Source organism: Peromyscus maniculatus, chromosome 22, assembly GCF_049852395.1.
Source record: "Peromyscus maniculatus bairdii isolate BWxNUB_F1_BW_parent chromosome 22, HU_Pman_BW_mat_3.1, whole genome shotgun sequence".
NCBI classification, from domain to species: Eukaryota; Metazoa; Chordata; class Mammalia; order Rodentia; family Cricetidae; genus Peromyscus; species Peromyscus maniculatus.
This window is the reverse complement of record NC_134873.1, coordinates 9,884,483-10,028,661: the sequence shown is the minus strand read 5'-3', so window position 1 is coordinate 10,028,661 and position 144,179 is coordinate 9,884,483. Positions and strand designations below refer to the sequence as shown.

Below are 144,179 nucleotides of genomic sequence, written 5' to 3'. Positions count from 1 at the left end.
AAATAAAGCTGCTATGAACAAATTTAAGCAAACAAATGTCCTTTTGATTTGATGGGGCATCCATTAGGTATGTTTTGAATAGTGTTATAGCTCGGTGTTGGGGTGGATCAATTCCCAGTTTTCTGAGAAACCATTATATTGATTTCCAAAGTAGCTGTACAAGTTTGTACTCCCAAAAGCAATGTAATAGTGTTCCCTTTGGTTCACATGCTCACCAGCATAAGCTGTCACTTGTGCTTTTTACCTTAGCCATTCTGACAGGTGTTAGATGGAATCTCAGAATTGTTTTTGTTCGTATTACACTGATGGCTGAGGATGTTGAACATTTCTTTCAGTGGTTCTCAGTCATTTGAGATCCCTCTGCTGATAATTCTCTGTTTAGATCTGTAGCCTTTATTTTAAATGGATTATTTGGTTTGATGATATCTAGTTTCTTGAGTTCTTTATATATTTTGGAGGTCAGTCCTCTGTCAGATGTAGAGTTAGTGAAAATCTTTTCTCATTCTTCAGGCTGACATTTTGCCCTGTTGATTGTGTACTTTGCCTTACAGAAGCATTTCAGTTTTATGAGGTTCCATTTATTAATTGTTGTTCTTATTGCCTGTGCTGTTGTTCTGTTCAGAAAATTATCTCCTGTGCCAATTAACTCAAGGCTATTCCTCACTTTCTTTTCTATCAGGTTCAGTGTATCAGTTTTTTATTTCATCTTTGAGTCACTTGAACTTGAGTTTTCTGCAGGGTGATAGATATGGATCTATTTGCATTCTTCTACATATTGACATCCATCTAGACCAGCACCATATGTTCAAGATGCTGTCTTTTCTCCAGTGTATAATTTTGATTCTTTTAAAAAAAATAACTTTCCATAGGTGTTATGCAATATGATTTTAAGATGTGTTACATTTGTTTATGGTGTGAATCATTTGTTTTAATGATGCAAATTTGTATTGGGTTCTTTTATGTTGAATCTGTTTAACTCTGTGAAGCTGTGTTACTCTTGGCCTGTCTAAAACACCTGATTGGTCTAATAAAGAGCCGAGTGGCCAATATCAAGGCAGGAGAAATGATAGACAAGGCTGGCAAGCAGAAAGAATAAATAGGAAGAGAAATCTGGGAAGAAAGGGTTGAAGAAGGGGCAAGAACAAGGAGAGGAGCCTACTAGAGACCGGGCACTTAGCCACACAGCCAACCACAGAGAGAGTGAAAGTAAGATATACAGAAATAAAAAAAAGGAAAAAACCCAGAGGCAAAGGGTAGATGGGATAATTGAAGTCAAGAAAAGCTGGGTAGAAACAAGCCAAACTAAGGCTAGGCATTTATAAGAAATACTAAGGCTCCATATATATTTCATTGGGAGCTGGGTGGTGTGTCCTCCCAAAAAGCCAATGAATAAAACAACAAGCAACAACACATAGGTGTGTGGCTTTATGATTTTCTCAAGTTTGATTCCATTGATCAATCTGTCTGTTTTTATGTGAATACCATGAGGTTTTCATATCTATAACTCTGTAGTAGAGCTTGAAATTGAGGATGTTGATATCTCCAGAAGTTCTTTTCCTATACAGGATGGGATTTTGCTATTCTGGATTTTTTGTTTTTCCACATGAAGTTGAGTATTTTTCTTTCAAAATTTATAAATAATTGTGTTGGAATTTCTATGGGGATTAGGCAAGATGGCCATTTATACTGTTAATCCTGTGAATACATGAGCATGGGAGATCTTTCCATCATCTGATATGGTCTTCAATTTCTTTCTTCAAAGACTTATAGTTCTTGTCATGTAGACCTTTCACTTGCTTAAAATTACACCAAGTTATTTCATATAATTTGTGGCTCTTGTGAAGGGTGTTGTTTCTCTGATTTCTTTCACATCCCATTTGTATATAGGAGGATTTTTTTTAAGTTACTCTTGTAGCCAGCCATTATTTGAAGGTGTTTATCAGCAGTTTGCATTCCCTGATATAATTTTTGTGGTCACTTATGTATACTATCATCATCTGTGAATAATGAATCTTTGAAATTTCCATTTCAATTTGTATCCCCTTGATCTCCTTTAGTTTTCCTATTGTTGTAGCTAGAACTTCAGGTACTATTTTGAATAAATGTGGAGAAGGTAAGTTCCTGTCAAACAGTTCTTTCACTTGTTTGGCTAGAGTTACCCCAAGATATTTTATGTTATTTGTGGCTATTGTAAAGGGTGTTGTTTCTCTGATTTCCTTCTCAGCCTCCTTATCATTTGTATATGGAAGTGCCGCTAATTATTGGAGTTAATCTTGTATCCTGTCACATATTAATGACCAGTGGTAGTTCATTCCTGTTATTTTTTGGTGGTAGTGTGTGTGGACTTCTCTTCTTTGGGTTTTACTGATGTGACTTTATCTATTGCCTGTGTTTTTGAGGGTGTATCTGACTTCCTTAGGTTGGAATTTTCCTTCTAGTACTTTCTGTAGGGCTGAGTTTGTGGATAAGTATTGTTTAAATCTGGCTTTGACTTGGAATGTCTTGTTCACTCCGTCTATGATGATTGAAAGTTTTGCTGGGTATGTTAGTCTAGGCTGACATCCATGCTCTTTTAGTGTCTGCATTACATCTGTCCAGGTCCTTCTGGCTTTCAAAGTCTCCATTGTGGAATTGGGTGTTATTCTGATGGGTTTGCCTTTATAAGTCACTTGGTCTTTTTCCTTTGCTGCTCTTAATATTCTTTCTTTATTCTGTACATTTAGTTGTTTAATTATTATGTGGCGAGGGGACTTTTTGGAGGTCTAATCTGTTTGGTGTTCTATAGGCTTCTTGTATCTTCATAGGCATTTCCTTCTTTAAGTTGGGAAAGTTTTCTTCTATTATCTTGTCGAATATATTTTCTTTGAGTTAGTATTCTTCTCTTTCTTCTATCCCTATTATTCATAGGTTTGGTCTTTTCATGGTGTCCCAAATTTCTTGGACATTTTGGGTCATGACTCTGTTGGCTTTAGTGTTTGTGTTTTCTTTGACTGATGAATCTATTTCTTCTACTGTATCGTCAATGCCGGAGATCCTTTCTTCCATCTCTTGCATTCTGTTGGTTATAGTTGCATCTGAAGTCCTCATTTGTTTACTCAGATTTTCTATTTCCAGCATTCCCTCTGTTTGTGTCTTCTTCATTTTTTCTATTTCCCTTTTCAGGTCTTGGACTGTTTCCTTCATCTGTTTCATTGCTTTTTCATGATTTTCTTTCAGTGCTTTATTGTTTTCTTCCAGGACTTTATTGTTTTCTTCTGCTTTATTTGTTCTTTCATCTAGTTTTTTATAGCATTTTTCCCATTTTTTTGTTTGTCTTTTTCCTCTATATAAGCCTCTTCCTTCTTCGTGATGTTATTCATAAGACTGTTTTCTTCTGCTTCTTCTAATTTTTGATGTTCAGGTCTAGATATTGGAGGAGGGTTAGGTTCTGGTGATGCTGTATTGCTCTTCATTTTGTTGTATGTACTTCTGCCTTGATGTCTACCCATCTCCTTGTGGTTTATTCTTGGTCTTATCAGTTCACTTGTTTCAGACAGAGCTGACAGATTCAGGAAGTCTCTCTCTCTTGTCCAGATGGGAGCTCTCTTGTCCAGAAGGGAAGTCCAGGGCAGGATGGGAGCTGGGGGCCAGTCTCTAAGTCTCAGGAAGTGGCTGGGGTCTTGGGCAATGATGGGCATGGGGGCAGGGCGTGGAGATTACAGGGTCTGCTGGGGGTCTTGGAGAAGGGGAGCCTTCCCAGTAGGGGTAGAAGGGAACCTGCCTGGTGGCCAGAACCTAAGGCAAAGTTGGGGAGACCTTCCCCAGAGTGGCTGGTGCCCCAGGATGGGATCTAGGCTGACTGTTTCTGATTCTTAGCCTGTGCTTCCTTATTGCTCTATCGTCTCCTTCTGGAAACTGACTTTGCAACTCCACATGATATGACTCCTTAAAGGAGGCCAAATAATGGAGCAAGGGCTGCTCTCTTCAACCCAACTTAAGAGGCAGTGGCTGGCCATCTCTTTGATGGACCCAAATCAAAATTAAGCTTGCTTCAAATTTAGCTAAAAATTGTGTTAGTAGTCTTCTTATCACCCAATAAGATTAACAGTCCCTGCCTGTGGGATGGGAAAAGTTTGACAGTTTTTGTAATCACAAATTTAATTTGTATGAGAAAATTTCATAGCTTGCCTACTGGGTGATTCCATATCCCTCCATAACAATCTGCAAATGAAATTTGAAAATAATGCAGATCTGTAACACTTTTAACACCTGTTTATTAATTAATGGTAATATAATACAGCAAGGATCAAATCCATACAATTGTTGACTTCAGGTCTTCCCCTGATTTTCTAATTGAGCAGGAAGAGTAAGGTAAGCAATTAGTATTTTATATCCTTTATGGTGTAAATAAATCTACCTCAACCTGAATGGCCTGGGACCCAGAACTGGTGAGAGACGTCGAGGTTAAGCAGCACTCAGGACACACCGTGGTTCATCATTCAAAGAGAGCTCTTTATTGACTATCCATCAGCCTTATATACCCTGCTACTTCCTACTCTCCATGGGGTAAGGATATGTTCCTCAGGTTCCCATCCGTGTCCCAGCAGCTCAGCCAAACAGGAAGGCCACAAGTAGAGAGCTTATTCTTGAAACAATGTTCCAGCAATAGCTACATCGTAAACATCCTGAGACTTACTGACCACAGGAAAAGAGGAAGGACAAAAGGGCATCTTAGGGCAACGTAGGGCAAGCAAACAGGCTGTGCACAAGGTTTGTTCAGCGTCTGCTGCCAACATGTCCTCTCCTTTTCTTTTTTAAAACACACAGATAGCCCCTGTCTTAGGTCACCTGTAGCACCCTGTCTGATTTATCCGTCCTCGGGGAGGCCCTTCTATCCCCTGCCTTAGGTCGTCAGCATGGCACAGGTGTTGCCCGTCTTTGGGTACTATCTTTCCAACATATGTAACCACACCTGAGCAGATTCAGGGGGCTGCATAGCTAATAAAGCTTGCTTGGTTGCCCGTTGGCCTCAACTAAACTGGAGATGCCATCAATACATCATGAAGAATCCAAGCCCAAGACCCAATATACACAGGATAAGTAGGGAAATGGACCCTGACCACCTAGTAACCCATCCATCAATTTTTGACATAGCTTGTCACCAAACATTTTTATCAATAGGAGTGACTCTAGTTTCATTAATACGAACAATGGCATGAACTAATTGCAAAGTAAAATTTACAGAAGTTGTATTCCATGGCCCTCTTAAGTAATCATTCAATTCTTTAACCTTAGCAGATGCATTCACAACAATACATTCACAACAATATACACATATTTCAGAAAACCCATAGGCACATAACATATGTTATCTAATTGTCCATTTAAAGTCTGTTGGATGTCCAAAGCACCAGCTACTCTTCCCGACAGGGCATTAATAGTAGTAGCCTGTCACAATCCCTGGGAAATAGCCAATCCAGCTGCAGTGGCTGCAACAGCCAAAGTTGCAATGGCAGCAATTACAGCAGCAGTTATGCCAAGGTCCCATCTGCTGCAATGGAGTTGCAAGGGAAATTCTGCTGCATTCTGTTCCAGTAGCATCATGACAAAGGCAGGAATTCTCACCACCACAGCATGTGTGACATTAGGACTCCAGGAATTACTTAGGCTGCAATTCAAAGCTGAACAATTTAACTCCTCCCCTCCCACACCCAAGCCATTCCAGAGGATAAAGAAAAAAAATGGTATAATTGAATCCTGCAGTAACGTTTCTAGCAAAGCATAAGGGATTATATAAATTCATGGTGACATTTATGCTTTGAACATCATGTTTAACATTACTAGCTACAGTTCCGATAGTCCAACTACAGGCAAAGACAGCAGGAAACAGAGCTTTCAATACTTACTGGCAAAAAAACTGGAGGATTCTTAACCAGGCTCCATGAAGGCTCTTTATAGACCTAAGGGCTAAGGACCATCAGCACCATCAGAATCATGAGGTTCTTCATGTTGAGATTTCTGTGTCTGTTCCACAGGCCGAACACACCATTCTGGTATCCAGATTGGTTTCTCAGCACCTGGAGGGTATACACAAACTGCTCCCTTCACCCTAGCCAATAGCAACACTGCGGACTGCCATGTGCCTGTGGAAAGATCCTTCCACCTGACCAGAACCTCAGAGGGAGAGGGGCCCGAAAAATGCCGTTGAGCAGCAGTACGCCCATGAACATCCACAAGCAAAAAATTTAAAGTAAATAAAGTAATGGAAAGGAGTAATTGTGGTCCCTGTATATCCCTGTACATCTCACCTTCTTTTGTTTTTTTTGGAAAAAAGTCTTTAAATGTTTATGCGCTCATTCAATTATCGCTTGTCCTTGAGGGTTATAGGGAATTCCAGTTTTATGAATTATATTCCATTGTGAACAAAATGTCTGAAAACTTTGGCTGGCATAAGCTGTCCCATTATCTGTTTTAATACACTGTGGAACTCCCAAGAAGAGAAAGCAGCCAACAGATGTTTAATTACATCTTGTGCATGCTCCCCCTTGTGAAGGGTGGCTACTATATAATGAGAATACATGTCCACAGACACATGTACATATGATAAAGTTCCAAAACTTGAAATATGCGTGACATCCATTTGCCAGATATTGTTGGGATGTAGGCCATGAGGATTAACACCTAATTATGGTACATGAATAAAAGGAGCACAAGTGACACAAGTAGATACAATTTTAAGGGCTCAGTGCCAGTACAGCCAGTACGATGCTGTAAAGTTTGCGCATTGAGATGGAATTTCTGATGTAATTGAAATGCCTGATCAAAGGTGGTGACTACACAAGTGAAATAAGTAGCTACATCTGCAGTGGCATTGCCTTCTGCAGCGCCCCTGGAAGACCAGAGTGCCCTCGAATATGACCCACAAACAGAGGATGTCTTCTAGCTCAAATGAACCTTTGAATGGTCTGTAATTGAGAATGTACTGTGGACTGTTTTCTAGTGTATGGAGTGGTTTCAATACTATGCATCATTGTGGGCACATAGCAACTATCAGTATAGACATTTATTGGTTCTAAAGAGTAAACTTGCAAAGCCAATTGTAAAGCTGTAATCTCAGCTTGTTGTGCAGACATGGAGGGCACTGCCACCCACGTTACCTCATCCCCACTCATGGCCACAGCAAACCTCCTTTAGATGCATCAGTAAAAATTACACGAGCACCCTTAATAGGCTCCTATTTTACAATATGGGGAAAAATAAAACTACACAATTTATAGCTTTCTATAAGTTTATGTTTTGGATAATGATTATCTATATAGCCTGTGAAAGTACACAAGGAAAGGCACCAAGCTTCATGTTCTCTTTGCAAATAAGTTAACATTTCTTGTGTATAAGGGAGTACAATGCACTCAGGAGACTTTCCAAACAAGGATTCCCCCATATATTTAGCTTTCCATAGGAGTTGAATTACTAATTCATAATATGCATTCAAAGTTTTAGATGGGGATGCAGATAAATGCACCCAAAATATGGGCCCTGTTTGCCAAAGTACTCCTGTAGGTGAAAATTCAGAGGGAAGAATTAGCAATAATAAGGGTTTGGTATAATCTATTTGTTGCACTTGGAGTTCTTATAGTGCTTGTTCTACCTTTCCTAAAGCAGCCTTGGCTTCTGCTGATAGGGTTCTTAAGGAAGTCGGAGAAGAATCTCCTTTTAAAACATCATAGAGAAGCTTAAGTTCTCTGGTGGGTATTTGGAATGAGGGGCGAAGCCATTGAATTTCCCCTAAAAACCTCTGCCAATGATGCAATGTCTTTAATTCTGCAATATGAAAATGTAGTTTCTGTGGAAATATCCCTACAGAATTTATAGTATATTATAGTATATCAATATCAAATATTGATAAGAAGCCATGTTTTGTACCTTTTCTGGGGCAATCATTAATCCTGCAGCTGCAAGTGCTTGTTGCACATCTGCATAAACTTGTAATGCACAGTCTTGGGTGGATGCTGCCAACAATATATCATCCATATAATGTATAATATAAACATATGGAAACTTTGCCCTAATGGGTTGTATGGCTTCTGCAACATAAATTTGACACATAGTAGGGCTATTAGCCATTCCTTAAGGTAAAACAACCCAATGATAGCGCTTATATGGTTCTTTATAATTAATAGAAGGAACAGAAAATGCAAAACGCTGGCAATCTTACTGAGCCAAAGGAATAGTAAAAAAGCAATCTTTCAAATCTAGCACAATCATATGCCAATCTTTGGGAATAGCAGCTGGGCTGGGAAGGCCTGGCTGAAGAGCCCCCATTAACTGCATAGTGCCATTTACTGCACGTAAATCTTGTAAAAGTCTCCATTTTCCAGACCTTTTCTTGATAACAAAAATGGGAGTATTCCAGGGGGGTGTGGAAGGGACCATATGCCCTGCCAACAATTGTTCCTGCACTAACTCATGGGCAGCCCTCAATTTTTCTGATGGTAAGGACCACTGATCTACCCACACAGGCTCATCAGATAACCAAGTAATAGGTGTGGGAGAAGGCTGCACACCAGTGACCCATAGTAAAAATGCCCTAAGCCTCTCCTATCTCCAGGTAGTCTGGTGACCTCATTGGCGGCAGTAATAGCAGCAACACAACCCTGCTCTGCCTTTCCCAGCCCTTTTCCTGGTGTTCATTCCATACCCATCATTATGTTATTAACGAATGGATTTTCTCCCTTTAGAGCTTTAGTAATGAGGTCCGCTCCCATGGTTTATAACACATCTCTTCTACACAGGTTAGTAGGTAAACCTAATACAACATAAAGTTAAAAATGCCCTCTGGGGTTGACCGGCCCATGCATTGATGCGTGCCAGCTCTAAGCATCTTTCATGATTCTCACTTTTCCACAAGAGATAATCTCCTCCAGACAGGGCAGCACAGCATAATTGCTGCCAATCACTAGGTGTTAAATAACTAGCTGAAAAGGACTCAAAAAGTGTCACAGTGAATGGAGCCTGCGGACCATAACTGCTCACTGCTTCTTTTAATTGTTTCATTTCTTTAAATGTCAAAGGTACATGATTCCTGATGGCTTGTCCGGCAGCATTAACAGCTTCGGAAATGGGATAAGCCTTCACAGTATCCTGCCAGATAACTCCCCTCCATTTCCCTTCCTCCTTATCAACCTGATTGTCACTATCCAACCAGTATGGATTGTGAGGAGGCAGAAGATAGCAGATCGGAGCCAAAGGCTCTTTATGTTTTACTTTCATTTTCTGCAGCTGCCGTTGTAATTCTTCGATCTCTTTCTCTAACTGCTCCTCCTCATCAAACAACTCATATATAGACTCAAGGTTACTCTCATCATCCTGAACTGCAAGTTTCTTGCAGGGTTTCATAGCCTTCTCTTCCCCTTTTTCCCCTTTTAAAGATTAATTAGTTTTAGCTTCCTGGGCAGTGGCAAAAGCCTGCTCACATTCTGCTAATTGTTCCTTCACTTTCACTTTGTCAGTTAATAGCGCATCCTTTACCAGCCTCCAAAGAGAAAAGGCTGCAATAGGAAACTCCTCTGGTCCTGTATCCTGCAATGCCTTCTGTAGATCACGTCTCACCTGTTCCCAATCAGGGATATTCAACCCTCCTCCTGTCAGAAACCATGGGCTAGCTTTAGCTATAGTGTCCACAAATATGAGTGTGGTATTAGACTTAATACCTGTTCCTTGTTTCTGCAACAGCTCTCTCAACTCAGTGGCCAACATTAGCTGTGGAATTCCCCATGATAGTTACCCTATTTTACTCTGTTATATCCAATCCTCCCCCTTCCTTTATGAAGGTGAGCCTCGTACGCTTTACCCTTTCTTTCCAAGTCTCGGTGAGACCTCCACCTGCTGCAACCCACATAGCATGGGACCCAGAACTGGCAAGGGACATTGAGGTTAAGCAGCACTCAGGACACACAGTGGTTCATCATTCAAAGAGAGCCCCATTATTGACTATCCATCAGCCTTATATACCCTCCTACTTCCTACTCTCCATGGGGTCAGGGTACGGTCCTCAGGTTTCCATCCTCATCCCAGCATCTCAGCCAAACAGGAAGACCGCAAGCAGAGAGCTGATTCTTGAAACAATGTTCCAGCAATAGCTACATCGTAAACATCCTGTGACTTACTGACCACAGGAAAAGAGGAAGGACAAAAGGGCACCTTAGGGCAGTGTAGGGCAAGCAAACAGGCTGTGCACAAGGCCTGTTCAGTGTCTGCTGCCAAAATAAGTCCATTCTAAAGGTTTAACCTCTTTTCCTATAGTACCTGTAGAGACAATTTAGTGGGTAAAATAAGTAAGTTTAATAGTGGTGAAGGAGTCTCCAGATACACAAATGTCTCTTTTAATATGAATTTAAACAGCTGTAGTTTTTTTTCTTTGCATCTGTAGAAAATATGTAGGGACTTTATAAAGCCACCTCTCCTTCTAAAGTTCTAAATAGATTATTTATTTGTCAGTATGAATATGTATGACATGAAAACAATCCTTTCAATACAACACTATGAAAAGTCAATGTAAGAATAGCTCTGGGCATAGATAAACCAGACTGTAAAGCTTCCATCAGCTACATGGTGGCAATAACATTCCACAAGTCAGTAAAATATCTGTTTACTACATCTTTCATTTTTTTATTCATTTTACTTACCAAACACAGATATCCCTCTCATCCCCTCCTCCAAAAGGGTAAATTCTCCCATGGAGGGACACTAAGCCTGGTACATTCAGTTGAGGCAGGACCAAGCCCCTGCCCACTTCATCAGGGCTGAGCAAGGTGTCTGACCATAGGTAATGGTATCTAGAAAGCCATATCATGTACCAGGGATAGATCCTAATCACACTGCCAGGGGCCCCTCAAATAGACTCAGCTCACAACTGTCTCACATGCAGAGGGTTCAGTCAGTTTCCACAGCTGTCTGTCTAAAGTTTGTGAGTTCCTTTGATCTTGGTTAGTTGTCTCTGTAGATTTACTCGTCATGATCTTGACACCCCACCCCACCTCCACTCATGTAATCTGTCTTCCCTCTCCTCAACTGGACTCCCAGAGCTTGGCTTGGTGCATGGTTGTGGATATCTGCATCTCCTTCCATCAGTTACTGGATGAAGGCTCTATGATGACAGTTAGGGTAGTCATGAATCTAATTACCAGAGTAGGCTAGTTCAGGCACCCTCACCACTGTTGCTAGTAGTCTAATCTGGGGTCGTCCTTGTGGATTCCTAGGACTTCCTCTAGCACCAGCTTTCTGCCTGATCACATAATGTCTACCTCTATCAAGATATCTCTTTCATTGCTCTCCCACTCCATCCCTCCCCCAGCTCACGACCATACTGTTCCCTCATATTCTCATCCCCAAAGATAAATGAATTGTAACATGACTTACATAAGGCTGTAGGACTATCGTTATGCCTTTTGGAACTATGTATTATAATTTTATAGCACTTTGATTTAATTATCACTCATATTTTGAAATCCTATCAGGGTTGAATTTACCCCCATGATAGGCCATGCATCGACCATTTTTCTATAGTTATAATACAGACATCAGCTCCAGCATCAACCAGTCCTGTACAAGTTTTTCCTCTTATTTTAAATGTGATAATAGTTTAGCATTTTCCTTCAACGAGATGCTTAATGTCAGGGACAAGGACAGAATCTCTAGTTAGTGGGAAAATACAGACCCCCGATAAGACAGGGAACTAGATCAGCTTATAGTCAGGTTGCCTAGCAACAGAACATTGAGTCAGAGCACTTGACCCTCTCACCCTGTAAATAACCTATACAAACATTCTGTTAGCTTGCCCCACCTTATGCGGATGACAGCTTCTTGCTCCCGCCACGCTGCAGGAACTATATAAACCCTTGTGGAAGGAAATAAAGTTGCACCTTGATCAGAATCTAAAGTTGGTGTGTTTTCCTTTGTATCTCCGGTCCCTACATTCCCTCCTTGGGGTGGTCGAGAACCTGTTGTAGCCCTGCAGGTGGGGCAGCTTAAAGCTACAGTTTTATATGAACTACCACATTCTCCCTCAAGAACAATAGGAACCCTTAATTGAGTAGCAGCTTGTAAGGAAAGATAGATTGATTATAAGCTGAAGTTGTCACAAATTTTACTGTTGTAGTAGGTAGCCATTCCAGCTTGGATCTGGAAGTTCCAACCCCCATTGAGACTCTGGAAACTGTCATGCCTATGAGGCAGGGCCAGGGGAGGCACCTGGAGACCCGAGATCTGGATGGGTGAGCGCTCTCTGTGCTGGGACCCTGAACGGTGGATGTAGACCGAGCAGAGCTCCAGAGAACACCGCTGGACTGCGATACACCTTCCCCAGACCCTGCAACCTACCTTTCCCTTTTTGTAAGTTACCCACTAAATAAATCTTCCTTTTAACTAAGTGGAGTGGCCTTAATAATTTCACCAATATCTGGCGCTCACATGGGGCAAATTCCAAAGGCCTGGGTGGCTCCTGCCCTCTCCTCCCTGGCTGGTGGGTACCTAAACCTGCCTGCAAAGTTCCATATAACCAAGGAACACCTACATGGTTCCATTCCCAAAAAAGAGAGCAGCTAGTCCAGTATCAGATCCCTAGCTTAGCCCCAAGACCAGCGAAAGAAGCACTCCCCTGCTCCCTGGCCTGTTCCCTGCTTGCTGGCTCCAGTCTCCACCATCTCCCGCTCCATCCAAGATTGCCAGCAGGCCCTGTTTTGGAGCTGTACCAACGCCACCTGCTGGCTGAAAAGTGCTACTACATGCCCCAAAACCACAAAAGGTAAGCATATTGTTTCAAGTAAAGGTACTTGATAATTTTACACCTTAAAATTGACTAACAAATTTTGAGCAATTCTTGTAATATGGCCAACAACATTGCCTCACAAGAATTTAAAAACCTTTTTGCCTGTATGATGAATGACATCTTCCTGGAAATATACGACATTCCTAAGCCATATCTGGCCTGTACCATTTTGGCATTCATCATAATAATTCACACAGTGTTCAAACACTGGTTTAAGAACAAAGATGAGTCCTTATTGGGACTGATACAAGCTTTAAAAGATAGCAATGAAGGGTTACAGAAAAAGATTCTCTTTCTGGAACCTGCTTTAAAAGATAGCAATGAAGGCTTACAGAAAAAGATTCTCTCTCTGGAATCTGCTAACCAGGATTTACAGGCTTTCAAAGATAGCAATGAAGGCTTACAGAAAAAGATTCTTTCTCTAGAATCTGCTAATCAGGATTTACAAAACAGGCTTGTACCCAAAATTGATTTTATTGATAATAAATATGAATATTTGATGGAGAGAACACTGACTCTCCAGAGTGAAGTTGTGGCTACTCAGACAGTATATAAGGAAGAAAGATTATCATTAATTGATAAGATAAGGTCCATGGAATCATGTGTTTCTGAGGAACATAAAAACTTCTATGATTCCAAAAGAAATATGGAGTCCCTTGCAAGAGAGGAGGTCCACTACCTAGAACAGACCCTAGGTGCTCATTTGCAAGCCCTAGAAGAAACTCTCAGTAAACATGACAAGGGAACTAATAAGCAGAAGGTCAAGACCATAGAGGTTGTAACATCTCCAAATGGTTCTCATACAATGGCTTATCCTGTTATTGTCCATGAGAAGCCAGCAGATGACACACCCTGAGCCATATATGACATATACGTTACAACCAATATCAACAAGGGACTTTAAAAATATAAAGGAAGCAGTAGTTACGTATGGGATACACTCCACATACGTAAAACAGATGTTAAATTCATGGTCTACCTCACATAGAATCATTCCAGATGACTGGCATCAGTTAATTTCAGCTGTTCTAGAATATAGCCAGTAGTTACAGTCGAAAAGCTGGTTGAGAGAATAGGCAAAAAATTTAGAACAACAAGGTAAAATCAGAGGTTTTGTGATCTCCCAAGATCAAATACTTGGTGAGGGATGTTTCGCTGACAAGAATGTACAAGCCACTTATGATGAGCATACAATATCCCTATGCCGTACAGCAGCTCTAAATGCTTGGGAAAAAATTCCAGAACCTTGAAAAGCAACTGAGGTATACACAAAGATATTTCAGGGACCACACAAACCCTTCACTGATTTTTTACAAAGACTGAATACAGCTATAACAAGAGCTGTGTCAGATAAAGAATTAAGAAAAGTATTAACTGAGTCCTTGGCGTTCAACAATGCTAATGCAGAAAGAAAAAGAATACTTACACCATTAAAGATCAGATCAGCTCCTTTAGAAGAATGGATTCAATATACTAATGGTGCTCAGTCTCTTAACTACAGTAATGAGGCTTGGATAGGAGAGACAAATCCCAGAGGTGAAAGAAGGCCCCATAGTACCAAATGTTTTAAATGTGGTACACCAGGTCATATAAGTAAAAACTGTACATGGGGTACTCCTAGAAGTAATACTCCTTCTAGGAATAGCCTAAACAGGAGACCCCAACCACCTCCTGGATTATGTAGAAGATGTGGACCAGTGAGTGCAGATCAAAAATACATATACAAGGCAACCCTTTACTGGCAGAAAACGCCTCAAGGGGCCTCTTGCAGGCTCCTAAATCAAACGTAGTATGAACATTCCCAGTCACTGTGGAAGAAATTCCTCTCCAGGACAACTGAATAAACCAATGCCTAATGTAAAAACTGATACTGCAATGGATGATAAAAACAGCTTTGATAGATGGATCACAGTTTACAAAGAACACTATAAAACAAATATTTTGGCAGACTTCCATAAATGAACAAAGACCAAAGCTTAGAATGTGAATTAATGGCCTGGTTCTGGAGGGCCTGGTAGACACAGGTGCAGATGTGACTCTAATTACACCAAAATCATGGCATCCGAATTGGCCTCTTCAAGAGGTAGATGTCCAACTGTTAGGGATTGGCACCCTATCTCAGATAAAACAGAGTTTGAGATGGGTTGAATGCATAGGGCCAGAAGGACAGAGAAGAAGGTTGAAGCCATATGTAGCAAGTGTGGCAGTAAATCTTTGGGGCCGAGATCTGTTACAACAGTGGAATACCCAGATTAAAATTCCTACACTTTCAGAAAAGGAATACAGACCAATGCATGTTTCTAGGAATAATATCATGACATGCTAGAAAAATAAGTCACCAACCATTCAGGCTATTCACAAACAGAGCACGACTGTTGTTGAACTCTCAGAAGTACCAACTGCCTTACCTTTAAAATGGCTAACTAATAAACCTGTCTGGGTTGGACAATGGCCTTTGGCAAAAGAGAAGCTACAAGCTTTAGAACACCTGGTTCAAGCGCAGTTAAATGCTCAACACATCGAAGAATCTACCAACCCTTGGAATTCTCCTGTATTTGTTATTTTAAAAAAAATCTGGTAATTGGAGAAGGCTGACAGACCTGAGAGCTATTAATAAAGTAATTCAGCCAATGGGCTCTCTACAGACTGGGATGCCCTTGCCCTCTCTGCTACCCAAAAAATGGCCTATAATAGCTATTGACTTAAAAGACTGTTTCTTTACCATACCCTTATAAGAAAATGATAGAGAAAAATTTGCCTTCACATTACCTAATTATAACAATTGCCAGCCACTCAAGAGATATCAATGGAAGGTGCTCCCACAGGGAATGTTAAACAGCCATACTTTGTGCCAATACTTTGTGCAGAAACCATTGGAGATAATTCATGTAAAGTTTCCACAATCCATAATTTATCACTATATGAACGATATCCTATTAGCTGATCCAAATTTAGATACATTAGAAAGCATGTTTGAAGAAGTAAAAAAAGTTTTGCCTCGCTGGGGACTGCAAATTGCTCCTGAAAAAATGCAAAGAGGAGATTCTATTAATTACTTAGCATACAAGATAGAGCTACAAAAAATTAGACCCCAAAAGGTACAACTAAGGAGAGATAAATTGAAGACACTTAATGATTTTCAAAAGTTATTAGGAAGCATTTCCAACTGACTGGGTACCATGGGAATACCCAAAGATGGACTACAAAATTTGGCTAATACTCTAAAAGGGGACAAAGAATTAAATAGTTCAAGAGAATTATCAGCCAAAGCTGAGAAGGAATTGGCTCTAGTAGAAAAGACAATTTGAGAAGCACATGTGGATTATGTGGATCCAGAACTTAAATGCATTCTGGTCATATTCCCCTCCAGACATTCCCCCACAGGTATTTTGATGCAGAGGGAAGATATTATATTGGAATTGATATTCCTAACATGTAAACCAAATAAGAAATTAAAGACTGATATAGAAAAGATCTCTGATTTGATTCAAAAGGGTAAATTAAGACTTCGCCAGTTGACAGGAATGGACCCAGCAGAAATTGTAGTACCTTTAACTAATGAGGAAATTTCATCACTATGGAAAGATAATGAATACTGGCAGAGACCTGCAGTAACTTTTTGGGAGAGATTAACAACCACTATCCCAAAAGCAAGAGAATAGAATTCATAAAGAAGACTGAATGAGTCCTTTTTCACATTGTATGACAAAAGCCAATTTCTGGAGTCCTCACATTCTATACTGATGCAAATAAATCAGGGAAAGCAGGATTTAAATCAGGAGATTTAAGTAAAGTGGTACAAAGTCCATACAGCTCTGTACAAAAGGCAGAACTGTATGCCATTCTTTTTTTTTTTTTTTGAGTAAAACTTAAATTTATTATAAGCCACAGTCGTCCTAGGGACCTCCATGCTATATATATAGCCTCTATGTTTCTATGGATTGTGGTCTGATTGTTCTTTATTTTATATCTAGAATCCACTTATGAGTGAGTACATACCATGACTGTCTTTCTGGGTTTGGATTACCTCACTCAGGATGATTTTTTTTCTAGTTCCATCCATTTGCCTGCAAATTTCATGCTTTTATTTTTTTCTCTGCTGAGTAGTACTCCGTTGTGTATATGAACCACATTTTTTTCATCCATTCTTCCGTTGATGGGAATCTAGGTTGTTTCCAGGTTCTGGCTATTACAAATAGTGCTGCTATGAACATAGCTGAGCATATATCTTTATGGTATGAATCAACATTCCTTGAGTATATGTCCAAGAGTGGGATGGCTGGGTCTTGAGGTAGTTCGATTCCTAATTTTCTGAGAAACCGCCATACTGATTTCCACAGTGGTTGTACAAGTTTACATTCCCACCAACAGTGGAGGAGTGTTCCCTTTGCTCCACATCCTCTCCAACAATGACTGTCATTGGTGTTTTTGATCGTAGCCATTCTGACAGGTGTAAGGTGGTATCTCAGAGTTGTTTTGATTTGCTGTATGCCATTCTTATGGTAATGATGGACTTTACAGAACCCCTCAATATAGTCACTGACTCTCAATATGCAGAGAGAGTTGTTTTACATATTGAAACTGCTGAATACATTCCTGATAATACAGAATTAACTTCATTATTCATACAATTGCAGGAAATCATCAGAAAAAGGGAACATCATATATATATATATATATATATATATATATATATATATATATATATATATATATCACATATCAGATCCCATACAGATCTGCCAGGACCTCTAGCATAAGGTAATGATGAGATTGATCAGTTACTAATAGGTAATGTGCTAGAAGCCTCAGAATGTCATAAGAAATACCATGTAAATAGCAAAGGTTTGAAGAAGGATTTCTTCATCACCTGGCAACAGGCTAAGGATATTGTGAAAAAATGTCCTACTTGTTCCAAGTATAATCAAACTCCATTACCTGCAGGGAGCAATCCAAAAGGTATGCAAAGAAATGAAATTTGGCAGATGGATGTGTTTCATTTTGCAGAATTTGGAAGATTCAAGTATGTACATCATACTGTAGCTTGAGTTGTTCAGCCTTGCCCACAGTCAGGACAATTCTTTGTCACCCCCCAGTCCCACAGCCACTCAGTCCCAACCAAGTAAGCACAGAGACTTATATTGCTTACAAACTGTATGGCCATGGCAGGCTTCTTGCTAACTGTTCTGGTAGCTTAAATTAATCCATTTCCATAAATCTATACCTTGCCACGTGGCTGGTGGCTTACCAGTGTCTTCACAGGCTGCTGGTCATGGTGGCAGCTGGCAGTGTCTCTCTGCCTCAGCCTTTCACTTCCCAGAATTCTCCCCTCTTCTTGTCCCACCTACTTCCTGCCTGGCCACTGGCCAATCAGTGTTTTATTTATTGACCAATCAGAGCAATTTGACATACAGACCATCCCACAGCACTTCCCCTTTTCTTTTTTTTTAAAAAAAAAGGAAGGTTTTAACTTTTACACATCTCCAAAGCCAGCTTGGTATATTTGGGAATTTGGGCGTAGCTTCTCTTACTACTTCCTGCTGTAGGGGGGCGCTGTATCTTATGGGGACACAAAGAAAATTTTAGGATCATGGAGTAGTCCACGAGGCTGTATCATCTGAGCCAGTTGCCTTGAAATGATTCTGGATGTTGGATCATCTGGGCCATGGTGTCATCAGAGACCTTTCAGGTGGTCTTGGCTGGTCAAACCTGATGTATCTTAATCTGGAACAAATCCATAGCCTCTGGCTTTCTGTAGAAACAAAAGCAGAGCCTCCTTTCCAAAGGAACATACCCTTACATCCAAATTTTGAAGTCAAGGTACCTTTAAAATATACATTTTGGCATAACTCAACAGCTTTTGCAATCAAATGTTTTTCTTCAGTTATGAATATCAAAGAAAACATAATCCAGATTCTCTGTGTGGTAGCCATCTTTACGTGGCTTATTTTTTATATTACCTTGAGCCTATTGCTTTAAACTGCAGCATTCTAAGACTGAACCGGCACTGTGGCTGCTGGCTCTGTCCACTTTAGCTTCCCAACATGGTGGTGGTACATTTTCCGCCAGCTCCAGGAGCCATTAATTCTCAGAAATAGTGGGTCTATGCTTCTATCAAAGCAGCATGTAGCCCAGAAACCTCTTTTTTTGTTTTGTACTAGCAAAAGCTAAATCCACCATGCAGCTTAATGTGCCACTTGCAGAGGCCTCATTCCCGCCATACTGAAGGTCAAGCACACGCGCCAGAAAGCTGCCATAGTAGCTCAAACACGCTGCTGCCGCTAACTTGAGAGAAACAGCTAGGAACTGTTTTTAGCTCCATTTTAGAATCTTTTTTTCTCAGGTTTTAGGTGGAAACTCTTACCAACACGTTTGGCGCCATTTGTAGCCTTGCCCACATCATACCATTGACACCTATTCAGGATATCAATGGGCAACTCCTATGAGTTCTGAAAAGGCTGATTCTGTGATCACACACCTATTAGAAGTTATGGCCATCATGGGAATACCTGTACAAATTAAGACAGACAATGCCCCAGCATATGTCTCCAATAAAATGAGACAATTCTTTGCTTATTACAATATAAAGCATGTTACAGGTATACCACACAATCTCACAGGCCAAGCAGTCATAGAAAGATGTAATCGAACTTTAAAGGATATGCTAAATAAACAGCAACAGGTAACAATGACTCCAAGAAATAGACTGCATAGTGCTTTATTAACCCTGAATTGTCTCAATGCTGATGAGAAAGGAACAACAGCTGCAGAGAGACATTGGACGACAGACACAACTCCTGAGGTAAACCAACCGGTTTATTTCAAGGATGTGCTGACCTCAGAATGGAAAGCTGGATATGTTCTACTTTGGGGAAGGGGTTTTGCCTTTGTTTCTGCAGGAGAAGAAAAGCTATGGATACCAACAAAATTAATAAAAATTCGATTCGAACAGGAAAAAACCCTTGATGAAGAGAAATAAAAGATCATCCACCAATGTGACATCTCTACAAGTTGTAAGAAAATTTTAACAATCAAAGGGTGGAGTAGGGTTCTGTTTTTGTCTTTCCAGGATAATGGAAATACCCATCTTCCAAAAATCATAAGGCCTTGGATATCCAGATGTTTATAGCAGAAAGAAAGAATCTATTGGTACCAATCTACACATGGTAAAATCTCACTGTCTAACATCTATCTCTCTATCAATCTAGAAAAGTTGTGGTTCCAATTCAATTATAAGCCAAGCTGGCTTTGGAGATGGAATTGGCTCACTCCTTCTCTAAACCCAAGCATATTGCTAAAAGAAAAGTTTGAGAGATTCTTCAGTCCCATATCAGAAGAGCCCTCTGGTATGAGACAGAAGGAAACCAATAAAATGGGACCATTGTCCTCTAAATTCTAATTCTCTCCATGCTTACACTTGATTTCTCAGAATCCTTTCTTACATGCTATGTCCTCTTTAAATCCAAACCTCCCATTTTTGATAACAAATAAGTTTTTCCAATAGCAATCTCAGAAGTCTCCAGAAGGAAGATGGGGCCCCAACAACAACAACTCTACCAAATCCAGAATGATGCCATGATAATCATCATCATACTACACTTCTTGCCAGAATTTCAGACAATCTTACCCATTACTCTAAAACTTGCTGCAGAACCTACATTTAGTCTAACTGAGATTTAACTATCTGAGCTTTCTCACAGTACCCAACAGAGATAACATCACCCCCTAAATGGCAGAAAGCAATTCTAAGAAAACGACGCCCCTTCTCCCTAGGGTTTCATAATTCTCAGGAATATGGATGATGGTTATAGGGTTGAGATGGAAGAAAATATTAGACTCAGTATTCAAAAAAAAGGGGGGGGAGAAGAATTGGAATGGATAGGTGTAAGATATGATGGTAGATCATTGTATATACTAGTAAACAAATTTAGTAAACTAGCAACCTTAGATAATTTTCACTGTAATTTGTACTGTTATGGATACTTATATGTTGATACAAATGTAAACTATTTTTATATTCCTGTTTAAGATAATTTGTATATTGATACAAATACAGAACTATATTTGTTATAATGTACATATATTTCTACTCTTATTTGAAATATTTTTATATTGATACAAATGTAAATTTATATCTTTATGTATGTTCTACTTCCATTTAGGATATTCGGTACATTGATATATATTTAAGATTATTGTCATATTGCATATCACACTATATATTCCTACCTCTGTTATAAATATCTTGTGTATTGTCACAATTTTGAAGTCATCTTTCTTCACCATATATTTGCTTATAGACTGTTTACCTTGTTTACGTGAAGTCTTAGTCCTTAGGTTATTTCGGTAAATAAAACTTATAGATTTATATTCACCTATGCCTGTCATATCTATAGTTACATTAGTTAGGTTATCCAGATTTACAGATACATAGGTCAGATGGACAGATAATCATCAAACACTTCATAGACCTAGAGAATATGGCATTTAAATAACTTAGAGTTCTGTTGGCGTGAGACGCAATTGCTCCTGGCTGCACCAATTTGATCCTGAGAGAATGTTGGGCTTCTAAGACATTTCCATTTGGAAGTTTGTCTTTTTGGAACAAAATGGCCTACTGGGCAAAGAACTGCCCTTGCCTTGACAGTTGACAGTACGAATGCAATGCTGTCCTTTCTGGACAAGCGGGACACAAGGAAAGTGACCACTGTACTCTGCCAAGACAGGGTAAGATGGTCTTTCAGAATTCCTGCTTCTGAAAATGGTCTGTCTGATACTCTATGCCTGTAGCCAATTTGAATGCACCAACAATGCTGAGAAACATTAGGTGACTGTCCAGGCTGCCAGCTGTCTTGGTCTACTCTTGCAAGATTCCCGAAAGTTGCTTGCATCCATCTACCATTTCTCATTGTGTTCCTTCTCAGGTCTTTGATGGGATTGAAGACTAGCAGTTATAGTTACAACTTAGTATATATAATATCTTAGATAGAACATATTAAGTATTAGATTCAGGTTCTTTAGGATGGGACACCTTTTGGAATGATCTTTATAACATGCCATTTACCTATGCTCTATACTTCTCTGGATTTTAGTATGTGTTTCTTGCTTGATAGTGTTTGCATTGGTTGTAGTTCCATCTTATCTATGTCATTATCCCTCATTATTCCTGGACAATATTTGATAACCATTCCTTTGTATATAGTCTTGTATTAGTTTAGAACCTTCTCATTTAGACAAAAAGGGGGAGATGTAGTGGGTAGCCATTCCAGTTTGGATCTGGAAGTTCCAACCCCCATTGAGACTCTGGCAACTGTCACGCCTACGAGGCAGGGCCAGGGGAGATTCCTGGAGACCCGAGATCTGGATGGGCGAGCACTCTCTCTGTGCCGGGACCCTGAATGGTGGAGGTGGATCGAGCAGAGCTCCAGAGAACACCGCTGGATTGTGATACACCTTCCCCAGACCCTGCAGCCTACCTTTCCCTTGTTGTAAGTTACCCACTAAATAAATCTTCCTTTTAACTAAGTGGAGTGGCCTTAATAATTTCACCAATATACTGTTTGTCTTTAAATCCTCTAATTCTGTGAATTTATTGTTATTATGGCAATTTCCTTTTTTTTTGGTCTATTTTAACAATTTTAAGATTTGATCATCCAATTTACTATTATGCAGGGAGTTAGCCATTTCTTCTTCATGATTAGTAACCTCCTTAACTCCCTTGCATACTTTGATAACAGTCCAAATCAATACTCAACCTAAAATTGAACATGGATCTTTCTTCTTCTTTATATCACTTTTCAATATTCTTTTGGACTCTGTCTCATAATTCTTCATGTGAAGTTCCTTCCTCTGGAAACCAGGGATTATAATCACAAACTCTTTACATGCAATCTAATACCATGATTTTAATACTTGTCTTCTTCCTTTCTTTAAGAAATGATGCACATGATTGACAGAAGTCAAAGCTTTCAATGGTTCCTGCCCCATTATTCTTACTCACCACCTACTGTGAGGATCTCCTCTCTCTTAACTTGTACTAGACCTCAGATCTGGTTCACATCCCTGCTTGTTTACTTTTCTACTTGGCAGCCTAGACCTGGGCAAATGAGGCAGAATAAAGCATCATGCAATAGCCATCTTCATTCTGGTCATCAGACAATTTATACTCTGAGGTTCTTCTGAGAGTTAGGCAAGGTCATGAGCAAAGTTCACATGTTTATGCTTTATAAGATCACAAAGACAATTCCTGCTTGTGAATATTTTGAATAAAAAAAACAAGCAACAGTGTGTGTGTGTGTGTGTGTGTGTGTGTGTGTGTGTGTGTGTGTGTGTGTGTGTGTATAATTTAAAGTAAACCCAATCCTGTTTAACAACACCCTGGAGGGGCACAAAATCACATTCCAAGAGCAGATCTATGATCAGAAGGAATAGAGGTCACAAATCTCTTGTCCAGTTGTTTTGGAGGTTTCTCACAATGAGCCACCATGAAGGTGTTAGCAATTAGACCCAGGTCCTCTGCTAGAGAAGCCAGTGCTCTTAACTTGTGAGTCATATCTACAGTCACAATGGAAATGTTTTGTTCCAAAGGATTTCAGAGGCTCATTCTCCTTCTATGGTAATTTTTACTTTGAAAAAATGAGAGTTACTGAACAATAGATTATGCATATTTGTGCTACAATTTTCCAACATTTGTATTAAGTTCATCTGTGCCCTCACTTTTCTCTGAAAATTGGACCCCAAATTTTGCCATGTTTCACTACAGCAATGGCTACTTCTGGAAAGGACAGTCACTTCAAAGCCCACAATCAGACATTTTGATTCTGTAGAGCCTGTATGGTGCCACTCCAGGTCTGTATTCATTCCTTTTTTCATTTCACAGATGTGAGACACTTGCCACTCATTTCAGATCCCCTTTCAATTTCCTTATGCAAATGCAGGGTTATAGACTGATTTGAAAATTAATAGTTTTCCAACTCAAGCAAAATAACTGAATTAAAAGATAGAAATCAAAAGAAATATTCCCTTCCTCCTTGACCTCGTTAGCATTTATTAATTATACACAGTTATTGGTTGCACAGGCTTTTCAGAAATTCCCTTAGTGTGTCTCTAGTTTGGAAAATGTCCCATACTTTCCCTTCTATCATATTCAGGTGTCAAAAGGTCCTTGATCCATTTAGGGTTGAGCTTGTATGTAGCTAGAGTTTTCCTGCCTTGCCCACAGTCAGGACAAATCTTTGTCTCCCGCCAGTCCCACAACCACTCAGACCCAACCAAGTAAACACAGAGACTTATATTGTTTACAAACTGTATGGCCGTGGCAGGCTTCTTACTAACTGCTCTTATATCTTAAATTAATCCATTTCCATAAATCTATACCTTGCCACATGGCTCATGGCTTACCTGAGTCTTCACATGCTGCTTGTCATGGTGGCGGCTGGCAGTGACTCCCTCTGCCTTCCTGTTCTTTCTTTTCTCCTCTCTGTTAGTCCTGCCTATACTTCCTGCCTAGCCACTGGCCAATCAGTATTTTATTTATTGACCAATCAGAGCAACCCACAGCAATTAAGGATCTAGTTCATTCTTCTGCAAATGGCTAGCTTTTCAGTATGCCCAGCACCAAGAGTTGGAGGTGAATCTTTTATTCAATGTGTAATTATTTTTTTAAAAAAATAACTTTATATAATATATTTTGGTAATGATTATCCCTCCTCTAAATCTAATATCCTCCTCACATTCTCACCCACTCACTTTTGTCTAAATCAAGTGGCTGAAGGACTGCAGAATTATATGTGGTACACAATATTGGTCCATTGGTCAAGGTGTCTTGTTTTTGTGCTGGTATGTGCTATTTGATTATATAATTCTGGGATATAACTTAAAAATTGGGATGATGATATCACCAGAAATATTTTATTGATTATGTTTGCTTTGATTATCTTTGGTCTTTTGTGCTTCCATATGAATATTAGCACTGTTTCTTGAGAGAAATTAGAAAATATAGGCCAACAACCCTAAGTAATGCAGGTATGAAAATTCTCCATAAAGTTCTTGCATAGTGAATTGAAAAACACTCATGAAAAGAAACCCACATGATCATATCACCTTCATCTCAGAGACTAAAGGATGGACAACTTATGTAAATTGACTGATATAATCTACAACATACATAGTCTTAAGTATGTAAAGCAAAAGGTATTGTCGATAATTTCTCTGGAATAAGTACTCCAACATCAGTGAGAGTGGAAGAGAAGACATGTTACTGGTCAACCAAATGCCTTAAACAACAATGATATAGTTTTCATATTATTACATGGAAAGAAAATATGGGACTGAGGCAAGAACAGATGTACACTTTGGTGTCAACATGTGTCTTGGTCAACAGATGGCAGACAATCTTCTGACAACATACTTTAACAGTGAGCACGTTAAAGTGGCATCTCTCTGAAATTTCCCAGGGCCACTAATCTTATTTCTGAGAGAGTCACCTTCATGACACATCCTATTCTAATTAGCTTCAGAAGACCTAGTGTTTTCATAGCACCTTACAGAGTGTACTTTCAGAATATTTTTCAAAAGAAAACTATCATTCAATATCTAATTATCACTGTATATGATCAACACTAAATATTACCAAATTTAATGTTTCCTATGCCTGTGGGCAGGATATGTCCAAAAAATTACAAGTGATGACATTGATTCTACCATTGAAGAAATAAACAAGAGTCCACATATATTACCTAACACATATCTAGGTTATGATATGTACAGTACTATTTAAAATCATGCAATGATATGAGAGACTTCCATCAGACTTCCACCAGGAATGAATGAGGCTATTCCTAACTATACCTGAAACAAAAGAGAAAACAATCAATAGCCAGTAGTTATAGGAACATTATGGGAAATTCCTTCCAGAATTGGCATCTTTCTAGGTTTCTACATGTATCTTCAGGTGTGACTGAGTGAGATGGGTGAGTAATTTTTTTTCCTTTGGAGACATTCTTAGGCATTAAATGGGAATGAAGTTATGAGATCAGGTTCCATGAATGTTTTAAAATCTAGACTCCAAAAATGGCTAACCTCAGAGTTTATGGAATATCTGCATATCCATTGTTTTAATAGAGTTTAGGGGAATAAGAAAAGGGGTTATGGCCAAGTTTTTATCTTTCTTAGTAAGTAGTTTCCTATAAAGTTCTGTGGATGTTAGAGGTGACTTTGCAATGATGAACAAATATTCACTCCTAATTATCCCTTTTCTCTAGAAGCTACTAGGTCTTTTTGAAATTCATGGAATTGTTTTATTAATGCCACTTCCTAAATTCTTTCTCCTCTAAATGACCTTTTGATGCAACTGTGAGTAATCATGTGAAGTTTTCTTCTTTCTATCAGACAGCTCCTCAGGACACATGTCTGAGTTTTGCCATGGTCTCTTGGATGGTTCCTTTCTGGTGGACTTGGGTGGAGCTGGTCATCTCAAAGAATGAAATGGGTTTTAGATTCCGGTTGGACTTGAGAAGAGAGACATAGAGTGAGAGGAGAGGCAGAGTGTATGCAGCCTTTGTTCAAACACTCAGAGTCAACTACTGGTACACTTGAGTAATCTGTTCAGTTCTAATAATGCAATCAGGAGGGGAATTGCAAAGGTATCATGGTTCTGGCTGATATGATTCTACTCTAGTTGTGATGTATTCACAACTGGGGACATGTAGACCTTTGAGGCCATAGGTCACCACCTCAAACAGGGAGTTTACTGGCAGTATGAGACATTTCATTCTGGACTCATTCCCATGAACTCTAATTTTTTCATACCACCATCCTGAGATTTCTGCTTTTAAAGATTTTATTCAGACTGTAAACCCATCCAAATACCCATATGATGTGTTCTTTTCAGAAATATGGAAGGTGTGTTTTAATTGTCCATTCTCAAAGACTTCCTGTAAAATACTGAAAAATTGTTTCTCTAGGGGTCCTCTGGCATAGTTACCTTGGCATTAATTTGACATGGATTTGAGTGAGGTTTCCTGGTTACCAAATTATCTCATGCCAGTACATCTTCCATGCCACGAAGTGTAAAGGATTTGAAAGACAACTGTAGAGACAAGATTTTTCCTCTCTTAGTATAATACTATTGTATAGTCAACAAGATCATGCTTCAAACAGCGTGATCTCTGTGCTTTACAACCACTGCAGACATAGTTTTCAATCAAAAATACCTTGGAAATCCCAAAGAGATTCTAATTTTCATCTCACTCAGAAAAGTGACACATAGTTGTTAGATTAGGGAAGTAAGAGAGAGCCAGTTTGATACAGACAGGTGCCTAGACGTACTTCAAATAAACCATTTGTTTTCACAGGACTGCCACCAGTCCAGGAACTTGGTTGCAGATCCCAAACAAAGAGATCACCCCAAAACATTAGTTAAAAACAAAACAAAACAAACAAGGAAACCACCTTGCTCCTCCATTTTGGCTTCCTCTCCTTCACCTCTTCATTCTTCCTAGAGGCATTTGGAGCTGCAGTGTGTCATGAAGGACACTCCCTGGTACAGTCAGCCCCATCTGCAAGTGTCCATTACAATGAATCATTGGTCTGATTCAAGCCCTCTGGCCCCTGGCCCAGCATCATCACTGGGCCTCATTGAAACTCTTCTTGAATACCTTGCTGTTGCCCGGAGTCATGGAGATTCTGCATCTATCCCCCAGAGGACCCAATCCCTACATGCACTCCATCAGATAACAGATGGGGTAGATGCTGGGCTGTCCCAACCCAAGTCCCAGGATATGGACCTGGGTGGTAGCTGAGCTAGTCAGTCCAGGCCACTGGAACTACCACCATCAGGCAAGCAGCACAGACAGCTCTCCTATAACCAGACAATCAGTGCCAGCAATTTCAAGCCACATGTGAGGGGTGGGGCCATCTCTCCTGAGTTCAGCGACCAGCACTTCCATGAAGTCAGGGCAGAGTGCTTATGTTTACCCATACCTCTGTACAGCCATAGGTGCCATTCCTTTGCAGATATGGCAGAAATGTGCAACAGAAGCTACCATCACTTTTGCCTCAGTAGGCCAGTGTCTCTGTTTCTCCATCCAAAGTAGACAAAGCATTGTGTTGAGACATTGGTAACCCAGACTTTCAAACCATGGTGCCTCCAAGTTAATATCGCTCATCCCTAAGACTATATCAATACTGAATTTCAGAACTGTGATGATTCTTGAATAGGAAAGGAAATTTCCAGGGGCTTTCAGAAAAATCAAAACATCAGGTTTTTAATTGTGGCAAACAAAGTCACCAAAAAGGGATTGTAGACAGGGCATTCCTAGAAACAATGGTCTTTCTAGGAATAATCCCAACAGAAAGCCCCTCCCTTCTGGAGTATGCAGAAGGTGTGGCAAACGCAGACATTGGACCAATGAATGTAGATTAACAAGGGAAAGACAGGGTCACCCTTTGCAATTGGAAAACACTTTTGGAGGCCTCTCACAGGCACACATGTCTAACTTGGCTCAGTCATTCCATATCACAATGGGGGAAACTCCTCAGATCTCTGATGGAATTGAAAACCAGATAGTTATAGTTTTCCTTTTTAACAAATCCAGAAAAGGCACTAACAAAATAGGTACAAATCGTATAAGGTTGGGAAATATCAAAAGATAGTTTGGGGTTGGAAATGCAAGTTAGGATAGAAGGTGAATTAGGTACAACACTTTGGACTCACCAAGATAGGATAGATAATGGAATACTTTCTCTGAATTTGCAAATGCAAATTGACAAAACCTTGTTAATATAATTCTGTACTTATTATATTTAGAGAAAAAGAGGGATTTGTGTGATATTTTGTTTGTGGTCTGACAAATAAAGCTTGCTTTGAGATCAGTGGGCAGAGCTAGCCACTAGTTAACCATAGATCCAGGAAGTGGTAGTGCACCCCTTTAATCAAAGCTCTTGGGAGGATCATACCTTTGATCCTAGCACTAGGAAGAATCATGCCTTTGATCCCAGCACATGGGAGTCTCACACCTTTAATCCCAGCACAATCAGGAGGTGATGACAGGAGTATAATGCTGATGGAGACAGGATCTCAGAATCATTTGTGCCAAGGACTATGGGAGTATACAGCAGGTGACAGCTAGCATTTAACAGGTCAACCCACTAGACAAATAATTCTTTGTTGAGGAACCCCACTAGGCAAGTCCGTGGGATCACTGGCTGTGGAAACTGGTTGTTTTCTGACTGCAACTTCCTCATATGCCACCACATACCTCCCTTAAAAGAATAGCTATGGGATTCTTTCCATGGCACACTGGTAGTGTATTTTACATCTTTGGGCACTCATACAGCTATGGATGGTCAGGAAGATGATCTCTGCCTATGCTGTATAATTCTTGTAATACTAGAATATTTTTCATAACTGACAAAGAAAAGTAGCAGTATTCTCAGTCACAAAGACAGCTGGTTTTAGATTTCAGAACAAATTAAAAACAGACTATCTGCCCCTGCAGAGCATACACAAACAGAAGGGCCAGGTGTTGATTGCTGTATCGAGGTCAGACTTGAAGCAGTATTGGCAGACATAGCCCTCTGCAGTAATTCTCTTTCTGCATTTACCCCAACCACTGAAGCTTCAACCAAATAGATGTTCTTGTTTAGTCCTAAATGTCAATGTTGTTCTCTGTCTGAGAATGTGAACCACTCAGGCTACATGCTTGGCCAATCATTGCTCACTGACCTATCGTTGTGGTCTTCCTAGCCTGAGAGAAACCATGTGATTCCTTATGTATATCAGTTTGGCTCTACCTCTGATTGTTTACTCAAGAAATTCTTTGTGACCCTAAAAATGCAAGTCATGTTGGTGCAGAGTTTGGCTGAGAGAGGGGGAATGTGAAGGAACTGTGTAAAGAGCTGCGGTGTGTGTGTGTGTGTGTGTGTGTGTGTGTGTGTGTAAAGACAGATGTAGCTGAGTGGGTAGAGAGACATAGAAGATGTAGTTGTATAGCAAAGAAACATGTATGTAGGAGAGAGCTATGTGAGGGAAGAGATGTGACTCTACAGTGAAAGAGTCAGCATTGCTGACTCCCCATGGTAGGCCTTACCCTTTTGGAGGAAGGGATGGTGAGTGGGTCAGGGGAAAGTCTAGAGGGAGGGAGCAGGAGGAGAGATGAGTAAGGCATCCCACAACAAGGAATGGGCTCCAGAAATCCAGAGCCCCCCAAACAGGCCAAGCTGCACAACAGTCAGCCACATGCAGAGGGCCTAGTCTGCTCCCATGCAGGTTCCAAAGCTGTTGGTCTGAAGTTCAGGAGTTCCCACGAGCTTGGTTCAATTGTCTCTGTAGATTTCCCCCATCGTATTTTGATCCCACCTTGCTCATATAGTCCCTCTTCCCTCTCTTCAGTTGGATTCCTGGGCCCCCGACTTCCCTTCTGGACCAGAGAGAGGGCTCCCATCCTGCCCTGGACTTCCCTTCTGGACAAGAGCTCACATCCTGACCTGGACTTCCCTTCTGGAGGAGAGCACACATCCTGCCCTGGACTTTCCTTCAGGATAAGAGCACCCATCCTACCACTGACTTCCTGTCTGGACAAAAGCTCCCATCCTGCCCCAGTTTCCCATCCAGATAAGAGCTTCCATCCTGCCCCGAAGTTCCCATTTGGACAAGGGAGGTCCCATCTGAACAAGAGAGAGAGAATTCCTGAATCTGTCAACTCTGTCTGAAACAAGTGCACTGATAAGGCCAAGAACGAACCATAAGGAGATGGGCAGACGTCAAGGCAGAAGTACATACAACAAAATGAAAAACAATACAGCATCACCAGAACCTAGCTCGTCTCCAACATCTAGATCTGAACATCAAAAATTGGAAGAAGCAGAAGAAAACAGTCTTATGAATAACATCATGAAGAAGTTAGAGGCTTGTGTAGAGGAAAAGACAAAAAAAATGGGAAGAACGCTGTAAACAACTAGAGGAAAAGGCAACAATTTAGAAGAAAACAATAAAGTCTTGGAAGAAAACAATAAAGTACTGAAAGAAAATCATGAAAAAGCAATGAAACAAATAAAGGAAACAGTCCAAGACCTGAAAAGGGAAATAGAAAAAATGAAGAAGACACAAACAGAGGAAATGCTGGAAATAGAAAATCTGAGTAAAAGATCGGGAACTTCAGATGCAAGTATAACCAACAGAATGCAAGAGATGGAAGAGAGGATCTCTGGCATTGAAGATACAGTAGAAGAAATAGATTCATCAGTCAAAGAAAACACTAAAGCCAACAAAGTCATGACTCAAAATGTCCAAGAAATTTGGGACACCATGAAAAGACCAAACCTACGAATTATAGGGATAGAAGAAGGTGAAGAATACCAACTCAAAGGCACAGAAAATATATTCAACAAAATCATAGAAGTAAACTTTCCCAACTTAAAGAAGGAAATGCCTATGAAGATACAAGAAGCCTATAGAACACCAAACAGACTAGACCCCCCAAAAAAGTCCCCTGGACACATAATAATTAAACAACTAAATGTACAGAATAAAGAAAGAATATTAAGAGCAGCAAAGGAAAAAGGCCAAGTGACCTATAAAGGCAAATCCATCAGAATAACACCCGATTTCTCAATGGAGACTTTGAAAGCCAGAAGGACCTGGACAGATACAATGCAGACACTAAGAAACCATGGATGTCAGCCCAGACTAATATACCCAGCAAAACTTCCAATCATCATAGACAGAATGAACAAGACATTCCAAGACAAAACCAGATTCAAACAATACTTATCCACAAACCCAGCCCTACAGAAAGCACTAGAAGGAAAATTCCAACCGAAGGAAGTCAGATACACACTGGAAAACACAGGCAATAGATAAAGCCACAGCAGTAAACCCCGAAGAAGAGAAGTACACACAGGCTACCACCAAAAATAACAGGGATGAACAATTACTGGTCATTAATATCCCTTAATATCAATGGACTTAATTCACCTATAAAAAGACATAGGCTTACAGAATGGATATGAAAGCAGGACCCATCTTTCTGCTGCATACAAGAAACACATCTCAAATTCAAAGACAGACACTACCAAAAAATAAAAGGCTGGGAAAAGACTTTCCAATCAAATGGTCTTAAGAAACAAGCAGGGGTAGCCATCCTGATTTCCAACTACCAGGATACCTTTCCCTTCTGAGCTGTAGACATTCCTTGGCTTCTGATTACCAGGATACCTTTCCCTTCAGACCTGTAACACTTACGGCATGGGTATCAGTAGACCTCTTTCTTTAGGAGTTTCCTTGGTTTCTCTACGTTTTATTTAAAATAGATAACTACATTTGAATTTTCACCTCTTTCACACCTTTTTTTTTCTTTTTTCTTTTTTCTTTTTTTTCAAGACAGGGTTTCTCTGTGTAGCTTTGGAGCCTGTCCTGGAACTCACTCTGTAGCCCAGGCTAGCCTTGAACTCACAAAGATCTGCCTGCCTCTGCCTCCCGAGTGCTGCCTCTGCCACCATTGCCCGGTGCTTTCACCTTTTAACACTTGGAAGAAATTGGTAAAGAGTTCTACTCGAGTCATGAAGAAGTTTCTGGAATTATAAATGGCCATATTCTCACCATTTTGTAATGCTCGTTCATTTTTGTTGAACAATGACAATTCCCAAAACTAAGCAATTTGGTTCCTAGAACTAACATTTCTATATTCTTGTCCTCCAACCCTCACAGCTGACTCAGAGGTGTCCTGACAGCAGCACAGTCTATGGTGACAGCTAGTCAGTCTTCAGCCACACATTGTAGAACTTCTGCCTTCATCTTCAAGGACGCCTGAATTCTCCTTAGAGCCCCAGCTATACTGCTGTCTCTCTCTGTCTCTCTCTCTCTTTGTCTCTCTCTATCTCTGTTTCTCTCTTTGTCTCTCTCTCTCTACCTATCTCTCTCTCTCTCTCTCTCTCTCTCTCTCTCTCTCTCTAGCATCAATAATGCTTTTAATAAATCTTTCCTTGATTAAAAGTTTGGGGCAGAGACAAGCAGATGCAGGTGGGTCCGCGGCAGCGGCCCACAGGGGTGGACGGGCCCGGTGGCGGCGGCCGACGGGGACATACAGGCCCACTGGCAGCCGGCAGAGACATACAGGCCAATTGGTGGCCTGCAGAGGCAGACAGACCCAGCGGCAGCTGACAGGGACATACAGGTCCGGCGGTTGAGACAAGCAGATGCAGGTGGCCCTGTGGCAGCAGACCGCAGAGGTGGACAGGCCCGGGGATGGAGGCAGGCAGATGTGGCTTGGAGCAGGGACGCCCCTAGCCCCAGCGCTTGGGGAGGAGGCTGTCTCCGTGGGTCGGAGCCAGAGCGAGTCTGAACACTCCGTCTGAGGAAAACCCAGGGCCCAACTGCTGATCCTGTGAAACCCAACAACTTGGAGGTGTTGGTGAGACTACCCTGCTCAGCTGAAACCCATCAGATGCATACAGTTTGAAGTCTGAAGAAACAAGATCAGCTGAGGAGTTGACAAATGAACAAAACGTGACCTGGGAACACAGAAGAAGGCGCTACCCAGTCACCAAACCAGATCACCAGAATCATAAGTATATAATTCACCAACTGAAATAAGCTGCCCCTGAAGAAACAGCCCAATAGCACCAATTTAACCAAGAACCCCTACTAAATCAAGACTAAAAATTAGAACAAGAGAGGCATTCTCAGACACAGACACCACCTGCACCGCACAGAGGAAGAGATGAGTAGACGCCAGTGCAAAAATACAGGCAACAACATAAAGACCTATATGGCAACATCAGAACCTAGTGATTCTACACCTGCAAGACCTAAACATACCATGACAGAAGAAACAGAAGAAATCAACCCTAAAAATGACTTTAAGAAGATGATAGAGGCCCTTAAAGAAGAAATAAAACATGCCCTCAAAGAGGAAATAAAAACTTTCCTTAAAGAGGAAATGAAAACTTCCCTTAAAGAGGAAATGAAAAACTCCATTAAAGAGGAAATAAAAAACTCCCTTAAAGAAATGGAAGAAAAAACGAACAAAAAAATGGGAAGAAATCAAATCAAGCCAAGAAAAAGCAATTAAACAGATGAAAGAAACATTCCAAGATCTGAAAAATGAATTTGAGACAATAAAGAAAACACATGCTGAGGGAATGCTGGAAATAGAAATCCTGACTAAATGAACAGGAACTACAGAAACAAGCATAACCAACCGATTGCAAGAGATGGAACAGAGAATCTCTGACACTGAAGACACGATAGAGAAAATAGATTCATCAGTCAAAGAAAACACTAAAGACAAAAAAGTCGTAACACAAAACATCCAGAAATTTTGGGACACCATGAAAAGACCAAACCTAAGAATAATAGGGATAGAAGAAGGAGAAGAATACCAACTCAAAGGCACAGAAAATATATTCAACAAAACCATAGAAGAAAACTTTCCTAACCTAAAGAAAGAAATACCTATGAAGATACAGGAAGTGTACAGAACACCGAATAGGCTGAATCCAAAAAAAAAAAAAGTCCCCTCGCCACATAATAATCAAAACACTAAACACACAGAACAAAGAAAAAATAGTAAGCGCTGTAGTGGGTAGCCATTCCAGCTTGGTTCTGGAAGTTCCAACCCCCATTGAGACTCTGGCAACTGTCACGCCTACGAGGCGGGGCGAGGGGAGGCACCTGGGGACCCGAGAGCTGGATGGGCCAGCGCTCGCTCTGGGCGCGCTCTCGGTGCCGGAACGCTGACCGGTGCAGATTGACTGTGCAGAGCTCCGGAGAACACCACTGGACTGCATTACACCTTCCCCAGACCCTGCGACCTACCCATTACTTAATTTGTGAGTTACGCCATTTAATAAATATCCTTTTAACTACGTGGAGTGGCCAAAATAATTTCTCCAATATCTGGCGCTCACGTGGGGCAAACTCCAAAGGCCTGGGCGGCTCCCGCCGTCTCCTCCCTAGCTGGCGGGTACCTAAACCCGCCTGCAAAGTTCCATATAACCAGGGAACACCTACACGGTTCCATTCACGAAAAAGGGAGCAGCTAGGAGAGTGCTAGCTCCGATTTCCGCCATCTCCCTCCGACTCCAGCCAAGATCGCCAGCAGGCCCTGTTTCGGAGCTGTACCAACGCCACCTGCTGGCTGAAAGGTGCTACTACACGAAAGGTAAGCATATTGTTTCAAGTAAAGGTACTTGATAATTTTACACCTTAAAATTGACTAACAAATTTTGAGTAATTCGTGTAATATGGCCGACAACATTACCTCACAAGAGTTTAAAAACCTTTTTGCCTGTATGATGAATGACATCTTCCTGGAAATATACGACATTCCTAAGGCATATCTGGGCTATACCATTTTGGCATTCATCATAATAATTCACACAGTGTTCAAACACTGGTTTAAGAACAAAGATGAGTCATTATTGGGACTGATACAGGCTTTAAAAGATAGCAATGAAGGCTTAGAGAAAAAGATTCTCTCTCTGGAATCTGCTTTCAAAGATAGCAATGAAGGCTTAGAGAAAAAGATTCTCTCTCTGGAATCTGCTTTCAAAGATAGCAATGAAGGCTTAGAGAAAAAGATTCTTTCTCTAGAATCTGCTAATCAGGATTTACAAAACAGGCTTGTACCCAAAATTGATTTTATTGATAATAAATATGAATATTTAATGGATAGAACACTAACTCTCCAGAGTGAAGTTGTGGCTACTCAGACAGTATATAAGGAAGAAAGATTATCATTAATTGATAGGATAAGGTCCATGGAATCATGTGTTTCTGAGGAACATAAAAACTTCTATGATTCCATGAGAAATATGGAGTCCCTTGCAAGAGAGGAGGTTCACTCCCTAGAACAGACCCTAGGTGCTCGTTTGCAAGCCCTAGAAGAAACTCTCAGTAAACATGACAAGGGAACTAATAAGCAGAAGGTCATAGAGGTTGTAACATCTCCAAATGGCTCTCATACAATGGCTTATCCTGTTATTGTCCATGAGAAGCCAGCAGATGACACACACCCTGAGCCATATATAACATATACATTACAACCAATTTCAACAAGGGACTTTAAAAATATAAAAGAAGCAGTAGTTACGTATGGGATACAATCCACATATGTAAAACAGATGTTAAATTCGTGGTCTACCTCACATAGAATCATTCCAGATGACTGGCATCAGTTAATTTCAGCTGTTCTAGAATATAGTCAGCAGTTACAGTGGAAAAGCTGGTTGAGAGAAGAGGCAAAAAATTTAGAACAACAAGGTAAAATCAGAGGTTTTGTGATCTCCCAAGATCAAATACTTGGTGAGGGATGTTTCGCTGACAGGAATGTACAAGCCACTTATCACGAGCATACAATATCCCTATGCCGTACAGCAGCTCTAAATGCTTGGGAAAAAATTCCAGAACCTGGAAAACCAACAGAGGTATACACAAAGATATTTCAGGGACCGCATGAACCCTTCACTGATTTTTTACAAAGACTGAACAGAGCTATAACAAGAGCTGTGTCAGACAAAGAATTAAGAAAAGTATTAACTGAGTCCTTGGCGTTTGACAATGCTAATGCAGAATGCAGAAGAATACTTACGCCATTAAAGATCAGATCAGCTCCTTTGGAAGAATGGATTCAATATACTAATGGTGTTCAGTCTCTTAACTACAGTAATGAGGCTTGGATAGGAGAGACAAATCCCAGAGGTGAAAGAAGGCCCCGTGTTACCAAATGTTTTAAGTGTGGTACACCAGGTCATATAAGTAAAAACTGTACATGGGGTACTCCTAGAAGCAATACTCCTTCTAGGAATAGCCTAAACAGGAGACCCCAACCACCTCCTGGATTATGTAGAAGATGTGGCAAAGGCCGACATTGGACCAGTGAGTGCAGATCAAAAATAGATATACAAGGCAACCCTTTACTGGCAGGAAACGCCTCAGGGGGCCTCTTGCAGGCCCCCAAACCAAACGTAGTACGAACATTCCCTGCCACTGTGGAAGAAATTCCTCTCCAGGACAACTGAATAAACCAATGCCTAATGTAAAAACCGATACTGCAATGGATGATAAAACAGCTTTGATAGCTGGATCACAGTTTACAAAGAACACTATAAAACAAATATTTTGGCAGACTTCCATAAATGAACAAAGACCAAAGCTTAGAATTCGAATTAATGGCCTGGTTCTGGAGGGCCTGGTAGACACAGGTGCAGATGTGACTATAATTACACCACAATCATGGCATCCGAATTGGCCTCTTCAAGAGGTAGATGTCCAACTGTTAGGGATTGGCACCCTATCTCAGATAAAACAGAGTTCGAGATGGGTTGAATGCATAGGGCCAGAAGGACAGAGAGGAAGGCTGAAGCCTTATGTAGCAAATGTAGCAGTAAATCTTTGGGGCCGAGATCTGTTACAACAGTGGAATACCCAGATTAAAATTCCTACACTTTCAGAAAAGGAATACAGACCAATGCATGTTTCTAGGAATAATATCATAACATGCTATAAAAATCAGTCACCAACCATTCAGGCTGTTCACAAACAGAGTACGAATGTTATTGAACTCTCAGAAGTACCAACTGCCTTATCTTTAAAATGGCTAACTAATAAACCTGTCTGGGTTGGACAATGGCCTTTGACAAAAGAGAAGCTACAAGCTTTAGAACAGCTGGTTCAAGAGCAGTTAAATGCTCAACACATTGAAGAATCTGCCAGTCCTTGGAATTCTCCTGTATTTGTTATTAAAAAAAATCTGGTAATTGGAGAATGCTGACAGATCTGACAGCTATTAATAAAGTAATTCAGCCAATGGGCTCCCTACAGACTGGGATGCCCTTGCCCTCTATGCTACCAAAAGAATGGCCTATAATAGTTATTGACTTAAAAGACTGTTTCTTTACCATACCCTTACAGGAAAATGATAGAGAAAAATTTGCCTTCACAGTACCTAATTATAATAATTCTCAGCCAGTCAAGAGATATCAATGGAAGGTCCTCCCACAGGGAATGTTAAACAGCCCTACTTTGTGTCAATACTTTGTGCAGAAACCATTAGAGATAATTCGTGTAAAGTTTCCACAATCCATAATTTATCACTATATGGATGATATCCTATTAGCTGATCCAAAGTTAGATACATTAGAAAGCATGTTTGAAGAAGTAAAAAAAGTTTTGCCTCGCTGGGGACTGTAAATTGCTCTTGAAAAAATAAAAAGAGGAGAGTCTATTAATTACTTGGGATATAAGATAGAGCTACCAAAAATTAGACCCCAAAAGGTACAACTAAGAAGAGATAGATTGAAGACTCTTAATGATTTTCAAAAGTTATTAGGAAGCATTTCCAACTTACTGGGTATCATGGGAATACCCAAAGATGGACTACAAAATTTGGCTAATACTCTAGAAGGGGACAAAGAATTAAATAGTCCAAGAGAATTATCAGCCGAAGCTGAGAAGGAATTGGCTCTAGTAGAAAAGACAATTCAAGAAGCACATGTGGATCGTGTGGATCCAGAACTTAAATGCATTCTTGTCATATTCCCCTCCAGACATTCCCCAACAGGTATTTTGATGCAGAGGGAAGATATTATATTGGAATTGATATTCCTACCACGTAAGCCAAATAAGAAATTAAAGACTTATATAGAAAAGATCTCTGATTTGATTCAAAAGGGTAAATTAAGACTTCGCCAGTTGACAGGAATGGACCCAGCAGAAATTGTAGTACCATTAACTAATGAGGAAATTTCATCACTATGGAAAGATAATGAATACTGGCAGAGAGCCTGCAGTAACTTTTTGGGAGAGATTAACAACCACTATCCCAAAAGCAAGAGAATAGAATTCATAAAGAAGACTGAATGGGTCCTTCCTCACATTGTACGACAAAAGCCAATTTCTGGAGTCCTCACATTCTATACTGATGCAAATAAATCAGGGAAAGCAGGATATAAATCAGGAAACTTAAGTAAAGTGGTGCAAAGTCCATATAGCTCTGTACAAAAGGCAGAACTGTATGCCATTCTTATGGTACTGATGGACGTCACAGAACCCCTAAATATAGTCACTGACTCTCAATATGCAGAGAGAGATGTTTTACATATTGAAACTGCTGAATTTATTCCTGATAATACAGAATTAACTTCATTATTCATACAATTGCAGGAAATCATCAGAAAAAGGGAACATCATATATATATATATATATATATATATATATATATATATATATATCACATATCAGATCCCATACAGGTCTGCCAGGACCTTTAGCACAAGGTAATGATGAGATTGATCAGTTACTAATAGGTAATGTGCTAGAAGCTTCAGAATATCATAAGAAACACCATATAAATAGCAAAGGTTTGAAGAAGGATTTCTCCATCACTTGGCAACAGGCTAGGGATATTGTGAAAAAATGTCCTACTTGTTCCATCTATAACCAAACTCCATTACCTGCAGGGAGTAATCCAAAAGGTATACAAAGAAATGAAATTTGGCAGATGGATGTGTTTCATTTTGCAGAATTTGGAAGATTAAAGTATGTACATCATACCATTGACACCTATTCAGGATTTCAATGGGCAACTCCTATGAGTTCTGAAAAGGCTGATTCTGTGATTACACACCTATTAGAAGTTATGGCCATCATGGGAATACCTGTACAAATTAAGACAGACAATGCCCCAGCATATGTCTCCAATAAAATGAGACAGTTCTTTGCTTATTATAATATAAAGCATGTTACAGGTATACCACACAATCCCACAGGCCAAGCAGTCATAGAGAGATCCAATCGAACTTTAAAGGATATGCTAAATAAACAGCAACAGGTAACAATGACTCCTAGAAATAGACTGCATAGTGCTTTATTAACCTTGAATTTTCTCAATGCTAATGAGAAAGGAACAACAGCTGCGGAGAGACATTGGACAACAGACAAAACTCCTGAGCTAAACCAACCAGTTTATTTTAAGGATGTGCTGACCTCAGAATGGAAACCTGGATATGTTCTACTTTGGGGAAGGGGTTTTGCCTTTGTTTCTGCAGGAGAAGAAAAGCTATGGATACCAACAAAATTAATAAAAATTCGATTCGAACAGGAAAAAACCCTTGATGAAGAGAAGTAAAAGATCATCCACCAATGTGACATCTCTACAAGTTGTAAGAAAAATTTAACAATCAAAGGGTGGGGTAGGGTTCTGTTTTTGTCTTTCCAGGATAATGGAAATACCCATCTTCCAAAACTCATAAGGCCTTGGATATCCGGATGTTTACAGCAGAAAGGAAGAATCTATTGGTACCAATCTACACATGGTAAAATCTCACTGTCTAACATCTTTCTCTCTATCAATCTAGAAAAGTTGTGGTTCCAATTCAATTATAGCCAAGCTGGCTTTGGAGATGGAATTGGCTCACTCCTTCTCTAAACCCAAGCATATTGCTAAAAGAAAAGTTTAAGAGATTCTTCAGTCCCATATCAGAAGAGCCCTCTGGTATGAGACAGAAGGAAACCAGTAAAAAGGGACCATTGTCTTCTAAATTCTAATTCTCTCCATGCTTACTCTTGATTTCTCAGAATCCTTTCTTACATGCTATGTCCTCTTTAAATCCAAACCTCCCATTTTTGATAACAAATAAGTTTTTCCAATAGCAATCTCAGAAGTCACCAGAAGGAAGATGGGGCCCCAACAACAACAACTCTACCCAATCCAGAATGATGCCATGGTAATCATCATCATACTACACTTCTTGCCAGAATTTCAGACAATCATACCTATTACTCTAAAACTTGCTGCAGAACCTACAGTTAGTCTAACTGAGACTTAACTATCTGGGCTTTCTCACAGTACCCAACAGAGATAACATCACCCCCTAAACGGCAGGAAGCAATTCTAAGAAAACGATGCCCCTTCTCCCTTAGGTTTCATAATTCTCAGGGTTATGGATGACGGTTATAGGGTTGGGGGTGGAAGAAAATATTAACTCAGGATTGTAAAAAAAAAAGGGGGGTCGGGGGAGAAGAAATGGAACAGATAGGTATAAGATATGATGGTAAATCATTGTATATACTAGTAAACAAACTTAGTAAAATAGCAACCTTAGATAATTTGCACTGTAATTTGTACTGTTATAGATTCTTATATGTTGATACAAATGTAAACTATTTTTATACTCCTGTTTAAGATAATTTGTATATTGATACAAATACAGAACTATATTTGTTATAATGTACATATATTTCTACTCTTATTTGAAACATTTTTATATTGATACAAATGTAAATGTATATCTGTCATACTTTATATATGCTCTACTTCTGTTTAGGATATTCGGTATATTGATATATATTTAATATTATTGTCATATTGCATATCGCACTATATATTCCTACCTCTTATAAATATCTTGTGTATTGTCACAATTTTGAAGTCATTGTTCTTCACCATACATTTGCTTATAGACTGTTTACCTTATTTATGTGAAGCCTTAGTCCTTAGGTTATTTCGATAGATAATATTTATAGATTTATAGTCACCTATGCCTGTCATCTCTATAGTTACGTTAGTTAGGTTATCCAGATTTACAGATACATAGGTCAGATGGGCAGGTAATCTTCAAACACTTCATAGACCTGGAGAATATGGCATTTAAATAACTTAGAATTCTGTTGACGTGAGACACAATTGCTCCTGGCTGCACCAATTGATCCCGAGAGAATGTTGGGCTTCTAAGACATTTCCATTTGGAAGTTTGTCTTTTGGCACAAAATGGCCTACTGGGCAAAGAACTGCCCTTGCCTTGATGGCTGACAGTACAAATGCAATGCTCTCCTTTCTGGACAAGCGGGACACAAGGAAAGCGACCACTGTACTCTGCCAAGACAGGGTAAGATGGTCTTTCAGAAATCCTGCTTCTGAAAATGGTCTGTCAGATACTCTATGCCTGTAGCCAATTTGAATGCACCAACAATGCTGAGAAACATTAGGTGACTGTCCAGGCTGCCAGCTGTCTTGGTCTACTCTTGCAAGATTCCCGAAAGTTGCTTGTATCCATCTACCATTTCTCAGGGACCATTATGTTCCTTCTCAGGTCTTTGATGGGATTGAAGACTAGCAGTTATAGTTACAACTTAGTATATATAATATCTTAGATAGAACATATTAAGTATTAGGTTCAGGTTCTTTAGGATAGGACACCTTTGAATGATCTTTATAACATGCTGTTTACCTATGCTCTATACTTCTCTGGATTTTAGTATGTGTTTCTTGCTTGATATTGTTTGCATTGGTTGTAGTTACATCTTATCTAGGTCATTATCTCTCATTATTTCTGGACAATATTTGATAACCATTCCTTTGTATATAGTCTTGTATTAGTTTAGAACCTTCTTATTTAGACAAAAAGGGGGAGATGTAGTGGGTAGCCATTCCAGCTTGGTTCTGGAAGTTCCAACCCCCATTGAGACTCTGGCAACTGTCACGCCTACGAGGCGGGGCAAGGGGAGGCGCCTGGGGACCTGAGAGCTGGATGGGCCAGCGCTCGCTCTGGGCGCGCTCTCGGTGCCGGAACGCTGACCGGTGCAGATTGACTGTGTAGAGCTCCGGAGAACACCGCTGGACTGCATTACACCTTCCCCAGACCCTGCGACCTACCCATTACTTAATTTGTGAGTTACGCCATTTAATAAATATCCTTTTAACTACGTGGAGTGGCCAAAATAATTTCTCCAATAAAGCGCCACAAAGGAAAAAGACCAAGTAACATATAAAGGCAAACCCATCAGAATAACACCAGACTACTCAATAGAGACTATGAAAGCTAGAAGATCATGGACAAATCTCATGCAGACATTAAGAGACCACGGATGCCAACCCAGACTATTATACCCAGCAAAACTCTCAATCACCATAGGTGGAGTAAACAAAATATTCCAGGATAAAACCAGATTTAATCAATACCTGTCCAAAAACTCAGCCCTACAGAAAGCACTAGAAGGGAAAATTCAACCCAAAGAAGCTAAACACATCCATGAAAAATCAAGCAATAGATAATCCCACACCAACATACACCACAGAAGGACAACACAACACAACACAACCACAAAAAATAACAGGAATTAACAATCACTGGTCATTAATATCCATCAATATCAATAGTCTCAACTCACCTATAAAAAGATACAGGTAGCCGGGCAGTGGTGGCACATGCCTTTAATCCCAGCACTCAGGAGGCAGAGCCAGGCGGATCTCTGTGAGTTCGAGGCCAGCCTGGGCTACCAAGTGAGTCCCAGGAAAGGCGCAATGCTACACAGAGAAACCCTGTCTCGAAAAACCAAAAAAAAAAAAAAAAGACACAGGCTAACAGAATGGATAAGAAAACAGAACCCATCCATCTGCTGCATACAAGAAACACACCTTAACTTCAAAAACAGACACTACCTCCGAGTAAAGGTCTGGGAAAAGGCTTTCCAAGCAAATGGACCTAAGAAACAAGCTGGTGTAGCTATCCTAATATCTAGAGAAAAAGGATGTTTCAAAAGAGAAGAAGTCTTGTGGCAATGCCTCAGTGGTCTAGGTAACTACCAGAACTCGGAAATGTGCGACGGAGACTAAGGCAGCAGAGACGAAACACATAGTTGTACATACAGGAAATAATAAAGAAAAAGTCAGTAAAGCCAAGAAGAACAAAAGAAAGGTGGATGCTGAAGTTCATCCATTAGATGAGCCTGTGAACGAGGAACCAGTGACAAAAAAGAAAAAAAAGATGGAAAGCAAATCCAAAAATAGTACCGAGGTGCCAAAGGATGACAGCAAGACGGAGGAGACTAAGGGGGACAATAAAAAGCAAAATACTTCCATTAAAAAAGGTGCAAAGAAGAAACCTCAAAAAGGTAAATCAAGTAAGAAAGGCAGTAGACCTGCTCAGTAGACGCAGAAGGAGACAGCTCCGGCAGAGCCTCCTTCCATGGAGCTGGCTCAGGAGGAGGTCTCTTCCGGTCCTGCGCTCACTCAGGTGGTGGTCACCCCTACAGGCTCTACTCAGCCCGGGCTTCCTTCTCCCATGGATATTGCTCAGACTGGGCCTGCTCAGATGGAGCTGCCTTCTCCCCTGGAGCCTCCTCAGAGGGAGCCGCCTCCTCCCACGGAGCCTCCAAAGATGGAGCAGCCTCTTCCCATGGAGCTTACTCAGATGGAACAGCCTCCTCCCATGGAGCCTGATCAGATGGAGCCTCCTCCTCCCATGGAGCCTGATCAGATGGAGCCACCTCCTCCCATGGAGCCTGATCAGATGGAGCCTCCTCCTCCTATGGAGTCTTAGCGGGGACATTGTCGGAAGAAGCTGCTTTGTTGTCCTTTGGACCATGCTCAGGTGGAGGTTGCTCAGACAGGGCCTCCTCACATGGGATCTGTTCAGAAGGAGTCTCCTGCTGTCATGGAGCCACCTCTTCAAGTGAAACCAGTCACCAAAGGGTCTTCTCCCCAAAAAGAGAGTACCAAGGAGAAGTTGGGCATGTGGCGTGAGGTGGTGCGGCAGGAGCAAGTCCTTACTGAAGTTGGCTTAGTGCCTGTTAGAGATAGCCAGCTTCTGAAGGGAAGCAGGCGCGCACAGGATCTTCCAAAGGGAAACTCAAGAAGAGACGAGACACCCAAGGACCAAGAAATTGGCTCTGATGGGGAAGGAAATAAAATGGCCCCTCTCAAGAAAGTGGGAACAGAGGAAGCTGGCAAGAGTCTAGCTACGCTTGCTGCTCCCAAGGAATCTACCAGTGTCTTATCCTCGGAACAAAACTCAAATGGATCAGGTGGTGAAACGTTACATGCTAAGTGTCAGACTGGTTCAGCTGGGCTTTGTGAAATGGAAGTGGACACTGAACAGAACCCAGACAGTATCCCTGTGAAAGCCTCAGCACCCGAACCGGTGTCACCATTGCCTCCTGTCCCATCACCAACCATAACGGCCTTGCCTCCTATCACTTTGGCTGAAAATGAGTCACCGGACATTGATGAAGACGAAGGCATCCACAGCCATGATGGAAGTGACCTGAGTGATAATATGTCCAAGGGAAGTGATGATTCTGGGCTGCATGGGGCTCGGCCAGTGCCACAAGAAGCAAGTTCAAAAAGTGGGAAGGAGGGGTTGGCAGTTAAAATAACCGAGGGAGAGTTTGTTTGTATTTTCTGTGATCAGTCTTTCAGAAAGGAAAAGGATTACAGCAAGCACCTCAATCGCCATCTGGTTAATGTATACTTCCTTGAAAAAGCAGCCGAAGGGCAGGAGTAGTGAGCCGGCTGGTGGAGGGCGGCTAGTCACAGTTTGTAAGCAATGCCTCACTTTTAGTTTAAGGCAGTAGACACACACAAGATCGCTTTAATTAGTATCCAGTGCTGATTTTTAAATGACATTATTTCCTTAGGACTGTATGTGTTACCTAGTGACTTGCAAAAACCTTAGCAAATCCTAGGGAGTTAATGTAAGAAAACAGATACTTAATCTGTTAGCTTGTGCAGTGCAGTGAAGAAAGGCGGGATGGTAGGTGACGTTCTCCGGGGTGTCTACCTGTGTGGAACCGGTCGGGTGTTCTGCCCTTTTCACTTCACTTGCTATTTTTAGTTCCTTGTTTAGGCTGATAAAAATTGGCGTAGCAAATTACTTGAAGAATTTGCCTGCTTTATATAAGTAAAGTTAGCACTTTAAGGTTTCTTTAGAGATGAGAAAAGACATTTAAATTGAAGAAAAATTCTTTCAACAGTGGACATTGTATCTGTCCAGGTAATTGCTTCCTGACTTATGGTCGATATTTTGTGCTTCTATGTTAATCATTATGAAAAGTGATTTTTGGTGGGTTTTTAATTTTTTTTTTATTTTGGTGCTTCACTGGCTTAAGATGTTGCACATGGTTTTTTGTTTTTCTTTTTTAGTCTATGCAGTTAATTCCCCCCCTAGAGATAGCATTGTGTTTAATAGTAATACTTTATACATATATGCATGTTATTTTTTTTCTTTTTGAGGGTTACTTTTAGGCTTGTTTGCAAAAGGGCCATTTTTCTTTGCTGCAGTTGTCTTTTTTGCAGAACAATAGTGTGTGCAAGTTTATGAGCAATGGAATATGTAGGTTCAATCCATTGTTTTTATTTTTTTAATCTTAACCTCTTGATCTATGCCAGAAGCAGTTTCATGTAAGTTATTTTGATGGTGAGCATGTGTGTAATTCTACAGCTCTCCGGGTCTGGTTTTTGCAGTAAGCCACTAGATCCCATATTGAACACAATTTAATCTCAGTATCAGCCATTAGAGTTTTTTTTACTTTGCTGTTTCTAGCTTATTTCTTACAGAGTGAGAAGTCATTCTTTGAAGAGTTTCTTTTTCCAATAGATGGTTGATGTTGGGATGGTTACTCAAATCAATTGATGAGTGATGAACTCCAAGTCATCCTTGGAAATAACAAATCTGTAGCCCAACATAATTATCTTTTAAACTAGAGAATATCACTTGTGAGAAAGCCATCATGGCCACATGGCTGATCTAGAGTGGAGTGCTGAGTTCTGGCAAACAGCTGCATCTTTCTTCCAGCCATTCTGCGAATTTGAGTTGGTATAACTTCCAACGGTAATGAAATTGTGAAGGGTAATAAAGAAGAGGCCACTGAATAAATATCAACTATTGTGCAAGGCCAGCCAAATACTCCTGTAGTTCTGGCTTCATCGCTCTTTTTAAAGTGCAGCCCAGTTGCAGCAGAAGACCCCAGTGTTTTGGAGATGTCAGTACCTTGGGATGACCACTAAAAACAGCAGCAGCAGTGGAGTGGAGCCAGCTGGGGCCTAGAAGATGAGCTATGTGTACTGCAGAGGGCAAAGTCAGAGAAGTGACCCAATCCCTTTGGAGGACTCTAGAAGATCGTGAGTGCATCCCAGATGTAAGGCAGTTCGAATTTTGTAATTACCCAAGATGTTAGAGATGCCAGAGTTCTGGGATACCTGTTGAGGAGAGCTGCTAACCATGAGTGGCACCAGCCCAAGAGAAAGAAGTGAGTTGCAGTCAACAAAGCTGAACAGCATTGGAGACCTAAAGAGCATTCTGACATCAGACAAAGAGATGCAGAGTTTGGAGTTTGCCCAAATGGTTTTGGTCTTGCTTTGGTGCAATATTTCCTCATTATGCTCCCTTCCCTACGTTTTGAAATGGTAATGTATATCCTATGACATTATATGTTGGATGTATGTGAAAAAACAGAGTTGGAGAGAGTAGTTTTGATGGACAAGAAACTAGAAGTAGCAAAATTGAAGCTATAAAGGATTTACTAATAACTTGCTCAGGAAATATTAAGTTACATGAAGTAGTATTTAATCAAAGGGTGTTACCTCCAAGCTGACTGGAAGAGAGGTAGTGTACTAACTAGGCTCCTTAGAAACCCAAGAGAGAAAATTGTGTGCCATAATTGAAGTTTAGGGTTGCTGAGAAAGTTTCTGCTAAATGTTGATTCACCAGTTAGGCCTCATCCCCATAACAAAGAACTGCTCAAGGGGGCAGAGCAGGGTGACAACAATCATTATGCTTTGGCAAGATGAACCTGGGTAGGAACTATGCGAAAAGAACAACATGGTGTATTGTATAATATCTTTGTATGTAAATCTGCCATCTGCCCAAGTGTCCAGACTGGCAGTCTCCTATGTCAGCTTAAATTGTTCGAAATATAAGCTGAGCCAGAACCTGGGATATTTAAGGATGACAGACAACATTTGTGGAAAGAATAAGCCTAAGGTGCGTATATGAGCTAGGACATCCTCAACTGGAGGCCAGCTCTTCTTTGGGTATTAGCCACAGTTAGCCTCATGGTTTTGGTTTTTTGTACAGAGCTTTTCCTTTGTTCATTTCTGAGAGTGATTTCTTACTGTGTTGGCATATTGTTTGTATAACAGTTTCATGGAAGAGTATTTGGGAATGAGGACGCACTATTGAATTCTTTACCTTATTCCTAGTGTTGGGTTAAAGAATGCTAAGGACTTGTTTTGTCCTTTTATGAGAACACACAGGGAATACGTTTTTTTTTTCAAGATGTGACTCTGCATTCTAGATTCACAATGAGCACTGACCATGGCTTCTTTCATATTATCTGCTCGTCCTACATCCTAGAAATAAAAGTGAGATTATTTCCAAATTGAGAAACTTCATAGGGTTTGGAGTTTGTCAAGATTTCTGCTGAACAGCCCCTCCTTCACTTAAGATCAGAATTAAAAAAGAATATGCTTATATGGATATATGCTAACACTTTAATAGTTCATTTGAATAATATATGGAAAAGCACTTTCATTGCTGAATTGTTTTTGTTACTCTTATTGTCCTGTTTTGTTTTGTCTGGTTCTGAAGCAATGTTTTGCTATGTATTATAGACTGGCCTGGAACTGGTGAACCTCCAACTCAACCTTCTGAATTAAACCTGGCAACTCCAGGTCACAATAAAATAAATAAATAAATAAATAAATAAATAAATAAATAAATAAATAAATAAATAAATCTTTCCTCAAATAAATGTTTTGTTTTTCAATATTTCCCCAATATTTTGTCCGGTGTTTTTTCACTGGGATACAGGAATGCTGGTGGTTTGTATGTGTTGATTTTGTGTCCTGCTACTTTGCTGAATGTGTCTATCAGCAGGAAGAGATTTTTTTGTGGGCTCCAGGATCTCTTACGCATGGACTCCTGTCATATGAAAATCCAAGTACTTTGACTTCTTTTCCCGACACCCTTTATCTCCTCATCTTGTCTTAGGGCTCTGGCTAAGACTGCGAGCACAACACTGAAGAGTGGGAAGAGTGTACACCCTTGTTATCCCTGATCTTAAAGAGAATGCTTTGGTTCTTGTCCATTTAGCATTATGTCGGCTGTGAACTGTCACAAACAGCCTTTCCTGAAAATCTCTTACCCAAAAGGACAATCCACCTCAGGGTTCCTTTGAACCCCAAACATGTAACCTTTCACTAGTTATCTGAAAATAAAGAAACAAGCAAAGAGAAAACAGAAGCACTCTCCAATGGATATTGTCATCGCTGAGTTCCTTGACTCCTCAGAAAAAGACAAGCACTCTCCGGTGAATACTGTCACCACTGAGAGCCTTGACTCCCCAGAAACAGAGAAAATTATGTGCCGTCAAGTGTTCTCATTTACTAATATATGTGATTTTCGTGTTTGTGCCGCAGCTGTTCTGCTCTTTGTGTGGTGTTGCTTGCTTGGTATTCCCATTATGGTTTTACTGATCATTTCTTTTAAATCAGGAAACTGTAAAGACTCATAACTTGTCCAAGTTCTAAGAAAAAAATGACTATTGAGTGCTTGGCCCTAGGTGAGACAATTATGTGAAACTCATAACTCAGGGAACATCATGGAAGAGGAGATAGAAACAATGCTTGAGCTGGAGGATGGGGAGGGCAGAGGTGAAAGTGTCTTCTGGACATGGCACGACCAATGTACTGATGAACTAACTGTGCTGTGCTTGATAGGATCAAGCCACAGTATCAACATGGCTGTCCACATCCCAGCAGGCAGAAGCACTGACTGTACCGACTTACCGGGTTCCGAGAGATAGAATGTGAAGGTGGGGGAGCACATTTGTTTGCCCAGAGGAGCTGGAGAATTAGGGTGGAAATGATCAATGCATACACGTATGAAATTGTCAAAGTAAATAGCAGATAGGTAAGTTGCTCAGAAAGATAACAAATCATTTATTGAGAGCTATTCTATGTCCAATACACAATGGATGAAAATGCCTGGAGACCCACAAAAAGGGACATAGGAGACAGGTAAGTGGTAGCATTTGTGCTACTGAACTGGGACATGCTCTTTTCAAAACATATGGGGCTTCATGGTTGTAAGGCACAGAAGACAAACTAATTTGGGGACAGTAACTGATGTGTCTCCTTGGTGCATGAAACCCTTGGAATTTGTCCCCATCCATTCATGTTTTGAATTAACAAGAAAATTCCCCCATTCATGAGATCTTGAATTTCAATAAGCCAGAGAGTGATTAAAAGTAGACTCCTTCAAGCACTTACAATCTTCAAAATGTTGCTCCAAAATATATTTAAAAGCACAAATGATGTTAACCCTGAAAAACACAAAAGACAATAACCTCATCATCAATCAAAAGGATTGATCCAAAAATTATCCTGAATGTCTTATCTGCAGGGGCATCTGTCTTACATGTACACTGAGATCAATATAGAAATAGACTATGAACACTGAAGTGTTAATCGTGGTTGTCCTTCTTCATGACTCTCTGAGTTTAACTAGTTACTTGTGTGAACACTGTTGGGGTATGAAGTTCGTGATTTACTAGAGTGTGGGCAATTTATGATCAGTGGTACACTACCAAGAAATATGACAGCTGTCATAGTTAATTTTACCTGTCAACTTGACACAATCTAGAGTCACCTGGGAAGAGAATCTCAGTGTGAGATTTCCAGATCAAGTTAGACTATGGGCATGTCTTGATTACACTGACTGATGTAGAAATAGCTACTCACCATGGGTAGTGCCAGTCCCTAGAAAGGTGATTCTAAACTGTGTAATGGTAGGCAAAGTGTGCTGAGCACTAGCATACAGGCTTTAATTCATTTCTCTCTGCTCCTGACTGTGGATATAAGGTGACCAGTTCTCTCGAGATCCTACTGACATGACTTCCCTGAAGATGAACTGTTGTCTAGAACTGTGAGACAAAGTTAACTCTTTCTCCATTGAGTTGCTTTTGTCAAGATCTTCTGTCACAGCCACAGGAAGGGAAATGGAGAGAGACCCACAGGACCAAGTATTTGATATGCATTAAGTGAATCGTGAAGTCACAGTATGAAGTCCCGTTAAGGTAAAAATTGATGCAAAATCCACTTAATACAGCAAATACTGTGTGTATATATGCGCATATATATATAAATGAAAACAAGTATATGTTGTTTGCTTTTTCTTTATCAGTGTATTGAACAAAATAATGTTTCTCTATAATGGTTTCATGCACACACATCATGTACTTTGATCACAAAGTACCTGTTACCCTTTCTTCACCCCTCTCTATTCCCACTGATCCTCTTTCTCCTCCCAAATTGTTACACTTTTAATTTCATGTCACTTACTAACCTGAATTCCATGAATGACAGATAACATGTGATTATTTGTACTTCTGTGTCTGGATTATTTCACTCTATAAAATGATCTCCAGTTCTAACCATGTTCCTGAAAAATTACTCCATTTTCTTTTTCTTTGTGGCAGAATATAACCCCACTGTGTGTATACCATCTGTGATGGTTAACACTGACTGTCAACTTGACAGATTCTAGAATCAGTTAGGAGACAAGCCTCTAGCCATGCCCATGAGGGATCATCCAGATTATATTAACTGAAATGGAAAGACCCACTCTACATGTGGCGGTACCATTCCGTGGGCTCTCAGACTAGACTGAATAAAAATGAGAAAGTGAGCCCAACACCAGAGTTCATTTCTCTGCTTCCTGACTGTGGATGCCATGCTGTCCCATGCCCCTGCTACTATGATTCCTTTGCCATAATGGACTGTACCCTTGAATTGTGACAAAATAAACCCTGTCTTCCTTAAGCTGCTTCCATCAGGTATTTCGTCCCAGCAACAAAAAAGGGGCCAAGACACCTTCTTTGACTAATTCACCTACCTGTCACTTGACAACCAAGCGGGTCACAGAACTTGAGAACATAAAGTATCACAATTTTTTTGAACCAATAACATCTCCCTGACAGACTCATTGGTCATTGACTAGGATAAAATCCTTACCATGTAGGTTCTCTTTGCATCTGTGTATGTCACCCAGTTTAAGTTGCACGGTTAATAAGTGATAAAGGTGGTGTGTAAACCCAGGCATTCTGCTCTAATATCCCCATCCTACAATTCTACATAAGCACACTTAGCAGCCAGCAGTACTGACATGAGGCATTGTTCAATACTGCTGAGCAAGTGTACCCCTTCTAATCAGCATGAGTGGGAAACACATACTCCCTTACCGTCTTGGAAGTGGACTGCAGAGATAACAGTAAGACCCCTGAAGTCTGGGAATGGGAGCTGGGTTCAGTCTTCCTAGTGATGAGTTTCCTATATGCATCTCGTATCTGAGATGGAGACACAACAAAGCAAGGCATTGGGTGAGTCAGTAAGTTTGCTATACAACATGCGAGCCTGAGTTTGGATCTCCAGCACCCACATAAAAAAAAAGAAGACAAGACAAGTACATTACCCAACACACCAAGGGACAGAGGACATCATGGAAAATATGGTGAAAAGAATGTAAGCGCTGGAGGAGAGGGGTGCTAGGAAGTGCTGTCTTCTGGACACGACATGGCCATCAAACTCATGAACTCACAGCAGCTGTCATTGTCTGTACAAGATCAAAGCAGCCTGTACATTGTACAAGACCAAATTATACCGTGGATTGAGTAAAAGAATTCTAGCCCCTCCCCTTACTGAGGATTGATTGGCAGTTGATCATTCCTGAGACAGAGAAAATTTTTCTTCTCTGGGTGCTCCAGTGGGTGCCCCCACACCCATGCATGTATGGAAAACATTAACTGGACTTAGTAGGGTTTTCCAAGTCATGAAAGATAAAGTTGTTTGGACAACATGTTGAGAGGAATATGTGGGGATCTTGGGAAAGAATGGGAATGGGTATAGTCATATTTTATTGTGTATATATATAAAATTCTCAAAAATAAAGGAAACCTGCTCTGGTATGGCCCTTCTATACACTGTGAATATGTGTTGCTCTCATTGGTTGATAATAAAGCTGTTTGTCCAATGGTGAGGCAAGATAAGATTAGGTGGTACAATCAAACTGAGGAAGTTATGAAGAAGGGTAGAGTCAGAGGAGATGTAAGCCAGCCACCCTAGGAGCAAGATGCCAAAGGACCAGTAACCCATGAACCATGTGGCAATGCATAGATTAATAGAAATGATTTGTTTTAAATGTAAGAGCTACAACATCATCAGTCATCAGGGAAATGCAAAGCAAAACGACTCTGAGATACCATCTTACACCTGTTAGAATGGTTAAAATCAAAAACATTGATGACAGCTTATGTGGGAGAGGATGTGGAGTAAGCAGAACACTCCTCCACTGATGGTGGGAGTGCAAACTTATAGAGTCACTTTGGAAATCAGTATGGCGACTTCTCAGAATATTGGGAATCAATCTACCACAAGACCCAATGATACGATTCTTGATACCATACCATTGAGCATATACCCAAGGGATGCTCAATCATGCCACAAGGACATTTGCTCAACTATGTTCATAGCAGCATTATTCATAATAGCTGGAACCTGAAAACAACCTAAATGTCCCTCAACTGAAGAACAGATAAAGAAAATGTGGTACATATACACAATGGAGTATTACTCAGCAGTAAAAAACAATGACATCAGGAAATTTGCAGGCAAATGGATAGAATTAGAAAATATCCTGAGTGAGGTAACCCAGACTCAGAAATACAAACATGGTATATACTCACTTGTAAGTAGATAACTAGATGTAAAAGCAAAGGATAACCAGACTACACTACAACTCACAGCTCCAGAGAAGCTAGCTAACAAGGAGGACCCTAAGAGGCACACATGGATCGCCTTGGGAAGGGGAAACAGATGAGATCTCTCTGAGTAAACTGGGTATGGGGGGGGCAAAAGAGGAGAGGGGGTGGGGGATGAGAACATGAGTGAACAGAATGGTTGAGCTGGGGGAGGGATGGAGTCGAGTTGAAGAGAGTGAAGAGGGATTATATGAGCAAGGGGGGGTCAAGATCATGATGGGAAAATCTAGAGACAACTGAACCAAACTCGTAGGAACTCATGAACTTTAGACTGACAGCTGTGGAACCTGGATGGGACCTGACTAGGCCCTCTGCATACAGGAGACAGTTGTGTAGCTTGGTCTGTTTGAGGGGCCTCTGGCAGTGGGATCAGGTTTCACATGATTTCACACATCAGTAATCCCATTTCTGTGGAGGCAGAGCTGCATGAACTAGCTTTCTGGAGCCCATTACCTATGGTTGGATGCCTTGCTCACCCTTTATGCAGGGTGGAGGGTCTTGATCCTGCCTCAACTGAATGTACCAGGCTTTGTTGACTCCCCATGGGAAGCCTTACCTTTTTGGAGAAAGGGATGATGGGGTTCAGGGTGGGGAAACTGGGAGAGAGTGGGAGGAGTGCTGTGGGATGGTCTGTATGTCAAATAAAATACTGATTGGCCAGTGGCCAGGCAGGAAGTAGGTGGGACAAGGAGAGAGGAGAATTCTGGGAAGCAGAGGGCTGAGGCAGAGACACTGCCAGCTGCCGCCATGACCAGCAGTATGTGAAGACGCTGGTAAGCCACCAGCCATGTGGCAAGGTATAGATTTATAGAAATGGATTAATTTAAGATATAAGAACAGTTAGCAAGAAGCCTGCCACGGCCATACAGTTTGTATGCAATATAAGTCTCTGTGTTTACTTGGTTGGGTCTGAGCGGCTGTGTGACTGGCGGGTGACAAAGATTTGTCCTGACTGTGGGCAAGGAAGGAAAACTCTAGCTACAGAGGAGGGATGAGATGGGGATCTGTGGTTGGTATGTAAAAATGAGTTTTGAAAGTTTTAAAGAAAAAATGTAAGAGCTAGTTAGTAATAAGCCTGAGCCATTGGTCAAATATTTATAATTAATATAAGCCTCTGCGTGATTATTTGGAGGCAGCTGTAGGACAGCGCAGGACGTAGAAACTCTGTTTACAGAAACCAATATGGTTTTATACATCAGCAATCCCATTTCTGTGGAGGTAGAGACTGAAGGGTGCTTGCTGGGCCTGCTGGCTGACCAGTCTAGCTCAACTGATGCTCCAGGCTCAGTAAGATGACCTGGCTGAAAAGATCAGATAGAAGGCTAGAGAGAAGACTAGGTGGTTAAGAGCATGCCTTGCTCTTGCAGAGGACCTGAGTTTGGTCCCCATGTCAGTAGGCTCACAGACACCCACAGGTCCATCTCTGGGATCCAGTGCCCTCTTCTGGCTGCTACAGGCACATACACACATTCTTCTGAAAGTACCATCTGCCTTTGAAGACATTGAACTTTTCCCAGCCCTTACAACCAGGTTAATACTGTACCTTGAAATCATTTAAGACTATGTGCTCAACCTTCTGTCCTACCATGTGCTCAGCCTGCATGCTTAAGTCTAACCAGCCTTTAAGAGAATAATGCAACCAGGCTTACTGTGCCTTGGATTGCCCATGTTATCACTTTTTAAAAATCTAAGCCAAAGGCATAGCTTCAATGTTAAATTATGTGCCCTCTCCTGTACCTGGCCTAGAACTGTGTGTGTGTGTGTGTGTGTGTGTGTGTGTGTGTGTGTGTGTGTGTGTGTGTGTGTGTGTGTGTGTGTGTGTGTGTTGTGATCATTTGCTGAGAGCAGCAAACAGGTTGGAAGCAATCTGAAGCAAAACAAATAGCCTATAAATGTGGAAAACACATAGACACAGATTGATAAGATCTGCAGTTCTGAATGCTCTTTTGGGTCAGCTGGGATCAATAATGTAATTTCTCCCCTTGTAAAACTGTTAAAGCTTTCTGTAAATAAGTCCTTGTCCATTTTCCATGCTGTGTTTTCTGTGCTGTCCCTTTGTTAGATGGAGGCACGACAGACAGACAACACACACAGGCGATAGACAAACCCAACACAGACCACAGGCAGGTCAAAGAGGCCACAGACGACAGACTGCAGACAGACAGGAAGCACAGGGAGGGAGTGCAGAATTTACAGTTTTGCTTTCCCTTGACCAAACTGCTCCAAGAGGAGATCACACACATATGCATATCAATTTAAATAAAATACTAGAGGTAAGGGGGACACGATGGAGGAATATACCAAATGTCAGTCTCTAGCCTCCAGAAAATCAAGAGTATATGTATGAATATACATGTACAACACACATACAACACACACACACACACACACACACACACACACAACATGGAATCATAGATAGGAGAGTGGGTCTGCTTCAAGCGTATGAAGTGAGTAGTTCTATGCAGAGGCAGGTGCGAGTAGGCAAACGCATACCTGGCGGTTCAGCAGACAGTGAATGAGGAAGATGAAGGCCCCCTGCAGGCTGTTGATGATTGTGAACAGGTATGCCATGATGCTTGCTATGGAGCCAATCTGGAAAATGCCCAGCACCCAGGAGCAGCCCAAGATGAAGATCTGGGCAATGGCCTTGAAGGTCAGCAACCTGGAAGGTAATGTTTACGAAATGAATTGTCCTGAGAGCCTCCATGGAGACACCTGACACTGTCTGAAGATGACACCAACTGGCTCAGCACCATGCTGGGGATGCAGACAGAGTGAAATTTGCTGTCTCAATGTAAATAAATCAAGTCCTGTGGGAAATTAAAATGCTGTTGTCTACAGATACACATGGATTCAGAGATGTGTGGGTGTGTGTATTGAATAGATTTTTGGTTTAGCAATGAATGGCTAAGCCCATTGTCCAGACACTTAGACCTCATTATGTGAAAGGTAAATCCATGGTTATAAAATACTTAGAGTTCCTTATTTCATTGAGGCAAAATTCACCATTTAAAGAACAAAAACTGTGATTCAGTAGCTTTGAGTACACTCACACATAATGCAACCATCAATACTATATAGGTCCAAGGCCTTTTTATTACCTTAAAAATGAAATACACACATGCAAGAAAAGAAACACCATACATGCAATCATTCTCTTTACCCCCTCCCTAAGGAAGACAATAACCAATTATTCATCAAAATATGAATGAATAGAATATGTATAGATAAATACAGGCTATATCAGACATGGCATATCCAGCTAATGGACATACCGTAGAATAAAACAGATAAAGGTAGGATAATTTATATATGGTAGCAGGGAAACCCCCAGGAATCCCCAAGGATGACCCTAGCTAAGACCCTAGCAATAATGGAGAGGGTGCCTGAACTGGCCCCCTATAATCAGATTGGTGAATACTCCAATTATCAACAGAGAGCCTTCACCCTATAACTGATGGTAGCAGATACAGAGATTCACAGCCAAGCACTGGGCCAAGCTCTGGGAGTTGAGTTGACAAGATGGAGGAGGGATTGTATGAGCAAAGGGGGTCAAGATCATGATGAAGAGACCCACAGAGACAGCTGACCTGAGCTAGTGGGAGCTCATGGACTCTGGACCAACAGCTAAAGAGCCTGCATGGGACCGACCTAGGCCTTCTGCATGTGGATGACAGTTGTGTAGTTTGGTCTGTTTGTGGGGCCCTCGCAGTGGGATCAGGACCTGTCCCTGGCCCAGGGCCTGGCTTTTTGAAACCTATTCCCCATGCAGGGATCCCTTGTCCAGCCTTGATGCAGGGGGAGGAGCTTGGTCCTGCCTCAATGTGATATGGCATACTTTGTTGACTCCCATGGGAGGCCTGCTCCTTTCTGATTGGAGGAGGAGTGGATTGGGGGGACAGATGAGAGGTGGAGTGAGGGAATTGGAAGAGAGGAGGAAGGGGAAACTGTGGCTGGTATGTAAAATAAATGAAAAATAATAAAAAATGTGAGATAGTTCATCTATAGTATAGTCAGTTAATGAACTACAATAGAATAAAACTGATAAATGTGAGATAAAGAAAATGTGGCATGTCCATTCAATGGAATACTATGCTGCCATAATAAGGAATGAGGCAGTGATGCTGACAAATATGGGTAAATCCTATAAACTTCATAACAAATAAAAATCTAGACAAATGCCATTTATTGTGTGAATTTATTTAGATATCAAGAATAGATTAAGAGAGACAGACAGAGAAAGAGAGAGATAGAGAACAGACTGTAAGGCTATTTTGTAAAGTAATAAGATAATAATAATGAGGAGGAGGAGGAGGAGGAGGAGGAGGAGGAGGAGGAGGAGGAGGTAAGTGAAAACGTGCTGTACTGAGCAATGTTCCAGGCCCAGGGTCATTTAGTGAAGGTTGATTCATTCACTAATTCCCTGACATTTATGAGATACTCACCTTCTCTGTACCTCACACTCTCCACATGACTCAGATTCTCACACTGTCTCCCCAGCCAGAAAAAGAGATTCTAGGCCAGACCACCTAGCACACTGAGTAATCTCAGCACCCAAGAACATGGATTTCGGACCTGTTTGTCCTACAGAAGTAGAGTCTGTCTTGAAATAGACAAACATCTTAAAATATTAGTTTTCTCACATTTATGTGTGTGTGTGTGTGTGTGTGTTTCTGTGCATGCATGTGTGTGTATGTGTGTGTGTGTGCATGTATGTGTATGTCTGCGGTGGTTTGAAAGAAAATGACCCCCAAAGGTAGGTGCAGTATTGGGAGGGGTGACTGTTGGAGTAGGTACGGCCTTCTTGGAGGAAGTGTGTCACTGTGGGGGTGGGCTTCCTGGTGTCACAGTCCACTTCTTGTTACCTGCAGAATCAACATGCAGCAGCTCCTTCACTGGCACTACATCTGCCTGCATGCCGCCATGTTCCCCACCATGATGATAATGGACTAAACCTCTGAAACTGTAAGCCACCTCAATTAATGTTTTCATTTATAGGAGTTACTGTGGTCATGGTGTGTCTTCACAGCAATTGAAACCCTAAGACAATGTCCATGTTTATGTGTGTGTGCACTGTGCATGTACGCCTGTGTTTTTATGTGCATGTGCTCACACTGAATGTATTGACAGTTGCAATCTATGGAAGGCTTGGTGTCCCAAGCAGTTGTGGCAAGGCTTGACTAGCCACCTAAAGCAAACTGTCCCATTTCTACAGATGAAGAAACTGAGCTTCGTGAAGGTCGTGTAAGCAACGTAATGTCACACAGATCATAAATGACATTTATGGAGTGGGGAGCTTGACACGTGGACTCTGCTGTTCTGCACAAGCCCCATCACTTACATGCCATGAGCATACACTAGGTGACCAGAGGCTGGCAGATGGATCAGTGGGTAAAGTGTTGCTTGCTGCACAAATGTCAGGACCTGAGTTCAAATCCCAAGGACCCACATAAAGCCAAGTACATAACATGAACATCTGTGCCCCCAGTGCCCCTGTGGTGAGAAGGAAGGAGAAGAAGAATTGAGCCAGATGTCCTGGAAGACACAGTGGTGAACAATAAACAGCTCTATCTCAAATGAGATGGAAAAAAGACCAACACCCAAGGTGCCCTCTGACCCCCCCCAAGGTGCCATCACATGCACGCATCTGCACATGCACATGATATATACAGAAAAGTGAGTGGTGAGGCTCGGTCAGAAGAAGGAAAGGAGAGGAGGGGAGGGAGAAAGAGGCTGCACCTGGTATCCTTGAGCGTTGAGACTTCTGAGCTGACGCTGCAGATCTTCTGCCTCAGCACCCACAGTGTCCAGGCAAGGAGAACAGAGTTGATCTGCAAAGTCAAACAGAGGGTAGGTAGACGAGACACACAGACTGGCCGTGACCAATCCATCTCACATAAAACTCTGGCCCCATCCAGGATACCAGGCTTCAATCCTGGATTGTCTGTCAAGCCCAAGTAACCAGAACTTGATCTGTCACCGACAACTCCCAGCTGATGTCTCTTCTTCCAACTTAAGATGAGCTTAAAAAATCATCATCACCCCGACTGGCCTCATTTGTAGTTAGCCGATCTGCTGCTTCCCTATACCAGGTGCTGCTGGACCCAATGCCCACTTCCTATGCAGTGGAAGCGGTCCCTGCCTGCCAGACCTGGAGTCCACGGTGTAACAGCAGTGTGCATCTCTCCTGCTAAACCACAACAACCTTGCAACAAATCATCCTTTCTTATTCCCGTGTTGGTTTTAATTTTCACTAGCTGTTTCCCATCAGTTAAGTTGGAATTGAAACCAAGGTTGATATCGTAGATTATGACCCTGAAGAGATGGTTCATTCGCTTCAAAGGCGTTCCCCCAGCCTTCTCAAAGTGGTTTGATGGTCTGTATTAACTGTCAGCAGCTAGGAAGCAAGCCTCCGGGAACACGTGTAAGGGACTGTCTAAGGGTAGTCTCTGAGTATGTATGTGGGAGGTATCTTGACTAGTGGGAAGACTCAGCCGCTGTGGGTGGCACCGTTACCTACGCAGAGGCTTGTGTGTGTATCAGAGTGGAGAAACTGAGCTGAGATAGCGTGCACAAATTCACTGCTCACTGTTCTTGACTAAGAGTATGACCTGACCAGTTGCTTTGACTTCCTGTGGTCTTCATTTCTCACAGTGATTGGCTGTAACTCAGAAGTGTGAACCAAATAAACCCTTTCTTCCTTAAGTGGCTTTGGTAATGGCATTTTGGGGGAATATTAGAACATAATTATAATCATTTTCTTCTCTCCTTTCCTCACTCCAAAGCCTCCTGTATATCCCTCTTTGCTCTCTTTCAAATTCGTGACCTCTGTTTTCATTAATTGTTGTTACATATATATATATAGTATTACATATATGTATATGTAATATACATATGTTTACATATATGTATATATGTAAACATATATATGTTTACATATATATGTATTACATACATATATAAATATATATATGTAAACATGCATGCATGTTTATTCCTAAATGCAACCTGTTCAGTCTATAGAATGTTGTTTTTATGTGTGTTTTCAGAGGTGACCATCTGGTATTGGATAACCAATTGGTGTGCTCTTTTCCTAGGAATACAATTTCTGCATTTAAGGCTTAGAGGACATTGTGGAAGATGGAGCAGAAAGGTTCTAGGCACCAGAGGATCAGGGAGTTTGCTGTGAGACTGTGTCTCTTAATAATGTCAGAAGCCACACCCCTAAAGTCTCACCAACAGGACTACAGGAGCGTGGGCTAAACAAGAACAACAGCAAAGTGTCAAAGTGGCGGCGGGAAAGACCATGAGGCTTCAGCCTACACAAAGAACGATAAACAACTGAGGGGCACTGAGAAAGGGAGAAATCAGCAGTGCATCGTATCACAGCAACAGGGAAGAAAACTAAGACAGCAGGATTCGCATACACCGGGGACACAGTTTTTCCATGTTGGCGGTATTGACATCTGGGGTCAGGTCATATTTGATGTGAGATGTACAATGCTCCCCTGTGCCCTGCAGTTTACTGAGCAGCATCCTGGACACTGCACTGGATATTCCAGTGGTATCCTCCCTCCTTTTTGTGACAACAGAAAAATATCCCCATATTTTCCCATGAGTCCCCTGGAAAGCAAAATGACCCCAGTGACCAAGACAGACTGGAAAGCTGATGGGACAGGGGAATTATTTTTCCTAACAACTAAAACTTCCAGAAGGAAAAATGGTTTTGAAGATTTGGGAATGGGTGAAATTAACATTTCAGCTTTCTCCATTTGGGCTAACATTCACGGTTCTGGAAGGCTCTATACCAGGCAGGAGAGAACAGCCATCAACAGTCCAACTTCTCTGAACCCTGTGTAAAATTAATACAATACCAACCTGCCGGGCAAGATAAGCCCACGGGTGCAACAGCAGCATAAATGGTTTGGAAGCAGCCAACTACCTCCTGAATGGGTTTGAATACCACCCCATAGGAAGTATATGTGCGATGTAAAAGTAATTTTTAGAGATAAACATTTCATTATTACTTTATCCCAATCATTTCTCAAACCTATTATGTATTGAGGAGCAGCAAATGCCAGGCACTGTCCTATCTTAATCACACAAGGTCTGATTCCCAACACCACCCTGTATGACAGTCTAGACTGGCATTATGAGGGAGAAGAAAATGCTTTGATACAGCTAGACAAGTGAGTGTGCAGGAGAGCCATAAGAAGGACACCAGGGAATGTGACAGGACTAGAGGGAGAAGGATCATGATTATGTAGAAGTTTCCTCAAAGATGAAACAGTCTGCCCTACAGTCAAGACTCAGGAAATAAACAACCCACAAGTCTCAGGAAACTCCTTTAACTTATAGGATTTACAAGATCCCTCCCCAAGTTATAGAAACAGTAATGACCCTGAGAAGGGAGACTCTAACCTGCTAAATGCCTGATGCCATGAAAGGAGGTCTGAGAACCCTTTCATGAGTTTTCCCCCAGCCTGGGATGGGCTTTCTAATGATGAAGCCGCCTTCAGGTCATCTACGCTCAGGTTTACCCCTACCCGTGCTCCTATGTGTAACCCTGGTACGTTCACTGGTCTGCCAAGCTGAACTCTATTAGAATCACTACTTTGGTGTGTCATGTGTGCCCTATCTGGTGTAAGTAGACATTTGTGCACATGTCCTAGGAAAGACCATGCCACAACTAGCCAATCCTAGCTGAAGATGACAGTCATTGTGCTGGCTAGTTTTATGTTAACTTGACACAAACTAGAGTTATGTGAGAGGAGAGGGCCTCCATTGAGAAAATGCCCCCCTAAGATGAGGCTGTAGGCAAGCCTGTAGGACATTTTCTTAATTAGTGATTAATAAGGGAGGGTCCAGCCCATTGTCTGTGGGGCCATCCCTGGGCTGGTGGCCCTGAGTTCTATAAGAAAGCAGACCAAGCAAGCCATGGGGAGCAAGCCACTAAGCTGCTCTCCTCTGTGGCCTCTGTATCATCAGTTCCTGCCTCCAGGCTCCTTCCCTGCTTGAGTTCCTGTCCTCACTGCTTGTGATGATTAACTCTTATATAGAACTGTGAGTAAAATAAAACCTTTCCTCCTCAAGGTGCTTGGTCATGGTGTTTCATCCAGCAATAGTGACCCTAACTGAGACAGTCATCTTGAGAACAGCAGAGAAACCATAGGTTCCATAAGGTGTCCTCATCAAATGCCTATCCTGCTTTCTTATAGGACCCAGGATCAACAGTGGGGGGGTTGGCCCCACCCACAGTGGGATGAGCCCTCATTCATCAATCACTAATTAAGAGAATGCCCTACAGTTGCATCTTATGCAGGCATTTTCTTAATGGAGGCCCCCACATTTCAGATGACTCTAGTGTGTGTCAAGTTGACCTAAAACTAGCCAGGATAGACCTCTAGACTGGTATAAACTCTTTTCTCCCTTGACACACTTTTGGTCATGGCATTTTATCCCAGCAATAGTAATGGAAGCCAGAACAGTACTTAGCATCTGCAAATATCACTTGGCTTCTGCTAATTTCTCATTTCACTTTTTCTAATCATGACCATTGCCCCTCAGTTCTTTCCTTTTCCTCCTTCCTTTTCTTTCTATCTTTTGTATATGGTATCTTTCTATGTTGCAATGTAGCCCTAGCGAGTCTAAAACTTAATTTGTTATGTAAACCAGTCTGACCTCAGACTGACAGATATCTGTAGATCCTAAGTGTGGTTAAATTCTTTTCACCTTGTCTTCCATTCAACAACTACACCTAGAAGAAACTGACAGATCTATTCTCCCACCAAAACACAAAGCATGGATAAAATTGTTGTCCCTCTAGATGTTTCTGCACCTAAGCATGGATGAAGAGTGACAGACAGAGAAATCACACCCAGCTAGGTGAAATCTTAAGAACCAAGAATCACAGGAAAGAGTTTTAAGAGTAGCAGGCTTTGAAGAGGTACTTGAACAAATGTTTTCCTTACCACGATGATCGTGCAGACTGGCCCCAGGAAACTCCAGATGAACCCAGTCTTCGTATTCAGCCAGCAGCTGTAGAGGAAAACACAGGAGGCATGAGCATTTGTCTCATCACACTGGCCTGGCAATTGTGCATTCTGCAGAATACTGCAGGGTGAAGTGCATTCGGAAATGCTGATCGTGGGGTGGGTGCATACCAGTGTCAGACAGACCAAGATACACCATGGGAAAATATTCCCGAGACCTTTGCCTAGAGTGGAGTCCAGGGTGATGATCAGTTCATAACCTTCACAGAAATTTCTTCCTCCATGTAGCTCCCCACTAGCACACTGTGTCATTCAGACCTCAGCTCCAACACTTCCTCAAGTGAGAACTCATTACTGACCATCCTCAGCTAAGAAATACACTAGGGGTCTTATAATCTTTCCAACCCTCATCTTCAGCATTCCCTGAACCTTAGGTGCAGATTTTGTAGATGTATCAATTGGAACTGGGCCTCACAACTCTGCATTTTGATTGGTTGTGATTTTCTATAGTGGTTTCTGTCTGTTGCAAGTTGATAGGTTTCTTTGATGAGGGATGAGGACTACATTTATCTGTGCATAAGAACAAATATTTAGAATATGGTTAGAAATTATGCTGATGTAGTAAAGTATTGGTTGTAAGTTCTTCTCTAGGATCTGAGACTTCACTAGTCCTAAGGGAACTAGCTAGGTTTCTATTACCAGGTGTGATTTCCCTCTTGTCAATCAGGTCTTAAGTCTAGAACAGGTCTTAAAGAGCTATTGGTTACCACCTAGGTATGCATACCACTGCTGCACCTGTAGGGTTATCCTGTCAGCCATCATCATTGTGATTTAAAGGCTTCATATGGGGGAAATCCCAGAAGGTCTCACCCCTACACAGAGAACTACAGGAAACTAAGGAATGCTGAGAGAGGGAGGCATGGTGTTCTTTAGGGGAGAGCACATGGATTAGTGAACCATATCAAAGGGTAAGCCCTGAAAACACACATACAAGCAGCATTATACAGACGGAGCAGGTTTTACTTATGCATTTAGGAAAATAGTCAAATTAGCCCAACTAGATACTCTCTTCCTAGGAAATTAGACTCATAAGGTTGTAAGTCTTCTATGTAGTGAACAATTTGGTAGCCCTACCAACAAAACTAGAGGGACCTACCTCTCCCTTGGGCACAGAAAGAGTTGAGCATTGTTAGAGAATTGTAAAACGCCGTTAAACCAGCATTTAGTGTTCATGATAAGCCACAATTACAAGGGCACATTTTAATATTTTTCTCTAAGTAAGTTAAAATTTTGGGATCCAGGGTGAGTTGACTATCTGATTGACAGCTTACATCCTTCACTGGTGCCCCAGCTGCCTTAAGAAAAGGACTACCAGCCAAGTAGTCATGATAACCAGTCTGCCGTCATGATAACCCAACTACCTTGAGTACCCCACAAGGCCCTACCTTTCCCTAAGCATCTGTAGGCAGCTAATAGTTGCTGGAGGAGAAAGACGAGACACTTTCTTCAGTGGGGCAGCTTCTGGTAAGGTATTCACACTCCTATAAATAATCCCTCATCCATACTCTATAAGTAACTCCAATTAAACTCATTAGGTCACCCCTAAAAATGACATGAAAGTAGAAGTGAACTCATTGGGAAGACAGAGGTCATCAGGGGTCACTCATCTGAATTAAGTTAATTGATGTGGGAAAATCCTCCCCACTGTGGGCAGAACCATTCTCTATTCTGGGTATCCTAAACTACATAAGAGTGGAGAAACGTAACTGAGCACAAGCAAGTGAGCATGTGTGCATTTATTCCTCTCTGCTCGTCACTTTGGATGGCATGTGACCAGCTGCTTGATGTTGTTACCTTGACTTCCCCATAATGATGGACTACAAGCTGAAATAAATCCCTTTCTCTCCTACACTGCCTTTTGTCAAAGTACTTTATCATAACCACAGAAATGAAACTTGAGTGCTGCAGCCTGACTATGTTGAGTCATAAATCTCTGATTTCTACATTCTAGAGCTATAGATGACTAGCTCCTGCAGCTGACAGCTGTAGGCATCTGCATCAGCCTTGAACACTCAAGGGCCCACAACTTCCACCCTGGAAATGTTTCTCCTTGCCTATACACATTATCCATCAGGGTGGCATAAAAGGCTTCCATCTGGTCACTTGGTGACATCATTGCTAGGGTGACTGCTCTTAAAAGCCACACAAGGATTTTGTGGTTTCAATGTTGTGCCTATTAGTGTTTGTTAACTCAATACAAACCAGAGTCACTTGGGAAGAGGGAAACTCAGTTGAGGAACTGCCTCCATCAGATTGGCCTGTGGGTATATCTGTGGGTTGTTTTCTAATGATAATTGATGCAGGAGGTCCTAGCCCACTGTGGGCAGCCCCATTTCTAGGCAGTTAGGCCTGGGCTGTATGCTGAAGCTCAATGAGCATGGCCATAAGCAGAGCAGGCCAGAGAGCATCATTTCTCCATGGTTCCTGCCTCCAGGTTCCTGCCTTGAGTTCTTTCCCTGACTTATCTGCCATGATACCCTGTGCCCCTTCAAAGTGTATTTAGAATAAAACCTTCCTCCCTTCATTTTGTTATTATTATAGGTAGTTTTGTCAAGGCAACAATCAAGGTAGCTAGTACAGTTGTCATCACAAAGCCTGGCAGCAGGACCTTCATAAAGAAGAAAGTGACACTCACAGATTATGCATCCCATAGCCTTGTGGCTGTACACTGGCCGAGATCATGACCACCAGGCCTGGGAGCCCATAGCCAAAGGCACATAGGTGCAGCATCTTGATGTTGCGAGAGCTGAAATAATTCACCACCTTCAGGTTTCTCACCATCAGGAAGAGCATCACCGCCTCCACCAGCATCCAGAAGAAGCAAGCAAGGAAAAGATAGTGTAGGAATCCTGCGATGATGGCACAGGCTATCTGCAGGGGAGAAGTCTGCATGTTAGGATCTTCCCGTGCAGGCAGGTCAGGGACAAGAGAAAGAGAGAGATGGCCTCAACTGGTGCTCCTCAAACAATCCAGCCTCTTTTCCTCTGAGCATAATGTAGTCACCCCTTCACCATCTTGGAGTGGTGAGTACCTGGACCAGGTAGCCATGGCAACCAACAGAACAAGGTCTATGGTGATGATGATGGAGCTAATCAAAAAGGAGGGAGAAGAAGGCCACCTGGGACTCCAGGTGCTACTTCCTCCAGGTCTCCCTCGGCTGAAAGTAACCCGGAGAGAAGTTAGGGTCCATAATAATGGAAGGTCAAGGGAAGGAGGAACTCTGTGATGCAGCTTCCATGAGCTCATCATGGATGACAGGGTGGGACGCCGCAGTCATGCAGCTGTTTGAGAGTTGCCCACGCTCCTGTAAGTGACCCCTCACCTGTGCTCTGTAAGCAAGTCCACTACACATATTTGTTCATTCACTGGGCTTGTGTGGAATCTTTTCTTCGGTCTGTCATCAGTCAGCAAAGTGTTTGTCCCACTGCATGCACCATGGATGAGGAAACCCACCCCCAACAACCTTTTACAAGCCAGGTATGGAAATGCACGCTGTTAGCCCCACAGCAGGGAGCAGAGACAGGGGCTACTGCGGGATCACTACCAACTGGCCTCGCCTAGTTGCTAAGTTCCAGACCAATGAGAGATCCTGTTTCAAAAAAAAGCAAGATTCAGGCCAATGAGATGGCTCAACTGGTCAATGTACTTTCTCCCAAGCGTGATCACATGGAAGGAGAGAACTAACTCCTACAAGTTGTCCTATGTATTATATGGCATATGCACATGTGTGTACACATTTAAACACACATGTGCACACACACATAAATAATACATAATGTTTTGAAGCAGAGGTGGTGAGGCACCTCTATTGCTAAAGTGCTTGCTACATGGGTGTGAGGACTGGGCCAGAGTTCAGAACCCCAGAGCCCATATAAGTGCTAAGTTGGCATAGTGGCTCACCTGCAATCCCAGCCCTGGAAGGAGGCCTGCTGGGGAGACTATTCATATTGCCCAGCTCTGGATTGGTTGAGAGACCTCACCCCATTGAGAAATGTGGAAGATTGATTGAGGATGAGATCTTACATCAGGCCTCTACATGCACATGCACGCCACACACTTGTCTTCACACAAATGAAAACATGCAAACACACACACACACATACATCACACACACACACACACACACACACACACACACACACAAGAAGAAATAGAAAAGTAGAACAATAGGAGGAACCAAAATAATTCATAACATGGTCAAGGAGCCGATTTGAAACCGACACCTGTCACAAGAGGTCGACTCGGTGAGAAGCTGACAGTGCTGGTTAGTTTCTTGTCAACTTGACACACATGAAAGTCAGCTGGGGAGAGGGAACCGTGACTGGGGAATCACCTGTATAAGACTGACCTGTAGGCAAGAGTGTGGTGCATTGAGATGGGAGGGCCCAGCTCACTGTGGGCAATGCCATCCCTGGGGTGGCAGTCCTGGGCTGTATAAGAAAGCAGACTGGGTAAGCCAGGAGGAGCAAGCCAGCAAGCATCACTCCTCCATGGCCTCTGCTTCAGCTCCTGCCATGGCTTCCCTCAACAGTGAACTGTGGCATCCAAGTACAGGCTGGAATAAACCCTTTCCTCCTCAAGTTGCTTTTGGTCATGTTTATCACAGCCACAGAAAGAAAACTAGGACCCTGGCAGAGGACACCATGAAAAGGCCCTGGGGAAGGAACTACACAGTGATGGGCAAAGGATCATGGGCAGACGGTGCAGCTGGACTGGGCCACAGTCCAAGGGTCACTAACCTGGTTGTCCGTCTTGTCTACACCTACGAGGAAGAGGAACTTGGCCAAGAAGAGACACACGCAAAGGTGAAGGTGCATGTAGGTGTTCTGGTTCTGCACAGCGCGACACAGCAGGAAGGTGGCTATGGCCAAGGCGAGGCACACCAGGGAGATGACTGTACCCACATGGCTGATGATGTACAGGGAGAATTCCATCTGTCAGGAGGAAAAATCATTGTTGGCCTGACAACAGAACTGAAATCCATCCTCAGCCCCACAAAGAAAGGAGAGAACACCTTACCCAAACCTGAGCTAGGAGAAGAGTCCCAGGACTTCTGTCCCCTGAACTCATAGTGATCTGAATGTTACCCACAACACTCTGAACAATCCAAAAGCATCCCTGAGTACTCATCCTCACTCCCAACATTTGCTTGGCCCTCCATACTGGAAAGGACATTCACAAACTACAATTCCCATAATCCCTTGCCATAGAAGTCCTGGGTGTAGTATTGATTCTCCATGGAACATAAGCATTTAAGAAGGCAGAAAAAGCCAGGCGGTCAGGGTGCACACCTTTAATCCCAGCACTCAGGAGGCAGAAGCAGGTGGATCTCTGTGAGTTTGAGGCCAGCCTGTGCTACAGAGTGAGTTCCAGGAAAGGTGCAAAGCTACACAGAGAAACCCTGGACCCCCTCCACACCAGGTCAGCCAACTCAACAATCACTCAGTCTTCTATTGTTGCTGTGACTGCCACACACTCGCAGCTCACAGATATGTGCAAGCAGCTGCAGCTGCCCTCAGCCAGACTGTGCACTGCCTGAATTCTCTGCCCAGCCACACTACACAGCAACACCAGCTTCACATTTCACAGTCAGCAGCAGCACATCTGGTGAGACAACTGGGAATTCTTAAGGGGGGAATTAGTTTTTTTAAAGTTTTTTCCCACATTAAAAATGGGAAATATTATGGTGCAGGAAGTTAAGTCTCTGATTAGTTCCATAATTGGATGATTTGAAAATGGAGCAATTAAATGAAGGGATAGTCAACTTAGCTGGGAGTGACACAATGTCAATTATAATCATTATTTTGGTAATTCATGTTTTATCACTAAAAGGTTGCTTAATATCAGTACCAAATACAAAAAAAAATTGACTGATAAGATACAGTCCTTTGAAAGACATACTAATGAAACTAAGAAAATATTCCCACACAGAGGAGTTTAGAGCAGAAGCTACTGCAATTTTGCATTATGAACCTGAAGAAGAGTGGCCCAAGGTTATTAGAAAACCAACCTTAATTTATCCAGTTACCATTCAAGAACAGCCACCAAATCATAGGCATTCCCAAGGCTATTCAAAAGTTAACTGGGGCCCTATAGAAATGTTAGATTTGAAGAGATTTAAGGAAGCAATGACATCATATGGCATGCTTTTGTGAAGCAGATGTTAAATTCATGGGCCACTCAGAACAAATTATTCCACAACACTGGAAAGATTTAGTTACAGCAGTATTGGGAGCTGGTCCTCAGTTACAATGGAAAACATAGTGGAGAGACAATGAAAAAAAGGCTAGAGGATATGAGATTTCCAAAGATCAAATTCTCAGTGAGGACCATTGTGTAGATGTGGCAAGACAGATTACATTTGATGATCATATCTTGGTCCTATACCATACAGCAGCTTTAAATGCTTGGGATAATACTGACGAATCAGGAAAGAGGACTGAGCCATTTACTAAAATTATAGAAGGCCCAAAAGAAGAATTCACTGATTATTTTACAAAGATTGACTTCAGCTATAATTAATATATCAGATCCAGAAGTTAGAAAAATATTAATTGGAAGTTAGAAAAATATTAATTGAATTTTTAGCTTTTGAAAATGGTAATTCAGAATATAAAAGGGTGATAGGCCTTTAAAGACAAGATCAGCACCCAAATATTAATGGATTAGAAATACAGCTGATATTGAATCTCATGCTTATGATGATACTTGGATAGGAGAAGTGACTTCTAAAATTTTTAAGAAAAAATCAAGAGGTTAGATGTTTTAGTTGAGGTAAGCCAGGTCATCTTAAAAGGGATTGTAGGCAAGGTGTTCCTAGGAATAATATTTTTTCTAGAGAGAATCTAAACAGAAGGTCCAGCATTCTGGAATATGTAGGTGTGGCAAAGGCCAACACTGAACTAAGGAATGCAGATCAACATAGGACAAGCAAGATAACTCTTTACCATCAAGAAATGCCTTAGAGAGCCTCTTGCAGACCCCCGTATCAAATTTGGTTCAATCACCCCTGTTAGAATTGAGGAAACTCCTTCCCAGAGCAATTAAAAAACTTAATGCCTGTCTGGAAAACAATACTGCTCTGGATGACAGAACAGCTTTAGAAAATAAAACAAAATTTTCAGGATAAACCATAAGGCAAATATTTTGGCAACCATCTATAAATGATCAAAGACCAATGTTAAAAATATAAATAAATGGCATCAAAATTGAGGGATTGGTAGACACAGGAGAAGGTACAAATTTGAGATTTTTTTGTTATACTGTATATAATTCTACTCTTGTTTGAGACAGTTTTGTATATTGATAAAAATTTAAGGTTATTTTTGTTAGAATATACTGTACATATATTTCTACTTTTGTTTAGGTATTGTACCTATACAGTTCATTTAATAATGTAATGTAAATTTCTAGTCCTTGAAAATTATTATTCAAACTATTTAGGATAATAAAGAAATGCAGGTTAATTAATAGTTAGTCACCTATCACAATCAAACTTGTAGTCATGTTAGGTATGTTTTCAAGGTTAAACAGAGATATATTTTAGATATACAGGTGGTTTTCAAATACTTCAGAGACCTATAGAATATGGCATTTAAGATGTTTTAATAACATAAGGTTCTTTTTATGACAATGAGACATGTCTGCTCCTGGCAGCACCAATCTACTTCAGAGAAGATGATGGGCATCAAAGAAACTCCACAGGGAGTGTACTTTCTTTGTGGCAAAAGTTAGCCACTGTGCAAGAAACTGCCCTTGCCTTGACTGCTGACAGTATGCTGTCCAAATTGGACAAGCAGGACACACAAAAAAGTGACTGCCAAACTTTGCCAAGATAAGGCAGAACAGTCCTTAAAAATTCCTGCTTCACAGAAAAGTCTGTCAGATATTTCAGGCCTGTAGGCTGAAGATGGGTGTCCCAATGTTATAGACGAGCCTTGGGTGACTGTCCAGGCAGCCAGCTGTTTCTGTCATTTCTTAATTTGGGAAGTTGTTTGCTCTGTACTACCTGTTTACTCAGGTAATATTATATCCTTCTCAGGACTCTGATGGAGTTGAAGACTAGATAGTTATACTTTTCCTTGTTACCAAATTCAGAAAAGAAACTCACAAAGAAGGTGTAATGTGTATAAGGTTGAGAGACATAAAGGAATAGTCTGGGGTTGGTAATACAAGTTAGGATAAAAAATAAATTAGGTACAAAACTTTGGACTTGCCAAGGTAGGATAGATAATAGAATATTTTCTATGAATCTACCAAATGCAAATGGAGTGGGCATTGTAAAATTAAGTCTTAACTGATAATTGTTGTTATTATATATAGTTTTACTATGTTAGAGTTATAATATTCCCTTTTTATTTAGACAAAAAGGAGGAAATGCTGTGTGATATTTTGATTGGATTCTGATAATAAAGCTTGCTTTGAAGGAGAGGGCGGAGCTAGCCACTAGCTGACCAAAATCAACTATAGAGGTTTTGGAAGACTGAGGACAGATAGACACAGGAAGTAGTAAGGCGGGGCTTAGAGAGGATCTCAGTCCTTTTTGATGGAGGAACTGAAGATATGGGAGGTCATTGGTGGCTTCTCCACCACTTCTCTCATCATTCATGTTCTTACCCCAATATCTGACTCCTGATTTTTTATTAATAAAGATTAATTAGATAAACACACCACTCCTCTTTCCTAATACATTAACCAAGGACACTTTCCACACCAATTAAGACAGCTTTCCTCTCTATTAAGTCAATGCATCCCTCTGTGCTCACTTCATGGTCCCTCTAGTGGCTATATTCAGTGGAGACCTTATACTACACCCAGGACCTCAACAAAAAAAAAACTGTAGTTTTTTTCATGATCTCTCCAGCGAATGGAGTATAGACCATCCTGTGGGGGTGGAGATGAGTACCGAGGGATGTCAGTGTATTGTCAGCCCTCTCTGGAATCAAGGAATTCCTGCAGCTCAATTTCTGGTTGATGTCTATAGTTTAGTAGAAAGAGAACTTTGGGGCCAGCTTTCAAGGTTCAGGTCCCACTTCCACGAGTTATTTATTCCATGATGAGGCAGGCCCCTGAGCATCAATCTTTTATCCCATGAAATTGACCAATAAACAATTGGCTTTAAGCAAAAAGTCCCATCATATACTAACTGCTCATTAAACAAGACCTGGGAAACATATTGGGTAGGCCTGATTAGAGTCTGTTACAGTTCATGTTAGTGGTCAATTTAATTGAATCTGAAATCCAACAAGAGATCAGCTGTTTGGGCACCATCAAGAGAAATGTTATTGATCAGGATGTGGAAATACCCATCCTAGATGCGGTTGGCAGCCCAGACAAAAGTAGGTCTAAGGAAAAAGTTTTGCTTTTGCCTCATTGCCTTCACATCTTGCTGGGGCAAGTTCATCTATTCTGATACTGTACCAGAATCCAGATTTTTCAGGTTTCCAATGTGTACAGAAACACAGGTTGCTCCGAAAATCCTCCAGACCATTAGTGCCAGGCTGATATCCAGCCCCTTGGCGTGAGTGTTTACTGGGTTCTCAGCCTCTCCAGTGTGAAGGCAGCCATAGTTAGAATTCATAGGTCATATCGTGCAAACCAGTCTAGTACAGCCCCTCCAACACATGCTCTCCTGTTCTGTCCCTCTTAGGAAGCCTGACTAATGCAGGGCTATTACATCTGACTTTGTGCTTTAGTTCCATGGCTTCTAATCACATCGTGACTTCCTCTATCATGGGGGTGTAACACAAATCTCCCCTCCCCCATGGCTACCTGCTGAAATACCCAAGACTGTGGGGAAGCACCAACAATGTTCTATCCAAACACCCCCATTAGGTTTCAGGCAAGATACTCAGGGAAACATGAACAGGCTGCCAATGCTCACTGTGAGCTCCCCAGAAGCCATGATGATGGCCAAGTTTGCCATGCGGTTACAGCTGCACTCTGTGTATGTCTCAGACGCTTTTGTGATCTCACAGCCTGAGCGTGTCCATCTTCCATCCTCCACATTGGGGTTCCACAAGACACAGATGGGCCTCTCAGACTTCTGTTTTGGCTGAAAGATCAGAGACCCCCATTACCAGAGAACTTCGCTGCAACAAATTCAATGTGAGCAAGCTCAAGCACCATCTGGGACCAGACATTTGAGGGAATGGAAAAACTGACCACATTTCAGTTTGTAGTGGTATTTGATCTACTGTTCGACCACAGTGTGATTTCTACAAGAAAACTCCTCTCAGAGCTGGGGAGGTAGTTCAGAAGATTAAAATGCTTGCTGTGAATGCATTAGAAACTGAGTTCAAATCCCCAACATGCACGTAAAAAAGCTGAAAGTGGCACCAGAGGTCTATAATTCCAGCCCTGGGAGGCAGGGATAAGAGTTTCCATGAGGCTTGTGGACCAGACAGTCCAGCTGAATCAACAATCTCTGGGTTCAGTGATTGATCCAGTCTCAAAAAGTAAGGTTGAGAGGAGGCTGGAGAGTTGGCTCAGTAGCACTGGCTGCTCTTCCAGAGTTGAGTTCCTAGTGTCCATAATAGGTGGCTCACAACCACTTATAACTCCAGCTCCATGGAATCTGATGCCTCTGGACTCCACGGGCACCTGCACTCACATGCGCATACCCACCGACAGACACACACACATAATTATGAATAATAAATATAAATCTTTGAAAAATAAAAACAAGAGCAATAAAGACCAAACATTGATCTTTAGCTGCCACATGTGCACGTGAGTACAAGCCCATGTGTATGCACACACATACACTCATGCATACCTGCACAAATACATACACAAGTACATGAACACTTGATACATCAGGAGTTGTCACCACTGAGAAAACTTAGAAAAGGGTGCATAGGATCTCTCTTAGTAAAGGAGAAATGGGAATCCATTTTCTTCGCCCAAATACATCATGATCTGGAAACTGTTTCTAAAATAGGTGCCATCTCAGCTGGGGTGGCAGGACTCCTTGGTAGACAGCCAGGGGTCTCGGAAGATGCTACACAAACCTGGATGTGCTGCAGGGTGTAGACAATGGTCTTGGAGAAGTCCTCCTTCTTCTCCCCAGTCACGATGCCACCAACAACATGGGAGTTTATCTTCAGCTTCCAGGAGGTCTGACCAACTTCAAAAAAACGTTCATCTAAAACTGATTCCAGGTGTGCAAAGGAGACAAAAGCCACTCCTGCGTTCCCTGTATGTCCCCAAAATTAAAAAAGAGAGAATTGCTTGTTTCTTGGAAATTATAGATTGCATGTGTGCACACAGGTACACAGTCAACATGTGAGCACAGGCAACATGTGCACACTTAGGCAACATGAACATACACAGACTCTCCCCAGTTTACTCTAAGGTTGAAATACCAGAGAACTTCCAGATCAGCTGAGGCAGAGTCTGAAGACCAGGGAAAGAGGGGATGTGAGAAAGAAAAGGGGAAGGGAAGGGAAGAGAAGGGAAGGGAAGGGAAGGGAAGGGAAGGGAAGGGAAGGGAAGGGAAGGGAAGGGAAGGGAAGGGAAGGGAAGGGAAGGGAAGGGAAGGGAAGGGGAAGGGGAAGGGGAAGGGGGAGGGGAGGGGAGGGGAAAGGGAGGGGAGGGAAGGGAGAGGGAGAAGGGAAGGGAAGGAGGAGGGGGAAGGGAAGGGAAGGGAAGGGAAGGGGGAGGGAGAAGGGAAGGGAAGGGGGAGGGAGAAGGAAAGGGGAGGAGAAGGGGGAGGGGAGGGGGGAGGGGAGGGAAGGGGGAGGGAGAAGGGAAGGGAAGAGGGGGGGAAGGGAAGGGAAGGAAAGGGAAGGGAAGGGAAGGGGGAGGGAGAAAGGAAGGGGAGGGGGAAGGGAAGGGAAGGGAAGGGGGAGGGGGAAGGGAAGGAAGCCCCACCCTAAACTCCAGTCTGTTGTTCCCGCTCTCTGAGAGTCATAAAACTCCAACAGATCTAATAAGCCAAACCCCCATGGGACATGTGTTTCCTGGAGCCATTTCAAAGAGGCCACAGGAAAGGCCAGTGGAGCTGTGCGGAGCTGGGGGCAGAGTTCTCACTCCCACCCCATCCACAGTCTTCCCTCATCCCTGATATAAACAGGGCGGCCTGTGGAACCCAACAGGCTTCATGTGCAAAGGGACGTAGTTTGCAAAAAGTGAGTGGAGCAGACCTCATGACTTTTCTTCGGTTTTAAAGTACATTTAAACTTTAGCTTTGCCTCATCTGTAAATCTTGTGGCAGGGCTGGGGGCTCAGCAGTGTGTGTGCGAGGCCGCCTGCTCACTACCTAGTGCCATACACAATAAATGGTTTGTAAATGACGCCATTGAGCAATGTAACTTAGAAACCACAGAATCACACACACAGCCACTGTAAAGACACCTGGGGCTGGAGAGGCGGCTCGTCAAAGGAAGGTGTCTGTCACCACGCCTGAAGACCTGAGTTCTATACTGTCCCCACACGGTGAAGAAGGGAACTGAACTGACTCCCAAAAGTTGTCCTTTAACCGACATTTATGTGTCTTGGTACATGCATATGCATGTACACACTCACAAACAAACAAACAACAAATAAATAAATAAATAAATAACAAATTAATAAATAATTTAAAAGACACCTAAAAGTTTCTCTCTCTGTCTCTCTCTAATTTAATCTATGCACCATTGTGTTAATAAGCAAATTAGTCTTTAAAATTTGTCAGAGGAGGTATTCAAACAGCTAGTCACATCACAACCACAATCAAGAGCAAAGAGAGAGTGCACGTCTCTGCCTGCTTGCTCTCTAGACTGCTCAGCTTGCTTCCTCTATCCCCACACAGTCCAGGGAATGGTGCCTCCCACAGTGGGCCGGGTCTCCCCACATCAACTAAGACAGACCCCCACAGACATGACCACAGGCCACCCTGACCTACTCAGTCCCTTGCTAATACTCTTCCCAAATGATTCTCCCAAATGTGACAAGTTGGTAATTAAAACTAACCAGCACAGACTTTAAGTCAGAAAAGCAAGAGAGAAGGGAGTGGAAGAGAAAGGGAGAGGAAGAAATGGCGGGGGGCGGGGGGAGAGATTCCAACCCACAGAGTCCACCTCATGTTGCCCACACACACAGCCATTTGCTGGCTCCTGGGCACTCCACCCAGGGCATCATCACTAAAGAAAACTGACTCTCCTCCCGCTGCCAACAGCTCCTCACCTGGGGGTCTCCACCCATGCTGGAATTTTTGACACAGAAGAATATATTTCTAAATATGTAAAGTCAGGCATGGTAGCACACGCCTTTGATTCTGGCACTCGGGAGGCAGAGGCAGGAGGATCTCTTTGAGTCTGAGGCCAGCCCGGTCTATGTAGGTAGTTCTAGGACAGCTAGAACTGCATAGAGAGAACTGTACTGTCACCACCTCCATTCAAAAAACACAAAATCTGCTACTGCCAGGTCCACAAACCACACCCTCTGGTTTTGGAGAAACAGCCTACAGCTGAACACTGGAAGGGAGATTCACAGAGGCTCGCACAGACCAACATCAACCACACAGCCTGGGAAAGAAACCAGGGAGCTATGTGCAGAGCCTGAGGATTCATCCCACACGGGCAAGGATGCCCCTAGACAAGGCAGTGCCACTGACCACCCTTCCTGTTATTACCCATCATCCCACACGGGCAAGGACGCCCCTAGACAAGGCAGTGCCACTGACCACTCTCCCTGTTATTACCCATCATCCCACGGGGGCAAGGACGCCCCGAGACAAGGCAGTGCCACTGACCACTCCTTCTGTCATTATCCATCCCACATGGGCGAGGACGTCCTGAGACAAGGCAGTGCCACTGACCACCCTTCCTGTTATTACCCATCATCCCACACGGGCAAGGACGCCCCTAGACAAGGCAGTGCCACTGAACACCCTTCCTGTTATTATCCATCATCCCACACGGGCAAGGACGCCCCTAGACAAGGCAGTGCCACTGACCACTCTTCCTGTTATTACCCATCATCCCACATGGGCAAGGACGCCCCTAGACAAGGCAGTGCCACTGAACACCCTTCCTGTTATTATCCATCATCCCACACGGGCAAGGACGCCCCGAGACAAGGCAGTGCCACTGACCACCCTTCCTGTTATTACCCATCATCCCACGGGGTCAAGGATGCCCCGAGACAAGGCAGTGCCACTGACCACTCTTCCTGTCATTATCTGTTCTTCTGGTTGCATTTTTATTTCTATTTATTTCATCTTCTTATCTTTGAATGTTTTTGTTACAGTGTGAGTACACTGCTCTTGGTGTGAGCAGGCCATGAGGCATGTGTGGAGGTCAGAGGATAGTGTGTGGAAGTCGGTTCTCTACTTCCACCTCATAGGTCCCAGGGATGGAACTCGGGTTGTCAGGTTTGGTGACATGTTCCCTTATCCACTAGCTCCCTAATTCTGCATTTTGGGATTTTTTTCTATCTCTTTTCTCTCTTCTCAAATTTTTGTTCATTTATTTAGATGTATGTATTTTTCAAGAGAGGTTGCTGTGTTTAATTGCATGATGTGAAAGTATCTGTGGTAGGAAAGAGAAGCTAAAAGTTTGGTCATGGGAAACTGAGCCAAGAGGGCAGAGCTTGGTCTGGAACTCCAGCTTCATATCTCAACTAGTCAGTTCCTGCCTGATGCTGTGAGTGTTCACTTTGATGATATCATTTCTAGGTGTTGCTGTTTGTTCTTTGACGCGGAAGCCTCATCTGAGGGACCCCACTCTGCCTTGGGACCTTCTTGATTGAGAAACCTGGTTGGTTGCCTCAGTGGGGTGTCCCCAGTTGATTTATGCTGAGTCTTTTGAGCACCTGATCTGATTCTTACTGTCTGTCTGTCTGTCTGCCTGCCTGCCTGACTATCTATTTGTCTGTCTATCTATCTATCTATCTATCTATCTATCTATCTATCTATCTATCTATGTCTATCTATCTGTCTGTCTGTCTGTCTATCTATCTGCTATTTATTCATTTTCTTTGCCTTACTATGCCCTAACCCTGGATATGCAAATACCAATCTAGTAACACATAAAATAAAATGGAAAAACTCAAGGCAACACGGCTGATCCAAAAATCACCAACTCCACAATGACAGGTGCCAGTGAGGGTGAAGTGGGTGAAATCCCAAACAAAAAAATGCAAAAGAGTGAGAACATCAACGCTCAGCTCTAAGTGGGACATTTGTATCACCTCCCTTTCCTCAAAGCTTGGGGATCCGCCTGGCAGAAGAAGAAGGAAAGCTGTAGGAGTCAGAGAGAATGAACATCCACAGAAAACCAGCATTTGCCAGACATGAACTCTCGTAGCATACATAAAACCAAGGCAGACTCAGATCCCATCATGGATGGGGAGAGGCTCATGGAGTCCCAGCCCTAACTGAGGAGCTGTAGGTAGTTGATGGCTACTGGGGAGCCATTGTCTTCACTGCTGTGTGCCCTGAGAAGCTGCCCATCTGCACAGACGAGCCTACACCCTTGTACTGACAGAAATCATGAAGTGAACTCCATAGGTTTAAAAAAAAACATACAGTTGAGAAGGGGAAATGGTGGAGTCAGGGAAGGGATTGGAAAGAAGAGAATGATGGGCAGGTTTTATCAGAATGCATTGAATGCATACACAAAGTTCTCAAAAATAGAATAAATTAATAAAATCAAATTAAAAACAACATTTAACAAAAATCAAAGAGGACATGGATAAGCTCAATGAATTCAAAGAGGATACAATTAAACAGCTGAACGAAATAAGGAAGACAATTTGGTCACAAAAGATAGGTTCTGTAAAAAGATAGAAATACTGACAGCATCACACTGAAATTGTAGAAATGAGATGATCAACAAATCAAATTTTAGAACTCAGTGGGAAGCCTCACAATAGAGTGAGCCAGGGAGAGGGCTCATTGCCACTCAAGAGTTCAACAGTCACACACGGCTGGTAGCCACACCCCACTGGGTGGCGACAGCACCAAGCTCCATGTCATGCACCTATTGTTAGACACCCTTCCCATGTAGAAAACTCTGAGTGCATAGGTTGTCCATGCCTCTACTCTCATTAATTCTCCACCATCTATAACTGCCTCACAAAACTACAGATGACTGGTAAGGCCAGTGGACTGAGTGCTCTGCCACCTTGGTGCTCAGGATGGCTCTGTACCTGTGGATTCTGATTCCTTGATGATGGAACAGTCAACTTTCATCTCACTCCCTCTGGCTTTCAAGTTAAAGGACACGTTCTCCCCATTGCATTCTTCATTGATAACTTTGCTTTCAATATCTAAAAGGAAAGGGGGTGGTGTTTCGTTAGGACACACAGAAACTGTATCTATTTTGAATTTTATTTCTGCCCAAGAAAGATGCACAGGGGCCAGCAGCCTGGTTCAGTGATTAAGAGCACTTGCTGCTCTTACAGGGGACCCAATTTCAGTTCCCAGAACCCATGCCAGGGGACTCACAACCACCTCCAGGGGATACAATGCCCTCTTCCGGCCTCCACAGATACCTGCACTCATGTGTGTATAACCACAAATAGACACACAGAGACACGTAATTTAAAATAATAAAAAAGCATATCTTTAAAAAGAAAATGTGCAAATCTATAGCTGTAATCAAAAGGAATCATGGAAAACCAGTCCATTGTAGGGAAACTCTTGAGTCTTGGTGGATGATAGGAAGTGTTATGTATGGACAACAACCCACCGTAACTGTGACTTGGGCCTTGAGTCAGTATGCTTATTAAGTGCACAGCAAAGCAGGCATAAAATAATAAAACAAAAAGCAGAAACAGTAGAGACCAGATCTGACACTTCCACACCAGCAGGCCTGAGAACTAAACAGTCAGCTGCAGTTCTGAGCAGCACAGGGTACCATGGGGAATATCTTCGCCCAGATGAGAGTGTCCTCTGGCCATCCCCACCACAGAAATCTTTATATCACAGGGTGAAGAGTAGTTGAGTCTTCTGCCTTAGAAGGTTCCTGGGATGCTTCACCCCCACCCCATCCATATTCAAGACACAATGTTTTCATGGTAGCAGAAACTCTTTCTATTCTAAAGGCATGGTACTTCCCCTCTTGGGCTATTTTTTCTTTCTTTGAATTCTCATTTCCCCTTCTCACAGAGTTGGACAGCCCATCCCTGGACAAGAGGTGCTAGAGGGCACACTCTATGACAAATATGTTTGAGTCTGAAGGGGGGCTCTTTCCCACCTCCATCACTGGCTAGGTGAGCTTAAACAGCACAGAATAATTCGCTAATGTATATTTCACAGACCTTATCACAGAACAGGGAAAAGCCTTGCTGTAGCTTCAGAAGGAAGCTTTCCCATCTAGGGCTCATTGGGCAATGTGCTCGCCTAACAAGCATGGAGACCTGGGTTCTATTCCCAGAAGCCTCAAATAAGAGAAATCCAGGGATGGTGGTACACACTTATGTTGCACAAATCCTAAATGGTCATATAATAAAAACCCAGAGCCAGGCATCAGGGTGAAAGCTGAAAGATCAGAGAAGCAGAGCAAGCCACAGCCACCACCTCTTACCTCACCAACTCCTCAGCCTGAAAGAGAGTGAATTTCTGTCTCCTCCTACCTTATATTCCTTTCTCTGCCCAGCCATACCACTTCCTGTCTCCACCTTCTTAGTGCTGGGATTAAAGGTGTGTGATCCTAAGTGCTGGAATTAAAGGTGTGTGCCACCACTGCCTGACTCTGTTTCTCCTTCAGACTGGATTAATCTCATGTAGTCCAGTGTGGCCTTGAACTCACAGAAATCCAGACGGATCTCTGTCTCTGCCTCCCGAGTACTAGGATTAAAGGTGTGTGCCACCACTGCCTGACCTCTATGGCTAACTCTGTTGCTAGCTCTGTCCTCTAATCTTCAAGCAAGCTTTATTTCCTAGATTACAAACAATATATCACCACACATTTAAAATCCCAGTGCTAGGGCTTATTGGCCATCTTAAGCCACAGAGTGAGGTACAGGGCAGGGAGAGACCCTGCTGCAAAAAAAACATGTGGATGGCACCTGAGATAAATTAAAACCTAGCATGTCTTCTGGCCTCCACATGCATGCACATACATACATTCATACCTGCACACTCATGAATACAGAGAGAGAGAGAGAGAGAGAGAGAGAGAGAGAGAGAGAGAGAGAGAGTTTCATATCTTAAGAGGATGCATCAGAAAGCAATAGAATTGAAGACAATTGCAATAGTTTGAATGCAGAAATTCCCCCTAAGAATCCTTATATAGAATGCTTGGTTCCCCACCCAAGACACCAGCGATAAGTGGTGAAAATCTTAGGCTGTGAGCCTGGGACAAAGTTAAGTCATTGTTGGCATCCCTTTGAAGGACTACAGCTCTTGCATTCACTCTCTCTCGATCTCACTCTCCCTCCCAACTATGAGGTGAGATGCCCCTTCAGTCCATGCTCCTGCCGTAATGTGCTGTGTCTCCACAGACCCAAAGCAATGGAGCCCAACCAGCCATGGTTGAAACCTCTGAAAGCATGTGCCGCTATCAAACCTTTCCATTTCAAAAGCTGACTAGTCTCAGGAGTTTGTTTCGGCCGACTGACACACCAGCAGCATCAGAAGTCAATAACATTGCCAGAGTGAGGTAAACGCCACTCCTCCCCAACATCTGGAATCAACAGAGCGTTCCATGCTTCCTGCCTCTCTTTCTGTGAGCCTTCCTCCTGCGGAGCCACCATCATCCACGCCACTGCAGTTGTGCTGGCCTCCTTGCTGCTCCTTACCATCATCAGCTGCTTTGGAAATGACTCGGTGTGTGTGTTTAATCCCAGCATGCAGGAGGCTGCAGCCGGCAGATCTCAATGAGAGTTAGGCCCACCAGGGCTACAGAGTGAGATGAATAAATTGCACTTCCTGCCCATACGTTGTTGCCATGCCTGAGACCCATCCTATGTTAGTCATGTGAAAAGTTTCTGAGAGAACCAGTTTAAAGCAGGAGACACTGGCTTCAGAGGGTTCGACCCATCGTGGCAGCCAGGAAGCAAAGGACGAGAGGGAGAATGCTTACACCCGCAAGCTGCCTCTTCCTTCTCCTGTTTGACCCAATGGGCACCATTGGCTGCTGTACAGCCCCACCCTGGCTCAAAGGGGGCCTTTCCCATCCACCACCATCCCACAAACCAAAACACCTCTAGAGATGGCCTGGCAGATACACCAAGGAGCATGCTTTACCAGTCTCCTGGGTGTCTCTCGATGCTTCATAATTCACCAGCACACTGCCCTGGTAATAGTCCCTGACTACACTACATAAAATAACTTAGTTCTCCTCAATTTCCTCAGTCTGTAGTATTTTTCTTGATAACATTTGATCTATATCACATGTATCAGATGTCTAAACTCCTAAAGCTGATAAAATGCTACCTGCATTCTTATGCCCGGGTCAGAGCAGCGATTGAAAGAGAACTTCCGGTATCTGAGGGACTGACTAACACAAGAGCTGCTCCCAGAATGAAAAGTGCATGCAAAGATCAGTGGCACCTGATACCCCCGAGTGGTCAGTAATCAAACATTTATCAGTCAGGGAAAAATGAGCCATGCTGCAGTAACAAACAGCCCCTCAAGTCTTCCAGGATTAAAAATAACACATAATTCTCAATAATGCTTTGTGTCCTTCGTGAATTGATTTGCAACCTACTCTTCATTGTCTTAACTCTGAGACACAGCAGGCGGAGAAGCTGAGGCGCGAAGATGCTCAGTCACTAAGGAAAAGGAAAAGAATGTTCTAAAATGGTGACTTGACATAGTCACAAATCTCTTCCTAATGCCACACCAAGGAGTACAATCCAGTCTGGGAAGGGGAAACTGGAAATATCTAGACAAGAAAGTGCTTGTCGTGTCTTAAATCATATAGTAGACAACTCACAATGTGTGTAAAGTGAGTTAATGACACATTCTTGGTGTCATGTCCGATCTTGGCCGAGTGGTTGATAAATTGTAAATGTCACTAATATCAGATCTGCTTTGCTGTGAGTTAGAGGTTTTGAATGTCCATGGACAGTCTTGAGAATCCAAGTACGTCATCCCTGAAAAGCAACCTTGCCCTCAAGGGTATGCGTTACCTAGGTACTCCGTCTGAACGGTCTGGCTGACATTCCCTGAGGGTGTCAGAAGGGAGGCTAGCATGATGCTTTCCACAGTCGCCAGCAAGATGGTGCCCAGGGCAGATGTCTCCTCCCTGCTGAGCTCAGTCCACGTGGGGGCTTGCTCCAGAATGAGAGAAACACTCCTAGTTGCGTTCTGCAAGGAAGGAAACATTTGCTAATGGTCTCACCCCTCCCCCTCCACCTCTCCCTCCTCCTCCTCTCCTCCTTCTCCCCCTCCTCCTCTTCTTCTCCCTCCTGCTCCTCCCCATGCTTTTCCTGCTCCTCTTCCCCCAACTCCTCCTCTTCCCCAGGTTCCTCCTCTTCTTGCTCCTCCCACCCCTCCTCTTTTCCCTTATCTTCCCCTCCCCCTCCTCTCCCCCTCCTCCTCTCCCCCTTCTCCTCATCCCTCTTCCCCTACTCTCCCCCTCCTCCCCCTCCTCCTCCCCTTCTCACCCTCCTCCCTCTCCCCTTCCTCCTCTCCCCCCTCTCCCCCTTCTCTCCCTCCTCTTCCTCTCTCCTTCCTCCTCTTCCAATTCCTCTCCTTCCTGCTTCTCCTCCTCCCCCTGCTCCTCCTGCTCCTCCTCCTCCTCCCCCCTCCTCTAGTTAACAAAATAACCTATGTCATTTCTGGCACTAGGACAGAAGGTCGCGGATGAGGCAGGAGGAGAATGTGGTGACACAGCTCTGAAATCACAGGGTCCAGGGCCACATAGCCAGCTGGAGGCCAGCCTGGGTGACAGTGGGACCCTGTCTCATCAACAAAAAGAGCCAAAAATGGCATCTGCTCAGCTCCATTTCTAGATTTCAGGGGACCCATCATGAATGTTTAAGCCCAGCCTTGCCTTTGCAGGACACGGCAAACCAGTGCCTGAGCCAGCTTGTAGTCCACATGCTGTTTGACCCAGAAACTTCTTTTCTAGGAATTAATCTCTCCAGACACACTAGAAAATTTTGCAAAAACCTGGCTCCGTGGTGATCATTTAAATTGTTTTCTAAAGTATTAAGTTGCCAGCCAAGCGGTGGTGGCACATGCCTTTAATCCCAGCACTCAGGAGGCAGAGGCGGTCAGATCTCTGTGAGTTCGAGGCCAGCCTGGTCTACAGAGTGAGTTCCAGGAAAGTCACAAAGCTACACAGAGAAACCCTGTCTCAAAAAAAAATTAAGTTCTCAAGAAGCTGTTTAACAGTTTGAACGTGGAATCCAGTCACATGCTCACTGCAGAGCTGTTAGGGAAGAATGCTGCATGAAGCCATCTGTGTGAAGAAGCAACAGTGCACCTGCATGCACTAAGGAGAGAAAGTTATGAACCAACATTGATATCCTGTCTAGTGACGCTTGGGAACAGCAGCGAACTCAAAGTGTACTTCTGAGACTCCTATCTGGCCAGAGCACTGAGAGTAAGTGAAGGACGAACTCATCCCTAGACCAGACATATATGTCACATCTCTACCCCAACACCCGGAGAATGATCCGATGAGGAGACAAAGAGAACTGAAGAGCTGGAAGATGAGAGAGAGCCTCATACTGCTGCCGGAGCAACATCACCATGGCAACCACAACACAGCAGCCATGGATAACCTGCCTAAGACCTGGCCATCCAGCTTCCCACCATGGATGACAGAGATGCCCACAAGGCCCCATCCCTTCCGGTGACACTAATGACTGTCAACGGCTGCCAGAGAGGAGGGGTGTCATTTTCACTAATGGTGGAGTCACTGGAGACTAGGTGGACAGAAGAGGTCTCAGGGGAAAGGAAGGGGGTACCAGGAGGTAGTGGGGAGAACATAACCACAGTAGAGTAGACAGACAGATACACAAAACTGTCAAAACTGAAGAAAAATGTTGCTCAAAGTGTTGTAAGTAGAGGGCGGAAATGACTCAGAGGTCAAGAGCACACACTGTTCTTGCAGAGTACCCAGGTTCAGCACACACACCGGACAGCTCACAACTGCCTGTAACTCCAACTCCACGGGATCCGACATCTCTGGCCTCTGTGGGCCACACAAACAAGACATATAAAGTTGGCAAAAAAATAAATGCTTAAAAATGTGAGTGTAGTGTTTGTATTTCTGGAATATAAGAATAAAAACCACATAGAGTTGTAAAGTAGATACCATGTGCGTGAGTGTGTGTGAGTGTGTGTGCAAGCACACAGGTTACATGCTCACGTGGAGCTCATATGCCAAGTGTAGCTTGGACACCAGATGCCATTCATCTTGTGACAGGGTCTCTCTCCCTGGCCTGGAACTCACCAAATAGAGTACGATGGGTGGCCAGTGACCCCAGGGCCCTGTCTCCCAGTGCTGGATTTTCAAATGCATGAGCTCTGGCTAGCTTTTGTGAGTTGTTTTTTTTTAATGTGGGTTCTGGGGATAGAACCTAGGTCTTCGTGCTTACAGAGCAGCCTTTACCCACTGAGCCACAACCTGAGTCAGATACACACAGTTTAACTATCATATGTAAGCATATGCATAAATATATATCATCTTATTTAGTGTGGAGCCGATATCTACGAAATTATAGGCAATGATTATTTCTAGTCTGAGATGAGAAAACAAGGATTCACATTTTATTAGTATTAAGTGGCATCACCTGGATTTGAGCTGTGGCACTGCAGATGTGGCTCCGTGGCTAAGAGCTCTCAATGCTCACGCATGAAGACTGAAATGAAGATGCCAGCACACACATCAAGTGATCAAGGGGCTCACAGACGGACACTGGAGACTCTAGCGACAAGGAATCCAGCCCCCCATTCTGGCCTCCACAGGTAACTACAGAGAGAGAGAGAGAGAGAGAGAGAGAGAGAGAGAGAGAGAGAGTTTTGTGCCTGTCCTGGATCTTGCTCTGGAGACCAGGCTGGCCTCGAACTCACAGAGATCTGCCTGGCTCTGCCTCCCGAGTGCTAGGATTAAAGGTACATACCACCATCATCACTTTTACACTCTTACAGATACACACAAGGAAACACAGACACATCAATAAAATTATTTTTTAAAAACTGCATTTAACTTTAGAGGCCCAGAACCAAACATTGAATTTTTATTTGGTATACTACAGCTTCTCAGTTAGTGGTCAACAGACAAGTCCACGGGTGTGTGTGTGTGTGTGTGTGTGTGTGTGTGTGTGTGTGTGTGTGTGTGTGTGTGTTCACATGTATGTGCACACAAGTGTATACCAAGAAGGTAAAACAGCTGCTGTATTAGTTGTTTCTTTGTCAGCTCAACACAAGCTAGAGCCATCTGGGAAGAGGAACGTCAACTGAGAAAACGTCTTCATCAAATTGTCTGCAGGCAAGTCTAAAGGGCATGTTCTTAATTGATGGTTGATGTGGGAGGATCCAGCCCACTGTGAATAATGCCACCCCTGGGCTGTTGGTCCTGGGTTCTATAAGAAAGCAGGCTGAGCAAGCCATGGGGAACAAGCCAGTTAGCAGCACCCTACCTGACCCCCACATCAGCTCCTGCCTCCAGGTTCCTACCTTGAGTTCCCACGTGATATACTACAAACTGTAAACTGAAATAAACCCTTTGTTTTTTGATACGAGGCCTCACACTCACTGCCCTCCTGCCTCAGCCTCCCATGTGGAGCACTGCATTCACACTCTGGCACCCAGTTTCCGCTTACATAACATCTTTGAAATAATAAAACTGTAACAAGAGAGCTGGGTTGGGGTTTATAGGTGATGGGGGAGCCCGGGCTGGGTGAAGCCCTGGTGGCTAGCTGTTTGCAGCAGCCTTGAGTTCCAGCATCACAGGAGAAGGAAATCTCAAAAGGGAAGTGAAACAAGCCAGTTCCATCCAGAACCACACCTCAGGGAAGATCAGAAGTAACTTCACCTTCCATTCACATTTCCAGGTTCACCACAAACTGTGAACTTTGTGCACCCAAAGCTGCTCCAGGATGTTCAAAGCTCAGACACAGGGCTGGGGAGATGGTTCAGTTGGTAAATGCTTGCTGCGTGAAGACTGGAGTTAGGTCCCAGAGCCCATGTTTTAAAATAATCTAGGCAACATTATAGCTGAGCAGGGTACATTTGTGTATTTAATAATACATATGCATGTACATATACATATGTAACATGTAGCATTTAATACAGAGTGCAATGTAACATGTAATGTAGCCTGTAACAACTGTTACTGAAAATAAAGGCCATAAATTTGAAAGAGAGCAAGGAGCAGTATGTGGAGGGTTTGAGTGGAGGAAAGGGAAGGAGGAAATCATAATCTCAGAAAATAAAGAAAATAATAATAAAAATAATCTGGGGGCAGCAGTGCACCCCTGTGAATCCAGAAGGTGAAGGAGGATTCCTGAGGCACTGAGCCAGCTAGGTGGAACTGGTAAGATTTCCCAGTGAGAAGCCATCAGAAAAACAAGGTGTCTACTCTAAATAAAATATGAAAAGAGCCTGATGAGATACAATAATTAGAAATGGTGCTGAGAATAAATGACTACGCCGTATGCTCAGCCCTAAATGGGGTGTCTATCTCACCCTCCCCAAGCTCAGGAAGTATCAAGGAAGAGGGGGCAGGAAGACGGTACAGAAGGAAGGTGGGGGAACTTCTGCCCTTGCTCAGGGATGTCAGGAGAAGCAAGGCTGCTATGTCCTTGTCCTGCAGCCCTGATCAATCAGTGACCCACTTATGTGGTGAGTTATTAAAATCCCTGGAACCCATAAGTGTTGTCTCTCTCCTTCCTCACGGCACATAGTGGGCTAGGTGCGGCAGTCTGCATGTGTGAAACTGTGGTTTACATGTATGAAATTGCCAAAAAAAATAAATAAAATATACTCCATTTTGAAAAAACATACAATCTCAAAATAAATAGTAAAGAAAGTGATATGTTTTGAAACCAGAGGGCGATCATCCAGAGGGAAGTGAATGGGGTGAAGAGACGGGTACCAGACAGGAAGGGATGGAAACACAAGCAAGGGATAATGACACATTCCTGAAAATGTCAGGACAAGACCCGTTATACTCTGTGCTAATGAAAAATCTAAAAGGTGAAGCCATGCTGAGATGCTGAAGACAATACCTGAGGTTAACACCTGGCCTACACACACATGTGCACATACACATGTGCACACACACACATGTGCACACACACACATGCGCACACACACGCACGTGCGCATACACACACATTCATGCAGTCGTGTTTGCACATGCTCAGAGTGGTGGGAAGAGACAGACAGATGAAGAAGGTGCCGCCGTTACCTGTAGGGACACTGGGGTGCTTTTGTTTTCACAGGTGTTATCCAGGATGCCGAAGGTAGAGTTCACAAGTGTGCAAAAGGAGGCCTATGTCCCAAGAGAAAGAGCACATATGAGTACTGGCCAGTCTGTTGTTAATCACGAAGTCTACAAATTGAGCAATAAAGCCCAATATATGAGTGCTGCAAATTTCTGAGTCTTGGTTCTCAGGAAAATTAGTGCTCATCGAGTTTTCATTTGGCAGAAGTTGAGGATGGTGGCTAACAGGCTCATTTGCTCTGGAGAGTTCTGGCATGCCCCACCCAGCAGGGAGACCACAGTTCACAATGGCCTAATATTTAGTTAATGAGTAACCAGGTGAGGTGAAGACTCCAGCTATAAACAGAGGGCAAGAAGAAAGAAGTGCAAATTAGACTGATTTTATCAGAGCACACTGTATACCCATGTTGAAACAGCCCCAATATACTCATTGGTGTGGAGAGTTATTTCATTTCTGTTGCTCAGATACAATACTTTGACAAAAAGCAACTTGGGGAAGAAAGGGTTTGTCTACGGTTCTAGGCTACTGTCCATCATTGTGGGAACTCAAGGTAGGAACCTGAAATGGCTCATCCACAGTCAGTAGCATGGAGCTATGCACACATGCTTGCTCATTCGCTTGCTTATATGCTCAGCTTTATTTCTCCACTCTTACACAGTTCAGGATCCTGCCTAAGGAATATGCTGCCCACCATGGGCTCTGCCTTCCCATATCAATTGATTTAATTAAGACAATCCCCCACATACATGTCCACAGACCAACACAATGTAGACAGTCCCTCATTGACACTCTGTTCCCAGGTGATTCTAGGTTGGGTCAAAATGGCAATTAAAATTAGTCATCAAGGTCAGACGTGTGGTGGTATACACCTCTAGTCCTAGCACTTGAGAGGCCGAGGCAGCAGATACAAGTAATTTTGAAGCCAGTCTGGTCTACATACCAAATTCCAGGCACCCTAGAGCTACATAGTGAAATAGTTTCTCAAAAACAAACAAAACAAAAAGTACATAATCATCACACAGGTTAATAAAACAAATATATGAATGAACAGCCAGTTCTAAAAAAAACTGCAAATGGTCAAGAGTTACATGAAAAACAAAAAAAAAAAGTAAAATGTTCAATTCTGGCCATAAATGAAAATACATTTCAAAACAATATTGAGATTCCATCTCATCTGAGTCAGAAGGATACCCTCAAAAAAGACAATGACAGCACTGAGTGGACTCAATGGGTTTACAAAGATCACATAAAGTTGGAAGGAAATGTGGTGGGGGAATTAGAGTGAGTGGATTTGATCAAAACATATGTATGAAATTCTCAATCAAGAAAATTATACAAAAAAATGACAGCAAATGCTAGTGAGGGTTGTGGGAGACAGCTTTGTGCGTTGCTGGTGGGGGTGCAGATAGTTCCATACAGCTGTCATGGAACTCAGTACGCAGGTTCTCAGAGGATGAAAACTCATCACGTGACCTAGCCCGAGGACATGCCTAAAGGAATTGTCTTGGCTGCAGAAAAATGTCCGGAATATAAAGATTCATACCGAGAGAGCTCATTAGTGTTCCTGGGGCTTCAGAAGGGTGTGGCAGCTCCTGTTTGGTGGGTGTGTAGGCTCTACTTGGAATGATGAAGGTCCAGCACAAGATACTAACGACTTTTTCTTGACACTGTAAATCCACTGCAAACCACTGAACTGTACACTTTAAGATGGTGATATGATGGCCAATCTCAATTGCCAACTTGATGAAATCTACAATCCCTTGGGAGACACACTTTGGGTATGTCTGTAGGGAATTCCTTTTTTTCTCTCTCTCTTTTAAAGTTTACTATTTTATGTGTATTGGTGTCCTGGTTGCCTATGTAGCTCCCTGGTATCTGTGGAGGGCAGAGAAGGTGTTGAATGCCCTGGAACTAGTTACAAACGGTTGTAAACCACCACGTGGTTGCTGGGATTTGAACTTGGGTCCTCTGGAAGAGCAGGCAGTGCTATTAATCTTTAAGCCATCTCTCCAAAATCCCGTGTTGGGATTTTGGGCGAGACCATGCCCTTGGCTAGGATTCTGGATTGTACATATAAAGGGGAGAGTGAAGCTGAGCACTAATATTCACTGGTCTCTGCTTCCTGGCTGTGGACGCAGTCTGCCTCAAGGTCTGGCTACCAGGCCTTCCTCGCCATGATGGACTGCATCCTCACCCTGGGGGCCCTTCCTTCCTACATTTCTTTGTCACAGTATCTTACCACAGCAACAAAACAAGTAACCAAGATGAACAGATTACTTATTGTACATATTCTACCACAACAAATCACAAAAACAGTATTCCAAAGTGTGTGGATGTTCCACAGATAATGTGTAAACTCGCATTAATGTTGACAATCTCTGAAGGTGGATATGAAAGTCTTTTACTGGTCACAGTGAGTTTAACGGTTTAGGTTCTCCACTCACAACACATTTTTGCCTGAGAAGTGTTTACATAACTCCAGGGTATAAGTATTATACCCTATATATAAGTATTGTGTGTGTGCGTGTGTGTGCGCGCGCGCGCATGTGTGTGTGTGTGTGTGTGTGTGTGTGTGTGTGTGTGTATACAAATTAAACATTTACTGGTAATAAATCATGAAACTTAGCCGGGCAGTGGTGGCGCACGCCTTTAATCCCAGCACTCGGGAGGCAGAGCCAGGCGGATCTCTGTGAGTTCAAGGCCAGCCTGGGCTACCAAGTGAGTTCCAGGAAAGGCACAAAGCTACACAGAGAAACCCTGTCTCGAAAAACAAAACAAAAAAATCATGAAACTTATCTCAAAACAATTACTTGGGCTAGGAAGCAGGTTAGCAATAGAGAACCTGCCTAGCAGGCACAAAACCCTGGGACCAATCCTAAGCATCGTAAAAATGTAATTAAACTTAGTGTAAAGGGTTTGTTTTGTATGTGTGTGTATGCACACGCATGCACGTGCATACATACACACACACACACACACACACACACACACACACACACACACACATGTACCCTGTAAGTGTGGTAGCTTTGAAGGCCAAAAGAGGACACCATATCCCTTTGAGATGGAGTTACAGGCAGTTGTGGGTCACCTGATATAAGCAGAGGGAATCTAACTCGGGTCTTCTGTGAGACCAGACACATTCTTCACACTGACTCAACCCTCCAGCTCCCCTGCCTCTTGTTTTTCTTTAAAAAGGAATTCCTCGAGTCTTGTCAGGCAAATACCCAGTTTTCCCAACTGATTATTATTTTTGGCCAATGAGGTGTGACTAGAGATAATACTTAGGAATATTCTTTTTTTTTTCTTGGTGGGTGTGCCAATTTAAATCATTTTTTAGACTTTTCATTTTCCATTTAGGATACCGTGCTTATAAAGTACAATGTTTCATTTCCTCTCCCTGTGCACATGTTCCATGTTCAAGCTCTGCTGGGAATGCCCAGTAATCTATTGTAGCAGCTTAAATTTAAAACAGCCAAATAATTTGCTGAATTTGGGTCCTCCAAATGTTTCCCTGTGGAACAAAGCCACACCTCTACTTGGACTGATTTAATCCACTTCCTCAGTGGTGGACCCTGAAGAAGCACCACCAGATGGAGGCACTCCCCACTGGGGAAGCATTCCTCCAGGCACGCCACCAGCACTCTGGTACAGCTTGGTATTGATAGGGTTGCAGACTTTCTCCAGTTCTTTCTGCCGACGTTCACATTCTTCCTTCTCTGCGGTCTGATTCTTATCCACCCAACTGATGATTTCATCAGTTGTCTAGAATCTTCTGTCTGTCCTCATTATTGACCTTGCCTTGAAGTTTCTTATCTTCACATGTTACTTTCTCATGCTAAATGCACAGGGTTCCAGTGAATTCTTGGGTGGTACCTTATCTCTTGGCTTGTCATCTTCAGCTTTGGACTTCTCGGTTTCCTGGGTCATGAACTCAATATCTTCCTTGCACAAGTGGCTCTTGGTGGTGCTCATCGTGTTCCCCTTCCCTGTGCTCTTATCTACAGCAGAAACTTTGAGGATGCCATTGGCATCAGTGTCAAGGTGACTTCAGTCTGAGGAACACCACTGGGTGCTGGACATATGACATGAGTTCAAGTTGTCCAAGTGGGTTGTTACCCTTGGTCATGGCCTTGTCACTTTTGTACACCTGAATGAGCATACCTGGCTTATCAGAGTAGATGGAGAAGGTCTGTATCTGCTTGGTAGGAATGTCAGTATTATGCTTGATGAGGACAGTCAGGATTCCACCGTAAGTTTTAATACCAAGGGAAAGAGGGGTGATGTTCAAGAGCAGCAAATCCTGAACATTCTCAGACTTGTCTCCAGATAGAATGGCCTCAAGGACAGCTGCATGATAAGCAAGAGCTTCACCAGGGTTAATGTTCTTATTCAGTTCTTTGCCACTGAAGAAGTCTCACAGAAGCTTCTGAATCTTGGGGATTCTTGTAGAGCCACACACCAGGATAGTATCATGGATCTGTGACTTATCTAGTTTGGCATCTTGAAGAGCCTTTTCTACAGGATCCAGAGTGCCATGGAACAGGTCAGCGTTCAGTTCTTTAAATCGAGCACAGGTAATGGAGGTATAAAAGTCAATTCCCTCATAAAAATCTCAATGCCCACCTGGGTGCTGGAGGAGAGGGTACATTTAGCCTGTTCACAGGCAATATGAAGCCTCACAGCTCTCTTGTTCTCACTGAAGTCTTTCTTATGCATTTATTTAAACTCAGCAATGAAATGGTTGACTATTCGGTTATCAAAGTCTTTTTCACCCAAGTGGGTGTCTCCAGCTATTGATTTGATTTCAAAAGTTCCATCTTCAATAGTGAGGATCAACACATGAAAAGCATCACCTCCAAGGTAAAACTCAGCATGTTCCTTTCAGCTCCAACCTTCTTATCTAAGCCATATTCTTCTTTAACTTTTATTGATTCTTTGTAGATTTTACATCATACTTTCTGATCCTACTTATCCCCTCATCTCCTCACATCTGCCCTCTGCCCTTTCAACATCATCCCCAAATCTAAGTCAAACTTAAAGAAAAATCAAAATCCAAACAAAACAAAGGGATGAAAAGAAAATCTTGTCATGGAAGCTGTAGTGTGGTCCATTGAGTAGCACAGTTTACCCTTTAGTCCATTCATCTTTACTTGCAAGTGTTCCTTGCCATGAGTCACTGGTCTGGCTCAAGGCCTCTGGCTTCTGCTGCACCACCAATAATGGGCTTTCATTGGGGTTCCTCTTGGATAGCCTGTTGTTGTCCTGTGTGCTGGAGATCCTAAAGTTTTTTACCTGTACATTCATCCCCTTCACATGTTCTAACAGTTCATAGAATCAGTGGATGTTGGGGTGGGCTGACTCATTGTCTTGGTTCTGGGCCTGGGTGGTAGCTGGGTTGGTCAGCCTGCTAAGCTGTCCCTCACCATCACTTCTCAGGTGAGCTCTCCAGCACTGCCTAGACTAGCTTGCCCAATGCAGCCTGCAGCAAGGAGTGGGGCCAGTTCTCCTGCTCTTGGGTCCTCATATCTGGGTCCCTCACACTCACGTGACCAGGGCTAGCTCTACTTCTTTGCCCAGGCAAGATGCAGATCCTCTCTCCTGATTGCTGTAGGGGGAATATGAGGAGGGCTCAGGGTCAGCTCTCCCCCTCTCATGTTCTCAGGGATGGCTCACTTGAGCCTCTAACAACAGCTCTAGTGTGCTGTCCAGGTGGGATGCAGGGCCCACTCTCCTGTGTGCTGCAGGCAGTGTGGGGGCAGGGTTAGTTCTCTTACTCTCATGACCCTATTTTTCTCACCTACCACAGGTAGCAAGAGGTAAGTGGGGACGGCCTCCTTCCCTCAGCCATGCCACTGAATGTCTAAGTTCTTAATGTCTATGTTCTTAAACAGGAAAGTAATTTAACTTTTCCTTGTCCTCTCTCCACTACCTAAAATACAGATCTGATGGCAGGAGCTGGAACAGTCATTTTGGGCCACAGTGAGGGAGTCTTGTGTGAAGAAAGGAGTAGTTTCTACTTTTAAAAACAATACAGCCACTGTGAGTTTTGATATTTAGCTCTTGGATTTATTTCGTTAAGATTGCTGAAGCAAGAGCTAACCTATGTGGCTTCTTGGAAAATATCATGAACTAAGAATGTTCAACAACAATTACATATTCAGTAAGAATACACACCCAGCCCTAAAAGGGGCATCAAAGACACACACACACACACACACACACACACACACACACACACACACCGAGGCTTGAGGAACATAGTGAACCAAGAGATGGAAGGAAAGTAAGAGCAGAGGGTGGGGAGGAAGGCAGCGAGATATTATCTTCTGGACAAGACATGGCAGTAGTGCTCATGAACCCATAGTGGCTGTGGGTGTCTACACAAGAACAAGCCAGCCAAAATTCTAGGCAGAGATTGGGGAGGTGGTCTCCAGTCCCCCTCACTGAAAAGCTCTTCGCAGTGAGAGCTTCTGGGAGAATGAGAATCATTTTTTCTTAAAGGTGTGGCATCTGGTGGGGTCCCATGCTCCAGTGAATGCCCCATACCCATGCATGTATAGGCACCAGTGACTGAATTTAGTGGGTCATCAAAGAAAAACAGGACATGGAGTTGGAAGAGAGCTAAGCTGAAGGAGGTTGAGGGTCAGGGAAAAGTTAGGGGTGAATTATTATCATATTTAATAGTATGCATGAAACTCTCAATAATAAAGAAAAACAATATGTTATAAAACTTACATAGTCAAGATCCCCGGCTTGCCCTGCTAGGCACTGATGTATCTGCTCACTGTTGGCTATCAAGTCTTCCTTACACTTGAAGGGGATCCCTGGGAGGAAGAAAAATCAACCACAGCAAACAGTGAGGTGTGACTACAAGGAAAAGCCGATTCTATGTCCTTTGGTCATAACATCCAGCCTCAGCCATAACACACAGCAGTGACTAGGACTAGACTGCAGCTACACAGCATATTAAGAATCTCTGAGGGCGTGGCACAGGTTTAAAGGGAGCAAGTCAGTATGCAGAGTATGATGCCCAGTGCCGCAGTGACCATTCTGTGTCAACTATCATCTCAACAGAATCCAGGATCACCTGGGAGATAGGTCTCTGGGAATGTCCGTAGCAGATCATCTTAATTAGGCTAATTGGTGTGGGAAGACACATCATAATTGTGAACAGGACCATTCCCTGTACAGGAGAGCCTGGACTGCACAGAATGGGGAAAATCAAGCAACAGCAGCATGCATAGCTCTCTGTAGATGTGATGTAACCAACTGCCTCAGTTTCCCCACCATAATGGATTACACCTTGAACCAAGAGCAGAATAAACCCTCCCTTGGGTTGGTTTTGTCAAGTTATTTTTCATAGTGACAAGAAATTAAGATATCATTGTTACAAAACTCTAAGACAAGCTGGTGCATGCCTGAAGGCAGAATGTTTTTCTTTCAAGAAGAAGAATATTACCAGGAAGAGATAGCAGCCTAGCTGTCCATCAACAGATGAGTATATAATTGTGGTAGATATATACAGTGGAATATTATTCAGCCATATGAAATTTCTAAGAAAGTGAATGGAACTGGAAAATGTAATATTGTGGTAACAGAGACTAAGAAAGACAAATACTATGTACCATCACTCATGCACAGATCCTGATTCCCACAGGTTAAATATGTTCAAGTGGATGTAAGTGTGGGGAGGAAACGGGAAATTTGAAGGGGCTTTAAAGAGTAGGTTGTAAAGGGTAACAAAACACATGAGATCTGAGAGAGATGGAAGGAGGGAGAAGAAAAAGTGAGGAAGGAGAGGAGAAGAAGAAAACAGTGGAGAAGAGGGAAGAAGGGAAGGGGAGGAGGAAGAGGAGGAAGATGAAATGGGAGAAGGGAGGAAGAGAAGGAGGGGAGAGAGGAAGGGTTTGCATCTGAATGATGCTCTTCTCACTATTTCCTCAGAACTGACATAGTTTTTATATTGTGTTAGGCACCATAAATAAAAAAAATTAACAGCAAGAATGAAGAGGTATAATAAACATATATTTCCAGATGGTTCTTTGTGAGGAGGACAGAGAAAAAATGAAATAAGGAAGGAACATTTGGGAGACAGAATGGCACTGGTGACATCCTCACCCATGTGGTGGGAAAGATAAATTCATGTTGTTATTGTGCTTCGTTGAAGCTTCTGAAGCTACATATATTCTGTTTATTTGTGTGTGTGTGTGTGTGTGTGTGTGTTGTACACGTGTGTGAACATTTTCATGAATGTATATATGTGTGTGCATATGGAAGTCAGAGGTGGCACTGGGTCCTCAGTCACTCTCTGCCGTCATGGACTCTAATACTCTGGAACCATAATCCAAAGAAAATCTTTCCTGTAAAAGTTGCCTTTGTCATGATGTTTCATCATGGCAACAGGAAAGTGACCAATACACAGGGCCACACCCTTAAAGAAAACTGACCCTCCCTGAGCAGCTAGCAACCACCCCTAGCTCATGAGCTAGGCTCCATTCATGCTCAGTCCTGTAACTCAGCCAAAGACCTTTTAATATCTATTACTTGAAATGTTTAACCTTTTGTTGTTCTTGAGAGAAAAAAAAAAACTAAATGCTTTCACAAGACACCAAAGCACCAAAGAGACCAAACTCTGCCCATGGTTTCAGGTTACATCTAAAGCTACTCACTCTGTGTGAACCTCTATGTGCACATACTATAACCTGGGACAATGTGACCTCAACTCTTTCAAGTTTATATTTCAAACTGCATGTGGTCCCCCACACCTATGGTCCAAGCAGTTGGTAGATGGAGGGATGAGAAATGGGGTTCAAGCCCAACAATAAGTTTGAAGCTAACCTGAACTACAGGAGGCTCTGTCTCAAAAAAAATAGTTGATACAAATTCCACTCAGTAACTTGTTATTGAGTGTACCAATGAATCCTTAGAGGAGTGAATAGGTAGGAAAATACTGCATGGGTGAAATGAAAGCAAGCAGAAAACCCAGTTATTGGAAGAGAAAAAAGGTTTTACGAGCAAAGCCAAGACACAGCTCCCCTTGCCAATGCAACAAAACATTACTTTTGCAGCTAAAGTTGCCATGTGCCTGGGATCCTTCTGGATCCGGTCGAAAGCTGGGAAGGCAAGCGCAGATGTAGGAGCCTGGAACATTTGTGCAGACAGAATTTCGTCCACATGGTGATGGATCTTGGATGCATTCATCAATATCTGCAATAAAATTCAAATTATATAAAGAAATTTAGAAAAACAGGGGGCAGTGTATATCCCAGGCCTTCTGGGAAATCCTCTACTCACCTTTACATGCCACTTCTGGGTCTGTGAAATTCACTTTCCCATTGCTCGGTGCAAAGCCAGGATGGCAAGTGCAGAAGTAGCTCCCAGGAGTGTTAGTACATGATGAGTTGGAAGGGCACATGGCATCACACTCATCGATATCTGCACAGTGGAGAATGAGTATGGGGGAACAATGACTCAGTGGGCAAAGAGCTTGCAGTACAAGTATAAAGATCTCAGACAGACGCCCAACAGCCGGTTCCCCCTGGTTTCACTTCTGTTGCCGTGATGGAATACCCTGGCAGAAAGCAGCTTAGGAAAGAAAGGGCTTACTTTAGCTCACAAACTCCAGCTGGCAGCCATTATTGGGGGGAAGTCAAGGAATGAACTTAAAGCAGCTGGTCATATCCATGGTCAAAAGCAGAGAATGAATGTATGTCCCTAGCTTTTACTACACGCAGTTCAGAACCCCTAGCCTGGGGAATGCTGCCACCCATAATGGGCTAGGCCTTTCCACATTAATTAATAAGTAATCCAGACAATCCCCCATAGACATGCCCATGGGCCAACAGATCTAGACAATCCTTCATTGAGGCTCTCTTCCCAGATGATTCTAGCTTGTGTCAAGTTGACAATTAAAGCTGATCATCTCACATATAATAGTAGGGAGCTCAAGGCTGGGTGGATGGACCCTGAAAAATGGCACCTGACATTCACCTCTTGCCCACTTATGTATATATGCATGTACTACATGGACACACATTTGTACAAGCACACACATGAACACACACATAGAGATGCATACACCAAAAAAAGAAACAAGAAAAAGGAAACAAAAACGAAACTGAGTTGGCCAATGAGCTAGATACTTATTATCATTAGCTAAAAAACCTTCTTCCCAAAGCTATTTTTCTCAGACATTTGTCACACTGACAGAAAAGGTCTTATCTGCTCACATTTCCTTTTGGTCTTGATAGGGTTCATAAGAACCAACAAAGCCAAATTAAATTAACTCTAAGGTCTCTTTTTTACTTTTATTGTGTTTCTTATAACAATACCATCATCAACTATCAACAAGTCATGAGAAATAGAATATTTTAAGTCAATATAAACAAGCATTTCCCTCACAGAGACTGGAAAATGTATACTGGGCTCCACTGTATGGTAGATATATCAAAGATGGCTACTGTCTACCCTTCCACTTCCTAAACACACATGGCTCCCCATCCTAGTGTTTTTTTCCAGTTACTTTAATAAAGTATCCTGGAAAAATGACATATATGGAAGAAAGTATTATTAGATATATCATTTCATCATTGCAGAAAAATCAAGGCAGGAACTTGAAACAGTCAGTCACATCCACAGTCAAGAGCGAAGAGAGCCAAAGGCATGAATGCTCAGCCTTCAGCTCACTTTCTCCACTCTCAAGTAATCCAGGACCTAGACTAGAGAAGGGCATCATCCATGACAGGAAGATCACCTCACATCAATTAACATGGTCATGACAACCTGTGGGGTGTTTACCTACCACCCCCACAGCTCCCCAGAGTTTTCTTGAGTGCGAGCAGCAGGAAATATTAGATAGAAGGATTTATAGCGGAGAATCTTGCAGAGATAAACAGATAGAAAATAAAGGATAGCCTCAAGAGGGCCTGGAATCTATTCCAACGGGCCCTGACTGTCTCTGCCCCAGGGTTTTTATAGAGATGCCAAGGGGTGGAGCAAAAGACCTCCTCCCCCAGCACAACCAAGTGCAGACCATCTCAGACACCTGCACTCAGGCCCGTGGTCCTAATCATCCTCTATGCGGACCTGCTGGGTAAAGCCATGAGGAACCCGAGAACGGGCTCCCACAACAACCCTCCACAGACATGCTGTCCTAGTTAGCATTAACCACCAACTTGACACAGCTTAGAAACACCTAAAAGGAAATCTTCATTAACTGTATTCATCAGATTGGTCATCAGATTGCCTGTGAGGAATTGCCTTCATTGTCTTAAATTGATGGAACCAAGTCTACTGTGAGTGGCACCATTCCCTGGGTAGGGGGTATAACAAAGCTAAGCATGAGCTGTGAGCAATCCTTAAAGTGACTCAGCAAGTAGTATTCTTCCATGGTTCCTGTAGTTGCTGCCCTGACTTTCCTCAGTGATAAATTGTGACCTGGAAGTCTAAGCCAAATAAACCCTTTCCTCCCCAAGCTGCTTTTGGTTGTGGTGTTTGTCACAGCAACAGAATGAAACTAGAACACATACCCACAGATCAGCCTGACTTGGAAGATTCCTCATCAAGACTCTCTTGCAAAACAGTTCTAGATTGCCAAGCTGACAAAATTAATCAAATGACATATAGAGTTTTTCCCCTTGGGAATCTAGTTTGGTTCTTGACTGTAACCAACAAGATGAGGTGTTAGTGGTGTTCTGAGATCCACAAGCCCAGGCTCTCAAATACCTGGCATATTCTGCATTCTTCCTCTTGGAAACACACATTTTCTGAAGACAGGAGCTATGCTATGAGGAAGCCCAAAGTGTCACAGTGGAAACTGGATGCCTCAGTAGAGTGCCCATTCAGAGACTACCTGTTAAGACCTACCAGCCACTGTAGGCACAGGCCCTAAGGACACTAAATGAAACAGAAAAACTAGCCCACTGTTAGCAAGAACAGATGTTCGTTGCTATAAGCCACTATGCTCGAGATTCATTTAATACCCATTGACAAGTCCTCCACATGGCTGAGGAGATTACCTATACAGTTACTCTCTACTGGATGACCAGGGATCTGGGAAACTGACAAGGAGAATCCAGATGGGCAGGAGCAGTTGTAGGAACCCAGGGTGTTGACGCAAATCAAGGTGAGGCCACAAAGAGTTGAGTTCCTGGAGCACTCATCCACATCTAAATAGAAAGTGAAAGTTAGGAGAAATTTGAACCAGGAAATTGTTAGCATATAAACCTCTGGCTGGGACTAAATGCACTTTGCATTATGATATGGCCACAAGCCTGTGGTGACCAGGGGTTGGAATGGGATGGCTTGGATATGAATGACCCCATAGGCTCTGGCATCTGGACATTTGGTCCCCAGTAGATGGTGCTGTTTAGAGAGGTTCAGGAGCTGAAGCCTTGCTGGAGGAAGTGTGTCACTGGGGGGGGAGAGGATGAGAGTACATAACTTCACCCTATTTCTAATTTGCTCTCTCTGCTTGATGCTTGTGGGTGAGACATGATCTCTCAGCTTCCTGCTTCTGCTGCCATGCCCCCCACTCCTGGACATGCTTCCCACCCCTGGACATGCCTCCTACCCCTGCAGATGCCTCCCACCCCTGGACATGCCCTCCCACCCCTGGGCATGCCTCCCACCCCTGGACATGCCTCCCACCCCTGGGCATGCCTCCCACCCCTGCATATGCCTCCCACCCCTGGACATGCCCTCCCACCCCTGGACATGCCCTCCCACCCCTGGACATGCCTCCCACCCCTGGACATGTCTCCTACCCCTGGACATGTCTCCCACCCCTGCACATGCCTCCCACCCCTGGACATGCCTCCCACCCCTGCACATGCCCTCCCACCCCTGGACATGCCCTCCCACCCCTGGACATGCCCTCCCACCCCTGCACATGCTTCCTACCCCTGGACATGCCCTCCCACCCCTGCACATGCCTCCCACCCCTGGACATGCCCTCCCACCCCTGGACATGCCCTCCCACCCCTGGACATGCCCTCCCACCCCTGCATATGCCTCCCACCCCTGGACATGTCTCCTACCCCTGGACATGTCTCCCACCCCTGCACATGCCTCCCACCCCTGGACATGCCTCCCACCCCTGCACATGCCTCCCACCCCTGGACATGCCCTCCCACCCCTGCACATGCCTCCCACCCCTGCACATGCCTCTCACCCCTGCACATGCCCTCCCACCCCTGGACATGCCCTCCCACCCCTGCACATGCCTCCCACCCCTGCACATGCCTCTCACCCTTTGCCATGCCTTCCCACCATGATGAACTCATCCCTCTGGACACATAAGCTCAAATTAACTCTCTCTTCCTTAAGGAGTCTTTGGTCAGGGTGTATTTTTTTTTCCAGGAACAAAAAAGTAACTAATGCACCATGGGACTGTAAGGACCTGAAGCCATGTACAGCTAGATGTGGCAGTACATGTTTAACCCCAACACTCATGCATCGAGGTGAAAGGCAGAGAATCCTCAGAAACCCATGGGCCAGATAGCACTGGTGCATTCTGCAGTGAACAGCCAAGAGACCCTGTCTCCAGCAAGGTGGGAGGCAAAGACTGACACCAGAAGTTATCCTGACTTCCACACACATGCCAGGGCATGCGCACACTTATGCTCATGCACATGGGTGTGTGTTGCATCCAGCACTGGCAGGTCCTGGAAATCTGGCTGAGGTGGTGAGGGAATGAAGAAAGACAGGACATATGTACAGAAAAGTCGAGGTCAGGTGAGCTGTCCTCCCTCTGATGAAATCCAGAACCTCAGTGAGTTTATTACATACAGCACAGGGGAAGGAGTTGGCTGATCTCAGTAGGTATGCAGTGCAGCAGCAGAAACAAGAGACACCCTGTCTCCATAAGGTGGAAGTCAAGAGCTGACACCCAAAAATTGTTCTCTGACCTCCGCACAAGCACTGTGATGTACACATGCCCATACTCAAAAAAGGAAGGAAGGAAGGAAGGAAGGAAGGAAGGAAGGAAGGAAGGAAGGAAGGAAGGAAGGAAGGAAGGAAGGAAGGAAGAAGAGAGGGGAGGGGAAAGGAGGGAGGAGGAGAAGGAAGAAATCTTGGCTTTAGCTTTTGAAATGAAAGTCTTGAACTCATCCTAAGCCCAAACCTCTTATCACTGTCTTTTCAAGTAGGTTTTACTTGAGTTCCTGGTCAACACTTTCACCTACCTTCACAGGATTCTTCCAGGCCCTGGAACGTTGACCCTCCACCACTAAATTCAAATCCTGAGTCACATGTACAGTGATAACTTCCAAGAGTGTTGTGGCACGATGCATGTTCTGGGCAAGCACTGTGTTCTGAACATTCATCCTTATCTGATGAGTTGGGGATAAAATGCAGGAGAATTTAAAAGGGGATTAAGAAGTGAGGACTACACCCTAGAGATGCGATGTGTGCTAACTGGTAGCAGACAAAATGAAGACTCTCCAACACACGTGGGCTCTCTTTCTTCCTGGTCACTCAGAGGTGTGTTTCTCAGCCTCCCTTGCAGCTACACATACACATAAGAATAAATCCTGGCAAATAGAATATAAGCAGAAATGTTGCACAGTTTAAAAGCATAATTATCAACATTCACAAAAATAGCCATAATCCTTTGTGCCTCCTGTAACCACATCTCAGGGTGTGGATAACATGCCGCGTGGTCTCTCCACTATCCCATGGGGAAATGACACTTGGTTCCCCACCTTCTTGAATCCATCTTGTGCTATTACTTGTATTGGCCAAAAGAAGGTACAAGTGATGAGGGTCAGCTCCAAACTTCAGGCCACAGGAAGCCTGATTGCCTCTGTTCTTCTCTGGGACTGACTGCATTTCCACATGGATGAGGCCCAGGTTAATGTAAAGAATGGCAGTGTGCATGGAGAATGGACAGAAGGAATGTTAGAGCCAGAGGATGGGGAGGGGTGCTGTGAGATACCGCACCTTCTGCACATGTACATGAGCTCACAACAGCTGTGGCTACTCCTGAGGGCCCACCCCTCTCTGAGCAGCTGTTGTTACTGGGGATGGTAGGAAGGGAGATTTCCTTGGTGGTACTGACACTGTTAAGTTTTCCTTGGTCACGTCAAACACATTCAAGCACAACAGAGCCACAACAAAGGCAGGAAAGGAGGGGAGAGATCTGTTGTAAAGAAGAAGGGAATGGCAGAAGGATTTATGAATGGTTAAATTTTAAAAGAACAGGAGTGTAGATGGGTGACCCAGCCTGGCAGGTGCAAAGCCTTGGGTTCTGTCCTCAGCACAAACAAAACCACATGAGAAATGACAAGGACCAGGTGCCACAAACCTTCACAAGCAAGGCCATTCCAAGTGAAACCAAGTTGGCAGGTGCAGCTGTAGCTTCCCACAGAGTTAGAACAGTTGGAATAATCAGGGCAGATCCTGGCCGTCAGACACTCATCAACATCTGCAGGGCAGAGGAAGAGAGTGAGTGAAGACAAACCTGTGCTGACCACCAAAGACCCACAGAGAACCTGAAAAATGTTACCTGTGCAGAGAAAATTACTTGAACTTCCCAGGATCCAGCTGTTCCCAGTGGGAGAAGAGAAGCCGCTAAGACAGCTGCACCGGGCCCGCCCTGGGATATTGATGCAGATCGAGTGAGGACCGCAAGGTGAGTCGCTTTGAAGACATTCGTTAACATCTGAGCGAACAAAAAGGTTGGAGTGACAAACTGCTCTCACCCTACAGACAATGGCTGGACCTCCATCTATGTGTTCATCATCTGGTGACTTTGGAGAGGTCTAGGGTCTCTCTCTTTAAACCTGAGCAGTCTTCTAGTTGGGTTCTCAGCTCATAAAAGTGGGTTGCTAAGTCAAACACCCCACCTTGTCCTCTCGAGATACTCAGTCTTGGAGCACAGCCACCTGTGAACTTTTGCAGGGAACAAGAGTCAGGGGAAAGTGCATGGGTAGGAGGAGAGGGTGGGTGTGGAGGTAAGTATCCCTGTGTGCAAACAGATGAGTGGACACGTGAGTAGAAACAGAAGGAAGGAGAGAGAGTGAATCAAGGAGGGAGTTGAGTGTAGACAGCTTTCCTATGTATGGCCAGATGGGTGAACTGAGGGGCATAATGGATGGGCATATAGATAGACAAATGGATGCGTGGATGTAGCACAAATCTTAAAAGGTCTTATTAATAAAAACAAACCTGGAGCCAGGTATTGGGGTGAACACTGAGAGATCAGAGAGACAGAACAAGCCACAGCCAATTCCTCAGCTGATCTTGTTTCCTCAGACTGGAAGTCTCTGAGTCCTCATCCAAATGAGATTCTCAGCTGAACTGCTGCTAAAAGCCTAAAAGCTTAACAAGACTCTAGTTCCTGGTCCTTATATACCTTATATACCTTTCTGCTTCCTGTCATCGTTTCCTGGGATTAAAGGTGTGTGTCATCATGCCTGGTAGTTTCCAGTGTGGCTTTGAACTCACAGAGATCCAGATAGATTTCTACCTCCTGAATGCTAGGATTAAAGGTATGTGCTACCACTGCCTGACCTCTATGTTTAATATAGTGGCTATTCTGTTCTCTGACCCCCAGATACGTTTATTGGGGTGCATTATATTAACCACAGGTGGATGGATAGGCAAATTCATGAATGAGTGTATAGATGAAAACGGGAAAGAAGGGAGAATGTAAGGGAGAGAAAAGGGAAAGTTTGTGCATATTTAGATATGTATTTGTGCTAAAGGATAGATATAAAGGAAGGGTGCTGGGAAAGGAGGAATTTAGGGGGATATGACAGGAATTGGGAATAACTACACCCAATACCCAGCCAGCATGAGCCTGACCTACCAAACCCTGGAAGGCTTTGATGGCATGTGAACGCTTGAGGAGTGATTTCTTCTGAACTGAAGCACTCCCTCCCCAGGGAGGAGGGGGTTCCCATGACTCAGGAAGTCAAGACACCTTCCACATCAAAATCACAAGGCCCCTCCCCATGGTTATATGAGCAATAAACAACTGGGCTGCCTGAGCCTGGGATGGGGTGGGGATCATTTCTCTGGCCTGTGACCAGTGCCCTACATGAGGTGAGAGCAGATTCTCATTCATGCCTCCCCAGAAAGTCACACAGCAGAAACTCACCTTGACACTCCACTCCTGGGCCCCTGAAGTTGCGTTGTCCATTGCTGGACAGGAAGCCTCGTTTACAGGTGCAGTAATAACTGTCCTTGGTGTCCGTGCAGGTGGCGTAAGCTGGGCATGTGGTAGTGTCTTCACACTCGTTCACACCTAGGTAGCATGGAAAGAAGAGTGTGGATGTGTGTAAAGCACTAGAGTGGGGCTTACAAGGAGTCGCATAAAGGAATGAAGAAGCCACGCCCTAGAGTCTACTGCCTATCAGGGTGATCTTCTCCAGAAAGTGGTCTTGTGGATATGAGAGATGAAGGTAAATGGATGGAGTAACTGGTCTTTATAAGAACGGCCTAGAGACCAGCACATTTGTCCCTGGGTTGAGTCCTCCAGTGTAGGTGTCTCAAAGAGCAGAAGAGATGTCCAAACCAGCACAAGAGTGAATGACAGCGGAAACCCAGGAATGAAGAAGCCAGGTGACGTAATTCCTCCAAAGACCATGACTGCTGGGCTACTCAGTCCATCAAGGCTGACATGAGTCAAAGGCTGAGTGAAGATCTTGAAACTATGCTAACAGAATGATCCATGACCTCAAAGGTCATGCTGCAAGCAGAGGAGTGAAATGAGGAGATTGACCCTGAATGGAAAGAGGAGAGACTCAACATAGAAGACAAAGGTGACTCAGGAGATGGGAGTCTGAAACACAGTCCAGTGAGCAAAGCTGGAGTTCCTGGGGTGGGTTGGTGGGGGGGAGGGATGGAGAGGGGAGAAGGCTGTAAGAAAAAAATAGACATTTTGAGAGGAAAGCAACTGAAAGCCATGACTCAGATTTTTAAACCACAGTGGGAACCATGAACAGACACTACCAAGCAGAAAAGTAATGTCAGGATGGAGGACAAAATTAGAGAACCCTGTCTGCTGTCTGCAACTGCCATCAAGGGAAGGTGTTGCCACTGCCCAAAGATGGCACTCCAACTTTAAGGGCCCAAGAGTGGAATGTCAAGGTGAGTTTCTGCCGTGCGACTTCCTGAGGAGAAACAAATAAACCTCTACTCTGACCCCAGATAGGGCACTGGCCACAAGCCAAAGAAATTATCCCCAAACCACACTCAGGCAGCTCAACTGATGACCACTCACATAACCATGTGAATCTGATGTGGAAGGTGTTTTGACCTCCTGAGTCTGTGGTAGATGCTCACATCACTTATTCTCAGGACTTTGGATAGTGGTGAGTGTCTGCAAGACCCATGAGCCTCTGACCAAGGCTGAGACCACAAACCTACAGACATAAATGTAAATTGACAATGTGACCATTTATCAAAACAACACCAGTTGGTTCCCACTTAGGTCCCTCAGTCTTTTGACTCAGTTTACAATATCATGCATGGAATCCCTGCCATGGAGCAGGCCTCACAGCCAATCAGAAAGTGGTTTGTTTCACCCATAACCACCATGCCAAGAAATTGGGGGATGAGGTGCACTGAATAGAGCTGGGCCCTATACATACAGCAGTAGGTTCTCAGCGGGGAATAAATGGAGAGAGGCTTTGCAAAGGGTGTAGAGAACTAAATAAATAAACTTTATACCATGTCAGATGGTGAGCAAAGATCATATTAAAAATGAAGAGAACTAGGGAGGAGAGAACTGAAAGGTGGGAGGAGGCATAATTTTTTAGAAGGACTCCCATACAGGGCTTCCTTCCAAGTGTGACATTTAGCAAAATCCTCAAAGGAATGAACAAAAGACTTATGGAGCCTGGGCCAACAAGAGGGCCCAGTGGGTAAAGGTGCTTGGGCTAGTCCTGATGACTTAAGTTCAATCCCCAAGATCCACATGATAGAAGGAGAGAACAGACTCCCTTCACATTGTCTTCTGGCTGCACATGTGTACATGCAAATACAGATGTTGGATGAATTAGATAGATAGATAGATAGATAGATAGATAGATAGATAGATAGATAGATAGATAGATAGATATAGAGAGATAGATATATAGAGAGATAGATGATTGATAGAGAGAGAAATGATAAATGGATAGATAGATGATAGATAGATAGATAGATAGATGATAGATAGATAGATAGATAGATAGATAGATAGATAGATAGATAGATAGATGACTGATAGAGAGAGATGATGGATGGATAGATAGATGATTGATAGAGAAATGATGGATGGATAGATAGATAATGATAAGTAGATAGATGATTGGTAGATAGATAGATGATAGATAGATAGATAGATAGATAGATAGATAGATAGATAGATAGATAGATAATGATAGGTAGATAGATGATAGATAGATAGATAGATAGATAGATAGATAGATAGATAGATAGATAGATAGATAGATGATAGATAGATGGTTGATAGAGAAATGATGATAAATAGATAAATAGATAGATAGGTAGGTAGGTAGGTAGGTAGATAGATAGATAGATAGATAGATAGATAGATAGATAGATAGATAGATAGATAGATAGATAGATAATGATAGGTAGATAGATGATTGATAGACAGACAGATAGATAGATGATGATGATGATAGATAGATAGATAGATAGATAGATAGATAGATAGATAGATAGATAGATGATAGATGATTGATAGATAAATGATAACTGGATGGATGGATAGATAGATAGATAGATAGATAGATAGATAGATAGATAGATAGATAGATAGATAGATAGATAGATAGATAGATAGATAGATGATTGATAGGGAGAGATGATAGATGGATTGATAGATAGAAAGAAAGAAAGAAAGATAGATAGATAGATAGATAGATAGATAGATAGATAGATAGATAGATAGATAGATAGATAGATAGATAGATGATAGATAGATACACAGATAAATATAGGTAGATAGACAGATAGATGATAGGTAGATAGATAGATACATAGATATATAGATACATCGATAGATAGATACATAGATAACACAGTAATAATAATTCTTTTAAAGATGAGTTATGGAGACATACAAGTAAATATAATAAATGTAAAGGTGCGGCAGCAAAACCATTCCTGATCCTACAGGTAGCAAGGAGGTCAGCATAAATTTGATGCCAGAATTAGTGAAGAAAAGAGGAAAAAGCAGAGAAGACCCACAGTCCAATCACACAGGGCCTCCTAGGTTGTTGTATGATTCTGATGTTTTTATGTATAAATGAGTGTGGTGATTCGTCTTCATTGTCAGTTTGACTGAATTCCGAGTCACCTGGGAGACATCTCTGCATGAGTCTGTGATATACTTCCAGGAAGAAACACCTCCTGAAGTGGGTTGGCACCTCATCAGCTGGGGACAGAGACAGAGCAAAGGCACAGGGTCATTCTGCTTTCTTACCACAGATGTGGTGTGAACAGCTGCCACCACACCTTTCCCTGCATTAACAGACTGTATCTCTTCAAGCCAGGAGCCAAAATCAATTCTTCCTCCCTCAGGCTACTTCTTGCTGCATGTGAGGTCACAGCAATGGGAGAAGCAGCTAGTGGGATGAGTGATGGGGGCCGCGGCAGGGGTTTGGGTAGAGGAAGCATGGTGATGATTTTAACAGCCCTTCCAGCAACTGCTGGGACCATTAGCTTTGGAGATTCAGAAGCAGGATGGTCAGGGGTGAAGCGATTGCCCCGTGCCTGTGAGTGGAATGTTCAGTACAATTCAGGCGGGAACAGGAAGAGCCTGGGATTTGAGTGTGCTTTGAACGGGATGCTGATATGAGTGGTAGATGGAATGGATTCAGATATTGGCGAGAACCAGCTCTTGTGCCAGAACCATGCTGTTTGTCTAGCTGCAGCTCTGTGGGAGAACGTGAAATCAGGAAAGGGACACCTCCGGTGCTGTCCCTAGTCTGAACTGCCTTTAGCTTTCCAGGCCTGTTGTACAGAGTTTAAGATTTCTGTGAGGAATAGTGCTGGTGTTTTCATGAGGATTGCTTTGGTTGTGTGGGTTGCATATAGCAATATGGCCACTCTGTTCACTCTTCCCACTGTGAACACAAGAGCCCCTTCCAGGAGTGGACCATACTTCCCACTGTGGGGTGACAGCCTCAGTTTCCTGCTTTGGTGTTTTATAACTGTCAGGGTAGACTCTGTTCCCTTGTTGGTTAGATTTAACCCCAGGTGGGGTAGATTTGTGTGAGTCTGTGTGTGTGTGTGTGTGTGTGTGTGTGTGTGTGTGTGTGTGTGTGTGTCTGTCTGTCTGTCTGTCTGTCTGTCTGTGTATGTGTACATGTGTCTGTGTGTGTGTTGTGTGACTATGTGTGCCTGTGTCTGTATGTTTGTGCACGTGTGTGCATATATATATATGTGTGTGTGTGTGTGTGTGTGTGTGTCTGTGTGTCTGTGTGCATATGTGTGATATGTGTGTGTGCATGTGTATGTGTATGTGTGGGCATATGTGTATGTGTATGTGCACGTGTGCATGTCCTGTTTGATTTGGTTTGGTTTGGAGCTATTGTGAGTGGATTTTGTTCCTTGATTTCTTTCTCAGCATCTACATCATTTGTGTAGGAATTCTATTTATATTTTTAGTTGGGAAGAGAGAGATCTGTGGAAGTAGGGGATGGGGCACAAGACAAGGCATTTGGGGAGAATATACATGTAAGAAAATGTCATAGCAAAACCTGTTACTACATATGACTCTGTGCTAACAGAGAAGCATTGAAAAGCAGTGAGAAGCATTGAAGCAGAGAAGCATTGAAAAGCAAGACAAGGCATTTGGGGAGAATATACATGTAAGAAAATGTCATAGCAAAACCTATTACTACATATGACTCTGTGTGCTAACAGAGAAGCATTGAAAAGCAGTGATGGTGCAGACATCAAATGGGAGGGTGGAAACCATGGGAAGCGCCCTACACCCCAAAGACAGATTACCACTGCCCTATCCTCCAAACACAGATTACCACTGCCCTACACCCCAAAGACAGATTACCACTGCCCTATGCCCCAAACACAGATTACCACTGCCCTATGCCCCAAACACAGATTACCACTGCCCTACACCCCAAAGACAGGTTACCACTGCCCTACATGTCTCCCTTGTGTTCCTGTAACACTGGCTCAGAGCCACTTCCTGGCCCTGCAGTCTACCCAGTGTTTCCCACCCACACATGGGGCCTCAGATCTCTCTCCAGCTTCCTCTTTCTCTGCAGTGGCCACATTGCACACTTCTAGGACCTTCTAATTTTTTTTTTCTTTTGGGGCACTCTATCCTAAACCTCTCAAACTTCAAGTCCTCCCAAAAACCAGAATAAGAACCCTGTCCTGGGAGCCTGGGCATCTGACGACCTCCCCAGCTCACAGCCTGTCTTGACCTGAAAGCCAAAGTCTCCGCAGCCCTGGGTCCTCTGTACATGCTGTCCTGACACCACGCTAGCCTCCTGTCTCCACAGTTGATCTGGGCAGCTTCAATACTCCCATATTCAACAGATCCTCTTTTTAAAGTCCTACAAGAAGAGGTGATGCCTTCTTCTTAATGACATAAATAATTCTCAGAGGAAAATAAATGAGAGGAGGGTGTGATGGCTCACTCTGTCTTTCCAGGACCTGTGAGGTCAAGACAGGAGCATTCAAAATATAAATTCAAAACAATGGCTACATAGTGAGCTCACGGCCTGATTGAACTACCCAAGACCTTCACTGTATGCAGTGGGTCATATTTTTAAAATTGAAAGCAACTGAAGTTAGGAGGGTGTGTTAAGGGGAAGTGGGTGGAAATGATATTTCATTGTTTGGACATGAGAAGTTCTCAAAGAATTAAATCATAAATAAGTAAATGTCTCAGTAGGTGAATGTGCTTCCCCCAAACCTTATTACCCAGATTCAGTCCCAGGACCCAGGTGGTGGTGGCAGAGACTCCACCCTCCTGGGCTGCCCTCTGACCTTCGCATGTGTGCTACATGTGTGCATGTGCATACGCAGACACGAGTAAATAAAAAGCTAGTAAATTTTTAAGTTTTGATAAGCTGAAAGTGTACCACAGTAGAAGCAATAGCTACTTGATCAAATTCAAGTCTGGAAGGCAGACATGGTACAAATCAGGGGATGTGAAAGACTGTGATATTTCAACTCTTCCCTGAGCCTTTGCTTCTGGTCCCTATACTGCCTGTTAGTACCCACAGCCAATAGAGCACATGGATCTTCAGTGTTAAAAGATGAACTAACACCGGTTCTGAAAGTGTACGCCTACAATCCAAGACACTTGGAATATGAGACAAGAGTTCACAAGTTCAAGGCCCATCTGGACTATACAGTGAGACACAAACACATACACACACACAGATACACACAAACACACATACACACACATACATACATACATACATACATACACACACACTCACACCACACACATACACACTCACACACATCACACACACACACACATGCACACACACACACCACACACACATACATACACACATACATACACACATACATACTCACACCACACTCACATACACACTCACACACACTCACACACACCACACACACATACATACACACACCACACACATACATACATACACACACATACACACTCACACCACACACACGTACACACTCACACCATACACACACTCACACACACACTCACACCATACACACACTCACACCATACACACACTCACACCATACACACACTCACACCATACACACACTCACATACAACACACACAACACACACACAGACACACACACACACACACACACACAGAACAATTTTAAAAACCTTGACTCTCCTCTCCCCCCTGGCAATGGTCCCACACATGTGCACATGCAGGCATGTTCTCTCCCATCCTCAGTTCCTAGCTCCATGTCCTCAGATTGAGTACAGATCCTGGAGTAACTGCAGAAACCAGGAAGGTAAAAATGGGCCACAGCGGCAGGTACCCTACAGAGGGAAAATGTCGGGATTCAGATGTTTTCATTGGGAAGACTGGGTAGAGAGGAGGGATAAGTAACACTCAGGATTCTTGGAAAAGCCATAAAGAATCATTATTTTATATTTACCTAAAATTATATATAATACATATATGTGTGTATGTGTGTATGCACCTATAAAATAAAGTTGCACCACCTGAGCAGACAATGCTTCCCAATGGTAAGATGTCCCTAAAGGTGCATCAGTGGCACTCCTATCTCAGACGTAACCAATGGCTGTCTGATTGGACGTAGGGCCCACTACACAGAAGGGAAAGCATGCCTGGGAACCCAGCCAACTACCCGGGGCTTATGAAGTCATGGATCCTAAAGGAGAGCCCGTTACTGCCACTTTACCAGACCAGCATAACCTCCAAGTGCATTCTAAAAACGCGTTCACATTCCCACAGATCTCACCCTCATCAAGAAGAGTCTCTCTGAAGCAGAGGAGGACTGTCACGGAAAACCACAGCACAGCAGGCCAAGGTGCAGACATAGCTAACTGATCATGGGGGGCCCAGCCCCTGAGGATACGTCTACATCGCAACCCCTGCACCTAAGGCTTCTTCGGGGACACCGAAGAAGACAGGGTGGGTGGTTTGCAAGAGCCAGGGGATGAGGAAGTCTGATGAGAGATCCCGTCTCCAAGAAGTGACAGAGACCCTTCGCCCGTGACACCTCAGCAAGACAGCTGCCTAAGCATGGCTGAACAAGGAGGACACCAAAGACATGCTAACGTGGGATGCAGGACCTCACAGGCTCCCACCCCTAAAGATGTAGACAACCAAGGAATGTGGAGAGAGGGAGAGTCACTCTTCCCGAGGAAAAGCCCCCAATTGATTACCCCATGCCAAGTGGTCAGTCCTGAGATCATATTCATACAAGTAGAACTAACTGGACTGAGCAGGTTGCATGCATGTGTGTATATATGGGTATGTGTGGGTGTGGGATGGTGTCTGTCTGTATGTATGTATGTATGTATGTATATAGGTATGTTGTGTTGGTATTTGGGGTGTACTTGTGTGTATGTATATGTATGTGTGAGTATGTGTGTGTATGGAGGGGCGTGTGTGTGTGTTGTGTACATATATATGTATGTTATGTTGGGGGTTGTTTGTGTGTATGTGTGTGTTGGTATGTTGGGGGAGGGTGTGTGTGTGAGTGTGTGTGTGAGTGTGTGTGTGTGTGTGTGTGTGTAATGTGAGTGCCAATAACACAAGAACCATTAAAGGAAAAGGCCAGGAATGTGAAGAGTGGCAGGGGAGGGACATGGGAGACCTTGGAGGGCAGAAAGAGAGGGCCAAAATGATGTAATTATATTTAATTTTTTAATTATTTTCACATAAAAATAAAAGGAAAATAGAAGATGAAGTTAGGAGGGAAAATGGTGGCGAATACAGAGGAGGAGCTGGAGGGAAGGGAATTCAGGTGTTAATATTAAATAAAATACGAAAATGTAAACAACTTCTAAAAGAGAGCACAGAACTGGGAGGCAAGGGTGGGAGTGGTTCTGGGAGGAGGCAGAGGGGAGATGGGAGGTGAATGTGACCAAAATGCACAGTTTCCTTGTATGAGACTCTCAGAGAAGCAATACAGACACCATATTTCAGGTAAGTTTCAGATCCCTGCCTTTGTTAGCTGCTTTTCTCGATGCTGTGACAAAGTGACAAAATGCCTCTTCAGGAGGAAACGCGGCGAGAAGACCAAGCGGTCCCCTGCACCTGCAGTCCAGAAGTACAGCGATAATGATGCTCCACTCGCTTTGAGGCTAGCCAGCCACAGATGGAGATCCCTATCAACATAAGCCAAAATAAACCTCTTCTCTTTATGAATTGACTCCGATATTTATTCTTGTCAAGACCCAAAACAAGTTCACACCCAATGACCAGGTTTGATTATGGCATTCCAGAGTAACAAAACAGGAAAAGACATGCTAATTCCTTATTACTATCTCAAAAACAAGGATTAGAAGACTAGAAAAGAGAATTTGAATTAATACCTCAGAATATGGGGGGGGGGGTTATACCAGAAGAGAGGCTTCACAGCACCCCTGTGACATACGCACATCAATTTCTAAAGCCCACACTTGAGGGTAGTGAAGATCAGAGAGGTTATGATTCTTGCCTGAGGTTACACAACTATTTCAGAGCACAAAGGAAATGTCCTGGAGCGGACGTAGATACCGTGGCTCTGCCTGTAACTCAGTCCCACGAAGTGTGAGGCTCGGCTGCTGGGACATGAGAGCTCTCCAAAACACATCCCACTCAGACAGGTCCTTTGTTCCCCATGGCTAACTTACCCTGCTGACTTTGTCCCAGTGTGATCATCCCGCATCTGTGCACACCACTGCAGCCTGTGAAGAGAGGGAGGAAAAGGCATGAACTGCTGACATGTGGTTCGTGCTCAACCAGCAAAATTACCGGCAGCTTGACCCCGTGTAAGTCGGCTTGGCAAAGCTGGACGGAACCCGCCGAGGGAGCTGTGCCACTTTGCACAGTCTTCACAGAGTGCTCCTGATGTCTATGCGCTTCGTTTTCTCGAGGTTTTTCTTTTTTAAGAGGTGCAGTGTCACAGAGGCTGGAAGGAGCCCCTGAAACTGGAGTCACAGGAGCTTGTGAACTGCCACGAGGGTGCTGGGAAATGAACCCATATTTTAATGTCTTCTCAAGGACCAACTTAAAATACCATTACATTCATTTATTTAATTATATTTTAATTTATTCTTTGAGGATTTCATACATATATGCAATAATTTTGATCATATGCACCCCATACTACTTTAAAACTCTCAGACCTCTCCTTGCTCTCTGTGACCACTCTCTAGTTAAAAAGTAATCCACTGGATCTAACAAGTGCTTTCTAGTTGCATGTGGGCACAGGGCCATCCACTAGAGCACAGGCAGCCTTCCGGGGCATCCCCAAAGCAAGCGGACTCTTCTCCAGGCAGCCATCAACTCTCGGTAGATCCTTAGCTGGGGATGGAGCCAGACTAGGGTGCTGACTGACTTGACCCCTGTGCAGGTGGCTGCAGCTGCTGTAAATCCTGAAGTGCAATCAGAAGATACAGCTTCACTCCAGCCCTCCCCAACACCCAACTCTAGCTCAGGAACTAATGCAGAAGATGGGGCACAGAACCAACTTCTATGTCTCATAGGATCAGACTGATCACTGTGGGATTGAAATTTCATGGGAGAGCAGGGTGGTTAATTTTAAGAGTATGTATTTTCTTAGTTAAGGTTACTATTTCTGTGATGAAACACCATGACCAAAAGGCAAGTTGGGAAGGAAAAGATTCCTTTGGCTTACACTTCCATATCACTGTTCATCATTGAAGCAAGTCAGGAACTCACACAGGGCAGGAACCTAGAGGCAGGAGCTGTCATGGAGGGTGCTGCTCACTGGCTTTCTCCCCATGGCCTGCTCAGCCTGCTTTTTTTTTTTATAAAACCCAGGACCACTAGGCCAGGGATGGCACCACCCACAGTGGGCTGGATGCTCCTGCATCAATCACTAGTTAGGAAAGTGCCCTACAGGCTGGCCTGCAGCCCAATCTTACAGAGGTATTTTCCCAATTGACGAGAGGAGAAGCAGAAGAGGAAGAAGAGGAGGATGAGGATGAGAAGGAGTGAGGAGGAGTGGGGGAGAAGGAGGAGGACAAGGGAGGAAGGAGAGAGAAGGAGGATAGGAGAAGGGCTGTGCCTGTAACTCTGGGTCTAGGGGAACCCGACACCTCTAGCCCCCATGGGCACCTGCACTGATGTGCACACACACACACACACACACACACACACACACACACACACACGCTTGTGTATGTGTCCCTGGCTAGTCTTATGTCAACTCGACTCAAGCTAGAGTCATCTGAGAAGAGGGAGCCTCAACTGTTCTTTTGTATATAAGACACGTTCACGTACTATATATAAACATGAAGGCTACCGTTTGCTGTGCCTCGAGGTGACATTTAACCTACAAAACCGTGTTTAACCACTTGGTCACCAGATGGTGGAGCTGTTGGGGGAGGTTTAGAGGTGAGGCCTTGGAAAGTGGCTGAAGATTTGTGTTCCAGTCCCACTTCCTAACTCTCTGCTTCATAGTCTATCAAGAAGAAAGCAGCTCAGCCCCACAACCCAACCATGAACTCTGCCAAGCCTTCCCCAACAGGGCAGACCCCACCATCACAGACTGTGAGACAAAATCTTCCTTTAAGTTGTCTCACAGTTTGTGTGGTCACCACCACCATCACCACCTGTCAAGTCACCAACATTACCATCACTATTTGTGTAGTCATCATCATCACCACCATCATCACCATCATCACCACCACCATCACCACCACCACCACCACCACCACCACCATCACCATCATCATCACCACATCATTACCACCACCACCACCACCACCACCACCACCACCACCACCATCACCATCATCATCACCACATCATTACCACCACCAACACCACCACCACCACCATCACCATCATCATCACCACATCATTACCACCACCACATCATCACCACCACCACCATCACCATCACCACCACCACCATCACCATCACCACCATCATCACCACCACCACCACCATCACCATCACCATCACCACCATCACCATCACCACCATCACCACATCATCACCACCACCATCATCACCACCACCACCACCATCACCACCATCATTATCACCATAACCATCATCACCACCACCATCATCACCATCACCATCATCACCATCACCACCATCATCACCACCATCACGACCACCACTATCACCATCACCACCACCACCACCATCACCATCATCATCACCACCACCATCATCACCACCACCACCATCACCATCACCACCATCACCATCACCACCATCACCTTCATCATCACCACCATCACCATCATCACCATCATCATCACCACCACCACCATCACCACCATCACCACCACCACCATCATCACCACCATCACCACCACCACCACTATCACCATCACTACCACCACCACCACCATCACCATCATCATCACCACCATCATCATCATTATCTGTGTGGTCACCATCACCACCACATGTGTGGTCACCATCACCACCACCTGTGTGGTCACCATCACCACCACCTGTGTGGTCACCATCACCACCACCTGTGTGGTCACCATCACCACCACCTGTGTGGTCACCATCACCACCACCTGTGTGGTCACCATCACCACCACCTGTGTGGTCACCATCATCACCACCTGTGTGGTCACCATCACCACCACCTGTGTGGTCACCATCATCACCACCTGTATGGTCATCATCACCACTACCTGTGTGGTCACCATCATCACCACCTGTGTGGTCACCATCATCACCACCTGTGTGGTCACCATCACCACCACCTGTGTGGTCACCATCACCACCACCTGTGTGGTCACCATCATCACCACCTGTGTGGTCACCATCACCACCACCTGTGTGGTCACCATCACCACCACCTGTGTGGTCACCATCATCACCATCTGTGCAATTACTGTGATCATCTCCATGCCTCATCACTATCATTATCAACGCCATCAGAGTAATCATTGTCATAGGTCTTTTTTTCTTGGCTGGTCTCAAACTCACTATGTAGCTGAAGATTACCTTCAGCCTTTCATCCTCCTCCCTCTGCCTCCCTGGATGGGCGTCTGTCTAGCCTAATGTCTCTCTATATTTAGTATCTACCTGTCTGAGACTGAAAGTGTGTACCAACACAGCTCATGCAGTGCTGAGGAAGAAGCCCACGGCTTTATGGATGCTATGAAAATAGATATATGATAGATATATAGAGAGAGATAGGTAGGTGAGAGAGAGAGATTGATAGATGGTAGACTAGATAGGTAGATGATGGATGGATAGATGATAGATAGATAGATAGATAGATAGATAGATAGATAGATAGATAGATAGATAGATAGATAGATAGATGGTAGATCCATACATATACACACATGTATACAGAAATAGACAGACAGATAATCAATACAGAGAGCTGTGAGACATTTGACTAGACAGATGCCCACCCAGACAGTGGGTAGAACACTGACCGTGCAAGCACAAGGAGCTGATTTCAGATTTTCAGAAAGCAGGTAAGTTTACCCCTCTTGCATGTCTATAATAGCAGCATGCCTACAGCAAAATTCGAGGCAGAAACCACACAATCCACAGAGGCCCAAGAGCCTTCTAGACTCGGGTACAGAGGAGACTCTTTCTTGGCAGGTAAAAGGCATGAACCAACACCTGAAGTTGTCTTCTGACCTCTAGGGTCATGTGTGGGCACACACATGTGCACATGCACATACACATACACACATTTTCTTAATATGTTGGGTGGTTTTTAATTATGTCTTCACCAATAACACTTTATGCACTGAGAAAAGTTATTTCAACTCTCCATGACTCAGTTTCTCTCATCTCTAAAACAGGAAATCTCTATCTCCCATCTTTAAATTTAAAACAAAAAAAAATCTTGCAAACATGCAAGAAAACCAGGGAAGTGGAAGATCACACAGTGAGACACCCTGGTGCCTGAAACGAAAGCAGCAGGAGCCAGTAAGGGACGCTGCAGCCCCCTCACCACCCCTGGTCTGGTCCCAGTACAGGACGTGTCTTCCCTGACTCCCCACTGCACAAACTCAGCCACAGCCCAGTTTCTCAAAGAATTCGCACTCGCCTGGAATTTTTACCCATCTTGAACAAGACCAGAGCTGGACCGATTTTACATTCTAGTTCCGCCCCTCATTAGCTAAGTCTTGTCCAAAGTATTTCTTTTTGTATTTGTGAGTATGTATATGTGTTGTGTGTGTGCATTGCATGTGGTGTGTGTGTGTGTGTGTGTGTGTGTGTGTGTGTGTGTGTGTGTGTGTGTGTGTGACCTCACACATCTTCTCTCAGGTGCCATCCACCTTAATTGTTTAGAGACAGGTTCTCTCACTGGCCTGGAGTCCACCAAGTAGGCTAGACTGGCTGACCATCAAGAACCAGGTCTCTACTTCCCCAGCAGTGGTGGCGCACGCCTTTAATCAGGAGGCAAAGAAAGGCAGGTAGATCTCCGTGAGTTCAAGGCCAGTCCGGTCTCCAGAGCGAGTTCCAGGACAGGCACCAAAACGACACAGAGAAACCCTGTCTCGAAACAACAACTCAGATCTTCAGTCTGCACAGCAGGCATTTTACACACTGGGCTATTGCTCAAGCCCAGCAAGTCACCTCCTTCAAGGCTCTGGTTCTGCTCTGCAAGATAAGGCTGATAAGGGCTTTGCGAAGATGAAGTGCTGTGCAATGGTAAAGGAACAGTTGCCATTGCTGTGTGGGTTTCTGTTGCCCTTGCACCGTCCTGGGGGACCTGGATGCACACACAGGAACCCCAGGTGTTTACTCGGTGCTGCATTCTGGCTAGAACTGAGATGGCTCACAAACACACACATACCAAATGAACAGCCCCAGGAAGATCTACCCTGGTGGATGGGCTTCCCTGAGTCAAGGAATCTTGTCAAATGTCGCCCAAGGTAGGGCTTTGCTGTGTACAACAGACCTGAGACAACAGCCTATGGGCCAGACCCTTCCAAGGCTGAGCCTTCTCCCTGGCATCCATTTCCAGCCCTCACCAATCCCTCCCCGGCCCCATTCAACTTGACACTCACCCCAGAAGAGGAGCAGCCAGAAGCCCCACATCGTACTGTGGCAGTCATTCAATGAAGAGAGCCTTCCCTTTAAAAGCTTGCTTTGTGAAGAAGGGAAGGGGTGGAGCCAGGGTTGCTCAACGCAGCCAGACAGAGCCCCAGCAACTTTCTGCTGAGTTACCACCATCAGAGTGGACAGCCCGGCAATCCCCTAATTTCTCCCTTACATCTGCCTGGTGCACACACTTCTCCCTCTCCTCCTCCCTGACCTCCTGTTGTCCTCCTCTCCCTCCTCTGCCATCTCTCACCATCTCGCTCCTCCCCTTCTTTTTTTCAGCACCACCATTTATCTCCCATCCCTTGTCCCCTCCTTCCATTGCACCAACCGAGTGAGACCACATGTGCTGCCCACAGAGAAGCACATCTCAGCTTTCAGGAGCTCAAAGCCACCCTCACAGCCTCAGGCACCGTGGTCCATGGGCTTGCTGCCGAGAAAATTCTATTCTGTCATTATGTCAACCTCATAGAATACACACACCACACATCACACTACACACACACACAGACCATACACCTCACCACACCACACCACACACATACCACACCACACTCTACATCATACCACACAAACCACATACCACACCATACATCACATCACACACCACATATACCACACACCCTACACCACAAACACACACACATATGTACCACACACACACAGACCATATACCTCACCACACCATCCCACACACATACCACACCACACCACACCATACATCACACCACACACACCACACACAGCACATCACACACACACAGAGACCATATACCTCACCACACCACACACATACCACACCACACACACCACACCACACACACACGTGACACACACAAATCACACCATAGTACACACACAACACAACACACACATACACACCACACTACACACACAGCACACCACACACACACACATATGTACCACACACACACAGACCGTATACCTCACCACACCATCCCACACACATACCACACCACGCCACACCATACATCACACCACACACACCACACACAGCACACCACACACACACAGAGACCATATACCTCACCACACCACACACATACCACACCACACACACCACACCACACACACACGTGACACACACAAATCACACCATAGTACACACACAACACAACACACACATACACACCACACTACACACACAGCACACCACACACACACAAACACACTACCATACTTTGATTGCCCCTCCATAGCAACCACTCCAGTCCAACCCCAGCCCCCAACATGTGTGCAAACACCACCTCAGAAATGCAGAAGCCAAGTCATGTGGTGGCTGGGGTCCCCTAGTTGTAGGCTCTAACACAAAGATCCTGGTCAAAGTAGCTTGTCAGAAAGATGACCCAACAATAGACCAATTTGGGGTCAGTGAGAAAAGGAAAGTAAAGAGCCAAGAATGAGTGCTCTCTGCGAGGCAGAGCTTATGAAAGCATCCATCTTACTCAGGGTCATCACTGCTGCAAGGAAACACCATGACCAAAGCAAGCTGGGGAGGAAACAGTTTATTTGGCTTACACTTGCATGTCACTGTTCATCATCATAGGAAGTCAGGACAGGAACTCAAGCAGGGCAGGAATCGGAAGGCAGGAGCTGATGCAGAGGCCATGGAGGGTGCTGCTTACCAGCCTGCTCCTCATGGCTTGCTCAGGCTGCTTTCTTATAAAATCCAGGATCACCAGCCCAGGGATGGCACCACCCACAGTGAGCTGGGCCTCCCCATCAATTACTATATAAGAAAATGCCCTACAGCCAGATCTTATTAAGGCATTTTCTCAGTTGAGGGTCCCTCCGCTCAGATGACTCTAGTTTGTCCAGGACATCAGAGAGCACACTCCCCAGAGTGCTCCTGAGGGGTGTCGATGTTTCCACTGCTGTTAGTCATCCAGTGCAGTTTGCTATTGAGGGTTCCAGCACGACAACACTCTGAACCTGGGCCCCACAAGCAGGTGGTTGGTTCCAGTTGACACAGTTCCATCACAAATAAAACATCCTGTGGGACATCAGGCTAGTGTGTACTGGTCAGTTAAGGATCACAGGTATGATCAAACAAGAGCAGCGTTAGATACAAACTACCAAAGAAATGCAAGTTCAGGGTCTAGCTCTTGGAGTGAACACTCAATTTATGGAGGCTTTTTGGTTGGTTGGTTGGTTGGTTGGTTGGTTGGTTGGTTGGTTGGTTGGTTGGTTGGTAGGTTGGATGGTTGGATGGTTAGTTGGTTGGCTTGGGGGTTTTTGTTGTTTTTTTTTGTATTGTTGTTGTTGTTTGTACACTTCCTTTGCTCTGTGAACTGCAAAATCTCTCCTTTTGCTCTGGGTCAGAACTCTGACATCCTGAGGAGTTTTTTTTTTCATTAGGCAATGTAGATGCTCATAACAGATCACAGGGAGTAACTGACTATCAGATGCTCACTCAGCCCTAAAGAGGACATCAGCATCACACCCCCAAGGTTCAGGGAGTGTCATGGAAGAAGGAGTGGAAAGAAAGTGGGAGTTTCAGGATGGGGTGGAGTGCTGTGCATCGCTGTATTTCAGGCATGGTGTGGCAATAACATTTACAAACTCACAGAAGCTGTGGTCACATGGGCAAGAACTGTGCGGAACTGAACCCATCAATATGGGCTGGGGGGAGAGCTCTCAAGACTCAACCACCCCTTCCTGAGAATCTAGATGCACTCAGTTAGTGGTAGCTTCGGGGAGTGCTCAGAACGCCCCTCTCAGAGGTTATATTGGCAATTAATGGTTGGTGGAAGAAAGAGAGATATTCTTGTTAAGTTGTGTGGCCACCGGTAAGGTGTCCAATCCCATACCCACTCAAATGCCAGCAACCCCAATGAAATTCACTAGGTCACCAAAGAAGGCATGAAAATAGAAGGGGGACTTGGTGGGAAGAGGAGGAGGACTCATAGGAAGAGGAGGGGATTAGCTGGAATAAGCAGGAGAGATGTGTTCGAAACAAGGGGTGTGAATATGCTCAAACTACATCATAATGAGACTCATCATTAATCACAGTATCTCCTAAGAAACATGTTTTAATCTGATGTGATTATTACTTGAAAGTTTCAGTAATATCAACCTGCTTGTGTGATAGGGAGTTCTCACTGGTGACACCATCATGACTGGCAGCTCTCAGGCCTCATCAGAGAAGTGCATTTGTATAGTGCACAGCGGTTAACACAGCAGTCAAAGTGCAGAGAAAGTGTCAGCAGAGTGATCAGCCACAAGTGTTATTGGGTATTTGCCAGAGAAGACTGCTCAGACATGGGTTTAAACCAACAGAAAGTGTAGCATGAATCTTAAATAGTCTTATTAATAAAATCAAAGCCAGTGCCAGTTATTGGGGTGAACACTGGAAGATCAGAGAGACAGAACAAGCCACAGCTTCCTCACCTCACCAATTCCTCAGCTGATTCTGTTTCTTCAGACTGGAAGACTCTGAGTCCTCGTCCAGAATGAATCTCAGCTGAACTGCTGCTAAAAGCCCAAAAGCTTAACCAGCTCTAGTTCCTGGTTTTCATGCCTTATATGCCTTTCTGCTTTCTGACACCACCTCCTGGGATTAAAGGCTCTTGTTACCATGTCTAGCTATTTCCAGTGTGGCTTTAAACTCACAGAGATCTGGATGGATCTCTGCCTCCCAAGTGATAGGATTAAAGGTGTGTGTGCCACCATTTTCTGGCCTCTATATCTAGTGGCTGTTCTGTTCTCTGACCCTAGATAAGTTTATTAGGGTGCACAATATTTTGGGGAACACAATATCAGCACAAGAAAGTTTATTAACTGGCTGGCAACTACACTGGGTGTTCGATGTCCCAGGGTAGCCCCGAGCCTTTTTCATGGATTGGTTGACATACTTCCGTTAACAAGAGCAGTTAGCCAGAAGCATAACTACAGAAGGCAAAAAGCAAGGTTAGTCATTTAGAGACTTTCCCAGAACTATATGAACTTTGAAGGATTCGGCCTTTGTTTTTTTTTTTTTTTTTTTTTTTTTTTTTTTTTTTTTTTGGCATGTGGAGTTGTCTATGTTTACGGCCTGATTGGCACTTCCATCATGGAGTCAGTGCTAAGGTCTGGGCCTGTTACATTCCCCACTGGTCTTACTGAACGAGTCAAATTGTGGACTCATCCTGCTCTAAAGAGGTGTAGTTGGTCCTAAGGACCATTTATTTTGCTAATGAGGGTTTTGTTAGAGTTCCTTTTAATGTCCTGTTTATTCTTTTTACCTGCCCAGAACACTGAGGTCTATGAGCACAGTGAAGTTTTCAATCCATGTGTAAAGATTTACCAATTAAGCCAGGCAGTGGTGGTGCACACCTTTAATCCCAGCACTCGGGAGGCAGAGCCAGGCAGATCTCTATGAGTTCGAGGCCAGCCGGTCTACAGAGCGAGATCCAGGACAGGCTCCAAAGCTACACAGAGAAACCCTGTCACAAAAAATATATATATTTATCAATTAGTTGAATTAAATGGCTACAAAATCCAGACCATTGTTGGACCCCCTTGCTAGGGGGAGGCCAAATCAGGGGACCAGTTCCCAGAGGAGCTTTTATTCTGGGTGGGGAAACACTTTTACTTGCCTGGAAAAGGTATCTATGAAAACTAGCAATCCTCCCTGGGCAGGGTGGATCTTGGTGAAGTCATTTTCCAAGAGTTCTTGGGGGTCTTGCTCTCTCATTTGGATGAATTTCTGGGTAAGAGCTCTCTGTTTTGGATTTATTTGAGCACAAACCTGGCATCTGACTGAGACATCCATTGTTAGGCTGTGCAGTCTAGGTATAACATACCTTTTTCTTAAAAACTCAGAAAGCTTTGCGAACCTCAGATGAGTAGCCTGGTGAAAGTTAGTTACCAACAGTCCTGCCAATTGTTTCTGAGAGAATGACCTATGACCTTCCCTCTGTGTCCTCCAGAAACCTGAGCGATTGAGCTGTGCCTTTCTTCTTTACCATGGAGTCTCAGGCAATCATGGGTCATGGTATGTCGTAGGAATATCAATAGGCCCCATGGGTCTTAGGGTCTTTTGTTGGGCAGCCAACTCAGAACCCAGCAGTGGAGGACAGCAACTTATAGGGAAAGCCAAATAGCTTCTAGAAGAGCCAAGATTTTTCAATGTCCTTTTTCCCAGTGAGAAGCCTCTTTCTCAGTAGATCATACTGTGGACATGCCTGACAGTATAAACATAGTGACTGTTCATGTGTATGGTGGAGGACTTTCCTTTTCCCCACCTGAGACCCTAGGTCAGATCTATCATTTCTGCTCTCTGGGCTGAGGTACCTGGCATGGGCCCCAATAACTTCCGTTAAAGTAACTATTGTGACTCCTACATACCTGGTTCCATCTTTCAAATCATGACAGATCATCACCGGGCAAGAGGGTGGCGGGATTGGTGGTGCTGAGTTTCCCAAACTGGACTGGAGGGTGGTCCCGGAGTAGAGTCTGATACTGGGTCACACAGGTGTTAGACCACCAGTGTTGTGGTGCTCGGAGGAGGAGGAGGACCTCAACTGCATCATGGGTCGCTATGACTATAAGATCCTGACCCAGAGCTAACTTTGTTTGTTTGTTTGTTTGTTTGTTTGTTTGTTTGTTTGTTTGTTTGTTTGTTTGTTTTCATAGACTGGCAGCAGCCACCACAGCTCTTGGACAGGGTCCAATCATTTGGACAGGGCATTTCCAAGGCCCCAAAGTTTGCGTTAAAACCTCTTTTGTCTTTCATTTTATGGGCAAACAGATAAAAAGGTTTGGGCACATCTGGATGTGCTAGGGCTGGAGCAGAAGGCACAGGTGTTTTTAGTCTCAGTCCACATTAGGGGCTCAGGGCCCCCTTTGTGTTGATGTACAGAGGCCTTGCCATTCCAGAAACACTGGTACCCAGAGGCATCAATATCCAGCTGCACCCAGGAGCTCTTGAACCTGTCTCTTAGTCTTTGAGTTGAGATCTGAAGGATGGCAGCATTGCTATTCTGAGACAGGCTCCTTTGCCTCCCTCAGCTGGTAGGCAGCATAGGTAGCCTCTGGTGTACAAGTTGAGTTTTCTTGGCTCACGTTCTATAGGCCAAGGTCTGTAACTCTTGCAGCAGTCCATCGGTGGCCTTTTATAATCTACTTTCCTGGGAAACCTCTCATGGAAGGTCAGGAGATCATCATTTAGTGTCTCATCAAACAGGGTTGGAGAATTTTTTTAATCTTTGGGGTAACTTGGTCCAGAAATGTTTCCCACTATAACCTTCATTTGGATCTGTCCATTTAAGATCAAAGATGGGTTGACTCACCTCTGCCAATGGGAGGCTGAAGAATGCACGTTTTAGGTCCAAGACAGTGCACACCTGTTTCTCTGAAAGAATTGGACTCATGAAAAATCAGGGCCCAGGTTTCTTCATGGGCAGGAGAGGTATACTCTGATTGACAAGTCACCAGGATGCCTATCTCTTCAAACCAGGCAATTTCCCTTTTTACTCCAGGGACACTGTGTATTGTTAAATCTTGGTGAGGGTAGCTGAACTAGTTGGTTGAACAATTATAGGAACTTGGTGTTTGACCCGTCCTGGGAGGCTGGTTTCTTCCCATCCCCCTGGGAATCTTTAATGCCAATCTGAGAGATAATCCACTGTATCCTTTGATTGGAGACAGAACTTTCATCTAGGAGATGTTGTCTGTAAATCTAACTGCATCTCAGCATCAGAGAAGGTGATGGTGGCTTTCAGTTTATGCAAAGGATCTTGTCCCAATTAGTTCTCTGTTGTTAAACACCTTTTGAGCTACCTCCAGCAACTGTGGCCTACTTATACCTTTAAATTTTTCTGATTTTTATAACTTTTTTCTAATATCTGGTGCTGACTTGGTGCAAAGGAAATCTTTTTAGCAGCTCTCCTTAATCCTTTTAAAAAGGACCTAGCAATAATTGTTTCAAGTCTCCTTGGTCAGTGTTGGACAGAAAGGAAAACCCGTTTTGTCCAAGATACATTGTCTGGCAGTGATCCCCTGCCCAGCCCAGGGCATTTTTGTTCTTGTTGGTGGGTTGTTTTGTTTTGTTTCTCTCTTTTTTTTTTTTCCAGAGAATGGTAGGTTTTGAGTGTTCCAATTATCCAGATCATTGACTGAAAAGAAGACATAAATCATGAGAGAGAAAGGAAGGGAACTTTCTCTTTTCCTTCAGGCTCAGCCCAGGGGAACTTTTCCTCTTCCAGAGGGCTGCTTAGAGCAGGCTCAGAGCAGAGGAAAGAAGGTTCACCTGGGGGACTATTTCCTCCTCCCTGTGCACATTCTGCTCAGAGGGCAGGGGGTTGCGGCCTAAACTAGGGCTCTGGCCCCTCCCCACCCCCACACAGGGACCAACCTTGACCGTGAGCAGCAGTCAAGCAATAAAACAAGCAAGTGTTACTGCCACAGAGAGGATGGTTTTGGGGCTTCTCTGGGTGACCCAGCAAAGCGAAAAGGATTTGGCAACAGGAGAAGGCAAAGGTCTTAGGCAGGGTAAGGGAGAGGTCTCACACAAGAGAAAGACACTGGTCAATACCAGGAAACAAAAGTGACAGAAACACATAGAAAGACACACAAGGACACACATGCACACACAGAAACACAGTAAAAACAACTAGAGGTGGTCATCACACACACACACACACACACACACACACACACACACACACACACGAACAGAGGGGTTCAGTGATGTGTCACATGGTCCTTGGACACTGGCTCAGCATCCATGTCTGACTTCTCCTATGTGTCCAAACAGAAGGCACCTCTGGAGGTGACAGACCAGGCAACTTTCTAATTTGTTTCCTTTTGGGGGTAGAGGTGTCAGACCCCTCTGAAGTGTCAGGCAGCGATCTGTCAAAGGCAGCCCTGGGGACCTGGGGCATCTCAAGTTGGACACCCCTGAGAGTCCTCTGACTGTTGCACCCTGTCTCACTCCAAGGGGCTATGAGACCCCTGGCACCTCAAGGTCTGGCCTCTGGGATCTTCATGGGACCCCCAGAAATGCTGTGGGTATTCACCAGTAAAGACTGCTGGGACATGGGTTTAAACCAATAGAATGTCTTTATTAGTCAGCCTGGGACTACACTGAGTGTTTGGGATCCCAGTATAACCCCAAGCCTTTCTCAGGATGAGCTTTTAAGTACAAAAACCATGTTCTGGGCTGAGATGATTCTGTTAACAAGAACCATTAACCAGAAGCAGAACTACGAACTAAAAAGCATGGTCAGTACATTTAGAGACTTCCAATAAATATGGACTTGGAAGGATTAGGCCTTTGTTTTTATTTTTGGACAGTGGTGTCATCTACTGCTGAGGTTTACAGCCTGAATGGCACTTCCATCATGGAGTCAGTTGGGCTAAGGTCTCAGGACCTACTAAGGTCTGGTGCCCTGTTACAATATCAGGTCACCTCCTCAAAACTCAAGGACCGTCGCAGAAGAAGGGCCCCAAAAACTGTGAGAGCCAGAAGTTGGAAGGACTGGAGCAGAGAGCGTCTTCCAGACATGACAGGACCCCATTACTCCTGAGCCCACAGCAGCTGTGGTTACCTGCACCAGATCAAGCCAGTCAGCCTTCCAGCATGAGGGAGGGGTTCACGAGCCCCACTCCTGATTGACAGCAGTTGGTGGCTTCTGCAGAAATGAGAGTCTGTGTTCTCTAGGGGGCTCGCAGGCTGACCCCACACCCAGGAGTGCATGGACAACACTATAAGACTTGGTGGACATGAAGCTGGGAAGGAGTCGATCTGGGAGGGTTTAGAGAGTAGAAGGATGTGCATCACCAAAGTACATTGTGACGAATTCTCAAAGAACTACTAAAATGTCATATTAAAAAGCTACTGTGGCCGGGCGGTGGTGGTGCATGCCTTTAATCCCAGCACTTGGGAGGCAGAGCCAGGTGGATCTCTGTGAGTTCGAGGCCAGCCTGGGCTACCAAGTGAGTTCCAGGAGAGGCACAAAGCTACACAGAGAAACCCTGTCTCAAAAAACCAAAAAAAAAAAAAGCTACTGTGATCATATAGCTTATTCCACCTGGGAGGGAGGCAAAAGGAGCAGCCGGGCAGACTTCTTTGTTGCATGTGAGACCAGGGTGCATGTGCCACAGCATGCATGTGGAGGTCAGGAGGCAGCCTGCAGGAATCTGTTCTCTCCTACTGTGTAAGTCCTGGAGACAGAGCTCAGACCATCAGTCTTGGTAACAAGTGCCTTTACCCATGAAACAACATCTCACCAGCTCATGAGTTTGTTCCTTAGATGCCCTGAGAGATGAACACAACCCCAGACAGCTGGAGAGTCAAATCATATCCCAGCACTCACATGTGGAAACTGGGTTATTTAATGGTAGGACACCAGAGCAATAGTTGTGATTCTGGGGTAGAGGCCCTGGACAGCTGCCCAAGGGCTGAGCTTTGATTCTCCAGCACAGAGAGATACAATAAGCTTGACCTCCTCCTGGTGCTTACATGCCTGGAACATAGCCTGGCATAAGAAATGCTCCAGGCACTCTGGCCAATAAGATATGGCACCAAGAAGTGTCATCAAATCTCAATTCTTGACAGTCTCAAGGTGTCCACGGGTGACGACTCACCTTTCTGAACTTCACCTTTTACACGTTTTTATTGATTAATTCTGTTATTTGACAATTTAATATGCATGAAAATTGCATTCTGATTAGTACTCTCTTCCCCCTCCTATTCCTTTCCATTCATGATTCCACCCCACCCCTACCTGTCCCTTTCCCAGACTCCCAATTTTTAGGTTTGTTTTATGAAAGCTTAGCTTGACCAGGGCCCCTCTGGATTGGAGTTATGTGATGGAGCTTGTTGGGGCCATCAGTGGGTATACAACAAAGACAACGACTCCTTCCTTTCCAAATCTGTCAACAAATAGTTCAGCAGTGAGGGATGAGATCCTGAGCCCCTCCCCCATCTGGCCTGTTCTTGTGCAGACCCACTGTGTGCATCTACAGCTGCTGTGGGTTCATGGTTGAAGTGACTGTCTCTTCCCCTTGAAGGTGACACTTCTCCGCCTTTCTCCCTAATGTACAACTCTTACATTCTCCTGCCCCCCTCTTAACAGTGTTCCTTGACCCTTAGAAGGGTCACACAGAGGTGAGCACTCATCTGTCACTTATTCTCAGCACCCTGTGAAACCATGAGTCTCTACATTTGCCACCATTTGCAAGAGACTTTTCAGGTCAAATCCCAGAGTAGCATTTGTCTGAAGTCATAAATGTAAATATTTAGAAGGTAGCTTGATCCTGGGTCAAGTTAACCAAGCAACAATGTTCAGTCCCCCTGATGGCCTATGACTTCCCCCGCCTTGGATTTCTGATGGATTTACAGTACCAGGCATAGGTTTCCTCCTGTGGAGTGGACCTGAGAACCAACCAGCGAGCATTTGGTTACCCCATAACAATATAGCCACTACTGTGTAAGTGGGGACGTCTTGCTGGTAAGGTCAGTCTTGCATATAGGATTCACAGCTGGGTAGGACCACTGACATCACTCAGCAGCCAGTACAGCACCTTTCAGGACTATGAGAGCTACTTCTGGGTCACCATTGGGCATTGATCCACATAGACCTGATAAAGCTTAAAAAGGATTCTTAACGCACAGAAATGGAGCCACGCTGGGCTTCCTGGTCTCAAAGTCTCATGCCAGCAGCAGCACAGAGACACATCTCCCAACAGCTGCCTACAAAATGGAGCTGTCCCCCAGCCACCATGAGCTAAGGGGCATGGTGAACTCCTGAAGTCTCTCCCACAGGCTGCAGTACAGAGAGGCTTCTCCCAACCCCTGCCAATGCTTGTAGGCTTGAGAGCACAGCCTCGGGCTTAAAAACACAGCTGTACACTACTTAATACTGCTTCCCAGAACTGGGGAGGTAAGTGTGACTCATGACTGGTTGGTGCCTGCACCATGTTGAAAAGCTGAGTGGGGCAGAGCCAGCCACCAAAGCCACACTTTGGTCCTAGCCAATGCAGCTTAGCAGTTTAAAAACTCTCCTGATCAGAAAAGGATTACAGATACACAATAAAATGGATTCAAATGGGAAAAAAACTCTAAACAGCTTACAGTGTGTTTAAAAATATACAAAGACTTGAGAGAGAAAAGAAAAAGGATAAAGTCCTTAAAAAAGAAATAGAGTAAAAAAAAGCCACATAAGAATGGAAAATGCACAGAGAGTCTGTATACTGTATATCATTGTGTTGTCTTTGGGATTTTTAACTGCAGAGAGACATTTGATTGTGGGAGCTGCTAAGTTAACCCAACATATATATTTTAAAGGTATCTTGACTTCAAATTTTGAGTCTAAGGATGTGTTGCTTTGAAAAAAGGGTTCTGCTTTTGTTTCCACAGAAGATAAGAACCTTTGGATTGCTTCCAGGCTAATATGGTTTGATTAACCAAGATCCTTTGAAAGGTCTCTGATGACAGTCATGGCCCAGATGATCCAACATCCAAAACAGCTGCAAGGCAACTGTGATGATGCACCCTCACAGACTACTACAGCCAAGATTTAACTATAATTCTAAATTATCTCAGGATTCCTGTAAAATTGCCAGTGCCCCCAATCAGCAGGAAGCAGCCTAAAATACTATGCCCATATTCCCAAAAACTGGATTACAGATGTCTGTTTTTGTTTAGGGGGTTTGGTTACAAATTGTTATTGGTCATAGTCAATCTCTTTCTAAAAGAAGAAAGGGGGATATGATACAAAAATGATGGGAAAAATCTACTTTTATCGAAAAAAACAACTGTTAATCTTATGTATTTTACATCAGTATGGATTTTAGTTTATTGATATAAATTTAAAGTTAATTTTATTATACTGTATGTATATTTCTACTCTTGTGTAGGGTATTATGTTTATGCAGCTCATTTTATAATGTAATATATAATTAAGAAATACAGATTAATAGTCATCTATATTAGCAAGCTTATGGTCATGTTAGGTATGTTTTCAAGGTCGTACAGAGACATATTTCAGATAGACAGGCACTCTTCAAACACTTCAAAGACCTACAGAACATGGCATTTAAAATGCTTTAAGAACTTAGACTTTTCTTGGACAGTGAGACACATCTCCTGGCAGCACTGAGAGGATGTTGGGCATCAAAGAAACTCCATATGGAGTTTGTCTTCTTCTTGGCAAAATAAATAAATAAACAAACAAACAAACAAACAAATAGACAATGGCCTGTTGAGCAAAGAACTGCCCTTGCCTTGGCTGCTGACAGTAAGCATGCTGTCCATTCTGGACAACCAGGACACAAGGAAAAGCGACTGCTGAACCTTACCAAGTTGGGAAAGAACTTGTGACTGACCTTCTCGATTCCCTGAAGACCATCTTAAACCCTGGTGCGGTTTCCATCTTGAACATCAATAGGCAACTGCAGCATATTTTCCGGGCTTCATTGGCAATGGCTGAAAAGATAGAAGATTAAAAAAAGAGAAATGCATGGTTTTCTCGGTGTATTGTAATCTACCTGAACCCCAAGAAAATACAGTTTCTTCCTTGTTCAATCGCAGAAGCTTTGTGGAAACCTAAATGAAGACAATGGAGGAAACCCACTCCCAGGAACTTTCCCAGCTAATAAACAGCTGGACAGAGAGACTCTGTGCTTTGGAGAAGAAGTGTGACAACATCCAGAAACCACTGAACAGGATTCAAGGAAATCTGTAGACAGAGAAGAAGTCTACAGATATAATAACAAAACAATAGTTCACAGTGAAAGGATTATTGCTGTTTCTGATGGATTATTACAAGAACTCTGACACTTTATCCAAGAAGGCACATAGTTGGTTAAAGAATCTGTAAGCAGTGTGATTCATTCAACAGCAACCTGGAAACTGTATCTCAGGAGACCAAATAGAGGTGTGAAGCTTTGAACACAAGCACCGTTCATTGTTCTGAACAGGGGTCACAGTGCTTAAGCAAGAGGAAGGAGGAACTTCAGAACTTAATGGAGATAATGCCTGGTGAAAAAAATTAAAAGCAGGAAGTCTAGAGCTCGATGAAACTATAAAAAACTGGTTTGGCAACATATAATTGCTTTCTGCAATAGGATCTGAAACTAGATAGCCCAACAGGTATGACACCAGAGAGGAAAAATTATTTATATCCATCAGCACTGGTGAGAACTGAACCATGGGAATAGCTCCTTGATCAGATGCAAAAGAAACAGCCCGAGCTGTTAATGATGCTGAACTGCTCAGAAATGATGGAGAGCAGTCAGGATATAGATGAGGAAAAGGAGGTTCTGGAACAATGTGCTGAAGAACTTTTAAGTCAAGTGATATTTGTATATACCAGTGTGGAATGCTCAAGTGGTGGTGTTCCATTTTTCTGGCATAAAAAGTCACATGGAAAGGACAAAGAAAACAGGCATTAACCCAGTGGAGCAGTCTCAAGTGGAAGAGAGCTCAGAGCACCCTGTCACAAAGAGCGGATTGCCACCTCGAGCCTCAATAAGTTTCTAGTTAATCTGAGGGTTAAGGTTATTTTTTTAAAAAAATTAAAACCCAGAACTCAACAATTTGAACTTGTGTACAGATTACAATGGAATGGACTATGTCAAGATATCACTGTAAATGTAGTTGAATTGAAAGTCCTTTTTATCATCCTTGTAGCTCAAGTATGTAGTGTAACAAGTAAAAAAATAATTTTTAAAAAGAGAGGGACCGGGCAGGACTGAGAAACTTCAGTTTACACTGAGCCTCACTTGTTTTTACATCATTGCATGAACTTCTCCTGAAAGTCATAAACAAACATCTACTCACCCCAGATAGGGCACCAACGACAGATCAAAACAATTCCACCCACACTCAGCTTGCTGAGCCAACGAGTTTATTGGGCTTAGTTACAGGTCAATGAGTGAAAGTGACTTTCAGGGGTGCAGGTGACCCGAAACCATCCTCACCAACAACACATCTCACCCTTGAATGGATGACAGCTTCCCCATAGTGACAAAATTAACCTCTATATGCTCTAGCACCTTCAGGAGCACATGTGGCTGGGGCACAGCTGTCAGGAAGGCTCCGGAGGGAGGGACTGAGCCCTGAGGCTATGGTCTGATGACCTGGAGTCGGGCTCACCCTCCATGCCATCTGCACATCTCCACAGGTCTCCTTAGCATCCTCCCCAGTGGGACAAGCTCCTGAGAGTTTTCACCACAGCACCAGCAATGACAATCCCTTGTTGGGCAAACACAAGATACAGCTGAAGGTCCTCTGTGGTAACAAAGTATAATTCTAAGTGTCTTGTTAACATATATCAACTATGCATAATAATGGGTTTGATGATGACATCTTCATACCTATCTTAATGTACTCTGATCACAATCACCCCCTGCTGTGAGGGAATGCCAGTCGACCCCATCTCCAAGGTCTCATGGAGTCATCAAGGCTGTTTCTAGCGATGATGGTAATAGCTGGTGCACTCAGAGGACAGCGCTCCACAACAGACACGGGGGCAGGGCCGCTTGGCCAGAGCTCCACCGCTGAGCACAATTGCAACCCTCGGCTCTTTTGAAAGTGGGTTTCACCAAGTAGCCCAGGCTGGCCTGGAACTCACTTCACAACTGAGACTGGCCTCAAAGTCATCATCCTCTTGCCTCAGTCTCCTGAGTTCTACCACACTTGGCTAAGCATCAGTTTCTTCTCTGGAGAATGGGGACATTGATCAGCTCTACCGCTAAGGACACGATGTGGTTCATATTGATTGTCAGCTTGACAGAATCTAGAATCACCTGGGAGATGAGCCTCCTTGCACACCTGTGAGGGATGACCGAGGTTGGGTTAGCCTCTGGATGATTAGGTTCATTAAAGTGGCAAGAACCATGCTAACTATGAGTGGCACCATTCCCTGGCCTGAGGGACCTGGACTGAATAAAATGTAGAAGGTGAGCTGAGCGTAGGCATCCATCGCTGTCTTCTTTGACACCCCCGTCGTAATGGACTGCACCCTCGAACTGTGAGCCAGTAAATCCCTTCTTTAAGTTGCTCTGTCGGGTATTTTTAACTGCGCTTTTCACGGGAGCAGAGGACACGGGTACCGTCGCGCACTGTCGCGCGCTGTAGAGAGTGGAGGAAGCCGGGCTGGTGCAGGTTCTCTGCTCCCACTGTGGGCTCCAGGGGTCAAAGCCGGGTTGTCAAGCTTGGTGGCAAGTGCGTTTACCTGCTGAGCTGTCTCTCCAGCCCGTCAGAGCATTTTCTTACAGCAATGAGTCCAGGAACTGGTAAGTCCCCCAGCAAACGGTGTCTGGGGCTACGTGCTCCATGAGCAGCACTGGCCTTGGTCATCACATATGAATGATGCTGAAAGTCCTGGCACCTAGGGGTGGGCGATAATTTGTCCCCTCGCTGTTGAATACAGACAGCCAGAGCCAGGGGACACACACCAAAGCCAGAATTGTGACGCAGGCTGGGATGAATAATGGCCTTCCGGAGGAGCATAAGAGGAGACCTGGAAAATCTCCAGCCCAGAAGCCCCGCCTGGTGCACGCACATTCAGGGTGGGTCTCCCCACCTCAGTGAGCCTAACACTGCCCCTCACAAGCATGACCACAGGCTAACCTAATCAAGGCATCAAAAGCAAGCACAGAATCCGTCCCCCGGGTCACTCTGGCTCCTGTCAATCAAGCTTAGCAGAAAGAGGGTGCTAGATAGGGCAAGGCTCCCACGTATGCCACGAACTTCAAGGAGAGCCAGATTCTGCAGGACCTTTCCACAGTCCTCCAGCTCTAGGATTCCGTCCATGTTTAGAGTGTATGTGTGCATGCATATGTGTACATGTATGTGCGTATGTATGTGTGGGGGCCTATGCGGGAGTGTGTGGTGTATGTGTGCACGTATATATGTGCATGTGTCTGCAAATGTTTGGTGTGTACATGTCTGAGCACTCTTGTGTGTGTTAGTGAATGTGTGTGCATATGTTCCTGCTTGTGTGTGGATGTGTGCAATAACGTTGTGTGTGCATATGTTCCTGTTTGTGTGTGGATGTGTGCAAGCACATTGTGTGTGCACATGTTTATGTGTGAATGTGTGTGTGTCTTTATATGTGCATGAGTGTGTGTGTGTGTGTGTGCATGTGTGTGCTACCTTTGAGTATGGGGGTCAGAAAACAGCCTCAGACATGGGTTGAGGCAGGCCCGTCTTGTTCCTGCTGCTCCATACTCCAGGCCAGCTGGCCCACGAGCTCCCGGATGATTCTCTGTCTCCGTCTCCTATCTTGTTATAAGCATGCTAAAGAAGCTGGGTCTCTGTGAGTCTGAGGCCAGCCTGGGCTACTTAGTGAGGCCACAGTGAGACCCTGGAGAGGGTGGTGGAAGCTGGGGTCACCGGCACAAGCCACAGCATCAGGATTCCACGGCAAGGCTTTTTCACCCACTTAGTCACCTCTCAGCCCGCGCCACGTTCCCCCTAGGCAGCCCCGCTCAGATGTGGAGGCTGCTCAACCTAGATCAACTGTGACTTCCCAGCCCCTTGCTGGGACGGCGTCTCCTCTCAGCTACAGCGGCCACATGGCACAGCGGCTCTCTTGGGTTTGTCCCTTTCATTTTGCTGAAATTTTCACCGGAGCATCTTCTCAAGGTCCCTTCCTTATGTCTTTCTTTCTTTGCTGGTGACTTTGTAGCCCAGGCTGTCCTGGAACTCACTATGTAGACCAGCCTGGCCTGGAACTCACAGAGATTCACCTGCCTCTGTCCCCCCACACCCAAGGGCTGGGATTAGAGGCATGGTCACCATGCCCAGCTCCTCCAGGACTTTGTAAGATACTTCTGAACATGCAAAGCTGGGTACGGGGAAGGTCCCAGAAGCCCAAATAGCCACAAAGAGGATTTCCCCAGAAACACATCAGTAATGCGGAAACCACAACCAATCACCCGAGGCCACTGCCAAGCGCTGTGTTCTTCTCTAACTCTCTTTTTAAAGTAAATTTTCTTTATCCATGAGAAGTTTATACATGCAATGAAATACGATTATACCCGCCCCCATTCCCACCTCCAGCACCCTCATGTCCCCCACAAACACACGCTTCTCAGCTTCATGTCTATGTTTTTAATAACCCACTAAGTCCAGTTAGTGTTGCCCGTCGGCGTGGGTGGGGGGCACACAGAGAAGCACAGACACCCAGCCAGGGGCTGCGCCCTCAACAATGGTGGTTTCTTCCTCCCCAGCACCAAGTACCTGCCAGGAACTCTTCAGTAAGGGGTGGAGCCTAAAGAGCACCCCCTCACCTATGCCAGAAGTTTGCCTGGCTCAATCTTAATGCCGGTCTCATTTGGGTAACCACAGCTCCAGTGAGTCCCAGGGACCCCCTGTCTCTCTGCATCCCCAGGGCTGGAACTGTAAGCACACATCACCATGGTGACTGTTTTATGTGCCTGGGGTTGGCCTTGCATCCTCCTTCCTGCCTACCATCTGCCCCATAACGACAGCTTCATTTCAATATGTCATGCACTTTGTCCGCATGTCCACAGATTCTCTGACACATCCTCCTTCAAACAATTGGGCTCATTCCCTCCCTCCTTTCGTCCAGGCTGAACTCAGCGGTTTGACTCTAATAGTCATAAAAGAGAGAATGTGGCAGTGTCTGACCACTGAGACGAGGCTATGGTGGCATGTGGCTTCTTCCTCCTCGCTATGACTTGGCACAGTTGTTCACTAACATTGTGAGGATGTTTGAGAACAGTTATGGAGGAGTTCGTGTGTCTTAGCCCATTTTGTGTTGCTATAGCAAAATATGACTGAAGACATTGCAAAGACAAAATGTCTGCCTAGCTCACAGTTCTGAAGATAAAACATGATTCTGGCATGTGCCCAGCTTGTCTGAGGACCTTTGGACAGAGAGCATCCAAGAGTAGAAACAAGTACAAAAGAGGTCGCATAACAAGACAGGAGGCAAGAAGCTGAGAGGGAGACAGGGCCACTCCCACAGGAACCAACCCAGTCCCAGAGCGCTGGGTTAATCCTTCCCAGAGAGCACCCACCGAGACTCATGACTCAGCCGCCTCCCACAGGCCTCTGTGCTGAGCACTTCTCCTGAAAAGATGTGAGCAAATGTCTGTTCATCCCAGATTTCTCTTAAGTTCTTTTTTTATTCCTTTAATAAAAATCACTTGATTGTGAAGAGCTTGCAATTAAAAAGCATCCAAAAAGTAAAGACACCATAAAGTGAGATCAGCCAGACCCAAGGCTGCACGCCTCAATGAACATGGGCACACATCTTAGAACAGCCGTTCTGAAGCTGGGGAGTCTCCACTTTGGATTTTACACTTTCACTACCAATACATTCTTATGCACTCCCTCACCACAAAAACAAATCCACGACAGAGTTAAAACTGAAACAATCAGCTTCCTGCCTCCGTTCACGACTCATGTGTACTTCACAAAACTTTACCTTAACTTGATGTCTTCTCTACACATTGTACTGGTTTCCCATCGAGAGATAAATGGACAATGAAAACCAGGTATGGCCGGGCAGTGGTAGGTAGCACACGCCTTTAATCCCAGCACTCGGGAGGCAGAGCCAGAAGGATCTCTGTGAGTTCGAGGCCAGCCTGGGCTACCAAGTGAGTTCCATGAAATGCACAAAGCTACACAGAGAAACTCTGTCTCAAAAAACCAAAAAAAAAAAAGAAAAAAGAAAAAGAAAAGAAAAAGAAAAAGAAAGAAAGAAAAGAAAAGAGAAAGAAAACCAGATATTTACAGAAAAGGGAATTTCATCTCAAAGAAAACTGAACTCGGGCTGGAGAGATGGCTCAGAGGTTAAGAGCACTGGCTGCTCTTCCAGAGGTCCTGAGTTCAATTCCCAGCAACCACATGGTGGCTCACAACCATCTGTAATGAGATCTGGTGCCCTCTTCTGGACTGCTGTCATACATGCTGTATATAACAAATAAATAAATCTTTAAAAAAAAAAAAAGAAAACTGAACTCACAAAATTAACGGGAAAATGGATGGACTTGAAATGTATAATATTAAGCAAGATTACACAACCTAGTCATTTTTAATAATTTCTTAATTTAGATTAACTTATTAAAATAGATTTCTTCTATTCTCATGCAAACAAGAAATAAAAATAAATATATTTTGGAAAAAAATAAGATATGAAATTTGGGAGTGAGATGTGTTCAGGGTGCCCGGAGGCTTAGAGAGGGCCATGGGATGGATACACGTATGAAATTTTCAAAGAATAAATAAAAAAATATTATTTAAATCTTCAAAAAGGAAGTTATTTTTTCCGAGATGGGCATGACGGTAAACCTTTGTGATCCCAGCATTCAAGATGAGGGCTGGAGACCAGCCTGGCCCTCACAGTGAGACCCCATCTCAGGAGAAACTGTGTCTGGTGCTAGAGATGTGGCTCAGTGGTTAAGATCTCTGACTGCTCCACCAGATGGGCCTGCGCTCCGGTCCAGCGCCCGTCTGGCTGCTCATACCATCTCGGACTCCATCTCCCGGGCTCTGACCTTCCGGACAGTGTGGGTCAGACGTGAGGTCACTGGCGCCGTGTAAGGTGTGCCCTGGCCGGGGTGGAGTTCAGATGTGTAAAAGGAGCAAGTGGGGGCCATAAAGCAAGAGCATGTGGGGTACATCTGGCTACGGACAGGAAGATGAGTCCGAGAGAGAAGCTGAAATCCAAGGCTAGACTACGAGGTTGGGAGCTTCTCTACTCTCCAGGCTAAAGTCGGGGTGCTGGCGGTGCCCTTTGGAGGCTGCGGGGAAGAATCTGGCTCCCGCCTCTCTCGCCTTGTGGTTCTCCTTTAGCCTCCAGAGAGAGCATTGTGGGGGGTGAGGAGGCTCAGCGTAAAGGCGATTGCAGCAAGTCTAACTGTCTGAGTTCGATCCCCAGGTCCCACTGGAGGGAGAACTGATTCCAGAGATGCCACCGTGGTATCTCTCCCTTTCTCTCTGTCTCTGTATCTCTCATCCCTCTCTCTCCACTCAGCCTCTCTCTGCTCCCTTTCTCTCCCCTCCCTCCTCTTTCCTTTCTTTCTCACATATCTCTCCTCTCTGTGTGTCTCTCTCTGTCTCTCTATCTCTCTCTGTGTCTGTCTCTCTCAGTCATCTCTCCTTCTTGATCATATAAGGACCCTGTGATAACATTGGGCCAAAAAGTCCTTAACACACCCATCTTTTTCCATGGAAGAGAAAATACTCGGCCTTGACAAGGACATAGGAATTCAGGAAGTCGGGAGTCACACCTTGCTCTACCCGCCCCAGGCAGGCCCTAGATGGTGAGAATCATTGAAGACAGAAGACTCTACACACCTTGTTAACCTAAAGGATGCCTGGGCTGTCCAGCCTCCACTGCAGAGATCCTGGGGGTGGGGGGAGGGGGAGGAAGGGGAAGGATGCAGCAGAGGAAGTGAGTGATTGTAGCCAAGCAGTTTCCACAAGCCAAAGCCTTTTATAACTTTCCCAGCAGTGGAGAAAGCACCAGACAGTCACTGCTAGAGAAGTCTGCTGAGCAGAGTCCCCAGACCACTCGCTGTCACCCTGAGGAGAGGAAGGGAACCTGAAGGAGGACCCCAGAGGAGATCTCCAAGGAAGCCCCCTCTGAACTGACCATGCCCCTCTAGCACTCTAAGCCTATCCATGGCTCCCCACTGCCCTGGAGAGGACATCTGAGTCCACAAGGTCCTAAGGCCTGTGTATGGGCATAGTGTAGTCTAATGTCTTATTCAAGGTCTCTGTTGCTGGGATAAACATCATTGGGACCAAAAGCAGGAAAGGGTTTGTTTTATCTTAACAATTCCCAGGTCGCACTCCATCACTGAGGGAAGGGAGTCAGGGCAGGAACCTGGAGGCAGGAGCTGAAGCAGAGGCCCTGGAGGAACACTGATTACCAGCTTGCTCAGCCAGCCTTCCCTGCAACACAGAGCCACCTGCCCAGATGTTACACAGCCCTCAGTGGGCATGGCCCTCCCACCTCAATCATCAATCAAGAAAATGCCCCCACAGGCTTGCCCACAGGTAATCCTATGGAGGCATTTTCTCAACTGTTCTCTTCCCAGACAACTCTAGTCTGTGTCAAGTTGACAACAAAAAAAAAAATCCAGGATGTCTATATCTTGAGTCATTGCCCCATACATCTGCCAAAACTTGAGGGTCTCTGCAGCGGATTCTGGGAGTCCCTGACCAGGCACCATGCACTGGCTGCTGCACCCATCCCCCCACCAGCTCACAGCTTCCCCCTTCGCCCTTCGCTGACCAGCTGCAGAAAACCACAGACCTGAATTACAGCCCCTCTCCCTTCCTCCCTCTCCCTCTCCCCCTCCCCCTCCCCCTTCCCCTCCCCCTCCTCCCTCTCCCCCTCCCCTGCCCCCTCCTTCTCCCTCTCCCCCTCCCTCTCCCCCTTCCTGACTGTGAGCACAATGGCACCAGCTGCCTCACACTCCCACAAGGTGGGCTGGACTCCTCAAACCTCCTGACTTAAGTGACTTTTGTGACACACTTAATCACAGCAAAGAGAAAAGTCACTACGACACTGGCTGAGAGGTCCCCCCAGCTCCTCTTCTGCTAAGAGTGCAGCCTCGGGGACGCCTTGCATAAATCCCTAAAATGGACCGTTTCACAATCTGCTTTACATTGTGTCATTCTGGATTCAGTAAAGTACTCATATACACACACAGGAAATTGTGAATTGAACACTCCAAGTCAGAACTTGCCAACACAACAGGTACGTTCACTGTATATTCATATGACATTTTCTCATTTAACAAATGTTTCAGAATGCAGAAATATACTTCGTTTTCATTACATATTAAAATTTCATAGATAAAAGTTATAATCTTTCAGGGATCACCCACTGACGGAGAAATGGCTGAGATCTGCATGAACAACCTGGACATGAGTGGGAGTAATGAAGGGCGAGGGTCGAGGGAAAGAGAGCCTGTGGGAGCGGGAGATCCCAGCGGGATCAAGAACAGAGGGGGAGAACAAGGAATAGGAGACCATGGTAAATGAAGACCACATGAGAATAGGAAGAAGCAAAGTACTAGAGAGGCCCACAGAAATCCACAAAGATGCCCCCACAATAGACTGCTGGCAATGGTTGAGAGACAGCCGGAACTGACCTACTCTGGTGATGGGATGGCCAAACACTCTAATAGTCGTGCCAGAAACCCCATCCAACGACTGAGGGATCTGGATGCAGAGATCCACGGTTAGGCCCCAGGTGGAGCTCCGGGAGTCTAATTAGCGAGAAAGAGGAGGGTTTATATGAGCGAGAATTGTTGAAAACAAGGTTGGATAAAGCACAAGGACAAATAGCCAAACGAATAGAAACACATGAACTATGAACCAATGGCTGAGGGGCCCCCAACTGGATCAGGCCCTCTGAATAGGTGAGACAGTCGATTGGCTTGATCTGTTTGGGAGGCATCCAGGCAGTGGGACCGGGTCCTGTGCTCAGTGCATGAGTTGGCTGTTTGGAACCTGGGGCTTATGCAGGGACGCTTGGCTCAGACTGGGAGGAGGGGACTGGACCTTCCTGGACTGAGTCTACCAAATTGATCTCAGTCCTCGGGGGAGACTTTGCCCTGGAGGAGGTGGGAATGGGGGGTGGGCTGGGGGGAAGGGGAGGGGGCAGGAGGGGGGAGAACAAGGGAATCCGTGGCTGATATGTAGAACTGAATGGTATTGTAAAATAAAATAAAAGGGAAAAAAATAAAATAAAACACATTTAAGAAATCTAACCTGTCAAAAAAAAAAGTTATAAGCCAGGCGGTGGTGGCACACGCCTTTAATCCCAGCACTCGGGAGGCAGAGGTAGGTGGATCTTTGTGAGTTCAAGGCCAGCCTGGTCTACAAAGCGAGTTCCAGGAAAGGCGCAAAACTATACAGAGAAACCCTGTCTCAAAAAAGCAAAAAAAAAAAAAGTTATAATCTTTGTCTTCAAAATTTCATAAATAAAAGTTGTAGTTTTGCCTTCAGTTAATGTCTTAATGCCACATCTGAAACAAGCTCACCTTCAGGCCTGTATCCTGTCCAGCATAAAGACCTCTTCCTCCAGGAAGCCTTCCTAGACTATACCTGGTATCAATTTCCTGGGAATTGATACATCCTATCCTAGGAATGCTCCTTGAGTCTCAGAGAGGAAGCCAATAGTCAACAACTCACAAGGTTCAGGAAGGCCCTAAACTTACAAGACTGAGAAGGACCCTTGCCAAGTTATATAAGTGAGACAATTGCTGAGGAGGGACACTTTTCAACCTGGGGAGCTGCCTGCAAGTCCCACAGAGAGCTCCAGGCTGCCCATAAATGAATCATCACTTATGCTTCGTGGCTTTTATGTGACACAACTACCGTTGAGTCCTACATGTAAAAATCATTGGTTCACTAAGCTAGACAGTGTGGAGTCATTTCTTTGATCCATTATTGGTGCCTGGAACAAATAAACATTTACTCATGGCTGTCTCCAGGAAAGTCACACAACAAATCATAAATCAACAAGAACAAAGGGTTCATGGACTGAGGCCCACAGGATGCCAGGTAAATATTCAAGAATGATTGCTCTGTGGAGTCCCACAGAGCCCAGCTGACTCCTCCATCAACTTGTGACAACATAATGAAAGGTCATCTACCAGGGATGACCATTAAAGACTCAAAAACAAGATCATGTCGTCACAAGTAGTGTGGTCCCCATGAGTCATTCTTCT

At 43.8% G+C, this 144,179-nt stretch overlaps 1 protein-coding gene across 2 annotated transcripts; it reads right to left on the bottom strand.

The window, feature by feature from the left end:
* Positions 1–49,497: 49,497 nt before the first annotated feature.
* Adgre1 (adhesion G protein-coupled receptor E1) lies at positions 49,498–132,931 on the bottom strand. 2 transcript variants are annotated; one of them, XM_042267282.2, is made up of 22 exons: positions 132,837–132,931; positions 115,117–115,170; positions 105,898–106,044; positions 104,302–104,457; positions 104,101–104,220; positions 102,980–103,126; positions 100,814–100,963; positions 98,091–98,231; positions 97,857–98,003; positions 95,532–95,620; positions 88,757–88,840; positions 83,520–83,697; positions 79,590–79,709; positions 74,468–74,652; positions 73,339–73,509; positions 68,195–68,389; positions 66,091–66,326; positions 63,375–63,441; positions 59,143–59,234; positions 55,897–56,065; positions 51,826–51,930; positions 49,498–49,908 (listed from the first exon to the last, which is right to left on the bottom strand). In XM_042267282.2, the coding sequence occupies exons 2-22, from the start codon at positions 115,142–115,144 to the stop codon at positions 49,903–49,905; spliced, it is 2,733 nt and encodes a 910-aa protein (XP_042123216.2). In that variant the 5' UTR covers positions 115,145–115,170; positions 132,837–132,931; the 3' UTR covers positions 49,498–49,902. The 2 variants fall into 2 exon arrangements, with proteins under 2 accessions (XP_042123216.2, XP_015844952.2); XM_015989466.3 differs by lacking the exon at positions 132,837–132,931 and adding an exon at positions 120,470–120,599.
* Positions 132,932–144,179: the final 11,248 nt, after the last annotated feature.

Coding starts and splice junctions, on each gene's coding strand:
- Adgre1 (XM_015989466.3), bottom strand. CDS start 120,500: ATGTGGGGCTTCTGGCTGCTCCTCTTCTGGG. Junction 98,004..98,090: donor CCCAGAAGTGGCATGTAAAG/GTGAGTAGAGGA, acceptor ATTTTATTGCAG/ATATTGATGAATGCATCCAA. Junction 79,710..83,519: donor CGTTCAGACGGAGTACCTAG/GTAACGCATACC, acceptor CTTTCCTTTTAG/ATATTGAAAGCAAAGTTATC.